Source organism: Brassica napus, unplaced genomic scaffold (genome assembly GCF_020379485.1).
Source record: "Brassica napus cultivar Da-Ae unplaced genomic scaffold, Da-Ae ScsIHWf_3070;HRSCAF=3881, whole genome shotgun sequence".
Classification (NCBI taxonomy): domain Eukaryota; kingdom Viridiplantae; phylum Streptophyta; class Magnoliopsida; order Brassicales; family Brassicaceae; genus Brassica; species Brassica napus.
Window position 1 is genome coordinate 186,485 of NW_026016306.1, and position 109,599 is coordinate 296,083.

General features: G+C 35.2%; 10 protein-coding genes and 1 long non-coding RNA gene across 19 annotated transcripts in view; 8 read left to right on the top strand and 3 right to left on the bottom strand.

Moving 5' to 3' along the window:
* Positions 1–2,824, top strand: part of LOC106444437 (putative F-box protein At1g67390) — a 3,829-nt gene extending 1,005 nt beyond the window's left edge. Inside the window, exons 2-4 of the mRNA XM_013885906.3 lie at positions 542–1,168; positions 1,291–1,464; positions 2,012–2,824. Coding sequence (XP_013741360.2) covers positions 542–1,168; positions 1,291–1,464; positions 2,012–2,350 — 1,140 coding nt within the window. The 3' untranslated portion in view covers positions 2,351–2,824. The remainder of the gene's footprint in view (positions 1–541; positions 1,169–1,290; positions 1,465–2,011) is intronic.
* Positions 2,825–9,793: 6,969 nt separating this feature from the next.
* On the bottom strand, positions 9,794–13,142 carry LOC106397904 (alpha,alpha-trehalose-phosphate synthase [UDP-forming] 1-like). The gene is made up of 10 exons (XM_048774298.1): positions 12,951–13,142; positions 12,714–12,864; positions 12,428–12,516; positions 12,220–12,268; positions 12,034–12,134; positions 11,766–11,953; positions 11,543–11,660; positions 11,089–11,469; positions 10,933–11,020; positions 9,794–10,502 (listed from the first exon to the last, which is right to left on the bottom strand). The coding sequence occupies exons 1-10, from the start codon at positions 13,101–13,103 to the stop codon at positions 9,886–9,888; spliced, it is 1,935 nt and encodes a 644-aa protein (XP_048630255.1). The 5' UTR covers positions 13,104–13,142; the 3' UTR covers positions 9,794–9,885.
* An 18,161-nt stretch (positions 13,143–31,303) lies between these two features.
* Positions 31,304–33,988, top strand: LOC106397913 (NADH kinase-like). The gene is made up of 6 exons (XM_013838548.3): positions 31,304–31,451; positions 31,767–32,012; positions 32,274–32,354; positions 32,432–32,583; positions 32,844–33,218; positions 33,618–33,988. The coding sequence occupies exons 1-6, from the start codon at positions 31,359–31,361 to the stop codon at positions 33,706–33,708; spliced, it is 1,038 nt and encodes a 345-aa protein (XP_013694002.2). The 5' UTR covers positions 31,304–31,358; the 3' UTR covers positions 33,709–33,988.
* A 161-nt stretch (positions 33,989–34,149) lies between these two features.
* LOC106397923 (B-box zinc finger protein 22) lies at positions 34,150–35,816 on the top strand. The gene is made up of 3 exons (XM_013838558.3): positions 34,150–34,506; positions 34,695–35,120; positions 35,332–35,816. Exons 1-3 carry the CDS (start codon positions 34,324–34,326, stop codon positions 35,596–35,598), a joined length of 876 nt encoding a protein of 291 aa, XP_013694012.2. The 5' UTR covers positions 34,150–34,323; the 3' UTR covers positions 35,599–35,816.
* Positions 35,817–39,063: 3,247 nt separating this feature from the next.
* On the top strand, positions 39,064–40,232 carry LOC106440330 (50S ribosomal protein L13, chloroplastic-like). Its single transcript, XM_013881972.3, has 2 exons — positions 39,064–39,408; positions 39,606–40,232. The coding sequence occupies exons 1-2, from the start codon at positions 39,154–39,156 to the stop codon at positions 40,077–40,079; spliced, it is 729 nt and encodes a 242-aa protein (XP_013737426.1). The 5' UTR covers positions 39,064–39,153; the 3' UTR covers positions 40,080–40,232.
* A 9,371-nt stretch (positions 40,233–49,603) lies between these two features.
* On the top strand, positions 49,604–52,491 carry LOC106440333. Its single transcript, XR_001287655.3, has 3 exons — positions 49,604–51,629; positions 51,780–52,123; positions 52,231–52,491. It is a non-coding gene; the product is annotated as an uncharacterized LOC106440333 (long non-coding RNA).
* A 10,959-nt stretch (positions 52,492–63,450) lies between these two features.
* Positions 63,451–67,144, top strand: LOC106397984 (gamma-glutamyl hydrolase 1-like). The gene is made up of 12 exons (XM_013838601.3): positions 63,451–63,974; positions 64,063–64,149; positions 64,373–64,462; positions 64,596–64,690; positions 64,769–64,829; positions 64,938–65,027; positions 65,116–65,178; positions 65,255–65,343; positions 65,440–65,532; positions 65,612–66,763; positions 66,875–67,005; positions 67,077–67,144. The coding sequence occupies exons 1-10, from the start codon at positions 63,660–63,662 to the stop codon at positions 65,661–65,663; spliced, it is 1,035 nt and encodes a 344-aa protein (XP_013694055.1). The 5' UTR covers positions 63,451–63,659; the 3' UTR covers positions 65,664–66,763; positions 66,875–67,005; positions 67,077–67,144.
* Positions 66,507–68,094, top strand: LOC106422879 (N-acylphosphatidylethanolamine synthase-like). The gene is made up of 5 exons (XM_013863668.3): positions 66,507–66,763; positions 66,875–67,005; positions 67,077–67,162; positions 67,404–67,541; positions 67,613–68,094. The coding sequence occupies exons 1-5, from the start codon at positions 66,507–66,509 to the stop codon at positions 67,904–67,906; spliced, it is 906 nt and encodes a 301-aa protein (XP_013719122.1). The 3' UTR covers positions 67,907–68,094.
* Positions 68,095–68,553: 459 nt separating this feature from the next.
* Positions 68,554–71,183, top strand: LOC106398014 (BES1/BZR1 homolog protein 4-like). Its single transcript, XM_013838621.3, has 2 exons — positions 68,554–69,390; positions 70,306–71,183. The coding sequence occupies exons 1-2, from the start codon at positions 69,175–69,177 to the stop codon at positions 70,969–70,971; spliced, it is 882 nt and encodes a 293-aa protein (XP_013694075.1). The 5' UTR covers positions 68,554–69,174; the 3' UTR covers positions 70,972–71,183.
* A 95-nt stretch (positions 71,184–71,278) lies between these two features.
* LOC106440335 lies at positions 71,279–76,303 on the bottom strand. 9 transcript variants are annotated; one of them, XR_007335185.1, is made up of 9 exons: positions 75,325–76,303; positions 74,076–74,618; positions 73,923–73,991; positions 73,685–73,785; positions 72,839–72,953; positions 72,653–72,760; positions 72,412–72,576; positions 71,822–71,944; positions 71,279–71,688 (listed from the first exon to the last, which is right to left on the bottom strand). XR_007335185.1 is itself a non-coding variant. In XM_013881974.3 (4 exons), exons 1-3 carry the CDS (start codon positions 76,048–76,050, stop codon positions 73,926–73,928), a joined length of 1,335 nt encoding a protein of 444 aa, XP_013737428.1. In that variant the 5' UTR covers positions 76,051–76,302; the 3' UTR covers positions 73,455–73,785; positions 73,923–73,925. The 9 variants fall into 9 exon arrangements, 1 of the variants encoding a protein (XP_013737428.1); XR_007335183.1 differs by having other exon boundaries at positions 72,454–72,576; positions 72,653–72,739; positions 72,839–72,979; positions 75,325–76,302; XR_007335181.1 differs by having other exon boundaries at positions 72,653–72,739; positions 72,839–72,979; positions 75,325–76,302.
* Positions 76,304–97,748: 21,445 nt separating this feature from the next.
* On the bottom strand, positions 97,749–98,661 carry LOC106422889 (protein LIGHT-DEPENDENT SHORT HYPOCOTYLS 7). Its single transcript, XM_013863677.3, has one exon. The coding sequence runs from the start codon at positions 98,534–98,536 to the stop codon at positions 97,964–97,966; it is 573 nt and encodes a 190-aa protein (XP_013719131.2). The 5' UTR covers positions 98,537–98,661; the 3' UTR covers positions 97,749–97,963.
* Positions 98,662–109,599: the final 10,938 nt, after the last annotated feature.

The following is a 109,599-nucleotide window of genomic DNA, read 5'->3' on the forward strand; positions in this document are numbered from 1 at the left end:
TACAGTGAATTGTTATTGTGATGAATATGAAATCTAGGAAAACATGATCTCTAGCCATTTACATCTAGAATAAAAACTTGCACTAAGAAATTACACCATATAAATTGAGATGTTATTTTGAAATTGGTGCTTTTACTGAAGATTAAGACTAACAGTTTTTCGCGCGAAAATATTTGATTTTCAGATTTTATAATCAATAGATTTGAGATGAATACATACCATTGAATTGTTATGGTAGTGAATATGAAATCTAGGGAACATGATTTCTTACCATTTACACCGAAAATAAATACTTCCATCCAAAACAATGCACTAAATATCTATCATAATTCGAATTTGTGGATTCATAATATGATATGTAACCCTTAAAGCTTGCAATTCCTTATAAATTTTCTGCAAACTCCAGTGTATATAGACGAATCAAATGCATTGTTCATCATATTTAAAAAGTTATTTCTTGACAGTTTATTGAAATTTAATTGTAAGATATTGGTGCAATATGTATTCAAAAATTCTCCTAAATAAGTCATTGGCTTTGTAGATCATAAAGGATCACCGTGGCCATTTGGAAAGATGCACAATCTACCATGACTCCCTCCAGTGTGAAGACGGGGTGTTTGAGTCTTGGATTCAGTCACTGGTTAATGTGAAACACATCAAGCATCTCAAACTTGTAAACCTTTTTGACCATTTTGAACCTATCACAGGATCCCATGTCACACTTGACTTGCTTCCTAAGTCATTTTCCCACCCAGACCTCATATCTCTCTTCCTAGATGAGTACAACTTAGAAACTCCACATGCTTTTTACAGTTGCCGGAGTTTAAAGGATCTTAGTCTTATTAACGTCTCAGCCGAAACTGAAGTCTTTAATGCAGTCCTTGTGTCTTGCCCTTCTCTCGAAGTGCTTGCACTAAAGATCAGTTGCCACAAAAAAGGGTTTCTGAAGATTGAAAACCACAACCTAAAGTTCTTATTTTTATCCTGCCTTGGGATAAAAGGCATTAACGTGTCTTCACCCAACCTAGATATCCTCTCCATTGAATATCTCTCGTGTAAGGAAGAGAACTTCTTCACTGCGAGCCCTAGGCTCCATTCTCATCGGAACTATTGGGCTGCAGGACAATGCCTTGCTCACACTAGCTATATTATATCATGCCCCCAGCAGGTATATATATATATTTCTTCTGTAGGCTTTTGTATTATTTTGATATAGAAAGAAAGGTTGTCAATACTTGACATGTTTGACATTTATGTATATATATATATATATATATATATGAATATTAGGGAGAAGAAAGCATTGGGCATAAAGTCATGCTGAGCGGATTCACAGATTGTATGAAAATGTTGTCATTAATGTCGGTAAGTGTAGACTTAACAAATGCAAAAGAAGTTGAGATGCTCAGACAAGTGTTAGCTGCATGGCCTGTAGAAATGGGAGAACTTGAGATTGTATCTAAGGTACGTTCATTCTATGTTTTCAAATTAGAACTTTTTTTTGGTCCAATATGTGAATTCATTTCATGAGAAATGGCAAACTGATACAAGGAAATCCTTGGATCTCAAGCTGCTAACAAGAAAAATTCTACCTATGCATTCCCAAAAATATATTTTAAAAGACACATAGATAAGTAATTAGGTCTAATCTTGGTCATGTTCAAATTAGAACATGATCACATAATTTGCCTTTTTGTGCACAAATTTCATTAATTAAAGTCAGAGGCAGTTTGATTACAACTAGAAGTATGCTACAAGGAGACTTGTTCAAAGTAGAGAGATCCACGGATACTCTTCACTTGAATCCTTGAAACCACAGCTGGAAAGAGTTTCAAATAGTCTGAAACGTTGAAATACCCTAGTGAAAGGGTTTGTAAGAGGGGTGAGAAGCCGATTGAGCTTAAATAGCCCATCAAATGAATGAGATCAGCTCTAATTTTCATAACGTTAATTTGCCTTAACAACTATATATCTAAGGAAGCGATGCATGTTTTCTTTTTTTTTTGTCTAGAGTAACAATGATGCTATCAAAGAAAGTGAGTCTTCCATTGGAAAAACAAGGAACACGATTTGGGAAGAGACAAAACCGTTTCCCAATGCTGAGTTTCGTGTATATACGGTATGGTTGTCTAACTTTAGCGGTTCAGAGGAAGAGTTTGCATTAGCCTCGCGTGTGATAACGCATGGGACGGTAATCTGGAACATGAAGATTAGACCATCGTCCTCTTCTACAACTAAGAAGTCAAAAATCAAAGCGGCAATAGCGAAGCTAAAGGAACTTCCAAAATGTCACAATTACTTTCGTATCACATGTTCTGATGAGGCTCTGGTTGAACCTAGCCTTTGGTAATAGAGAAAGAGAACTCTTCAGAATTTAGATTAAATTATTGTTGTATTTCCTTTTTATGTTTAAATATTTGGGATATAATTTGGATGAACTTGAATTTTATTTGACTGTTGATTGAGTTATTAACTCATTGTCTTGTTTAGTTCTTGATTTGCTCAATATGCTTTGTTAAAAGGGGTTATTATATAATGAGTTGACCAATTATACCGATATGTGCGTTAAGATAGGTGTTAATATATACTATTTATGTAGATTATCAGTGAGTTGCTTCCACTGACAAACATGGCTTTCATATTGTTTAGAAATGCTGTTAATGATGTCGAACCCAAAGGAAAGTAGTACTATCATGTGACACTATTACTAATATGAATGTCATAGATAAAAAGTTGAGATATGTGGAAACATACCGAAATATTGGTAACAATATGCAGGTTACACCATTCCGGGAAGTTATAATATACTGTGAATCTGTGATTATAAGTTATTTTTACCTTTCTACATGTGATATTGTATGACGGGAAATCTAACCATTTGCTGCTTAGCTGATTTATTTCCTCTACGTCTTCTCTGTTCAAAAACCCATAGTTGCTAATCAGACTATCAGAGCCGTCTTGAAATTTACAAAACCTTATACAATATAGAAATATTTTACCATAAAATAAATAATTATGCAAAATTTTATATGTTACTCTCTCCGTTTCATTTTAATTATCGTTTTAGACTTAAACATACAAATTAAGAAAACGTTTAATTTTGTATATTTACTAGATAAAAATATCATTACCAATACAACTAACCACATTTTTCAACCAATAGAAAAATATATTAGAATATAAGTTTAATAAAATTTACATTATAACTATAAAACGACATTTATTTTGAAACGGAGGAAATATAACATTATTTAAAAAACTAAACAGTTTTTTTTTGTAAATTCATATTTACATATTTAATAAGTCTTTATACATAAATTATATTAGTTTAATATTTTTGATACTATATTTTTGATCAAATATTTAAAATATCTATTGTTATTTTAATTTTTGTTTTAAATGTAGGCTTTAGAAAAATAAAGACCCCATGCAAATATTTCTTACGCATGTACTCAGGACCGACACTGTTGATAACGTTTAGCACTATCATAAGAGAAGATCGATCTGCTACAGATATTTTAAAGAGTAGCTAAACCTAAAAATCAATAAAAATACATATTTTCAAAATATGTGAAAACTGAAATTTATTGTAAATATAGATTTTTCTTCCTTTATTAATATTTATTGTTTTATTATTGTCTAATTGTACAATGATATAAATAAATATAATTAAATAACACAATTAAGAATATTTAAAATGTATGCCCTTTTACAAAAAAAAAAAAAGTATATTTAAGATGTAATTTAATATATTTCAAAATATCATTCGTCAATATAAAATAAATATTTAGGAAATTCTTTTAGTTAAACTACATTAAAAATTACAAAAGAGAATTAAAATTATAATGATTATATATTTTAAAATTTAATGGATATTTTCCACCAATAGAGTTACTTAATATAGATTGGATTCTCAAATTGATTTCTACATAAGACAATATTTATTTTAGTAGTAAAATATTTAGTATCTGATCACCTAATAGGACGATAATATTAAATAAATAAGGTTTTTTTAATCAAGTAACCTAAACATAATATACTTCAGTGTAAAAAAAAGTTGTAATTATCACGATAAAATCTTATAATAGTTAGGTTTCGGTCAAGATATCCTCAGGTTAAAAAGGGTTATGTATGCCATTGAACATATGGAGGCTGGGGATCAGAGCTTAGGCGAATGATGAGACTCACATGTTCACCACAAACAACAACACCAGAAGAAAGACTTGGGAGTTTGATGTCGGTGCCTGCTGCCCCGAGCTGCAAAACCAGTCAAGCGCTTGATATAACCCAAAAAAAAAAAAAATCTGCTAATGCTAGCATAATATGAAGTATTAGAAGAATTGAAGATGATGAATCAATGGGAAGAAGATGATGAAAGGAAATGTAAAAATTTATATTATTCAGCTCAAGTTCTGTAACTATATAATGTATCAATATATATAGTTAGTTGGTTAAGCGAAAGGAAACTTAAACCATACTAAACCGGAACAACATTTAACCGGTATATAACTTGAATACCCCCCCCCCTCTCAAGATGGAGCAAACAAATGGTGAAGACCTATCTTGAGTGTGAGCTGATGAAACAGAGCAGGCTGCACCGCTTTAGTGAAGACATCCGCAAGTTGATGTGCAGACTTCACATGCATTGTCTTCAAGAATCCACTCTGCAGCTTCTCTCGAACAACATGACAATCGATTTCAATATGCTTCGTCCGCTCATGATAAACCGGATTAGAGGCAATATGCAGAGCAGACTGGATATCACAATAGAGTGTTGCAGGACCAGTAAGTGGACAGTGTAAGTCACGCAGTAAAGAAGCCAACCAAATTACAGAGCGTATATTGAAAAATTATGAAACATCCGCTTCATCTTTAGAGAAGTAAAATTACCTGGCCTCTTGAAAGTTTTACGCCTGTGATGCTCAATATCACCTGAAAGACATTCCCAAGTCTTCTCCCAAACATCCTCAGGCCCAAATAAACTGTTGTTCATGAGCATCATAACAAATAATTGTCTTAGTTCAGCTCATGTGCTTTCATAGCTTATCCTCAGGATATCATCAATGTACTCTTGATCATCATCTAACAATCCTCGAGCATAACATGCATCTTTGTAGCTTGGATAAACAACACCTTCAAATGTTTTGATGTCATCATAACTCGTAGGACCTCTCACATAGTTCAACAGCACACGGAGATAATAAGCATGTTCTTGATTACGTGGAGCATAGTTGATTCGGAGAGGTAATGAAGTTAGGAATCTGAGCATAGGTGAGAGTTTTAGCCAGATCATCAACTTTACACAAGTCAAACCATGCTAAGAACATTGTATTCTCAATGAGTTTACGACTGATCACTGCTTCCAGCTTGTCTTTTTTTTAAAAAATAATAGTTTGTTTGCATGGTAGATGGAAATTAAACTTCTCAACTGCAGTAGACCTATAATGAATGGGGAACTTAAAAATTCTCCATGATCCTTCTGACGAAGAAACATATCTACACGTCCAAACAAAACAGATTTCATTAGTTTTTTTATATCATGCACTGATTCAAATAAATTCCGTTGTGTAGTTACAAAAGCAAAAAAAAATACGTGCAATCAAAGAACTCCTTGAATTCATTCCTTTTTCTTTGGTCCACTTCTCCTTCTGGAATACCAAGCGCCTCTGCAACCATGTGATCTGGTGGTTCCACAGCTACTGTCACACGATCACTTCTTTTATTAATGTACTTAAATAAGTACTTTATAGAACCAGCCTGGTTGCACCATTCTACATTTATATGAGCTCGATAACATAGAGATAGTTTCTTGTTATAAGGAATAACAAATCTGTTGTCACATTTCACCCCATTCTTCTCTACATAACGATATGTATCTTCTCTTCTACGGTAAATCGGAAATCCTTCTTTACTCACTTTTGTCTTCTCAGCAAATGATTTAGAGTAAAGCTTCGAACATTTCCCATTCTCCATGCAAGGAGAATTCATATTAGCAGCTCCACATGGTCCATGAATCATCATATCCTTAATGATATCGTACAACTCTGGCTCTTGAGACTTATCAGGAATCTCAGCTGAGATGATCTTGTCAATATCATCTGTTGTCCGAAGCTTGGCCGTAGGATGCATAAATAAGAGAATGTGAGCATGTGGCAGCCCACGTTTCTGAAACTCAATCGTGTACATAGCTGCAACGATCAGAGATCAAACACTGGTTTTAACCAGTTTTTTAATGTTGTTTATTATTAAGTCCACAAACAACATAACATGAATAACACTAATCAAACTGTACAACTACCAAAAGGATACAAACAATATAAACACTCATAGTTTTTAAATTTTTACCTCTCTACCAGACATGATTGATGAACCATCAATAACATTAGTGATTGGCTCAGAATTTGACTCGATCTGAAGAATCTTATCCCCAGAACAAACTTGTGAAACGAGAAAGACATCTGATCCATTTGCAACATTTTCAGAACCAAGAGTGATACCAAAACACAGAGATTTACCAACTAAATCTTGAATAGGTTGAGGCAAATCTGTCGGATATTCAATCTGCATACTCAAAGATCAATATAAAAATAAAACTTTAGTGACTCACTAAAACCACCATAATTAAACCAACAAAAAAATCAAATAGATAGTAACCTCATCATAGGAGCCATCCCAAAGTTCTTCAGCTTCACATCCGACTATGAGTTTACCAACTGAATCAAGCATTATCAGTTTGCAAGTACTTGTGTCATCTTTGACAACCATATGCAGTTTGCATCTGATCAGGAAGATCATAATAAGTTCGGCTGAATTAACAATCTATATTAAAACATAATGGAGTACTTTAAAAACCAGGTTAAACTCACTTTGGTGCTACACTCGTGACCTTAGAATGACAAGATGTGCACCAGAACAATGGCTTTTCATTTGAAAACAAAATTCCACCTTCCTTAGATTTGAGTATTAAGGCTTTACTCTTACAACTGTTATGGCCAAAGTAAAACCAGCTTCAATCTGTATCCATACATTCGATTGAGCAGATAATCTTGCAATCCTCCTCCTAAAAGCGCAAAGTAAAGATAGTTGTCAGAATTCAAAATATAAATATGATGGTAAATAAAATGAGCTAGGATTCAAGAACAAAACCACAGTTGCCATCATGATTTCGGAGATAGATTTGATATCCACATTATTCCAATGAACAGTTTGGTTCTTTGTCAGACGCTTTTCTTTCTTTGTATCAGTAAGAGCAAGAGCAAACTCATTATTAGAGACCCTGAAAAATATAAAAGGACCAACAAATTAAACAAAAAATGCAGTAAAATGGCCATGAAAATGATCCTGATATAGTATTTATGAATATTACCTCAGCTTTAAAGCAAGAGTTTCGGGCAATTCAGGATCGAGTTGGATAAGAGATGCATCAAATGCATTGGTTACTTGTACATCATCAATAAAACATAAGTATGGGATAATAACTTTAATCAAGATCTATAAATATAAATCAATACACTTGAATAACATAGGTTCTAATTCGTAAAGTTTCTTTGTAAAAAACAATTTTCGCAAATCGGATCAAGCACACCATACTAGGATCATTTGACTTTTGGAGATGCTCTTCAAGCTGTTCTACATATTTTCCCCATAAACAACAGGCGATGCTTTGGCCACTGAAATTTAAAGTCCATAATATAGAGTTACAAAGAATATATATTTGATATAAATGATTGGAAAATAACGAATAGATAAGATTCACATACTTGATGTCAAGCAAGCGGAATTCAACTTTCTTCTTGTCTTTTCCAGATACATGGACACTTTGAACGTCACGAAAACTGATCACTTGACCAATGACATCTGAAATATGCATGTTTCATATTAGTATTTCATTTTGCTACAATAAAAATAGATGATTCATACACTAACCAATTAGGAAAGAAGTCTTGAGGGTTCCATTTCCAATCTCTTCAAAAATGGAGAATCTGAGAAAGTTATCATCACACTCATAAGAACTCGGTGATATCGAAGTGTCCTCAATGATAGACATCTTGTAGGTATGGTTTGTTGGCCGATACTGTCCCCCTGCTTGAGAGACTGAAAACGTCTCTATCAGTCGCCATTCACCAAGACTCAACTTGCGTTGAGTACGTTGAATGTAATTCATCTTACATGAACAGAGGATTTTTGCACCCTGAAACGTAAATATATACACAGATTAGTACACTAACATGAGAAACATATATTGACAAATAAATATTAATGTATCTCACTGTTTCATCTGCAAATATCAACTCAAGAGTATCTCCTCCATAGTTGGTTTTCTGTCTCCATGAATGAATCAACTTCACTTGGATGCACCATCCCTGTTTGTATGGCTTGATAGCTTTTAGCAAAGAAATACTCTTATTTTTAGACATGGCTGAAGGAAAATTTAGTTGACGTCGAAGATAGTTTCATCGTTGGTATATATAGATGGTTAAATATTTAGGGTATTGTAGTGAGTATATTCGGTGAAAACTATAATATATTGTGGATATTTATGATTCGGTTGTTATTCTTAATATATTGTGGATATTGATATATTTTTTTATGAATGCAATAAATATAGGATATTATGTATTAGTTGTTATTGAAAAATACAGAAAATTTCGTGATTAGTTAAGGGCAATTAGTTTTGATACGAATTCAAAGAATATTCTATGTTGCAATCCTCAAGCAACTTTTTTTGAAAAAATCGTTTGGATATTTTGTTAGTATCTCCATAAACCTTTAACGACTAATATTCTATGTATTAGTTGTTATGGAAAAATATAGAAGATTTCGGGATTAGTTAAGGGCAATTAGTTTTGATACGAATCCATAGAATATTCTATGTTGCAATCCTCAAGTAATTTTTTTTGAAAAAATCGTTTGGATATTTTGTTAGTCGTTAAAGTTTGTTTCCAAAATGGAATAGGTTTCGAGATTTTAGTGGTTATTTGATTACGGAATTGTATGGATATTGATGTCATTTAGTTAGGCATAATAACAACCTTGATTAAATATTAAATGTAACATTAGCTTTTAGTAATAGGTCCATTAGATTCATTTTTTTTTAAATCACACATGAATCAAGGTTGAGACTTCTCTTTTAATATATAAGATAATTGATTTATATGGATTTTTGTGCATAATCTTTATTCCTAGAAAAGTCAATAATAAATCAATAATAAAGGAGAAAAATCGTATAAAAGATATGTAGCATGACGCAATGAGTAACGTCAAACGTGGATCCATAGGGGAGCTCGGGTGATGCAGTCAGGCTTAAATCCTCATATGGCAGGTAGAATTGTTGGCTGTAAAATTGTCTGTAATATTTATCATAGGTGTAATAGCGTAATTATCCAATGGTAAAAAAAAATCAATAATAAAATGTTCAAGATTTACCCAAATATTTTTGTTTCATTTTTCACTTCAATATATAAGAGTTCACAAACCCTGGTGTGGTGGGTCACAATGAGATTCTAGAGATGTACAGAGACTACATCAACCCTGAGTTCAAATGGAAGCTAAAGTCATTATTGTGGCTCCAAGAAGTAACAACGAGATGGATGCTTCTAAGCTCAAGAAAGAGTTCCCTGGGCTACTCTCAATGAAAGAGTCTTTGATCAAGTATGCATTCGAACCAAACAAGAAAACCTAACGTGACAAGGGTTGTAGTACTAGAGCTTGCTTAGAAGTCGTGTTCCTGTGATCTCATTATTTTGTTCTTTGTTCATCACTTGCTCTACTCTTTATTATATATTAGATCAAAACCACTAAAGCAATCTGGTTAATGGTTACTTATTGTTACCAAACAATGACTTATTGAGTTACAAGAACTCTCATTTCACACGTTCTCAGATTCTAAGATGAAGACGATGAGTTAGGAACCGTCGTGTCAGCGAGCTTCTCTAGGAAGCAAACAACATCATCAGGTGAGCCAAGGAGATATCTAGCACTGGTGCGGGTACGACCCACTGCACAAGAGAAGTAGTTCTCTCCTTTGTGTTCAAGCACGTTCCATGAGATCTTCTCTGGTGAAAGTCTCTGTGAAGCCTTGTTGTTGTTGTAAGAGTTAGATGAGGATGAAGATTTTGAACCGTGTTTTTTGCTGTGTGTGGACTTTGAAGGTGGTTTTCTGTCTCCTGGTGATGATTTGGTACCACTATCAGATGATGGTCTGGGCCGTGCAATGGCTGGGATGATGTCTGATGGGAGTTCTGGTTCAAAGAATGTGTACACATCTTCGTCCTTCCCCAAGAAATGACCAATGCACAGGACATAATCAATGGGTGTGGTCATGGACTTGCTATGCACTATCTCTCCTAGAATGCGATCAATTGCAGCTCCCTTGGTCACACCTACAGCACGAACTTCCACAGAGCGGCTTCCTTGGACAACATCAACTGATGCGTTAGAAATAGGACCTGTCCATAAGTGTTGTAACAGGTCTCTTGCTTGAAGTCTCCCGAACTCAATATCTACATCGAGAATGAGTGTTTCAGTTGGTCTGGGCACTTTACCGATGTCCGAAGAACCGAACCAAAACCAAAACCGAAATATCTGAGATAAAATTTAAATATCTAAAGATATCCAAAAGTATTTAAGAAACTTTATTATCCAAATATCTGAGATAGCCCAAATTATCTGAGATTTTTTTCTAAATTATCCAAATTACACGCTATCTTACTTGATATTTTATCTAAAAATTACCTGAAATAACCAAACCGGTTCTGGGTATTAGCCAGTTCCTATTTTTGCTATTGGAACGTACCTGAATCGAAACTATGTGAACCGATCCTAACCACAAAATTGGTAAAATCCTAAATGGATCCTAAAACCCGCAACCCGATATCCAAAATAACCAACCCGAACTGAACATAACCAAAAATAGAGAGATGGAGAGGTTACCTGCATATTTGTAGTTCCATATAAGCGAAGTATCACGTGTTTCAAAGTGTGACCTTGGTGTTCTCTCAGTGAAGTACTTGAAAACATGCTACAAGTAGAAAAAAAAACAGAACTCAGATTGTTATGAGGCTTTGTCTGGACTAAGTATCTTTGTACCTTTACACTATCAACCCATTCCATGTTCAAGTGTTCTGGCATTGTAGTCATCCACTCTCCATTTGTAAGCCTTAGGAACATCCCATTCTCTGCGGCTAACCACATATCACACTCTCCAAAGTTCTGATTTTGAGTAAAAACCAAGTCAGTCAGTGAAACTTGTGTTCCAAGAAAGGAAACAAGGGTAAGAAAAGAGATACATACTTTGTCCAAAACGCTTCTGCTGCTTCCACTCAGGACAACTATGGTTGTATTTGGATCACTGCATAATGCCTTTAATGGTCCTTTTAGCTCTGGATGTAGATTAAGATCCATCTCCTTTATCTGATCTCCTCTTCTCCCTTGATTATCCACTGGTTCAGTCAATGTTGCATTGAAACCCTGAATGTTTTCAAAACTTACAAAGAGAAAGTGACCACAGGTATGGTAAAAGACATCCCCCAAAACTAGTTACCAGGATCAGTAGCCTGTTGGTTGACTTTGAATATCGTCGAATCGCGTCATTCTGTGGAAGCTCAGGTGGGACTTTGCTGATTCTTAGTTGAGCCTCTATTACAGTATCATTTAGTTCACTGCATATTTGTTAAAGAGTTATCACTTCAATAGCTTCCAAGGATCATCTCATTATGTACATCATTTTGACAACAACAAAAACAAGGCATTAGTAACTTGCATACCTCACAAAAGTTTCAGCCCATTCTTGAGAGGTATGAGTTTTAACATGATGAAAGTTATGCCTATGTCTTTTCTCTCTTTCTTCAGATGACATGTTTAACGCCTGTCCAATGGAGGCAGCAACTTCTGTAATGTTCCAAGGATTCACAAGAATGGCTCCAGCACCTAGAGATTGTGCAGCACCTGCAAACTGTAAAACAAATACAACTTTGAAAACCCCACTTTGATGGGGCAAATCATCTTGAAGCTGCTGAGTATGAGAGTTATTACTTCACTGAGAATGAGGACGCCCTTCTTGGCTTCTTGGCAAGCAACAAACTCGTAACTGACAAGGTTCATCCCATCTCTCAAAGATGTAACAAGTGCAACATCTGATGAAAGAAACTAATCAGATAACAGAAAGTAACAAAAGCCATACAAACTATAACCATACCCACAAGTAGCTACACTATTTACCTGTGACAGCATAAAGTGCACATAAAGCATAAAAGTCCAGAGAACGATCCTGATCACAGGGCATGAGAATTTAATCACTATTTTCTCATATATAGTGGTACATATAATATTTTCTCTATCTATCCATATACCATCAAGAATTGTCTTTGCTAAAACAGTTTTCAAATCCTAACATAATAGGATGCATGAGAGGGAGAAAAAAACAGACCAGGTGGTGTATTGGGGCTGCAGTAAGTGTCCCAAAACGACCATTAATTCGTCCCACAATCTCATGAACTTGGCTTGTGAGTTTTTGATCTGTAATAACAACATCCACAAGTTTCATTCATTAGCTACAGGTTTCAAGATAGTGTACTTTGAAAAGAGGGTTAGTTTACTAGTTCATCTAGAATAGCTACTACATTTTTGGTGATATGATCCTTTGTGACATAATGGTAATAAAAACCATTAGAAGAACTACCATGAAAATTTGTACTCCAAGAATGAAAACTTACATTCAGGGACATCTGTTCTTGTTGGTACTGCAATTTGCAATAGCACCACTTTATCACGCCAGCTTGCGTTTTCCTCTAGGAATTTTTCAAATGCAAGAATCTTTTGAGGAATCCCTTTGATAATATCTAGCCGATCAACACCTAACATCACCTATCAAGAACAAAACTAAACTCAGTAAAGAGGGGGAGAACAAACACTTCTATGTGCTTTCAAATAGATTGCAGCGCATCCCTTACCTTTCTGCCGGCAAATCTTTCTTTCAACTCCTTCATGTGTTGTATGACATCAGGGACTTCAAGTGCTCGTATAAACCTCTCAGAATCTATACCAATGGGAAACTGAAAAGGAAAAAAAAAGAAGTTACAAGGTGTTATGAGTTGTGTTGTCATTGTGAGATGATAAATGTGAATAATATGAGGGTTAGAGTAATGAGATGGCCATACAGCAGCTACTCGAGTAAGCTTGCCTTGATCCTCAACTCCTTCAGGTGTTCCTTCAAGACCAAGTATACGAGTGCATGCACTCACAAAGTGTCTTGCATATGTTGAGTAAATACTATATATGAAAAGGATCTCTCTGTAATTATCTGATAGTACGAATACCCTACATGTACTCTTGTATATATACTCTCTACATACTTAATAATAGAATAATTCAGCCAATCATATATGGTATCAGAGCTAGCAAATACCTAAAATTAAAAAGCGTCGCTTCTCCTTTTCAAAACTTTTCTACCCACCATGTCTGAAACTCACAACTCACCGGCGACAAACTCTGAGACTATCACTGTCTCCGCAACCCCAACCCTCCTCAATGTCAATATGACAAATGTTACCAAACTCACTGGCTCGAACTTTCTGATGTGGAGTCGCCAGGTGCTAGCCCTGCTCGATGGCTATGACCTTGCTGGTTATATTGAAGGCTCCATCGTTGTTCCTCCCCCGACAACCACGACGGATGATGAGATCACCACCAATCCGTCCTACACCCTATGGAAAAGACAAGATCGTTTGATCTTCAGCGCCCTTCTTGGTGCAATAACCCCGACGATCCAACCAATCCTCTCCACGGCGACAACAGCGGCTGAGATCTGGACCACTCTCACGACGACCTATGCGAAACCCAGTCGCGCCCATGTCAAGCAGATTCGTCAACAAATTCAGACCTGGAAGAAAGGTGAAAAATCGATCAATGATTACTTCCAAGGTCTCACCACCCGCTTTGATGAAATCGCTTTGCTTGGGAAGGCTATGGATCATGAAGATCAAATTGAAGCTATCCTTGTTGGTCTTCCTGAGGAGTACAAGACCATTGCTGATCAAATCGATGGCCGTGAGACGCCTCCTTCCCTGCCTGAGATTCATGAGAAGCTTCTTAATCAGGAAGCCAAACTGCAGGCCGCTTCCTCTGTGACAACTCCTGCTCCGATCACAGCCAACTACACCAACTCTCGTGGCTCTTCAAGCTACAATCGCAATCAGAACTCGCGTCGCGGAGGCTACCGTGGTCATCAGACGTGGCAACAACAACAACTCACTGCATCATCTCCACAGCTCAACACCAACAGCTCGCGTGGGTACCAAGGCAAGTGCCAAATCTGCAGTGTCTTTGGCCATAGCGCACGCCGTTGTCCTCAACTCCATGGTGGCTCTACCGCGCATGTGACTAATCCTCCTTCCTGGCAGCCTCGAGCGAATGTCGCACAAGCCAACCTCTACAATCCCAACGCGTGGCTTCTTGACAGTGGTGCTACACACCATCTAACCTCTGATTTGCAGAACTTGGCTCTGCACCAGCCATATACAGGAGGTGATGAAGTTGCTATTGCAGACGGTACAGGTCTGAAAATTACTCATTTTGGCTCTGCTTCTATACCTACACGCTCGAAAACACTTAATCTCAACGACATTCTTTGTGTTCCGAGTGTTCATAAGAACTTGATCTCTGTCTATAGACTTTGCAATGCTAATCAAGTTTCTGTGGAATTTTTCCCTGCCTCTTTTCAGGTGAAGGATCTCAGCACGGGGGTCCAGTTGCTTCAAGGCCGCACGAGGGATGATTTGTATGAGTGGCCGGTGTCCCTTTCTAAACCCGCAGCATCTTTTGCTTCCTATCCAGACACCAAAACCACTCTCTCTCAATGGCACCAGAGACTTGGCCACCCCTCTTCTTCTACTTTAAAAGCTGTTGTTTCCCGTTTTTCATTACCTTGTTTGACAAACTCTTCTACTTTTTCTCCTTGCAATGATTGTCTACTTAATAAAACTCAAAAGCTTCCCTTTCATCAGAGTACTATTGTCTCAACCCATCCTTTCGAATATCTCTTTACTGATGTCTGGCAATCTCCAATCTTATCCACCCAAAACTATAGATATTATCTTGTCCTAGTTGACCACTTCACTAGGTACACATGGCTCTTTCCTCTTACCAAAAAGTCTGATGTCAAAGACATCTTCCAAACCTTTACACCCATTGCAGAAACCAAGTTCAAAACAAAAATCTGCAACCTTTATTCTGATTATGGCGGTGAGTTCATTGCGCTCCGTCCATTTCTTGCCTCTCACGGCATCTCACACGTGACCACCCCACCCCACACCCCTGAACATAACGGTCTTTCTGAGCGGAAACACCGCCACATAGTCGAAACTGGACTATCTCTTCTTTCCTCCGCCAAGATGCCTCTAACCTACTGGCCTTTAGCCTTTGCCACTGCTGTTTTTCTTATCAATCGCCTACCCACACCCGTGCTCTCCCACAATTCCCCATTCCAAAAACTCTTCCAACAAACCCCAAACTATCAAAAGCTCAGAACCTTTGGTTGTCTGTGCTTCCCCTGGCTTCGACCCTACGCACCTAACAAGATAGAGGACAGGTCTATTCCATGTATCTTTGTTGGCTATTCCCTTTCTCAAAGTGCATATCAATGCCTTGAACCTGTCTCTGGTCGCATGTATGTCTCGCGACATGTCCGATTCAACGAAACCCAATACCCATTTGCGACCATGACCAAACCCACACCTGCTTCGCACCCTGAGCCCCCCACATCCTCTTACTCTGATCCCGTTACTGTTATCCCCATCACATCGCCACTTGTACAATCTCCAGCGTCGGCTGCGAACACTGGACCACTGAGCGAGGATTCATCACCACTGCTGCAGCCGCAGTCTTCAGCAACATCAACAGAACCTGCAACATCTCATCAGTCTACGACTCAGGCATCTACTTCTCACGGTCCAAACCCGTCTGTGCCACTCGCAGAGCCGTCTGTTCCAGTTGCAGAACCTTCTGTTCCAGTTGCAGAACCTTCTGTTCCATCTGCTCCTGTTGGAAATAGGCACTCCATGACTACACGAGCTAAAGATAAAATCTTCAAGCCCGTCATCAGGTATAATCTCACTGCTGCTCTACAGTCTGATCCACATTGGATACCAAGTACATGGCAGCAAGCAATGAAGCATAAACATTGGCGTGATGCGATGTCAAAGGAGTTCAACTCCACCAATGAAAATCTAACTTGGGATTTGGTGGAAGTCACAGAAAAGATGAATGTCGTTGGGTGTCGTTGGGTTTTCACCATCAAGTATAACTCAGATGGAACCATTGACAGATATAAAGCTCGGATTGTGGCTAAGGGTTATCATCAGCAACAAGGAATCGACTTTGAGGACACATTTAGTCCGGTTATCAAATCAACTACCATCAGGATCGTCCTTGGGCTTGCTGTGAACAATGATTGGCCTGTCCGTCAAATCGATGTCAACACGGCCTTTCTACAAGGTCATCTTAATGAGGAAGTGTTCATGTCACAACCACCCGGATTCTCTGACTCCGATCGCCCAACGCATGTATGTCGTCTCAAGAAAGCACTCTATGGCCTTAAACAAGCGCCTCGCGCTTGGTACTCTGAGCTCAAGTCTTTTCTGCTGCAGTATGGTTTTCACAATTCCCTTGCGGATACGTCACTCTTCATACTGAAACAGCAGACGACCTTTGTTTATGTTCTTGTGTACGTCGACGACATCTTAGTTACGGGAAGCAATCCTGCTGCTGTCCAACGCGTCATCACCTCTCTTGCTACTCGCTTCTCCATTAAAGATATGGTAAATCTTGGATACTTCCTCGGCATTGAGACTCTTCGTACGAGTCACGGGCTACACCTCAAGCAGCGAAAATACATCACTGACCTCCTTACAAAGGCCAACATGTTACACGCTAAACCCGTCGCCACTCCACTTGCCAGTCATCCCAAGCTCACGCTCAACTCTGGTTCTCCCCTTCCTGATCCACACGAGTACCGCCGTATCGTTGGGAGTCTCCAATACCTTGCACTTACTCGTCCTGATGTCTCCTATGCTGTGAATAAACTGTCCCAGTTCATGCACTGTCCGACATCTGATCATTGGCAGGCTGCTAAGCGTGTTCTTCGCTATCTCTCCGGGACACTTGATCATGGCATATTTCTTCGGAAACAAACCGCACCTCCTGCTCTCCACGCGTTCTCTGATGCGGACTGGGCTGGTGATGTTGATGACTATGTCTCTACTAATGCTTACATCATCTTCCTCGGTTTGCAGCCTATCTCTTGGACGACAAAGAAGCAGAGCAGCGTCGCTCGATCATCCACTGAAGCAGAGTATCGTGCAGTGGCCAACACGGCTTCTGAACTACGATGGATCGCGTCTCTCCTTCATGAGCTTGACATTCCGGTTACTACTGTTCCCACGGTTTATTGTGACAACATCGGAGCCACTTACCTTTGCGCGAACCCAGTTTTCCATTCCCGTATGAAGCATATTGCTCTTGACTATCACTTCGTGCGTGGCCAGATACAGAACAGACAACTCCGTGTCACTCACGTTTCCACGAAAGATCAGCTCGCAGATGGCTTGACAAAACCTCTATCGACAACTCCTTTTCAGACTTCAAGAATCAAGATTGGTGTCACCACAGCTCCACCATCTTGAGGGGGGATGTTGAGTAAATACTATATATGAAAAGGATCTCTCTGTAATTATCTGATAGTACGAATACCCTACATGTACTCTTGTATATATACTCTCTACATACTTAATAATAGAATTATTCAGCCAATCATATAGCATAGTCATATGTATGGAAACTGAAAAATATACAATATAAGCCATTACCATTGAAGAGTACTAGCAAATAGATAGAAGCAAGTAGAGATGTTACCCTACTAAATCAGCAGCAAGAACTGATCTAAGAAGCTCTGAACGTGAAGGAAGTGTTCTGTGTATCTCAGAAGAAGGGAATGGTGTATGAAGAAACCATCCAACTTTCATCTTACTGTTGTATTCCTTAAGGCATTTAGGAAGGAACATAAGATGATAATCATGGCACCAGACAACATCTCCTTCTTCATAGTGTTCATTTACAACATCAGCAAACATTAAATTTGCTTTCTTGTATGCAGCAAATTGGGACTGAAAGCTTCTTGTTGTGGCAAGCCGGTCTTCTTGTGGAAGTCCAAGGTAGTGAAACAAAGGCCACAGAATGTTGTTGCAATAGCCATTATAGTACTGATGAACAATCTCTTCATCAAGGAACACAGGGATACACCTCTGAAAATTTAACAACATAGGACTTCAAGTATACACAAGATCATTTTCATTGGCAACAACATTAAAAAAGATATACTGTGTACCTTCTCAGCCAAAGTTTTGGTAAGGGACTTCTGCCCAACCTCATCAGGCACATTTACTCCAGCCCATCCAATCCATCTGGCGTCAAACTCCTTTACACCTACAAAATGCCATAGTTTATGTCAGCCTACTCAGAGCCGGTCCTAGACATAGCCAAGTGAAACATTGATCTTGAGTCCTCAAAAATCTTCGAGTTAATATATATGACCATAGTCTCCAAATTGTTTAAAATATTTTTTATTAAAATCCTTACTAAATTATTTAAAGCCCCAAAAATCTCAGGGTCTGCCTTGAGCTACTAATACATCGGTCAAAAAAGACTTCATCAAATGGGTTAGTAAGGTCTTGCGTTCATATAACCAGGATGAGAAGATAATGAGTTACCTAAGAGAGCACTAACTAGACCACCAGCACTGATCTCTAAAGACCATGAATCTTCACCTCTTCTCACCGCAGAAACTGGGAGCCTGTTAGCCACTACAAGCAGCCGTTGCCTGTTATAAGGCCTTACTTCTTGCCTCTCACACACATTATCATGCGCCGTCGCAGAAGCAGCAGCACCTTCCAAGTACTGCTCAACATATTGCCTTGAACTGTCCCCTTCTAGACGTAGGTCGTTGTCAGAGTTTTCAGAACTGCCAACAGCTTCATTAGGATTACGAGCACGGTTGCTCCTCCTCTTCTCTCGAAGCTCTCTTTCTCTCAAGAGCCGTTCTGTTCGAGAGAGAGGGATGTGATACGAACTGGAGTTGTACTTATCTCCAGGCATACGCTCACACCAAAACGGAACAAAAAGTTGAGGTCACCTGCATTGTGTTGTTAAAGAAAATCAAGCCACATTAACAAAACCAAGTGTCAAGTATAATGATACAGTAAACAATAAATAAAACGCCACTGTCTATCACCATATTGATCTCACTTCTGCCTGACAAAACTACTATTTAACCCTTTGTATATACTATTTTAGTTTTTTTATATATACTGGTGTTTAAAGTTTTTGTACATATATTAAAAATATATTTTTTTATACAATATATCTTGATTATATAAAAATTTATTTAAATGATATTAGTTCAACCAATAAAAAATAAATACAATATTTTGTAATTAGTCACAAAATTCAAATGATATTAAATTATATTTAAAACAATGAAAACATCAATTATTTAAAAAAAAAAATTTAACACCAAATAAAGTAATACCGATAAAGTAATATTTAACTTTATATATAAGTAATATTACTAATACTAACCCAAGAAGTATTTTTATATTTTTGAGTGCGACATTAAAAAAAGATTAACCTGAAAATGACCTCTCTCACTCGGCCGAACCCGACGTTGGATTTGATTTTGGGGGAATACAATGTAGAAAGATCTACCTTCTGCTTTGATTGGAAATGGATTCTTTTAAAGTTGACCAAGAAAAAAAAAATGTTACCCCTACTATGGTATACAATCTAGAAAGTTATATAGTAACACGCCCGTTCTTATATTCTTGTATTGCTAGGATTATTTTCTTGTATACTTAGCCGCCTAAAACATTTAAAAAAAAATTGTCCATAAACTATTGCACTAAAAAGAAATTATGTCTTAAAACTTCTATATAAAATTTGTTTTGGCACATGAACTTTCTTAATACAAACTTCTAAAACTTGTGTACATGATCTTTAGTTCAAGGTCAATTCCGGTTAGTGGCCATAACTTCAAACACATGATCATACTAAAACCAAATATCGTATTCGTTCTCAACAACAGTAAGAAGTCAAATAAAACTATTCCAAGGAGGATGGTTAAGTTAGTGTGTTCCAATGTGCACAAAGTAAGGACATAGATAAGAAGAGGGAGGACTCCCAAGCAAACTCTTGGTGTAGAGAAGATATTTAAAATAAATATCTTATTTATTTAGTGTTTTATTTAGAGTTTATTTATTATTAAGATAATTATCTCTAATGTTTTAGGGTTTTTATGTTTTCTTATATATAGTCTTTGAGGTTATGGTTTTATGTAGTTTATTTTGATGATTTATTAATAAAATTGAGAGTTCTCTCTTTGTTGTTCCTTGCTTTCAGTAGATCATTGGTGATTTCAACGAATTTAAGAAGATATTGATCTTAGGCATTCTTAGACTAAATAAGATCTTTGTGATTATCCTAGTTTTCCGGGTATTTTAAGAATCAACGGATCTCTAGTATTATCCTATAAGGCTTCCGCTACATCAGGTGGTATCAGAGCCAAGTTATTATATTATCCTATAATGGTGTAGAGTCTTATTTATTTAGTGTTTTATTTAGAGTTTATTTATTATTAAGATAATTATCTCTAATGTTTTAGGGTTTTTATGTTTTCTTATATATAGTCTTTGAGGCTATGGTTTTATGTAGTTTATTTTGATGATTTATTAATAAAATTGAGAGTTCTCTCTTTGTTGTTCCTTGCTTTCAGTAGATCATTGGTGATCTCAACGAATTTAAGAAGACATTGATCTTAGGCATTCTTAGACTAAATAAGATCTTTGTGATTATCCTAGTTTTCCGGGTATTCTAAGAATCAACGGATCTCTAGTATTATCCTATAAGTCTTCCGTTACATCAGGTGGTATCAGAGCTGGTGTTTTGGTTTCTTAATTAAAACTCGAATCTGGAATCATGGAAAATTTGTTCGCTAATAGCGAAGAAATTGTTTATAAAGAAATTATTGGCGATCCTGTTTATGATATCTACTATGACGATAACATAAACTTCATCAACTATCACTTATCAAGAGACGTGGCCGTGAATCAAAGTCAAAGCATGATATCAAGAGAAGATGTCCACGTGTGCAGCCACTCCAAGCCCATTGAAGAAGGTGTGTTCGTAACGAGCATGGAGATATCAGGGGCTTTGTCTCTTTATCATAACGAACACATAAAAATAAAATTACAGATCCTTGTGATGTGCTTTGCTACGGTAGTTGTGAAGATCAAATTGATGGTGCAAAAGATTTATATTCTTTTATTTGATGGATATTATCGATGGAAGGCCAAGGAAAAGGAAAAATATGTGTGTCATGGTCAAGGTTTTGGGATCGAAGACCACGGTTAAGATTCGGGAACGAATCTTTCCAACCCGGAGAAAATGGTGTAGAGAAGATATTTAAAATAAATATTTTATTTATTTAGTGTTTTATTTAGAATTTATTTATTATTAAGATAATTATCTCTAATGTTTTAGGGTTTTTATGTTTTCTTATATATAGTCTTTGAGGCTATGGTTTTATGTAGTTTATTTTGATGATTTATTAATAAAATTGAGAGTTCTCTCTTTGTTGTTCCTTACTTTCAGTAGATCATTGGTGATCTCAACGAATTTAAGAAGACATTGATTTTAGGCATTCTTAGACTAAATAAGATCTTTGTGATTATCCTAGTTTTTTGGGTATTCTAAGAATCAACGGATCTCTAGTATTATCCTATAAGGCTTCCGCTACATCAACTCTTCTGCTTAGTTTGGTAAGGCAGAAAAAAAAGGAATCAGATGCTGTAAGTCAGAATGACAGAAAGTAGATTTCTTTGCTAAGCACTGACCTAAATGAGACTTTTGAGAGGGTAAAACCGACACCTAACTTTCCACAACACACTCTCTAGCACAGAGATAACAATGTCAAACTTTTGAATGATATGCACAATGGAAAATAATACACTAATAAATAGTTTCAAAATCTTCCACTTCATTGTCTCATTTGTCGGGATGAGCATTTTTCATGCTTATAAACAGAAAAGCATTATTGAGTTACTGTTTATACATTGACTTTGGAAGAAGAAAAGAAAAACCACATGATTTTTTCAAGCCAACAAGTAAGCATGAAGACACGATGTTCCTTTTTTTATATAGCAGAAGCCGATGACTTGGTAGTGTTTATATAATTATATTGTGTGCGCGTGGACAACATCATACGATGCCTCCAATAACATGTGTCGGTAACAAAAGGCAAAGGAAAAAGAAAATATAACAAACTGTTGGTCCACCTTATAAGAGCAAATCTTTTTTTTTTCACTGATATTTATTGATAGTACTTTTACATATATAAAAAGCCCACATAAAAGACATTCAACCAACATACAACCCTACGACATAAACCAAAAAAAACGAACAAAGCCCAACAATGGCCTAAGTAAACCCACGGCACAAGAGAAAACAACACGTCCCTACCACGAGGACAAAAGGTCACGTGTTGGGAAGTCTCCACCGCCTTCATCAAATTGCATGTCGTCGCCGGAAACACGGCAACCCACCGGAACCTAACCGGGAACAGTACCACACCCAAAGAAACCACCAGCTGTGAAGCCCACACCTTCTTTGCATCAGATCCATCGATCGAAGAACGTCAATCGTCCCTAATCGAGATCTCATCCATATCACAACCATAATTCCAGAGAAGGTCTTCACACACATCGGAACCACCTTACAACAGAGAGCTTCGCTCGACCGAAGTCGAGATCTCATCCGCAACACCAAACCACCAAGACTTAAAAACAGAGACATCCCATTGATTTGGAATCAATCGGAAAAGCCGACTTCACCTTGAAGAAAGGTTGAAATCAGAGTCAAGAGCCGGATGCCCTCACTGGAGTATAAAGTGATGACACCAGAGTCAAAAACCAACCAGACGATGCAAAACGATTGTCACCGATGTTGGAGAGGGAACTAAATAGACACTTAAAACGCAAAAACAAAACAAAAATCCAAAGCTATTCCGACGGTGGCACTGGTGGCGCACCACCGCCGGAAAAAACACACACCGGCAAGGAGGATGAACTTTGTTTTAAGAGAGAAGTTAGAGAGTTTCTAGAGAGAGTTAAAATCTTATAAGAGCAAATCTAATAAGCACCATATATTTATGAAAAAAAAAAGCTGATAAGATTTGCTGATCTCACTTTTGCTTTACCTATATGTATATACTAGGATGAATATTATATACAAATTATTTTTAAGTATTATATATTTTTTTACATATTATGAAATAATAAATATATATTGAATAATAAAAAATTTAGTAACTATTACATATGTAATTAAGTTGGTACATATACTTAAATAAATTTTATTAATCGAGAAAAATACTTTTTCTATTTTATATGTTATAAAATTAAGTTTACATGATATTAACATAGATATAAAGTACATTTTTAATATTGACATCTGTTAAAAAATATTTTATACTCATATTATTTTTGATAGTTTGTATTTCTTTATAACAAAAATTTTAAATAAATGATAACAATAAAAAAAATTATGTGATGATTAATAGTTTTAGCAATTTATAATTTTAGAAACATTCAATGCAAAGTTTAAAATCTAAATATTAAGTTGTCAATAATTGTATAAAATGTTTATCAAAAAAAAATCAAAGCAAATTCGAAATTAAAATACTTATGTATTTTTATATGGTATATAATTTATTTTTAAAAAATATTAATAGAGTCAATTAGCTAAATAACCACAAAGAAGTTAGAAATTAGGTGAATACACATGATGTGACAAGTTGTGTGTCTAACAACTAAGGTATGATGTTGTGGGATTTAGGGTATTTAGTTAATTAAGGGAAAAGTTATGTATATGGGATGCAATTTCACATATTAATATACATATATACACTATTTATTAAATGAGACTTTTTATTTCTGTAATTTCATAATCATTTGTATCTTGTTATAACATAAATTTTAAACCATGGATCACAAAAATTTCAATGTGAGATTTTTAACAACTTTAGTTATTTATATTCGTTTTTAAAAATTCAAAATATAGCATATACGAAAAAATCTAAATTTTTATTATATAGTTAACGTGGTTTTTTAATTTATTTTAATTAGTTAATTTTTTTTAAAATGATAGAGAATAGAGTAATTTTTATCAAATCTTTATTATTCAAAATCATTAATTGTCATATATACTTTAGCGATATTAGGTAATTCCGTGATTTTAATTTAAGGAAACAATGAAAAACATTTATGATTAATTTATGGTTAGTTTAATAAAAAGTTTATTATATATTTGTATGGACCAATATATTTTTATATGGACCAAAATATAGCATATACGAAAAAAATCTAAATTTTTATTATATAGTTAACGTGGTTGTTTAATTTATTTTAATTAGTTAAATTTTTTAAAATGATAGAGAATAGAGTAATTTTTATCAAATCTTTATTATTTAAAATCATTAATTGTCATTTATACTTTAGCCATATTAGGTAATTGCGTGATTTTTATTTAATGAAACAATGAAAAATATTTATGATTAATTTATGGTTAGTTTAATAAAAAGTTTATTATATATTTATATGGACCAACATATTTTTTTAAAGATTCTAAGAATGATTGTGGTGATGACATGTGGCTATAAAAATACGTTGTAATTCGATATAGTTGAAAGTCTAACTGTTTGTTGATTAACCCCACAAAACACGTGAGTGAAATAAATAAATAACACTAGAAAACCCCCATGACTAGGTAACAAGAATCTCACACGCACCTTGTACTTGTTCTAACGTCTAAGACTATCCTGTAACCAGGTGGCACTATATCAACCATTTTATCAAACTATAATACAGACATGAGAAATGTTTAAGATTGAGATATATTGCTTTTCCCCGTGAAGACTGCAGTGACTTATTCAAGTAGGCACGGAGTCCACAATCACTAGGACCCCACCAAGATCTTCTCAATTGAAAAAAGAAAAAAAGGATTGGGAGATGTATTGAAAAAGTTTGACCATGCATGTAGCACCCACCAAAAAGTGATAATTACTTAACATTATTTGTTCTAAGTATCGGGGAGATGTATTGAAAATGATTACATGCAAGTGAGTTTTTTTTTTTTTTTGCCACCTAGTATTATTATTAAAACATGGATAGAGTCCAATTATACAAAGTTTACAACAAAGCCCAAACGACAAAAAAAAACAAGGCCCAACCGAAACAACATAACTAAAAGACCAAAAAGGCTAGCCCACTAATCCCATGACTAACCGATCAACAACAACACGTGTTTAAACCTCCCAGCAAGGTAACCACGTGTCACTTAACCGCTTCACCTTTCCCACCGTCGACAAACCACGAATCCCTTCGCCGGAATCACATCGGAGACCACCTCTATCATCTACGGCCGTGCTCTTTTCAACGGATAGAGTCCATCGAACATCGTCGGGATCTCATCCAGAGCCACCAACCACTTGATTAACTGAATCTAAAGCATCCATCGTTATCTACGTCGCTTTGGCTTCACCATCGGAGAGCGTCATCGATCTGTTCGAGATCCATCCAACACACCAAAGCCGACATAAGAAAACCCAAACCCATAAGAGAAAATTCGAACCCAAAGCCGGCGACGCGATGCTTAAGGAGTCACCACCCCTCAGAGTCATAAGCCGGCGACAAACAGAACTAAAGGAGCCTCGTCGTTCCGGAGTCAAAAAGCCGATCAGTTGGCACCAAAAACAGAAAAGAGATCCAATGATCTCTCTCCTTTGAACATGCAACGAAAAGGAAAAAAAAAACATATACACCGGACCGACGGTGGCTGTGAAAGCCCACTCCATCGGCCGGAGACACTTTTCTCACCGGAAGGAGTCTAGAGAGAAGTCAGAGGTTTCTAGAGAGATATTCCTTTTATAAACTACATACAAGTGAGTTATTTAGTCATCGGTTTATAATTCCTTTAAAACAATTAATGCAGTCATAGTTGAGATGAGAATGTTTTAACTCCACCAACACAAAGTCATCACCATCATTGCTACTTTTTGGATCTTGCAAAAGAAAAGCATCCTTGAATTGTATATGAATTAATTTTCAACATGTTTTATATATGTGCTTGCCAAGAAACCAAAGATTTGCGAACATCTTAATGGAGAAATAAGACACGTGTCACATCTCATTTATCTTAAATTAATCGTCAATGATCTATGTTTCCATAAGATGAATATCTAAGGATCCAAAACTTTCCAAACAAGCTGCAATCACCTATTAGCTCAAATCCTACATTAGATTTTGAGTGAAAAAAAAAGAACTCAAGTTGATTTTAGAACCTAAATACCAGTGTTTTAAAAACCGGATCAGAAGATGAAAAACGGATAATTTTTGGGTCACGGTTCAATATGGTTTGACCGGATCAAACCTAGTTCAGTAATATAGTTTAATATATTTTTAGTGTATAAATTTAAAAGTAATGTTAGTAAATATGATACATAACTAAAATATAAATGAATTTAAAACATAAAATATTCTTAATATAAATTAGTTTTATGTTTATATAGATGTTTTATAGATTTTTGATAGTTTTAATGGTTTTTATCAGTTTAATAATTCTGAGATCCAATCCAGCTACTTGAAAAACCGATTAGTAGACCCAATCTTAACCGATTTATGGTCGAACCCGGTTCAACCATCGGGTGGGTCCGGTTTTAATAACACGGCTAAATACATTCATCTTAGTTCATCAGAGGGTAGAGATCAAACAAAACAAAATCAATTTGAACAGGAAGTCAGATCACCGGTCAGGCAAAAATCAAGAGACGATCACCAAGTTATCTAAAACCACCAAAGCCTAATCATCGCGAAGATAAGGAAAACAAAACGACTCTTATTAAGGGGAAATTTAGCTTGAGAAAATCAAAATCAAAATCAGCAAATCTAACTAAGCGGAAACGGTTTGCAATATAACGAGTGCAGAAAAAAAACTAACCTAGATCGAGGAACGATGCAGCCGCCGGAGAAAGCAACAAAAGCGATCTAGTCACCAACAATATATCAGAGATCAGTAGAGATTTTGTGAAGGTTTTATGAGGAGTGTATGTGTTTGGCTCCTCTCGTTTTTCGGCTGAGAGAGAAGCCTTCTGTGGTTTATGGCCCAATCATTTGGAGGGAATTTGTTCTCTTTTTCACCTTTGAAATTCTTTTTTTTTATTGGTAATTCTCTTCCTTAACAAAACATAGCCAAAAATAAAAGGACTACTCTCACAAAACTATAAGTAAGGATATAAAAAAAATTCGTATTATTAATGCTAGCTGCTTTCTGTAAATATAATTATTATCTTTGTTGCTAAGTCAAAGTAGTAATTATCCTGGAAAAAACATTATTTCACAGAAGTTACTCATCTAAAATAATCAAAATAATAACATATAAATTAAATTAAAAAATCATATTAAGGAGAAATGTTATGAGTTGTGAAACAGCCATAATCAATTATTACTTGGTTTTGATCTAAAAGTATTATAGATAGAAAAACGTAAAACTAAGTGACAATCTATTGTGCAAAACATTCAAGGTTCGACATGACAACATCCCTAAATCTCAAATTTACAAATGTCGCAAAAGCTTAATTAATATTTCGACGTTAAATAAATTAGTAGAATAAGTTGATTGGCTGCATAACAGCATATATATATATTATTAAATTGTGGATATTTTAATTTTACAAGAAAGCCAAAAATATCTAACACAAATATGTTTAGTATATGTATTTTGAGAATTTAATGGTGGAAATCCACCATCGAAGTTGTTCTAGCCACCATTGAGGTTGCTCTGATATTTGTATGGCGTTTCCAAAGAAATAGAGAAATTGCTTCAGAGACCAATTGCTGCGGAGACTGTATCACACTCAATAATAAAGGATAAAAGGTTAGAGCACCTCCATCAATAGGATGGAGGCAGATATCTAACGTTATAATATTAGAAAATAAGAAAAGTGAGAGGTGAGATGGTCATACCGTATATGGGTAGAGAATTGATTAAGACATTTTTACATATTTACTTTGGCACTTTTTCATTTGTGTAGTTTAGCAAAAAAGTGGCACTTTTTTATTTGTGTAGTTTAGTCTGAAATTTTTTTTTAGTTATTTACAAAAAGTGCATCAAATAATAATATAAAAAAAACAATGAGAACCTATTATGGATTTCTTCACTAGTGGGCATGGAGTTCTTAATTCATGATTTGATATTTTTTTGTTTTTTCTTTTTACATTTTTCGGTTAAGAAACAGCTATTATATATTTATATCTCTTATTTAAAAGATAGTTCTTATTTTTTCTTAGTTAAAATCTAAGAAAATTTAAGAATCGTCTCTTATCTGAAGGTAAGAATTTCAGTTAAGAGAATGTGGTTAATTATGGTCTAAGCCTGCTCTTAGAGAATTGTCACGGTTTCTAGTCTGATCTTTCCATGCACGTAGCGTTGCTAGCTTTAAATTATTACTCTAGTTCTTACAAACCTTTTTGGTTGCTTCCTTTTCTAACAAAAGCAAAAAAAAAAGTTAATATTGTTTGCCAGCTTCTGAAAATTTTTATAGGAAAAATCATTCATCAGCACAACGAATTATATCAAATATATATGATTTGAGATTCTTATAGAGCAAGCTTTTTTTTTACTAAGAATATGAATTGCATTAGAAGAATGATCGCTGTTTGTGTGGTACAAAGATTTTAAGCTTAAGAAAAAAAATTAAGCTAACAGGGAAGAACCATGGCAAAAATGATAAAAACATGGTAAAATCCTGAATTATAACTTTTTTTTTGAATTATAACAGGTATCAAACAGATCAGGTGAACCAGGTCGCTACTGCCTACTCGTTAGCCAGCCACTGACGCAAGAGTCCAGTGAAGGCTTTCCTGTTCCTTCTTGCAAGGATTGTATCCTTGATTTGCCTGTCAAATTCTTTGAACAAGGTCACCGGTGAAGAGGAGACGCTGTTGTGTAATCTGTTGGAATTAAACGCTCAGGTACTCCTGCCTTTAAACGCTCAGATCACGTGAGAGTACGCCGGATCATTTTTTGCCTCATTAAGAGTACATGAGCACTTTATTCAATCTGTTGTTCCGTTCAAACCATATGGGATATAGCAAGGATTACCTAACTCATTAGTCCAAGACAGCCCCTTTTCAAAAAAAAAATAAAAAATTATTAGTCCAAGACGCTTGAGCTTAGCATAACAATAATTAAAGATAACTTCATATTAATAGAAAGATCATAGTCAAGTGCTTTGGCGAATAATTCGAACAGGCGAATATTTTCGATTTTGATCACACATTCTATAAAAGCCAATTTTTCTTGGCTTGTATCATATTTTGGTGTGTCGAATCTTAACACATATATTTATGTTTATCATTTTTATAACTAAGAAAAAATAAACAATTTAAATTTTCACAAATCCACCAGTATGACAAGAGTAGTTTATCCATGCAGATATAAGTACATGGATGTGGTTATTAGTTATTTACTTATTTTCATGTTAACAAATAAGATAAAGTAATTTAAATTTGCACAAAAGCCCACCAGTATGACAACATGGACAAGAGTAGTTTATTGATCATGCACATAATTACATGGATGGGTAATTGTTTTCATGTGGTTCAGTGGTTCTCGTACAATCCACCATAATTTGTCTGTATAATGTTAGGTATAGTTTTCTTATCTTAGAGCATTATTTATTTTTGTCTCATTCAAATCATATACATACACACACAAATGTTTTATAAACAAGCAAAATGTTTTTGGACAAACTATAAGATATGTCCTAGGTTGTTCAACTAGATTTCTCGTACAGTAGGTCAGTAGCTTACTACATCAATTGGTCAAATCAGAGACAATCACGTGAATTCTGATATTTCTAGGTCAAATTCATAGGTTCGGTTCGGCAATAGTGGTGGTATCACCATTATGAAAACACGTGGATCCTAACCGGTCCGGTGCGATCTCAAAACTAACCCAACTTCAAGATCAGATTCTAGACCGAACAATCTTTAAAGGACTGCCCACTCGATTCGAATGATGTGATCCTACTAAGGATTGTTCCTGATAGGCAAAACGTCGGAGACCAGGTTTAGATCTGAATAGTACCGGCTAGGATCCTAGGATTTGACATGGTACCATTAATGAATACCCAAACATCTCAAATATTTGATTAAAAAAATAATCCGATTTTTAAATTTAAATTTGTTTTTGAATCATCTAAAATATTAAGTGCTCATATACAAGAAACATAAAATACTTAAAACACAATACTAAAATTAACTACAAAATTCAAAATTATAAGTTGGAAAATATATTTTAAACATCAAGAGCCACTAAAGTTCAAAAAAAAAAAAAAATCTAGAGCCATTACAGAGGGAGCTAGATGCAGGGGGTGGACAAAAAACCCAAACCGAACCGAACCGAACCAACCAAACCGAAGTTAAACCGAACCAAACCAAACCGTGCTCTTTATGTAACCCAATTGGTTCATGTTTTACTCAACCCGAACGGTTTGGTTTGGTTTGGGTTTAAACCGAACCAAACCGAACCAAACCGATAATCTAATATATATATAGTAAAAATATATATAATATATATATATATGTATTAACATATTGAAAATTTTAGTTAAAGTTTCGTTTTTCATTTTTTCATAGCTTCCATAACTTTAAAAAAAATTATAAATACGATTCAAATAATACTATTATATATAAAATCATGTAGCATAAGTTTTTATATTCTCACTCTATCGTTTATGAGTTGATTATTTTTTAATAAAACTATAAAACTGATGCCTTCATATTTTATAACCAACCCGAACTACACCAAACCAAACTAGACCATAATAATGTAAACCGAACTAAATCTAAACCAAACCGAACTGAACCGAACCGAATTAAACCCAAACCGAACCCAAACCAAAGCTACTTTGGTTTTAATTGGTTTGAGTTTTATAAAACCCAAATTACCCAAACCAAACCGAACCTAAACCGAACCCGAAACTAAACCGAAATGCCCACCCCTACAGCTAAACCGGTCGGAAATTTAGATCCGAGTAATTGGGCCACTTCAGTAGAGTTTATAATGGGCCGACCTTGTATTTGGGCCTGAATCTTTTGCCACTTTCAAGAAAGAAACACTCTCACTTAAGAGGAGGGTCCTATGCCTTTATGGAGATCGTCATCTTCATTCTCTCTATAGAGATTGATTGAAGGAGAATGGCGATCAGGAAGCTTCTACTTCTATTGAAACCGGTTGATCTGTACCCATTCCTTGAAACAGATGGTGTCTCGCTCATCAAAAATCATCAGGTATCGCCCTCCTCGTGTCATCTTGATTTTGAAGTTTTTCTAGCCAGATCACGTTTATTTCGTTTCGAATCGAATATGTTCGACGTAATTCCTGAGAGAGCATGACCGTAACGTTTTGATAATGTCGTGAAGAGAAACTCTTGTTGGGTCTTGTGAACTCGTATATGTAATAACGTAAATTACAAATCTTTCTGCTTCCTTCGTGTCCCCTTTGAGAAAAAAAGTTTCCATCTTTGGTTCTTCTCAATGTGAAGACAAGATGTGTTAATTACAAAGAACATTGTTGACTCATGTTTTTTTTTTAATGTTGTTTAGGTTCTTCAGTATCTAGAGAGCAGGTGCAAAGTACACAGGGATGCTATAACCTTTTGTCAGGAGATACTAAATAAGAAGCCAGTCGAATGGAAACCCATCTCACGTAATGACTTATCACATCCCATTCGTGATGTTGATATGGTCATCACCGTTGGTGGAGATGGCACCCTCTTGCACGCTAGTCATTTTATAGACGATTCTGTTCATGTTCTTGGAGTCAACTCTGACCCAACACAAGCTCACGAGGTCTTTTAGCCTCTGTTTTTCTCCATGTTCAAGGAATCTCTAGGCCGCTTTTAGACGATTTTTGAGGATTATTGTTTAGGTGGCCGATTTTTTGAACGCCTACACAGTTTTAAAAAAAAATTGTTTTAGAAAAGTCGTTCATTTTAACCAGATTTGCCGATTAGGCCATCTAGACTGGTTTTTCTCATATTACCTGATTGGATTTAGCTTTTCGTAAAGAATGTGGAAACAAGCTAAGTGTGTTGTTTATAATAACTATAGGTGGAAGAACTAAGTGATCAGTTTGACGCTAGTAGAAGCACAGGTCATCTTTGTGCTGCAACAGTTGATAACTTTGAACAGGTGAGTAAAGCTTTGATAGAGGAATAAGCCTATTTGTTTACTTATCGGTTTTGAACATTCAGCTATTTGTTTCACAGGTACTAGATGACATTTTATTTGGCAGAGTAGTTCCTTCCAAAGTATCGAGAATATCAGTAAAGTTAAACTCAGAACCTCTTCTTTCACACGCACTTAATGACATTCTGATCGCACACCCATGCCCTGCCGCTGTTTCAAAGTTCTCGTTCAAGTAAGAGTTTCTTAGAATCACAAAGTATACAATTTTTAGACTAATGTTAAGGAAACTAGGCAGTGGTGGTTAGGCGCCTTATAGAGTATTATTGTTTAGGTGGGCGTCTAGGAATGCCTATACCGGTTTGTTAAAAAAATCGTGTTGTTTGCTGAACTATATGGGCAGCGCCGCTGCCTAAACAGATTTTTAGAACACTGTTTTATACATTAACCTTCTCTAAGTAATTTTATGTACCAATGTTTTCACAACATGCGCAGGATAAAGAACAAAGATTGTGATACCAATCCAAAGACAGTGAACTGCCGCTCGAGCGGTCTAAGAGTCTGCACAGCAGCTGGGTCAACTGCAGCAATGCTGTCAGCAGGTGGGTTCCTGATGCCTATGTTGTCTCGTGATCTACAGTTTATGGTTAGAGAGCCCATCTCTCCCGGTCCAACCCTTTCTCAAATGCATTCAGCGTTTAAACCGGACCAATTCTTGGATGTTAACTGGTATTCAGACCATGGAACTATCTACATCGACGGTTGTCAGGTTAACTACAACGTGCAGCTCGGCGATACAATCGAGATATCATCTGATGCGCCGGTTTTAAACGTGTTCTTGTCTCAAGGCTTTACTCAGATCAGATCAAGGTACTAGAATGCGTTCATTAAAGTTAAAGAGTTGGTGCATTGAGAGACAGCTTTCAACCCACTTGTCTGTAGATAGTTATGGCAAAGGTTCCTTGGACCGAAAGATTCGTTGATTCTTTGATTCAGTAGCTATCTTTCTTGAACCAAGAACGTGGATGTGTCTGATCCTCTTGAATAAAAATAAATTAATCATCTAGAATAATCTCTTTTCTCGTGCAAATTGTTGATTTGGAGAAAGATCTTTTTCAAACTGGGACCTTATTAATGATTGGTTGATTGATTTGTTTATGGCTTGCGTAACCATACGTGTTTGAATATAATGTTGACATTATAAGACTGGATATTTTTCTTTGTAAAAATTTCGTTATCATCCCATAATTATAGTATTTATATATGTAGATTGTATAATGCAAACGGTAGATATTCTGAGCATGAGTACAAGAAAATTCAAGTGATGCAGAGATGTGTTTACTCTGCAAGTTACAGCTAAGATGGTCTCCTGCAATTAAGACACATGTACTTAGACTGCCACGTGTACTCCCAGTGTTCACTCATCAGTCTAAAAAATATCCCCTAGACTCCTTCATATTTTCTTTTCTACCCCACCGCTTATATACTGTGCTTAGACACCCACCACTATTTATTATTTTATTAATCTATTAATTTATATGATACTTTTCCTCAAAGGCCAACGACTAATCTAGAATTCGAATGTACAAATTATTATTTTTATTTTCAAAATGGGATCTTATTAATGATTGGTTGATTAAGATTCTCACTGTTGATTAATTTGTTTATGGCTTGTGTAAGCATACGTGTATGAATATAATCTTGATATTGTAAAATTATTTTTCTTTAGAATCCAAATAAACATTTTTTTTAATCAGGAAGTTATAAATAAATTCATTTTGACCAGAAAAATATTTATCAGAAAATTCTCATACAGACAAATTGGTAGAACGTAAGAGTTTCTTAAAACCATAAACCTCAAAGTCTTGAGGAGACAAATCAAGTCTCCGACAGCGATCCACAAGCGAAACAACAAAATCAAAGAAACGAAAGGATAAGTTTCGTTTTCTCAAGATTTGAATCTTTGGTTTTTTGGATGAAGATACAGTGCAACGTCTGCGAGGCGGCGGAAGCGGCGGTGCTATGTTGCGCCGATGAAGCTGCGTTGTGTTGGGCTTGCGATGAGAAAATTCACGCCGCTAATAAACTCGCTGAAAAACACCAGAGAGTCCCTCTCTCTGTCTCTTCCTCTTCCATACCCAAATGCGACATTTGTCAGGTCTGAACTCATCTCTCTTGCATCTCAAAAGTTTTGAGGCTTTAAGCTCTGACATAAAAGTTTGTCTGAGTTTTTGGCTTTTGTTATAAAAAGTTTGAACCTTTATACGTTTAGAGAGGTCATTGCTCTGTTTAATGTTCTGTTTTATGCTCTGTTTAATGCTCTGTTTCGTGATGTGAACTTGACAGGAAGCTTCTGGATTCTTCTTTTGTCTGCAAGACAGAGCTTTACTATGTCGGAAATGCGATGTGGCAATCCACACTGTGAACCCTCATGTCTCAGCTCACCAGAGGTTTCTTCTGACTGGGATCAGGGTTGGTCTTGAAGCTATAGACACAGGTCCTTCTACAAAATCATCATCACCAGCATCTAATGATGATAAAGCCATGGAGACCAAACAGTTTACATTAACTACATCTGAGCCTCAGAAGATGGACTTTGATCATCATCAGGTGGGTTTACCTGAAACTAAAGTCAGTGATCATGTTTCCACAAAGCTTCCTATTGCAAGCAGTGGATCAGCTACTGGTCAGTGGCAATTAGAGGAGATTTTCGGATTAACTGACTTTGATCAGAGCTATGAATACATGGAGAATAACGGTTCATCATCTAAGGTAAACAATTAGTTATCATTTGTGTGTGTAACAAGCAGTGTTCGTGAAATTATTAGGAGTTAATTAGACGTTTTATATGAGATTATTAACGATTTTTTTAAAGCCTAGATCAATTTTTAAAAAATTGTTTCGCTTAGGTGCGATTTTCTGCTTTGGTAACAAGTAAAGATTGGTCTTCATTTTGGCATTTTTTATCATTTTTTTTTATCAGGCTGATACTAGTAGACGAGGAGATTCAGACAGTTCTTCCGTGATGAGATCTGGAGAAGAAGATGGAGAAGATAACAACAACTGCTTGGGAGGTGAGACATCATGGGCAGTTCCACAGATCCATTCTCCACCAACAGCTTCTGGTCTAAACTGGCCTAAACATTTTGACCATCAGTCAGTGTTTGTTCCGGACATATCTTCTTCAACTCCGTACACCGGCTCATCTCCTAACCAGAGGGTTGGGAAGCGGCGGAGGAGACGGTTCTAAAAACTGCAACGACCATCGGCTGGTCTGATAATAGATGTGAACTATTGTACTGTAGGTGTTGGTATGTGACTTGAAGTTGAGTGTTCATATTTGGAACAAATATATTATATTTGGTGAAAGATTTGTATTGAGATTACAATAATATGTACATGACATCAGTCTTGTAATCATCAAGTAGCTCATTTTGCTAGCTAAATTCTAAATATGTAGTTACAACTTTTTCTTTAAAAAAATGAGAAACAGAACCTCTTGATGCAAACTGTGTTAAGTTTCATTTGCTGCCAGAAGCAGGACCAGACCAATGAGGTGGAAGACGGTCAGAAACAGGCAAACTAGTAGGAGATGTCATAGTTTTGACATTGATGTCAAGAGGATACAACCTATACTTAATGTCAAGCACTCTGCAAATCTTGGCAATCTCTTCAACAAGTTGAGATTTTCTAGCCCATCTCTCTCCCATATCTTGATGATTCATTCTATGCGTTGGCCAAACCGCAATCCTCGCACTGTTCAATGACTCCATGTCTTTGAATACTATCATTGGCGCTGGATACCATGTGAAGTATATAAATACTCTCAATGTAACTATCACAGAGAATGCATGTCATAAGTATACAAATATCCATGTATAAGGCTTGTGATATATGCACGATGTACCATGTGATTCTCTGCTAGATGAGGGTGATTTTCTCAGCTGGAGTAGTAATGTGGATGGAGAATTCAATTCCATCACCCATTTCTGGACTCCGATAATAGTTTCCAATGGATTTAGTCCATAGGAGACTGTTAGGGTACACAACTTTCTGGTTATCAAACCTCAAGAACACAGTTGTTAATATGTTCAACACTTCCACAACCATCTGGAGAAACACACAAAGGAACAATAAGAGTTTTCTTCTAACATTACAATATCAAAAATCAATGTTCTAAAAATTGGTCTTGACAGCGACTAATTAGCCAACCGGAGCTAAACAAAATGATTTTTCTTGATTATTTTTTTCAAAAAAGATCAATGGGCTTAAAAAATCAATCTAAGCGTACGTCTAATTAATAATCTTATATAAAATACCTAGCTGCCACCTAGCTATTTCTTGAACATTGACGAGTTTAAGTTACATGGATTCCATCTATTTCACATCTATCGCCAACATCTAAGGGGTGTATCACACACAAGTAGATGATAGATTTGAATACTGTGTTGAACATGTTTCCAAATATGAAAGCAACAACCACAACTTGCAAGCTCATGCCAACTAGGAACTTGGTGGAAGTGATTCCAAGTATGATAAGCCAAACAAGGAGTATGATGATCCCAACTACGATGTTCACCATTTTGTGAAGCCTGTTCACTGCTGTTTGTTTTTGTGTCGTTGAGGGTCAATGCAAGAGCTCTTCTCTCTCTGAAAGCATTGACCCGTCAACAATGTTTCACTTAATATGTTAAAGCAAGCCTGAGATTTTGAACCGAACCGACTCAGTCGCCGAACTAAATCGAATTTTTAGTTAGTTTGGTTGGAAGTTCGGCTTGATTTGGTTGGTTTTTAATAAAAAAAATAGGTTTTCAGTTTGGTACAGCAATAATTTTCTTCAAAAAATAAAATTATAGCTAGACCATACCAAAACCTGAACTAACCGAAATAACTGAACTAACCATATTTATCTCTAAATTTTTTTAAAAAATTAAACAAAAGTTTAAGGGAAATCAAAAACTTTGGTAGGATTTTAGAAAAATTAACTAACCGAATACCGAACCAAACTTTTGTAACGCCCCGACCCGCCCACGGCTAATGGGCCACCCACGCCCGCTCTCTCGGCCCGTGGGCCCCATCCCGTCTGACGGTCGGTCCGTTAATTTTTCAAAGGCTCGAAATCATTGTTTACTGACCCTGCAATCACCACCCGACCTTTCCCCATGCTTTGGCCTCACTCGCACGCTATCGCGAATCACTTCCCGATAGGTCACCCATCCTTCCACTACTCCAGGTCAAGCACGCTTAACTCTGGAGTTCTTTCAGGATGTGTTCCGGAAAAGGTAAGTCAACTTTGGTGACATAGGTAGCCAAATCAATTCTCTTAAGCCTTTTCACATATCACAACTCGGGATGTTACAATTCACCCCCTCTCAAAGAATGCAACGTCCTCGTTGCGCCCACGACAGGTCTCAAGACGCCTCTCGGGTCAGAACCGAGATGGCTAACCAGCTCTGATACCACTGATAACGCCCCGACCCGCCCACGGCTAATGGGCCACCCACGCCCGCTCTCTCGGCCCGTGGGCCCCATCCCGTCTGACGGTCGGTCCGTTAATTTTCCAAAGGCTCGAAATCATTGTTTACTGACCCTGCAATCACCACCCGACCTTTCCCCATGCTTTGGCCTCACTCGCACGCTATCGCGAATCACTTCCCGATAGGTCACCCATCCTTCCACTACTCCAGGTCAAGCACGCTTAACTCTGGAGTTCTTTCAGGATGTGTTCCGAAAAAGGTAAGTCAACTTTGGTGACATAGGTAGCCAAATCAATTCTCTTAAGCCTTTTCACATATCACAACTCGGGATGTTACAATTCACCCCCTCTCAAAGAACGCAACGTCCTCGTTGCGCCCCACGACAGGTCTCAAGACGCCTCTCGGGTCAGAACCGAGATGGCTAACCAGCTCTGATACCACTTATAACGCCCCGACCCGCCCACGGCTAATGGGCCACCCACGCCCGCTCTCTCGGCCCGTGGGCCCCATCCCGTCTGACGGTCGGTCCGTTAATTTTCCAAAGGCTCGAAATCATTGTTTACTGACCCTGCAATCACCACCCGACCTTTCCCCATGCTTTGGCCTCACTCGCACGCTATCGCGAATCACTTCCCGATAGGTCACCCATCCTTCCACTACTCCAGGTCAAGCACGCTTAACTCTGGAGTTCTTTCAGGATGTGTTCCAGAAAAGGTAAGTCAACTTTGGTGACATAGGTAGCTAAATCAATTCTCTTAAACCTTTTCACATATCACAACTCGGGATGTTACAACTTTATTTCGGGCTAAATAGGAAAATTTATGTCAAACTGCACCACCCGAAAATAGAAATACCCAAACCCGAACTCTCGTGCCTATTTTAAGTTCATCGTCCAAACTTACTTACCACCCAGTTCTTGAGAGATGATTTACTGATCCGTAACGATAAAGTTTCAAAGCATAATCGCAGTTGATTTATGTTAGTGCGAGACTGTCACTGTGAGTGTTGCTTTGAGTTTCAGATAGAGAACAAGCGATTGACATACACGCGTGTGGTAATGTCAGCTGTGTATTGGATGTTACGGCCCATGGGCCATTGTTCTGGACCACAGTTTATCATAGAAATCCTATTTTTTTATCTCGTTTACATCACAATCGTATTGGGCTAGATTCGGAGCTCCAAACGAGTCGGATTCTGAACCCGTTTATATTACCTTTCTCGTCCTATAAATTATCTTATTTACACTTATTGCCACCACTGTTATTGTCTGAACTGAACCGAAGAACACAATCTTATCCATTACATCGAAAGAGCACAGAAGAACAACAATGGCGATTCTCTGTTCGTCTTCGGCAGTTATACTCCCTTCTTCTTCTTCGGTGAAAACCTCCGGATGTAACAGAAGGTCTTCGTTCTTAGGCTTCTCTCTAAATGCTATCTCAAAGCCGCCGGTTCGAGTCGCCACTAACGCGAACACGAAGAGGGGAGTGCAGGTGAAGTGCGAAGCCGAGCAGACAACTACTACTTCCCTCGTTCCTGCAAACCAACGGTGGATGTTCGACGAAGAGGAAGCAAATGGCCCTGTAACGATCTTTTTTCTCTCTATCTAGCTCGTTCTTGCTTTAGCTTCAACGCTTTTGTTATTCACATCTCTTAATCATTGTTTTGTATAAGTATATGTGCATCAGATAGTTAAAACAGATTAGAAAGTTTGATTTTTTTTTTCTTCTTCTTGATTCGTAAAGTGTGAACCTTTACTTTCTTCACATTGTGTTTATAGGACATCTGGAACACAACATGGTACCCAAAGGCTTCAGACCATGTGAACACGGACAAGCCCTGGTATGTGGTCGATGCAACCGACAAGATTCTGGGAAGGTTAGCATCAACCATTGCTAATCACATCCGTGGGAAGAACCTTGCCTCCTACACTCCCAGTGTCGACATGGGAGCCTTTGTCATTGTGGTGAATGCTGAGAAAGTGGCTGTGTCTGGAAAGAAAAGGAACCAAAAGCTGTACAGGAGGCATTCAGGACGACCTGGCGGCATGACAGTGGAAACCTTTGATCAGTTGCAGCAGAGAATCCCTGAGAGAATCATTGAGCATGCTGTTCGTGGAATGCTCCCAAAGGGACGGCTTGGGAGAGCTTTGTTCAATCACCTGAAGGTGTACAAAGGCCCAGACCATCCTCATGAGGCACAGAAGCCGCTTGATCTGCCTATCAGGGACAAGAGAATACAGCTGCAGAAATAGATAACACCATGGAGTATATCTACTAAGCTCCAGTTTTTTACTTCTCGGGTTTGTGTAGTTTCTTCATCTCAAAACCAGAGGGGAGACTTTGAAGATTCTTGATTCTGTTGCCTGCAACTATCAACTCTATGCTATAAAGTTTTTTAGTGTGAATTTTTTTTTTGCTGCTAACTATCTTAATGATATAATTTGGCTACCGCAACATCATAAGCCACTATCTTGGATGGTACTAGAGTAAGAGTCTCGAACTCTCCAGGAGATTACTGGACTGATAGCTTCTTTTCTTATGCATAAGCATTTGCAATTACAGAGATTCATTATATATAGAAAATAAATTCCTAAGATTATTGAAGAAAAATGACAAATCTCCCTGGTTCTCTAGGCCCTTCTGTTTCAAGTATTATCTCATGTATATGTAACGAATTAAGAATGACTGATCAAACTCCATTGTGCATATAACCTGCACCAAAATCCATGATAAAGCATCAAATTCCTAAAATATATTGGCCAGAATAACATTAAAATCCTTGTCAATGAGATCACAACAGAGTTATTAAGTAAAACCCACTCATCTACTTATATTGTATATCCATATGTATTTTTTTTTTTTTGACAGCAAAAACTATTTACAGACTCAACTTGACTCTGTAAACCAAATCGGTAACTCCACATCCATGTGAACGACGAAAGACGGTTGTTTCCTAGCACTGCGTGCTAAGCTATCCGCCCGTAGGTTCTCCATCCGTGGTACATGAATGATGTTTGAGTTGAAGAAACTTCTTTTTAAGAGCTTAATGTCTTCCAGATAGCTTTCAAATGCTGGCCATTCTTCTGGTTCCGAAACCATCTTCACCAATTGAGAACAATCCGTTGCAAACGTCACATGAAACTGTCTTAAATTCTTCATACATTCCATTGTCCAAATTAAGGCTTCCACCTCCGAATGAAGAGGTGATACACATGCCCTTACATTCCTTGCCCCTAATAAACCATCAAAACCCGGTAAAGTGCTATACCATCCTTGCCCTGAAAATAAATCCTTATCTTTCCATGATCCATCTATGAAACACTATCTTCCTGACGTCGCTAATGTGGAAGTGATCTGTACCTGATTCCCCCTCCGTGGATCATTTACTACATGTGCCTCAGCCCAGAGTGATATTAATATGTACATTCTTGTTAAAGATTTGTATGATCTAATAAGCGGCCAATACAAAAAATCATTTTACTAAATTGGTTGAAACCAGTAGATCATATATACAAGAAATTTTGACATATGAAAAAAGAAAAAAAAACTAATGGTCTTGTCCACACAGAAACAGTAGAGATAACTTTAGCGAAACATTAACAATACCATGATATTAGAGTCTAAGGTAAATAACTAGTTCATATATATGTATATTAGTAGGTGGACTTCAAAAAGTTTTTATGATACCATAACACTTCTCATAATTAAAAAAAAAATATTGTCAATTGTGTTCATTATTAGCTTTGTGAAGCCACGATGAACAAGTTAAAAGCAAAATGCAAACCAAAACAACCTAAAACCCTAAGAACAGCATTAATGGGGATGCTTAGAGAGGGAGCTTAGCAAAAAAATCTATACTATACTAAAAGGAGGATATAAGCTCCTCTTAGAGTGTTCACGTAGGCACAAAAAATCGTCCAATCAGACCGTCTGAAGTTGCCAGATTATTTCATTTATGTTTTCGTAAAAAATGAAAAAACAATGCAAAGGAAAGGATCGAACCCGGGTTAGTATGACATAAATATAGGTCAAATACCACTAAGCCATTGAAACTTTCTTGGACACATATACAAGAATCACTAAATATGTAATCATAAACTCTTATGTACATTTACAATAATATGAATTCAACTTTCAAGACTCCGATACTTTATTTTGTAAAAAAAAATAAGTAAGTGACTAAGCTAATATATTCTTTGAAAGTGTGAGAACATTGACAAATATGAAAAATCATAGATTTTTGTTTTTGTGACAAAGTTAAGAATTTTGTAAAAGTAAGTTTAACATATAAATTTTCGTGACAAATATGAAAAAGCATAGATTCTTGTACAATTTTGACAAAACAATTCAAAACATAGTTCTCTAATGTGTTAATAAAATATTATTTAATGGTGCAATAATTAAATATATCAATTCAATAAATTATATAATTTATAAACAAAACAATAACACAACAAATTTTGAAACATTTGTTTAACCTATTGATTTCTTTTCATGAGAATCCAACTAAACAAGATAAAAAACAATTAGATTTATTTAGTTACCATTTTATTCAATTTTGAATAATTTCAAATTGTAATAATGTATCTTTTTGAAGTTACAAAAAATAATGTTCTTTCTTTGTTACACTAGCATTATATATAGATTTCATATACACAAATAAATATAATATAACAACATAAGCTTGTTTTCCCCGATTCATATGAAAGCTTTTTAAGTTATCCACCAAAGCAAATTAATTAAATCAATCAAATTATTAGATTACAACAAATTAATATATAATTTTATTTTAAATTAAATTATTTAAAAAATATATTTTCATTAAAAACAAAATACTAAATAAGTAAAACTGATTTGATGGTAATTTTTATGACATATATATTATGTGAAAGAAATATAAGCTTAATATGGAAAAAAATCTTAAATACAAAAAAACTCTAAAATTAACAAAAAAAACTAATAAAAATTAAACTATGATATCAATTGAAAGCTTCTTAGACAATATTAATAAAATATTCAAGCAATAATTAGATAAATTTGATTTTTTTTCAGTCAAAAGTTTATTATTAATTAGCCTCAATTATTTCAAGATGTTTAAGAAATGATTGACTTAAATGATATATGAACTATGAATAGTAGTACTTTGTAAAGCTGACTTATATAACACATCTGCACATCATTTCCAGTCTTTTTTGATGCCTAAATTCAATTTCTCCAGAGCAGTTATTCCACAAAGATATCGTATGAGATATTGTTTTGATATTCAGATTTGTTTCTTGACTGTTAAGAAGATTGATAACTGTAAAAATTTCTCTTTCGAATATTATATGTCTATAACCGAATCCCCAACATGAGACAACTTTGTTTAAAAAGTAAATATTTTTGTTTTTCTTATATTATATAATAAATATATATTATTTACTGATATTAAAAATATAGTTATTCATCTATCACAAATATCTATGCCAATATGTGAATCAAGTACAACAATCAAACAACATAATAATTTCCACAAAGAAAATTTAAAAAATATATTTATGTTAGGTAGTCTTATTTTATATTCTTTAAATAATGTAATACAATATTATGCATTATTTTTTTAGAATTGAGAAATACATATATATTAGTTAGACAAATTAAGCTATAATTAGATAAATTTGATTTTTTTTTGCCAGCCAAAAGTTTATTATTAATTAGCATCAGTTATTTCAAGATGTTTAAGAAAGGATGGACAAAAAAATAGGATTGACATAAATGATATATGAACTATGAATAGTATTTTGTAAAGCTGACTTAGATAACACATCTGCACATCCATTTCCAGTCTTTTTTGATGCATAAATTCAATTTCTTCAGAGCAGTTATTCCACAAAGAGATCGTATGAGATATTGTTTTGATATTCAGATTTGTTTCTTAACTATTAAGAAGATTGATAACTGTAAAAATGTCTCATTCGAATATGATATGTCTATAACCGAGTCCCCAACATAAGACAAGTTTGTTTTAAAAGTAAATAATTTTATTTTTTTATATTATATAATAAATATATATTATTTATTGATAATAAAATTATAGTTATTCATCTATCACAAATAACTATGCAAATATGTGAATCAAGTACAACAATCAAACAACATAATGATTTCCACAAAGAAAATTTAAAAATATATATTTATGTTATGTAGTTTTATTTTATATTCTTTAAATAATATAATACAATATTATACATTATTTTTTTAGAATTGAGAAATACATATAATATTTTATCTGCGCGTAGCGCGGTTAAAAATCTAGTTAATATATAATAGTGGGTAGGATCCACTCAAAAATTAAGCACCTATGCTTCTACTGCCTAATTAAGCACCGGTGTTAACCCTGTTTCGCGGATCCCACTGACACGTGGCTGCCGCGATTGGTTCGTTTTTAATTTTTTTTTTAAATCAGAGAAAGAAAAAAATTAAGCACTCCAATTTGAGTGCTAGGGTTAATGGTGCTCTAAACGGGATTAATATAGATAGAAATCAAAATACCAAAAACATAAAAGTCAAAGAATGAATCGAAAACGTAAGAGATAAATTCGGTGACTGAAGGATTAGAAAAGGGATTAAGTTTTAGTTTGACCTATTGAAAGCTTTAAAGAATAACTAAAAGTTGATAAAAAGGGGTGGGATAACAAAAGAAAGACAAACATGGTGATAAGAGAAAAAACTTGGGATAAAACCTAAACCCGCGAATTCTAAGTTCGAATTTTACCATGAATTATTAACGTTTTGGGTAAACAAACATAGTCATGTCTAGGCTTTATTAAAAAAAACCCTGGAAAAAAAAAACAAAAACAAAGACATCTAGATGTATATTAGGTAGGTCCTCAGAAGAGAAGAAGATCTTTCCACCTAGTTAGGATTTTTTTTATCTGCAGGAGGAGGATGAAGCATATAAATATCGAGACTGTTTTTATTGCTATTCCAGAAGAGTCCAATCTTTTGTCCTTCCTTCCAACCTCTCCTATTGACAAATTCTCTAATCCATCCACCGTTTAAAACATAGCTTCCTGTTGTGTTTACCATTCTCTTTAGAACAAGCACATGCTCAGTGTCTGAGTTGCGGTCGCACACTCTAATCATGACTCCTTCGCCTGCTTGGATTGCTATATTGTTTTCTTCAGACAGATGACTCAAGATGTGGTTCTCGGCGTCGCTTCTTTGCAGCATAAGTCGGCTTTGACTACCGACATCACTTGCAGATAGTGTCTTCACGAAGGTATACGGGGGCATGTTGAGATCGAAATCCATAAAAACGCTCGTTGGCTTCTCTTCTTTTTTTTCTTTGTTTGAGAAGAAAAGTGTGTGTTGAGAGTTGTTTATAAAGAGATATGTAAACCCTTAACTGATTTCTAACAGGAGTGTACGTCCACTTCCTATCATGAATTGGTTTTATATATATAGATTTACATGGCAAAATCCTTAACTATAAATTTATTTATATGACGGTTTGGCTTTTTAATGCATTTTTTTCCTTTTTTGAGCAGCCTTGCATTTTTTTTAAATGATAATTCTCGTTATAAAAAATCAAGTAATCTTTATTTGGATAACTATGTGTTTTGTCCGCGATGCGGGCTTAAACATTTTCATAATTTTTGAAAAGTTTTTTGTACATGATATTCATTATACTAAAATAAATCTTAAAATAACTTAATATTATATAATTAAAAAAATTATTTGATTAATATTTAATTATATAATTTATGTTTTAACTTTTTACTAAAATACTTTTTCAGATAACAATACAATATATATATAGAAATTATATTTTTTAATTATATTTTTATATTTTGGATAATTCAATATTCTATTTTAATTATATAATTAAGAATTTATTTGATTAATATTTAGTTATATAATTCATGTTTTTAACTTTTTATATATAATTCATGTTTTTAACTTTTTACTAAAAGACTTTTTCAGATAACAATACAATATATACAAAAATTATCTCTTTTTAAAATTATATTATCAGATTTTGGATAATTCTTACTATTATTAATTTTAATCAATTATCTAATCAAATAAATTAAAATTTCGTTTTTATTTTTTTTAATTTAGTTGTACATTTTATTCATTAAGGGTACAAACGATATTAACCATTCTAACGATATTAACGTGGGAGCTCGATTCCAAAATTTTACTTCGCAAATAATAGTATAGATAGATAGATAGATGAAATTATTATTATTATTGGAGAAATTAGGTGAAATCAATTAAAACTTAAGCATCTAATATTTATATCTATATGTTGAATCGTAAAGTCCAATCATACAGATACAGAAGAACTCACGTTGGTTATTTGTTTGTTTTTCATATGCTATTTTTCCTTTTTTGAACAACGTCGCAATTTTTCCCTTATATCTGTTTCACTAGTAACAAAAAACAAGTATACTCATGCATGGCTTTTAGGCTTTTAGCAAAGAGTTAATAAACGAGAGTTCTAGGTAGGTGTGTCCAATCTGGATATAGGTTCGTTTCCGTTTGGTTTTTCAGTTTTTTGGTAATTCAGTTTATAAGAAATAGGTACCATGTTATAACCATATCAAATTTGGTTTGGTTCGGTTTAGATATTGTCGGTTTTTGGTTTATTCAGTTTTATACCAAAAAATCGTAAATATATTTATCTTTTATAAGATTTTGTGAATTTTACTTTATATGATAAGATATCAGCTTTATAACATGAAGATATTTCAGTTTTTAAATAGAATATGTTTTCTTTTTTTCTTTAACTATTTAAAATGATTAGTAAAAATATTAAGTTAATAATAATAATAGTTTTTATAGAATAATAATGAGAAAAATTAGTAATCCATAATATTATTAAATAACTAAATATTAGCACACATACTTGTCAACAAAAAGTAAAAAATTATTTTATGTTTAATTTCATAAAAATTTAAAATAAATTAATTTTAACAAAAAATAAAATATTAAATTACTGAAATCAAAATTTTAAGTATGAAGATCATATCTATAAAATAAATTTTATGTATATATCGTTAATTATATTATATGATCTACATATAATTATGCTACTATATTTTAATTGATTGGTTTATTCGGTTTGATAGGTTTATATACCAAACTATTTCCATATTCTGCGGTTTCTTAAAAACAATATCCATTTGGTATATTCCGTATTACCATATTCTGAATATTCGGCATTACTAAATACAAATCACTTTTTCTATTTCGGTTTGGTACGGTTTTAATTGGTTTGGTTAAACCAGATTGAACAGCCCTAGTTCTAGGTTGAGAAGTTAATGTCTCTTACTATACAATCCTTTTCTGACTGAAAATAGTAACTGAGGTAGTCTGGGATGAGACAGACACAAACGCAAATAAGAAAGAAGAGAATGATCTAGTAGGAAGTTAAATGATGGCCAAAGCGTAAAGGCTATGTTACTTGAGATGACCTAACCAATGTTGTAATAACTATCTAACAATCTTAAATGTCCATTCCTAATTGGTGAGGGCGGTTGCTCAGAAAGAATATTTATTTATCTATCTATTTATCTATATATCTTATATATTAAAAGAGAAGTCACAATTTTTTTCATATGTGAATTTTTAAATTGGACATTCTCCTAGATAATTACTTTAATGAAATTTTCTATTTGCATAATAATATCATAACAATAATTGTGGTTACATTTTAGTCTTTTCTTTTCCTAAATAACTAAGTAAATGTATGGTTAATGAGATCTTTTCCTGATTTCCTTCCTAAACATATGCTTCTTTTTTTTAACATGTGATATTTTTCTAATTTAATTTCAGCTATTTAATTAAAAAGGAACATTAGAAACCGTATTCTTTCATCTAGAGTTCAAGAGAGCTATAATACACATTATTCATATAGACATGATTTTAATATCTTCATTTTTTTATTTGAAATACAAATAAATATTTTTAAGAAAATTCTATCAAAATACTTTTAAAAAGAATTCAGAATCATTTAAAATTTTACTTAAAATAAGTACTTAGTTCAAATTTTTACATATAATAAACTTTAATTAGAAATTAAAATTTAATTTAGTTTTCATTTATTAGCAAAAAATTAAAATTATAAAAAATATTATTAAATATATTTTAATGGTAATGAAAATTTAAATGATTAATTTTCTAAAATACATTTTGCAAAGATTTTAAAAATTATTTTATTAGATAGATCCATTTCTATTTCCAATTAAAAAATAAAAACTATTTTGCCCAAATTAGTGTATTTCAAGTAATTTCTCAAATAAGATCACTACTACAAAATTATTTTGAAGTACAATATATTGTAGCTAATTTTTCTTAAAAAATATTGTTTTTACCAGTATCTCAAAAAACAGTTATTGAAGTTAAATTAAATTGGATCTACATAAAAAAAAGCATTTTTCATAAAAAATATATTATGTATAATAGTATTGCACCATAATAATATAAAATAGTATTGTTACATAATAATTTTTACATAAATAAAAAATTTACAAAATTTATAGTAATAATATATAAGTCACATAAACATAGGTATTATAGAAATATAACACTAAATTACACCAAGTTTTTGATAAATTTGTTATATAAATTTAAAATATTTTAGCTTAGAAAGGAAAAAAACCCGCACGGATGTGCGGGTCAAGATCTTGTATTCTATTAAAACTGAAGTACAAAACAATACTTTTCTATTTTTAATTGATTTATTATATATTTTTATTCCATTTTTAATTAATTCTAACCACTTCATTTATTATATTTTCTAAATAAATCGACATTGTTTATTACAGAAGTTCAAAATAGATATCTTTTTTTTTTATTGATAATCGTTTGTATCCGGCGACTGAGGTCAACCAACTAATCCCACAAGTCCCGCAACAGCTACATATTCTTACCATTTAAGACAGCTCGGATGGCCAATGGGAATCAAACTGTGTGTACTCTTACATTTCTTTTCTCACTCTTTTAACTACTTCATTAATTATCTTTATTATAATATTTCAACAGCATTTGTTTTACATATTAACAATAATAATTTGACATATTTGAATGAAATTGCTTTATTTGTGACAAGAATTCAAAATGGTTGACAAAGAGTTCTTTTTATTTGCTTACATAATCAATTAGGTATGGACATTCGAGTAACATGTTCAACTACGAGTTTTCTTTTGAGTATCGGGTTTTTTGGGTTTTGAAATTAGTCTTCATTCGGGTTTTATGGGTTTAGAGTCGGGTCTTCCCAAGTCCGGATGGATTTGGTTTTGATGTATAGAAACCTAAAAATATCCAAAAACTAATGTATTTGAAACATGTTAGGATATTTGTACCAAAAGTAACCATATTAATTTAAAAATATCAAATAACCAAAAGTAACTATATTACCCGATTTGCTACCGAGTATCGTCATAATATCAGCCAATTTCATTCTTTTAACTAGTTCAGGAAGAATTTGCAAATTAATAAAACCCGGCGGTCAGATTTTCCATCTCTAAGGAATACCACTTTGATCTCCTTCGGATTCGATTCTGATGTATAGGAACCTAAAAATATTTAAATTATACAATTAATTATATGATGACACATATAAAATATATAGTATTAATCATGAAAACAAAATACCAATTATATAAAAAAAAGTAAAAGTTATAACACCCACACGAGAATGCGAATCAATCTCTAGTTTATTTTAAAAGTCATACAAAGGAAATCTATACTATATTAAAAGGGTTATATGAGGAGTAGGGAGGCTATCCACGTCAGACTAAAATTTCTACCAATCAAATGCTTCTAATTTACCACGTCACTTACTCAACACAAAAACTGTCGATATGTTTCGTCTTCTCCACTTCTCCATTTTCTTTGAGCGTTGCCGATTCTTTCACCTCTCTTTCTTTTCCTCTTATTTAATAAAACCTTTCACCAGTGAATTCAGAACAACTCGATTTACACAAATGAGGTTTATCTGATGAGTCTGGTTACCTGGTGTTCCCGATCACGACGCCATCGATAACCGGACGTAACCGGAGGACGAGGAGGGTTGGAGATTAATAGCAGAAACGAAATCGAAGATGAGGATGAACACGATGAGGAGGAAGAGGAGGAGGAAGAAGATCGAGGGGAGGTGTTCCCGATCACGACGCGATCGAGAACCGGATTCTCGATTGGGCCGAGATTCTAATGGCAATCAAGGATAATTCAGGAAACGCGGCTGATTACGTCGACAACGGAGCTGGTTAGGAGGCGCTGCTCCAGAATTTAGCGGAAGGAGACGGTGGCGAAGGTGGTGGGAGGAGAAGAGCACCGCTGGCTGCTAAATCGACGATTGAGGCGTTGGAGACTTTCGAGGTTTGTTCTGATGAAGATGATGAAGGTTGTTGTTTTCGCTGTGTGTAAACATGGGATGGTGATTGGTGAAACCGTTAAGAAGTTACCGTGTGGGCATTGTTACCATGGTAATTGTATGTTAAATATCTAATTGATGTTCTCTCCTCTGAACTCTCTGATGGTTTCATGGTAAAATTATTTGATTCAAATTAAGCACTAAGATTAGAGCGTTTTGTTTTGTTTTGTTTTGTCTCTGAACATGAAAATAAAAATCTGATTTGTTAGCAGAAAGCCGTGATTTTGTGCACTTATGATTCAGCAGAGAGAGTCGGAAGGCTTGCTAACAAGGTTTAATGGGGGAAAGTCAAACCTAAAAAAATGAAGGTTTTCGTAGGGGTCTCTTACACAACTTCTCTGAACCATTTGGTTGTTGTGAGGAAACTTATTGTTCTCTCCTTAAAAATATTGCTTCCTCAGTGCGTTTTCCTCTTCCAAAGGTTTTTGTTTTTGTTATCATACATTTTCACTTTTAATATTGTTATCATTTTTGAGTTTGAGCAGGCTCAAGTATGATAATATGAAACTGAGGAGACTTCATGATAAAATCCACCAAAAAGAGAAAAGAGGAACATAGCAGACGTGTAAAAAAAAAGACAATTGATAAAAGGTAAAAATGCTTCCCTTAATTCATCACCTCAAGGATCAGACTGTTGCAAAATATATCAGGATCGCATTGCACTGTTTATCATCTTTTATTGTTCCTGCTCATGTCTTTTTTCTTTACAGGAAGATATTGCCCTTGGAGAATTGTATACTTTTAGTAAACTCTAAGTATGCTTTAAGATTTTCAGGTCTTTTAGTCTGCAAAAGATAGGATCCCTACGTTTAACCTTTTATTAACAATCTTATGTTAAAACCCTTGATTTTTGTGGCAGCTTTCAGTATGTTTCTGGAAGTAAGCACAATTCTTCATCACTCTGATGTATTTTGGGTCCGTTGTTCCACGTCTCTAGACTTATGTTGCATAAGAAAAGACCTAAAACTCAATCTTCACTGGTGGTTCTGATGAGATGATGTTAACTCAAATATTGTAAGTTAGCAGTGTAACTGTACGCACGGACGTTGCTTGAAACTGCAAGTCTTCCCATTCATCTTTACGGTTACTCAAGCTATTGCATGTTCATATTTTCCCTTTACCTGCTGTCGTTCCTATAGTTTCTGGTTCGACTTTACTTTGAACCTCTGTAAACTTACACTCTCATGTATCTTTTCAGTTACGGTGAAAGCTTTGTGTTCGGAACATATTGTGATGGTTGTAACTGTGTCAATCGTTCAAACAACGTTGACAATGAACCTGAAAGATTGAGATATTGAAGCAACTCGGTAATGGAATCTAAATGCGTTCAGGTCGAAAATTGCTAGCAGTCCGTCCACATGGGGTTAAAGATAAAAGAGTACGTGGTTTGAGGATTAGCAGTGCTACTGATTTTAAAAAAAAAGCATTTACATTTTCAATATTGTTGGAAGACTTCTGTGAACTTATGTTAGATTGCTGGGGAGTTCTTTTAGCTTCTAAGGTACAATGAGAGATTTTTCTTTTGTAGGAGGATATTGGTGAAGTTGTGTTGTCACTGTAAGAAATCAGGATGTTTTAAGAAGTATTGTGAGTACTTTCAAGCAAACATTTTTTGTTCTGGGAACTGCTAATGCTTGGACTGCAAAAACTTTGAAGGAAGTGAGCAGAGAAAAGCTCTGTTTCATGGTGAAAATGCCAACAATGTGGCTTATCTCCACCAATGAAACCATTACTGGAGCTGTCGGCCCACTGGCTTTCTCCTTTGACACCCAAGTGAAAGTTTATAGCGACTCCAAGAATCTAATCACGAAAAGCTACTTTACCTGATTTTGAGGTTCAACTTTATCAGCATTTAAGTCGGCTTTCTGCTCAGTAATCTTCTTCTTCTTCTTCCTCTAGATTGATTTGACTGGTTCATTAGTCTTTTCTTATCTCTTGATTTATAAATTGGATTATACGATAAAGAGGTTTACTTTCAGGTGCAGTGTATCTTCTGGAACATGGCAAATAAGCATGGAATGTTGTTTCATCCTCCCGAATCTTCAGTCAGAATTTTATTCTGTTCTTCAATCCCTAAGGTCTCATCCTGATAAAGTTGTGAATGTAATTGCTCGACCAGATGGGACCTCGAAACATTTCTCTATTCCCTACATAATTTCCTGTTAAAATAGTAACGATTCTATCAGTAATATGCATTTGGCTTATTTTTGGTTTATAATTTCATGGATATGTTTTGCTCATTGATGATGTCCAAAAAGAGGAAGCTTATGCTATTGTCTCTCACAATATTGGTCAACTTCTTTTTCTGTTAGAGACACAAATGATTGTACAAGAGAAACAGAGAAAATATCATGCTAGGAGAGCTTTATGGCTACTCTGAACTGCATCCACAGTACAGCCTAAGTCAGCCTCAGAAGTTATACTGACGGGTTCTTTTGATGGTTGATCAACCCAGGACAGTTCAACAAAAAAAAAATGCTTCACATCTACTCGTGTTTTATAATTTAACAAACAGAGTAAAATGAAGAAAGCACAAAACGGAGTCTTCAGATGCTTTGGTTGTGAGCCAACAGAGAAGATAGTGTACCATTATGCAAGTTGAATCAACAAGCTCAACCTGTGAAAGTTTATATATAACGAGATTATCTTTTCTGTTTGAACAAAAGAAGATTAGTATTTTTTTGTTCAAATGATTATCTTTTCTTAAATGTGTAATTATGGTGGACACACTGATTTCTATGTCTTTGCTATAAAGTTATATTTTGATCTATTCCATGCATACCATTTGGTTCAGATTGGAGAGCCCTTGGAAACTTAAAAAATAAGAAAATCGATGGCACTAGAAATTTTGAAAAATGATTAAAAACAATAAATAACACAACTTGGTTAAATATGTATATGGTTTTTGACATAAGTTCATAATGAATGTTTACTTCTAAAATGATTACGTAGTTTGGTTGTTAAAAGCGATGGTCCGCGGCTAGCATTGTTTGGAAAACCAAACCTACCGGTTGAAATGTGACTCACTCTTCTAACCGGAATTAGACTGTGCTAAAAATCGGTATATTCGCTTAAAACTTGGTCACACTCACTAAACTAATGATGCAGATCGATATTAAATTCGTTGCTTTAAAAAAAATCAAGTTAAAAATAATTGTACGTTTTAACAAGATTGCATTAAAAAATCTATATTAGCTTTTAATATCTATCTAAATAAATTAGTTTTCAATATATTTTATATTATTTAGAACTTTTCATTTTATTTTCATATCATTTTTAGATTCTAACAAAAATATAAAGTTATACAAAAAAATAATTTTATAATTATACATATATATATAGTTACTTAAATTTAAATTATATTAAATTTTAAAATCCGACAGAACCGGTCAGACCATTGACCCAACTAAAATACTGAACCAATATCCGATCCGGTTTCCAAAATATTGGTGGCAAGGATAAAATTAATATCGTCCACTTTATGAATAATTAAAATAAACAAATTTATTGATAACAACAAAATATAACCAATCTTAAATTTATATTAATATGTTAAATTTATATAAAGTCAATTTATATGTATACTTAGTTTTGTTAGTTAGATATACCCTAAATGTTTTTCAGATTATGATAGTGATTATTTTCTTCCAACATTTTGAAAATGGAAAATATAAAACAATAACTGAAAAAAATTACACTAATTATTATGTAAATTATTTATACCAAAATAAAATGAACGTTTTGATAAAAAAAAAATATAATTACATTATTTTATAAAACGTTTGTGCATTATTAATAGTATTTATCAAACAACCACTTGGTTAACTACAATGATTTTAGCATTCATTATTTTTTTCTATTTAGTCTAACATTCTATTTCTTTTGTTTTCAACTATAAGTTTTGTTAAACAATACAAATATATGTAAAAAATGATTGGAAACTTTTTTTTAGCCGGATTTAAACTGTGCTAAAAACCGGCAAATTCGCTTAAAACTTGGTCACACTCACTAAACCAATGATGCAGATCGATATTAAATTCGTTGCTTTAAAAAAATTCAATTTAAAAATAATTGTATGTTTTAACAAGATTACATTAATAAAAAAAATCTATATTAGCTTTTAATATCTATCTAAATAAATTAGTTTTCAATATATTTTATATTATTTAGAACTTTTCATTTTATTTTCATATCATTTTTAGATTCTAACAAAAATATAAGTTCTAAAAATAATAATTTTATAATTATAAATATATATAGTTACTTAAACTTAAATTATATTAAATTTTAAAATCCGGCAGAACCGGTCCGACTATTGACTCAATTAAAATACCGAGCCAATATCCGATCCAGTTTCCAAAATATTGATGGGATAAAATTAATATCGTCCACTTTATAAATAATTAAAAAAAATCTTTGTTGATAACAACAAAATATATACAATCTTAAATTTATATTAATATGTTAAATTTACATAAAATTCAATTCATATGTATAGTTAGTTTTGTTAGTTAGATATACCCTAAATGTTTTTCAGATTATGATAGTGATTATTTTCTTCCAACATTTTGAGAATGGAAAATATAAAACAACAACTGAAAATAATACAATTATTTATACCAAAATAAAATGATTTTTTTTGTTAAAAAAATTATAAAAACATTATTTTGTAAAACTTTTGTTCATTACTAATAGTACTTATCAAACAACCACTTGGTTAACTACAATGATTCTATCAATCACTATTTTTTCTATTTACTCTAACATTCTTTTTTTTTCAACTATAAGTTTTGTTAAACAATAAAAATATATGTAAAAAAATGATCGGAAACTTTGTTTTAGCCATTATCCGCGCGTAGCGCGGAAAAAAAATCTAGTAGTACTAATAATAACTAGCCAGAGTTCTAAATTTTTAATAAAGTCAAAAACATAGCTCTATTTTCATCTTGCGAAACAATAGACCCTTACTTTTTGACCGGATTCAAATTCAACCGATAGATTTACCCCTTACACCAAACCTACCTCTTACCATCATCATACTATCATTATTTGGTTACGCCTAATTTGACTTACTATAACAACTATATTAGAGTTTGATCCGTACATCCGTACAGCTGTATTTGTTATTTTATAAATGTATAATTTTGATAAATGTTTTAAATATATATGATTTATATTTTAGTGTTATACTAGATTTTGACCCACATGTCCATGCAGATATTTTCTTTAACTTTTATATCGTCCACAACCATACTCTGTATCCAGCTGCTACGGTATTCAGGATAATAGATCGAGAAGTGAGGAACATAATTCTAAGAAGACGAGGCAGGAGGAAGTTTACTTCTCTCTTGTCAATTTGGCTAGCCTAAGTATGTATAGCGTTTACCTATTTAACTTGTTTTCACTTTAATGCTTCCTTGTTTTTATTCTTTTTGCTTGGAAGTATTGACTGTAGGATTGCAACTCTTGCAAACTCCTTTTTTTCATTTCTAATGATATTAACATTTTAGAAGAAAAAAAATTAGCACTGATGGTTTATTATGAACATATATTTTCATTTGTTACTAGTTAGATATTATATATGACTCTTTGCAAAATTTGATAATATTTTCCTATTATGTAGTTTTCTTGTAAGGAACATGTCTCGCATAGAGTACCAAAGTAACATGTTTCGCATTGATACAAAAAGCTTACAGTCAAAACTTCAAAATACACTACCTAAAACGTCAGCCTCTTACAAATATTACTCCAGCCTCCATCTATATAAGTAGCTTAACTATCAAGACTTCAAAAACAACATCTCACACATTCTTAAAACAAATAATAATAACTAGAATTTGGTTGAAAAGGTCGCTATGCTTCCAAAACATGAAGTTCACAGGAGTAGTATGCATCGCGTTTGTGATAGTCCTTGTATCGGCTTCAGCTCCGACCAAAGAAGTCTTGGAAGAGAAAGTGGCATGCAACTCGACAGAACATATAACATGCATACCAGCATTACAATCCGGAAGTCAACCGTCCGCTGAATGCTGCGGAAAACTGAAAGAAGAAGAGTCGTGTTTGTGTGGTTACATACAAAATCCATTGTTTTCTCAGTATGTTACATCTGCAAATGTTCACATGGTTTTAGTAACTTGTGGTATCCCTTATCCTTCTTGCTAGAATTATAAAATTCAAAGGGAAAATTGTTTTCTATGCCAAAAAATGATAATTATGTCCGATTAGACTAATTACTATTTTGTACCATTTTTGTCTCTAAGGCTCTTTAGTATTTTAGAAAATAAATTAAATAAATAGTTTTACAAACAAAAAAGATTGGAAATAATAGTAACTACTGATGAAATACCTATATGAACTTAGTGATATTTTTCCAGTTTTAAAAATGTTTAAATCATAATTTCAGATTTTGTTCTACATAAAGTAGAATTGACATTCTACGAAATAGAAAATGATATCCATTTTTCATTGAATCTATTATGTTTAGAATAGGGGTGGACATTTTACCCGATATCCGAAACCGCACCTGAACCCGAACGGGTGATATCCGAAGATAACCAAACATATGTATAATTAACCTTATATTTCTAGTTTACATCTCTCATTTTATATAAAATATTTATATTGATACTACATATATTTTAAGTTCATATGATGTACATACAATGACAGAGAAAATGATTTACTCACTTAAAATGCATGTCAAACTTTTTATTTCAAGAATTAACAAAAAGTTATATCCAAAATTTAAAAACAATAACCAAACTAATGTCTTTTTAGTTTCAAAATGTTATGTCCAAATCTATTAATCATTCAATCTATTAAAAATAAAAATTAGTTAAGTGAAATTTATATTTTTAAATACAAGAAAAATGAAAATAAAAAGTTTAATATATTTTTTCAAATCTAAATATCTGAACCCGATCCGAAATAACCGAATCCGAACTGAAAATACCCGAACCCGACCTGAAGTTCAAAAATACCCAAACGGGTTCTACACCTCTATACGAAAATACCCAAAAATCCAAAATACCAGACCTGAACCTGAAAAGGTATCCGACCGCCCACACCTAGTTTAGATACGTGATCTACGCAGATAATAGTACTCTAAAAATATTTATAATACACATTCTGCACTTAACCTATCGCTCTAAAATATGTAGAAATCGAAATCTACAGATTATTATAAATCTAAAACTCGTAAAAATTGAAATATACACATTACTATAGATATAAAAACTTGTAGAAAACGAGTTCTACAGATTTACTGTAAATCTAAAACTTATAGAGATCAAAGTCTACACATTACTATATATATGAAAATAAAATATTTGGAAATATTCAGTTTCTATATATGAATAAATTCAATTTTTCAGAATTTTTTTTTGTGGGACATAAAGTATAGGTTTAGTTTTTTTTTTTTAGGATTTTAATGTTTTTTTATTTTAATTACTTTAATTATTTATTATATTTTAATATTTGACAATTGTTTTGTTAATTGTAATTTCGAATTTATAATTCAAATTAAGGGTACTATTGTCATTTTGAAAATAATTAGCCTAATGAGACATAAAGTATATAAAATTAGTCAATTGGAACATAGTTTCCATTTTTTGGCCTAAAAAAACAATTTTTCCAATTTCAAAATCTTATGGAACAATGCGACATGGTTTATCCAATGATTATATAATCAAATATATGATGACACATGTAAAATATATAGCACTAATTATTAAAAACAAAAGACCAGATTATAAAAAGTAAAAATAAACGTCGGTACGGGAGTGCGGACCAATCTCTAATTTATTTTAAAATTCATACAAAGTAAATCAAATAATTACCCAATTTAATATTTTTTAACATGAAGGTGTGACCAAAGCTCTCGACTAATCTCTCAAAGGAAATAGTCCTAATAACTAGTCAGAGTTCTAAATTTTTAATAAAGTCTAAAACATAGCTCTATTTTCATCTTGCGAAACAATAGCAAACTTAGTTTTTGACCGGATCCAAATTCAGCCGATAGATTTTACCCCTTGCTCCAAACCTACCTCTTACCAGCATACTATCATTATTTGGTTATGTCTACTTTAATTATTATAACTAGATTTTGACCCGCGCTTTCAAAGCGCGGGTTTATTTTTGTTTTTTTTTTCAATTGACAAATATTTAGTAAATGTCACATTTTCATATATTTGTGTTTTATTTTATAAAAGACTTAAAAATTTTATCTTTATTTATCGTATTTCATTTTAAATGACTATTTATGTTAAAAAAATTAAACTTTATTTTTTTAATGAATTAAGTTGGTATAACTCTGATAAATTAATTTTATTATGGGGTTAATATTTTAATTAAAAAATTATATACTTTTAATAAAGATTTATACTTTTCAATAAAAAAATTCAATTATTTTTATGAATGCTTAAATTATATTAAGAAAAGAAAAAAATAATAATTAAGAATAGTTGAAAAAAAATTATTTGAACTTGGACTCAATGGCCCAAAGGAAAAAAAAGTGAGAATTGAATCTGATTTTTTAATAGGCTCAAATGGCCCAAAAGAGATTTGATTTGGGCTGGATCCAAAAATAATGACCCAATATAGATTTGTTATTAATATTACTTAATTGTCCTTAATGAAACATGCAATGTTAGTGAAGGAAACATGCCCCTAAGGTAATTATGACAATAGGATCCTGCTTTAATAGTATAGATAACTATCTATAATAGAAGTCACAACTTCATTTCATATGTGATATTTTAAATTGGACCATTATTCAGAAAACTTATCAAATGTACATGACTATTATTATCATTTTTCATAAATATTTTAAATCTATTATTAAAAGACAAATTTAACCCTCCCAAAACATTTATAAATATATAAATATTATTTACAGAATTTTATAAAATCAAGTTCAACACCTAAATAATAAATTCTAAAAATAATTATTATACCCTAAACTCAAATATTATGATATATTTAACTGAGTTGTTTTTTCAATGATATCCAAGTTGGTGTATTTCAAGCAATTTCTCAAATAGGATTTTTACTACAAAATTATTTTACAAGTACAAAATATTGTAGTTTTTTTTTAAAATAAGTTTTGTTGTTTTAAATAGTAGCTCAAAAAAATTCATCTCTATTATATAAGTTCATTTCAATTTAATTTCCGTATAAATTCCAAATTTTAGAAATGAAACATTAAGTTATGAAAAATAGTATTGTTACTTAATAATGTTTACAAAATAATTTCTTTTAAAAAATACAAAAATTATGTGAAATAATATTGATACATGATAATGTTATATAAATTATAATATTTTAGTATAAAAAAATCTGCACGGATGCGTATCAAGATTGAGTATATTGTTAAAAATAATTTGATCAAAACAATTGAAACTTAAACATCCATATTTATGTTAAATTTTATAGATTTAGTTAGAGCATCTCCCAAAAGGAACTCTATTTTGAAGTTTCCAAAACTCTATATTTGAAGTTTCCAAAACTCTATATTTGAAGTTTCAATGTGTTTTTTTCCAAAAGTAAAACTTCAAACCTAACTTCAAAATTATTTATATTTTATGCTATGGTCCTTATATTTGTCATAGTTAATGTAAATTCTTAAAACTTATACAAATAACTAGTACATATATATAAATATTACAGAAATATTAATTATAAAAATCTTACATAAAATATAAAATTATAAATAAAAGTACATAATTAAATATTAAACTGCAAGCAAATACTACATTATTCCATAAAATTATTTCCGTAATGCTCCCATATATGATCAACTAGTGCATGTCGAAGTAAGAAATATTTTTTATATGTAGATTACAAGCCAAAAATTATTGAAATCGGATATCCTCATTTTCCGTCATTTCAACTGTTGCTTCTGCCATTGATCTTGTATCTTTTATCGGCACATTGATATCACGTTCATCCTCAATTATCATGTTATGCATAATAATGCATGCCGTCATTATATCATGCAATACTTCCTTCTTCCAGTAACGAGATGATCCTGCTACATGAAGACTACTGAAGGTAATAATATGGCCGCTGATAGTTTGATATCATCAAACGAAAAAAATTTTGATCTTTTAAACGAAAGTACAACAAACAGGGAAAAAATTCATGAGATGATTGAATTACGACTGCAAAATTATTTATATTCTATGCTATGGTCCTTATATTTGTCATAGTTAATGTAAATTCTTAAAACTTCTATAAATAACTAGTACATATATATAAATATTACAGAAATATTAATTATTAAAATCTTACACTAAAATATAAAATTATAAATAAAAATACATAATTAAATATTAAACTGCAAGCAAATACTACATTATTCCATAAAATTATTTCCGTAATGCTCTCATATATGATCAACTAGTGCATTTCGAAGTAAGAAATGATTCTCTTTATTTTTTATTTGTAGATTACGAGCTAAAAATTGTTGAAATCGGATATCCTCATTTTCCGTCATTTCAACTGTTGCTCCTGCCATTGATCTTGTATCCTTTATCGGCACATTGATATCATGTTCATCCTCAATTATCATGTTATGAATTATAATGCATGCCGTTATTATATCATGCAATACTTCCTTCTTCCAGTAACGAGATGATCCTGCTACATGAAGACTACTTAAGGTAATAATATGGCCGCTGATAGTTTGATATTATTAAACGAAAAAATCCTTGATCTTTTAAACGAAAGTACAACAAACAGGAAAAAAAGTCATGAGATGATTGAATTACGACTGCAAAATGAAGCAAAAAAGTTAGCTTTTAAAGAAGTAAAAGAAGAAAATAAAATATTGCTAAAAAAACTTAGTTTCTATCGACGATGTCAATATTCGTGAATACATTCGATCTGAACAAGAAAGAATCGTACAAAAAAGGCGTCAAGAGCAACAACAACAATTATCTTCGGTTACATAAAATTTGTTTGGACAATAATTTTGAGATTTGGGAGGTTCCGGGGCAAATTTACCAGACTATTAGTGTTGTTATAATATTTAAATTTGAGTAATAATTATGTCTTCATGTGTCTTTTTAATAAGTTTTTATTATGGTTTTTTGTAATATTCTTGTTGTTTAATTCTAGTTTTAAAATATTATAAATCTTGTTTTAATTTTTTTATTTAATTTCATGTATAAAACTTAAATTTATAAAACAAATTTGAAATATTTATGAGATAGAAAAGTTTTAAGGATTAAAACAATAAACAAAAATATATTTAAGAATTATAAATATGATGTATAATTGTAAGGACCAAAATACAAATAAAAAGATGAAACTTTAAATTTGAAGTTTTGAAAAGTGAAACTCTATATTTGGAGTTTCACTCTTGAGATTTGTTTATGGAGAGCCAAAAACTCGTATTAGGGATTTCATAAAATTTCAGGTTTTATCAAAAAATGGGGATTTGAAGATTTTTGTGGGAATTTGAAGATTTGGGTGAGGGTTTATATGGGGGTTTTGATAGTTTTTTTTTAATTAAAAAAAATCCTTAAAAGGGGAGCACATATATTGGACATTCAAGTCATCTTCTATTGAAAAGCTCACGACGGATCTTTACAAAATTCTACAAGAGCAGCAATAGCCGTGTCTCATTTTCATCAGAGGAAGATCTTCTTTTTTCAGAATGAAATGTCAGTGTTCTCTGTTGAGATTGGACATGGGAGTGTTCTAATGAGGAATCCACATTTGTTTGCTCGGGAAAAGGAATTTAAACCCAGCTCACTCTCTTCAGCTGAGAAAGTCATCCATGATACATTAATGATGCATCCTCACATTCCGTGAAGCGTGATGATATTGGAGCAGTAAGAGATTCAGAGTCTGTTAGACAAGTAATAAAGCAAGAGCAACTCAAGAGGTAAAATATCCTCAATATATCTTCAAGACGTTTTGTGCCTTAGCTCACAACTCAAATCTTTTTTTTGTATTGTTGACAGGACCAAGTCTCAAACTAGAAGAGTGCATGTTAGTGGGAGTCTTTATTCACCACTTTGTAGTATAGACTTAAAGGTGAGTTTCAAGCATCTATTTCATGTGTTGAATATATGCATTTGCAAGTCTCGGATTAAAGAATTTGTGACAATGGCCGTGAAAATGATACATCATTGCAGGATATTTTCAGCTTTGAAAAGTGCATAGAAAAATTCACAGAGGAATAAACTGATTAAATGAATTCTTCATATTGAATCCGTTAGCCTCCGTGATAAGTTTGAACTGCATTGCTTATAGAAAAAACAACGAAAGTTCTGGCTTTGGAGAATCCTGACATAGGAATAATGTTTGGCCAGAGATTCATGGATATTATGATGCAGGAACGTGAGTGAGTGGAGTAAAGTACCCGGTTTTGGAGAAACCTGACAAGACTCCACCAAGAACACTGCCCTCAGCAGATCGACAATGAGTATAGTTCGAATTACTTTACTTCTCTTCCAATTGCAACATCTCTGCGACGCTCTCTTGTCAGCGAATCAGGCAACGGAATGAGCGACCCTGAGCGTGAAGCCCTAGTTTCTGTCGGAAATGTTCCGGCTGGTACACCGATCATTCAGCCTCTCATGGATATTAGAATCCATTACAATTCCATAAACAAAACTTTCCACCGAAACTAAAACATGCAATCAAGTATCTCACAACAGCAGGAAGCACTAGAACCTGTCGGTTCCATAGAAGTCAGAGAACAACTATTAAGAGCGATAAACTCATCTGGTTAGAAAGGATGAAATAGTTGTTTTTGTTTTTTTTTTGTTGAAATTCCATCTATTTAGATGGTATTCTTCTTTACTGGGTTTGACGTACAAATTTATTTTTCTAACAATCCCAAAAAACTTTTGATAATGAAATCCATATTTTTCAATAAGGGATGATTTGGTTGGCTTTTTACAAATACTCAATTCAATAACCTAGAATTTGTAAGAGGTTTTATGAACACCATATCCAATAAGGGAGAATTTAAATAAATTCTGAAATTTGATGAAATCCCTAATACAATAAGCCCCTATGTTTAGAGTTATAGAGTTTGCTTTTATACGAATTTACCCTTTTTTGTCGACATAGCCGGAGTTAAGTAGCTCCGAGAAACCGCTCGTTCCCATCAAATCTGATCTACGTGGATAAAGAGAATTGACCTCCACACAGATCATAAAATATAAAATAGTACAAAACACGTTTCTGGCATTAATGAATAGTTTAGAAAGAAAGCCAGATTGGTTTTCGAAAAGTGTGTGCGTGGGAATTCAATGACTCGATTCAGATGATGATGGATGAGATAGTATGATACTACACGATTTGGTTCTATAAATAAATAAAAGCTAGATCATCATTCTCACTCACATCTCTCCTGGTCAACGCTGCGAATCCTTCACCATTTGGCTCCAAGATGTGGAAGCTCTGCTTCTGTCTACCATTCCTACTCCTTGACATCGGTGTAGCCAAGGCTTCTGCTTCCATATACCTCCCTAGTCAAACCGGCGCTGACGGTTCTTCGAGTCCTGTTTGCTCCTCCCCGGATCCAAAACTGAACTACAGACCGGTCATAGGGATACTGAGCCACCCTGGAGATGGAGCGTCGGGTCGGTTGACCAATGATACGACCTCGACTTACATCGCAGCTTCTTACGTGAAGTTCGCGGAGGCAGGTGGAGCACGTGTCATCCCTCTCATCTACAACGAGCCTGAAGAAGTTCTCTTCAAGGTCATATTCTGTTCTCTGAAACCTTGCTCCTTTGTGTTTAAAACATTGGCTTAACTCAGTTTAGTTGTGTCTTTTTGGTGAAGTACAGAAGCTAGAGCTAGTCAATGGTGTGATATTCACTGGTGGTTGGGCTAAAAAATATGAGTATTTCGACATGGTTACAAAAATCTTCAAAGTAAGTTGTCATCCTTTATATGTTTGGTTTCAACATGTTACTTGAGTATATTTGTAGGATTGCGAAAATCCTGATTGACAATCACTAAACATAAAGAGAATGGAAACCATAATATAAAGAGAGAAAACGTTTAAAAAATCTTTAAGAAAATAGATGAAATAACACATGGAGTCGAAATTTGATCTCTTTACATAATTTAATATTTACCTGATGTTTCACACAGAAAGCTTTAGAGAGAAATGACGCTGGAGAGCATTTTCCAATATATGGCATTTGTCTCGGTTTCGAGCTTATGTCTATCATCGTTAGTCAGGTGACTCTTTTCTTCTTTAGAAACTCTCGTTTGCTTTGAATATAGATCTGAATGAATACAGTATAGTGCAGCCCTTTGGGAACCTGCAGTCTCCATACTAAAACATCTACTCTCTTTGTCTTTGTAATAACAGGATAGAGGCATTCTTCAAAGATTTGATGCAGAAGATAATGCGTCAAGTCTCCAATTCGTTGAAAATGTTAATATTGAAGGAACCTTATTCCAAAGGTGCATACCTTTTTCATAAGTTTTTTTTAGTTTTGCAAAATTGTTCTACTCATAATCATATTGTGTCATATTTTGCAGATTTCCTCCAGCGTTATTGAGAAAACTCAGTACAGACTGTTTGGTTATGCAGAAACACAGGGTTAGTATTGTCACCTCTAGTTTTTGAAGCATAATATATTATGAGCTCTCTGAAGCTTCATTATCATTTAATCTATTGGCTAATACGAATTGTTATTTGTTTCATCAGTGGGGTATCACACCAGAAAAATTTAAAGCCAATCATGCTCTGTCTAGTTTCTTTGACATTGTGACAACCTGCATTGATGAAAACAGCAAGGTAGTAATAAATATAAACCATGAATAAAGGATTCTTCTACATAAATCTTGGATTTGACCTTTTATCCTTAAACTATATTTCCATGCAGACTTATGTTTCAACTGTTAAAGCAAAGAAGTACCCAATAACTGGTTTCCAGTGGCATCCTGAGGTAGAATATATATATTCCACTAGTTATAGACTTCTTATGTCTCTATTGTGTTATACTCACAGAAAATGCTGTGTAGAAAAATGCGTTTGAATGGGGTTCATCTCAAATTCCACACTCAGCTGACGCTATCCAGGTGACACAGTACGCTGCTAGTTATTTAGTCAGGTAAGATCTCTAATCAACCTAGAAGGTTTCATCATGTTTCCAGCAACGGTTTTGTACTTTTTTCATCATGGATTTTCTGTTTGAATGTTGGTGCAGTGAAGCTAGGAAGTCACTGAACAGACCATCTTCTGAAAAAGTGCTGAAGAACCTCATATACAACTACAAGCCTACGTACTGTGGATACGCAGGGTAAAAGCCACTTGGACTATCTTTACACAACTCTCTTGTTGTATGTTTTTAAAGATTATTTGGATTATCTATATTGCAGGAAGGGTTATGACGAAGTATACCTTTTTACACAACCAAGATCCCGTTTATAAGAGCGTCTTCAGTCTTGTGTGTTTGTTCAAGTGAAACAGTGCATGTATCTCTTATCTCAGTTAAAAGGAGCCTATTGTTTTGGCTCGTCTGGGTGATTTCTCTTATACTTCTGTTTATTATCTCTTTGGAATTGGATCCTTTCAAAGGTTGGAATTGGTGTTATGTTTGTCTTTTTAGCAATAAAGATTTGGCATACGAACCACCAAAAGGATTGTTAATAAATAAATCGATCACAGATTGCAGAAAATAGTTACCAATAAGATACAAGAAGTCCTAATTAGTTAAAACACTTCCAAAAGCTTCACATCCTCTACTTGGTCTTAAAGAGTGAAGATTTGAGAATGCTTAACCGCGCTACCCTTCCTTGGATTCCAACTCGTATAGTTGTGTTTCTCTCTCGGTATTGAACCAGTGATGCTTCTTGAACTCTGCTAGTATCTGTCAACTGTTTAATACGTATATCTCTTGGTATTTGCCGACAAAAAATTTCCGGTTTATTTCTAAACCGGTATTCTCATCTAATGTACCGAGTCAGACCAACACTGCCTCTTGAGTTTCTTCTCCCCAAGCAAAGCTTCTTTAATTTTTCCTCTTAGACCAATCGTGTGGTCTCGCTCCTTTCTAATCGCAAGTATTCATCTTTTTCGAAGTTTTCTCTCGATCTTAAAGTAGACTCGTTTCTAATAGTTCAGTTCTGTCGTTTAGAGTTCCCTAGATTACTCGGTCTTTACTGTTTTAGAGATTGATGCTTAGGAAATGATACTTAGTTACGGAAGCTTTTGTTATGTATGTTCAACTAGCTTTACAAAGTTCTTACATTTTCGATTTCTTAAGCTTTTGTTATGATATGTTGTGTAAAGGTGAGAACTTTGAAGCTTGAGGCTTATACAATGGGGAGGATAATGGAATGGGCAGCAAGATCTGATCATTTGGGAGGAATCCCAAGAAAAACTGTGATAACAGCCGTTGGTGCTTTCGCGAGAGCAGTAGCTAATCTTTGCAACAAAACCAAAGTTCACAATGCAGATACTCTTATGACTCTTGTCCGTTCACGACCACCTGGTGTTCCTCTCATCACTGTTAGTAATCACATGTCCACGTTAGTTCAAAAAGTTTAAAACCTTCTTTTTTTTTTTTTTTAATAATCTCAATTCTTTCCTTCTTGTCATCTCAATGTTGAGCTATTTCTTTTTTTTTCTCTTGTAATTAGTTTAGATGATCCAGTAATGTGGGGAGGGTTCAAGGGTCTTCTTTCTTTAGATCCAGAGTTGGCTCGATGGGTTCTTGCTGCTGAGGACATATGTTTCAAGAACCCTGTCTTCTCCTACATCTTCCGCACTGGTAAGTAAGCTCTCTCTTTTGTTTTGTAGCTTCTTTTCAGGTGAGAAATGTTAACGAGTTCTTATGAGCAGGCAAGTGTATACCTATAACTAGAGGTGGTGGAATCTATCAAGAACACATGAGTGAAGCGCTCCAACGATTAAAAGATGGATCTTGGGTAAGTTACTCTTAATGTTCAAGAAATTGCTAGGCGGTGGTTAGACGCTGTATAGAGGATTATTGTTTAGGCTGACAACTAGACCAATTTTTTAATGTGTAGGCCGATTTTTTGAAAAATTGTTTCGTTTATATCCGATTTGTCAACTAGGCGCCAATTGTTAGAACACTTTGCACATTTGAACAAATAGTGAGATATTTTCTGAACTCTAACCTTTTTGGTTTAAATCATTGACTAGTAGTTGCATACCTTCCCAGAGGGCAAGGTGTTTCAAGAAAATGTGCCTACAAGACGTCTTAAATGGGGAACCGCAAGCCTCATCGCCCGTTGCCCAGTTACCCCAATCGTCTTGCCAATAATCCACCGTGGTTTTGACGAGGTAACATGTCTTAACTCTAGCATCCATTTTCCTAAACTCGCTACTTACTTACAATGTTCTAACTAACTTAGGTGATGCCGGAGAAGTACTTGTACGGTAGAAGACCACCGTTCCCGCTGTGGAACAAAGACCTTCGAGTTGTAGTTGGTGAACCAATCGAATTTGATGTTCCCATGATGGTTGAGACCGCTGTCTTGGCTTCCCGTCATGTAATGGTTCCTCCTCTTCAAGAAGCTAGATGGCCTGTGCTATCTTTAGCTGGTGAAGAGCTTGACGAAAATGCTCAGAGATGTCTCTACACAGCTCTTTCTGAGAAGATTCAGTCCTCATTGGAAACACTGAGACTGTTAGCGAAGCGGTTGTGACTTCAGAACAGAATCCGGTTCACAATTTTGAAGTTTCCGGTTTAGATCCGGTACGGTAATCAATTATTTCGTTTATTTAATATTATCTTGAGCTGAGGAAATATTCTACAAATTGTAATAAGAAAGAAATTGTAACAGTTTAAATTTAAATAAAGGAAAATAGCTCGAATGATTAGTTATGCTTAACATTTTATTTTATTAGAATTGGTTTGAAACCAATTATATCAGAAAAATAATAGACATGTCAATTGCAAAGAGGAAAGCTAATCTTTTTCACATTCGAAATACTGGTAATAATATTTTTAATGACACATATCATGATGATTTTATTTACACTAATAACTAGATGTTTTAGTATTTACACTAATAGATTGGACTTCTAATACCTTATATGATAAAAAAAGATATTTAGATAGATTTATTTTTCTCTATAAAATGTAACAAAGACAGTTATTTGTGTCCTGTCTGTAACGCCGATGATCAGGCAAGTTCTGTCTCTCTGCCTGAATCATTGATGTTGGACAGAAACACCTTCGAACAACCGGTTTGATTTTGAACACACACACAGAGAAGGTTCTGTTAAGAGACAAACGTGGATGACACACAAGCCCGGCGGCCACGTCTGACTATCGAACCACCGTTGCAGCGAGTGGTTCCCACGCGAATGTAATAAGCAGTTTTATGGACCCTACATGGTCACGCCGGGGACGCACCATCACGTGAAAAAGGAAACTTCCAAAGGTCAGCAAAAACGGTCTCGTGGCATTTTCGTAAACCGGATCATGTTAGTATTGCACGTGTGGCAAATTCGTAAATTAGGAGTGAATCATGGGCAAAGATACGTGTTCCCACGTGCTTGGTCCGGAGGACACGCGTGACATCACGTAGTGGCAGTTTCGTAAATATAGGGTCAAATGTAGGGTAAATTGGGTAGTCTAGCCTATTTGTAATGAAAGTATTAAACAGCTTCTCCTCTGGCACGAGAGAGTTCTTGATTAGCTTAAGCTCCTTCATCTTCTTCTTCTCCAATTCCTCCGATCACCGGAAAATTTAACAACCGTAGAGTCCACTGAGCATCTTGATCCTCCGCCTTCAGCTTAAGCTACCTTTATCCTCAAACAAGCTTAAGCTTCTTGAAACTTTTAGAGTGATCGGAGATTGTCTGAGCACGCAAGTATCGATCTTTCCAGATCTGAGGGTACTGTTTCAGAGAAGGTTCAAGCTAAGCTTGAGAATTGTCTATCTGATCTATCTTTAAAAACAGAGTGATGACGTCAGGGACGAGGATGCCGACGTGGAGGGAGAGAGAGAACAACAAGAGGAGAGAGAGACGGAGGAGAGCGATCGCGGCGAAGATCTTCACCGGGTTGAGAATGTACGGAAACTACGAGCTTCCTAAGCATTGTGACAACAACGAAGTGCTTAAAGCACTCTGTAACGAGGCTGGTTGGATCGTTGAACCAGATGGTACTACTTATCGCAAGGTTCGGTCTTTACTTTTTTGTCTTTAAAAAGTGTCGGAACATGATCTAACATGCGGGGAAGTTCTAGCTTTCTAACGTGTTCCTTGCGCGTAGGTTAGCGTTAGATGAGCGTTTAGTCAAACGTTTTGATTCTTTTATGTGTAACTTTTTGTTATGCGTTCATCTAAAAGAAGATTCTTTCTCTCTCTCTCTCAGTGTCTTGATTCACTTGCGATTCGGTCTAGTCTATTCTCAGATGATACCTACCAAAAGAGAAAAGCAAAGTAGCATAGATCTCCAGAAAAGTTGATTAAAATGTCATTGCACAGAGTTCAAAGTGTACTGTTTTGATCTGTAGATTTGTTTGGAAAAAGCATGTGTGCACTTTTGCTTTATTGTCTCTCAAGTCTATGTTCATATCTCGAGAACCGAGTCCAATGATATTCTGTCGGGGTCAGTATCCTTTGACTCCATCGGTTTAAAGAAACATAATAAAAGAGTTTTTATTATGTGAAACCTTTACGTAGACCTAGCTGATTGGGACAATAACTAACTTGCTGTTTCAGTTTAGTTTTGCTCATCTCTAGACCTTACCATCTCTAGACCTTACCATTAACTAGGGATGTTAATTATTAACACACATTCACCACTTAATATTCGGTCCGTTCTACAAAGATAAAAAGTTTTGGAAAAAAAATTGTAGTAAATTGTAACTGTTTATAAAATTATTAATTGAGTTTACTAAATTACTGTTGGTAAGATTTTTTTTAACTAAAATTGAAATTAGCAGAAAATAATGAAAATGATAGAAAATTCATTTGTTTTCTTAATATGTGTAAACAATTCATAAATATTATTTTTGTGGAACTGAGTAAGTATATATTCGTGTTTCTCTATAGTCTCCATCTGATCAGTTATGTTTTGATATGTTTTCAGGGAAGTAGTAGACCAGTAGAGCGTATGGAGATAGGTGGCAGTCCATGCTCCTCCAACTTCATGAGTCCAGCTTCTTCTTCTTTCGCTAATCTCACACCTGGAGATGGCCAATCACTCATCCCATGGCTCAAACACCTCTCGACAACTTCCTCCTCCTCAGCTTCTTCATCATCAAGGCTCCCTAATTACCTCTACATCCCTGGAGGCTCCATAAGCGCTCCCGTAACCCCACCTTTAAGCTCCCCAACATCTCGTGGAATGAACCAACAAATCAACAACTCTTTCTTTGTCTCCTCAACACCTCCTAGTCCCACTAGGCAGCAAATTATCCCTGACTCTGAATGGTTCTCAGGGATTCAACTTGCGCAAAGTGTACCAGCTTCACCAACGTTTAGCCTTGTCTCACAAAACCCTTTTGGATTCAAAGAAGGAGGAGGTGGAGGCGGGTCAAGAATATTGTGGACACCAGGTCAAAGCGGGACATGTTCACCGGCTATTCCTCAGACAGCTGATGTTCCAATGTCTGAAGCCGTTGTGGCTCCTCCAGAGTTTGCGTTTGGGAGTAACGCAAATGGGTTGGTGAAGGCATGGGAAGGAGAGAGGATACATGAGGTGAGTGGTTCTGATGATCTTGAGCTCACTCTTGGAAACTCAAGCACCAGGTAGTTGCAGCTCACCTGTACATTTTCCTTACACTCTTGAAAAAACCGGTTCAACCAAACCATTCTCAATATGTTTGCTTCACTTTTATTTTAATTTATTTTTCCATTTAAGGCTCAAAGTGAAACACAACTTTATATATTCGTTTATTTGATGATAAGAAATTCTTTTGTTGTGGGATGGGATTACTCATGAATCCCATTTCTCAACTTCACTAATCTGACATTTTGATAGTCGTTAGAATCACATTTCTAAATATTATCAGGATTAAGCTGCAATCAATAAGCCACAGTTACTTGTTTCTCTGTCCAAATTCAAGACTATAAATAGTATAAATCAAGAAAAGTTACAGAGAAAGTCTTGCAAGTATTTTTAAGTATATGTTTGCTAGCTGTCACGTCTTATATTGTATGGTAAAAAGATATATGATTACCAAACAGAGGAATGTCAATCTTCTTTAGGACTTGAAAGTACATGAACAAGATACTGATTCACAGAGAATGTTTCAACCACATGTTTCCTCGCTTCACTTCCCATCCCCTTCGCCAACTCAGGACTCTCTATAAACTTAGCCATCGCCGAACTAAAATCTTCTGGAGTCAGTTCACAGAGATATCCTGTTACTCCGTTCTTTATTGTCTCCACAGGGCCACCGCTGTTGCAGGCTATCACAGGTTTGTATGCAGCCATTGCTTCTAATGGAACTATACCAAAATGTTCATCCTAGCATTTGATTTTGAATCATGAGAATCCCAAGAGATTGACACAATAGGAGGAAGAAGGTAACTGAACAATGGAATGCAGACAGTAAAACCTTCTTTCAATATTAGATTGTGGAAGAGAGAGGAACACTTACCAGCAACGGTAAGGGCAACATCGGTTAGATTTTGCTTATGTGTTGCATAGAATAGCAAAAGCTGAAACGGCTAGATTGATGTTCTTTTTCTTCTCAAAGCGGTTTATAGAGAGGAAATTCAACCTGGTCAAGACAAATGAGCATAAAAGAACTGATGATGCAGATAGAAATCAATAGGTGGTAATTAGGCGCTTTGTATAGGCATAGCGACTAGCGGAGAATTATTCGGCCTAGGCACCCTGTCTATTCTTTAACAAATTATTTGTTTATTTATGATATAGTATATATTTATATTAGGTATTTTAATTTTTTTAGTTTAATTATAAAATTATTTTGATGAATTATAAAAATTAGATATACAAAAAACGATTTCAGACAAAATTTGTAGACTTACACTAATATTGTTACTTGATTTAACTGATTTAGATCGAATTAGACCGATTTTAACTCATCTACGACAGCTTAAACTGATTTGAACTACTTAAATCAAATCAGATTTTTATAAGATAGTTTTTGCTATTTTGCCAACATTGCTATTGACAATTAAGTGACAAAAACATGATACGATGACTAAAGCAAAGATTGAATACTTTTGATGTTTTGAGTTTCAGCAATGGGACAACGACTGAAACCTGGTCTGCTAGTACAACATCGAAGGTAGACCATCCCAAGAGAACACAAAGAGCAAACAAACAAGCACCGGTAGAAAATATGGCGTGACAGGAAAGAACCATACACCGTTACTTGAAATACGCCTGGATACACATTATATTCACTTCAGACATGAGATTACATTTGTGTCTGAAACTGAAGCTAAATATGGTTACTGACCCGAAAGAGTTGCCTCGAAGCATCGAGATTGGTCGTGGTGAGAGGTAAATACATTAACTTTATGACCGTGCGAGGCAAGCTCAACCACTGCATCCACGATCAATCTCTCTGCTAAAATAGCTTTCGATCTCTCTGAAATGCGTTTATTCAGTGGATATTCATTGAACGCTTGATGAAGGACGTTACCTATACCAAGATCTGGATGTATAATGGCGATCTTCATCTTCTTCGAGCCTTCTTCTCTCCCCATTTTTTATCTGAATTTGCAGAGTCACTGCCTCTGTTTCTCTGTCGTGTCTTCCTGGGGTGTTTTAATTAAAGGCCTATCTGTTCAGCCAAGAAACCTTAATAGGTAATTATTTTAATATATTTTTTATCACGCAATTATTAAACTCAGTTATTGTTGTTTTTATTACATCTTTACAAAATAGCTCCAGATATTTTGGAACATCCCATATAACACCTTGGATCTTTTTCATAATTGATGCAGAGATACTGATGGTATTTTCAAAACTATTCGTCTATTTAATTTACTAAACGCCCAACCCTTTTTGGTATGTTTTAACTTTTAACCCAGCTCTTTTGGTATTTTAAAATCTGCCCGAGATCTTCTCGTATTTAAAAGCTTCATACTGTTTAGCGTTTATAATACAACCCCATATCTTTAGATACTTGCAAAGATACCTCAAATCTTCTGTTGTTTGTAAGATGCATGCCCACAGCTTTTAGTACAAAACTTTTCACATTTGCAATGGTGTTTTCAAAACTGCTCCAAATCTTTGATATTTATGCCACTGTTCTCTTATATAAATAAAATTATTTATTAAATGTCTGGCAACATTTTCTTTTCAAGTATCTTTAAAATTTCAAGATTAGAATACTCCAAATCTCTCAATGATAAGAAGAGAGTATTCTTAACTAATGAAAATTTTAGAATCAAAAGTTTGGTATACACATTGTCAATGATGACTCTGCACCAAGTCTGGCAAGTCATAAGAAGACTTATGAGATGAACAAAACTAGTAATGGTACCTGAAGATTCAGTGCCCTCCATTTACATAACTTTGTTTATCTTGAATCTTTAAATTGAACTCCCAGAAGAGAACAATGTGTTATTTGGTTGTGCTTGCATCCTGCTTATACAAGACAAAAACATCAGTTCCTTGTTCAAACACAACCAATCGATCAACCAGACGAATGCCCGAAAGCAACCCAAAAAACAGGATTCTATATCAAAAAAAAAAGTGATTAGGTGTGTAAGCATACTTACCATCTACTTTCCAACGCATGGCTCGTTATCTTCCTGTGGAACATCGACTTCGTCTTCGTTCATATGTTCCTGAGGTGACACCACAACTCAGTTAATGAACAATAGGACAAGAACTAAGAAAAGAGTTGTTGTTCTCTTTGTAAAATTTCTTACCTCGATCATCGATGATGGCTTCTCATTGTTCTGGTTGGCACTAGATTCGACAAGAGGAGCACCACCTTTCACTATTCTACGTGGAAGATGATCAAACTCCCAGCCAAGCAGTTTACAGACGAACCGAGCAAAAGCCTTGTGAGCTCTTATTGCAATTTTCGGGGTTTTAGTAGAGTGCAGAACAAGTCCATGACAGTGCTTGAACCTCTTTAACATTTTCTTATCAGTCGCAGCACAACACACTAGGCAGACAAAGTGTCCACCTTCAGAGTTTTTCTCGTAGTAACTTTTCAGCTCAACGTTCTCTGAGAAGAGTCGAGATATTGACTCCAACTCCTCGGAAACTTGTTCATCACCATTCTCAACTGAACCAGTAGTATCCTTGACAGAAATGCCTTTCAAAGCTTCTGATGCATTCTGCTGCATTTGTAACACAACAGCCTTTGCTTGTTCATCAGCAGACATCACATGTTGTTTCTCCTGAAGCTTCTTTAGGTCTTGAGGCAGCTCAGTAGCACCTTCCACAGCCTCTACCCCTAATGTCTGAGAAGGGAAAGAACAAAAAAACCATTTCTAAATGATCAAAACCCGATTTTCTTGAAATCCGATTTATGTGACTCAAACCATTCTAAATGGGTCAAAATTGGTCTCTAAATCTGTTTAATCAGGCAATAATGTTAGCACAAATCCATAACTTTGTCTAATTTTTTTTTTTGTATATCCAATTTATGTGACTCAAATAGGTTCAAACCATTCTAAATCGGTCAAAATTGGTCTCTAAATCTGTTTAATCAGCCAATAATGTTAGTACAAATCCATAAATTTGTCTAATTTCTTTTTTTTGTATATCTGATTTTTATAATTCAACAAAATAATACTCCAATATATGATATATTATTAGACACAAAAAATAAAATATCTGATATAAATGTAAAATATAAATATATGTTGAGGCCTCGGCTAGGTCCCCAATAATTTGATTAGTAGCTAGTTCTAGAGCCTAGTAACCACCTAACGATTTCTAGAACATTGATCAAAACTATTCAAAAGCTACCAAATTATATGATTCATCTCGAAGAATAATCCGACTAGTAGCTAGTTCTAGCACCTAATTACCACTTGGCGATTTCTAGAACATTAATCAAAACTATTTCAAAAGCTACCAAAGAATATGATTAACCATAATAACATAAACCAAATCAATGTAACAGTTGCAAATGCTAACTTCTTTTGAAGGTATAGATCTAACCTGAGAGTCTTTTTGGCTGGAAGCAACAGGATTGTTAACATCCCATCCAAGAACATTGCACACAACCTGCGCAAGAGCCCTATGCTGATTCCTCATAGTCTTGTGAATAGCAAGCGAATGCTGAACCAAAGCCAAACAGTTCTTAAACTTCCTCACACTCTTCTCCCCGCTCCCACCACAGACGAGACACCACACTTCTCCGTGCACAGTGTTCTTCTCGTAACTCTCCTTCAGCTTCGCGTTCTCCTCGAACAGCCTCGACAGAAACTGAAACTCCTCGCCTCCTCCTCCTCCTCCTCCATCATCAGCATCCGATTCTTCACCAGATGTTGCTGCTCTCTTGCCGAAAAACTCGCGGCAAGCGCGGTGGGTGTCTCTCTGAATCTGACTCACGGCGAGCTTCGCTTTCTCCGAATCTGATAAAGGTCGAGCCTTTTTGCACGGCTTGGCTTCGGGCCAGCCCGTGGGGGGATAACGGGGGAGCTCCTTCACGGGCCATTCACGATCAGACCCGGGTCTGGAGCGCTTGTTGCTGAGGGGAGGTTGGGGGTGAATAGGGTTGGCTCCGTAGCGAGAGAGAAGCTGAAAATCCGCCGGAGGGATGTAATTGGGCCTGGATCTCTGAACCGGGTCGTGGATCGGGTTTCGGGTGGGAGGGCCTTGGTGCCAGAGGGAGTGGAGGTAGATTACCTCCTGCTTCAGTGACTCGTCGTCGTAAACGTTCATACTTTGTTTTCCGGCGAGTTTCACTTTTTTTTTTCGTTACAGCAACAAATACTCCTTTTTGTTTAACAATTTGCTGTTTATTGCATTGTAACGCCTCAACTTTTGCTTTATAAAGTCTTCAATCTATTTCTATGCTTTGTAACTAGTTAAACCATATACTTTTACTTTTTATTAATAGCCCCCTAAATCTCTGTTTTGAACAATTTAGGTAATGAACTATAAACTTGTAACATGTTTACCATAGTTCTCTGTAAGCGTGCAGATTGAACCGAACAGAACTTTTTTGTTTTAGGTTTTGATTCAGTTTTCAAAATTATAAAAGTTAATAGTATTTGAAATATCTGAAATTAATCAAAACAACTGAACTAATTAAAATAACCAAATTTAACCAAAATATTTTGAGTTTTTTTTTGGAAAATACATTGAAATATAGCTGAAACCCATAAATTTGGTTATTTCGGAAATTTAGAAAGCCGAATTAAACTAAACATCAAATTGAATCACATTTTTCAGATTACTTTGGTAGAATTGTTGTTGAACAGAACCAGGCCCGACCATCAAACTAGTAAAAAACATTTGGATCGGAAGCTTTATAAAATAATTGGGCCAGAATAGGAAAAAAGATTGTTACAAAGCTATTTACCGAAGATCAGAAATACACATACTATGCTTGCTTTGCCACCTAGACTAATGAAGATTTTAAGAAAATAAAGGTCGATATTTTATTTATTTTGGGAAAGCCAGAATCAAGTGCTTCCCCCGCTTCCTTCCAGGACCGCTACTCCGAATATAACTCACCCAAACCAATAATACATAGCTCGAATGAAACGAAGTATCCGAAACCGTAGGGCCAGTTCAGCGAGGCGATCAAAATATTTTTGTTTACTTCGGTAGAATTGTTGTAAAATACTCTCTTTGTTTCAAAATAATACATGTTTTAGGATTTTCACACTTATTAATAAAACATCATAAAACTTAGTTGTTAATGCATAGTTTTTTGTAATTTTATATCATATATTTCTAAACCAATAAAACTTCAAGAAATGCAATTAACGTTCTTGAAGTTCATAATTTTTCATTATTAGTTGACAAAAATGCACTCGAAATATGAAAAAAAATGCATCTTTTTGAACAAATTTTCTTTTTAGAATATGTAACTTTTTGAAACGGAAGGAGTATATACTATTTTCCATTTTTTTCACCACTGAACTCTACATAATAGGACTTTCACCCCGTTTCTTTATTTTAGACACACCAAAAAAAAAAACAATGTCTTACTTTACATGTTCTGAATGTGTTTCAGCTTCTTAGCTACTTCTTCAAACGTTGGCCTCTTCTCTGGCAATATCTCCACACAGCTAGCAGCAAGCTCTGCGCTGGCCTCTAATGCATTATCCTTCCCATCTTTTATCAGAATGGCCTTCAAGAACATCAAAAGATCTCTTCTTTTAGGCGAAGAGACAGATATGAGAGATGACTCTGCAACTGGAGTAGTGTCATGGTTAGTCATATAATCAGATGCTCCAATAAACACATTATGAGGCTCCCTTCCAGTCAAAATCTCGATTAATGTAGCACCAAAGGCGAAAACATCCGTCTGCTCGTTGAATCTTTCTGTGACTACTGATTCTGGAGCTAGAAACCCTATTGTTCCTTCAACTAATGCTTGTACAGAAGTCTCTATTGTTGTAAAGCGTTTGTAAAGAACTCACAAGATTATAAGAATATATCTCTTCTTATTAGCTTAAGAAAACTAGCTCAAAAACTTAAGCTCTCACAATCACAAATCACTCTCAATCTCTCAATGTCACACACGACATGTATATATATGAATATGTAATCCTAAACCTAATATAACTCACTTATTAGATAACTTCCTAAACACTCCATGTTTATCTCTAAGTTATCTTATCATAAATAGGAATAGGATTACTTCTAGCTTAAGCTTCTTTCAAGCTTATCTCAACAGTCTCCCCCTTAAGCTTGAAGTTCACTTTCACCACATCCTGCATGCCGATCAGCTCTCTCATTTCTCTGTACTTAACTCTCCCTAGAGCTTTAGTCAATATGTCCGCCTTCTGCTGCGTTCCGGGAACATGTTCAACTTCAATCAATCCTTTCTCCACACACTCTCTGATGAAGTGATATCTTGAGCGTATATGTTTACTGCGACCATGGAAGACCGGGTTCTTAGTAAGAGCTATTGCTGACTGATTATCTATTCGTATGACTACTCTTTCACATGATGTTCCAACGATCTCACTGAGCAAGTCTTGAAGCCAAATCGCCTGCCTTGCCGCCTCTGTTCCAGCCATAAACTCGGCCTCACAAGAAGATAATGCCACCGTGTCTTGTTTCTGTGAGCACCACGTGATGGGGCTTTCACCAAGGTAGAATATGTGGCCAGTTGTGCTTCTCCCATCATCAAGATCAGTGTTATGGCTACTATCACTGTAGCCAACCAGTTTCTTCATGTTTGATGTTGAACGATCAAAGGTTAAGCCATACGAAGTACTGCCTTTCAAATATCTCAAGCACTGTTTCATTGCAATACCGTGTGACTCTCTGGGGCTTTGCATATAACGGCTTAAGACTCCAATGCAGTAGGACAGGTCTGGTCTTGTATGAAGAAGATAACGAAAACATCCAATGGTCTTTCTGTAGTTTGTCGCATCTATCTCTCTTTCTCCTTCTGACTTTGATAGCTTAAGACCTGAATCCATAGGTATTTGTACTGCGTTGCAGTCGCTCATGCCAGCCTCCTCCAATATCTTTAATGCGTACCGGCTTTGATTTAGAGTAATCCCATCTTCATGTTGGTTTACTTCGATCCCAAGATAGTAGCTTAATTTCCCTAGGTCACTCATCTCAAACTTGGTTGCCATCTCTTGTTTGAAGTTGTCTATAACCCTCATGTTTGTTCCTGTAACAAAAAGATCGTCAACGTAGACTGCAACACATAAAAGGTCTCCATTGATAGTCTTGCGATATACCGACGGCTCTTTTAAGCACCGTGAGAACTTGAGCTCAAGTAGTGTCTTATTTAACTTTGCATTCCAAGCTCGTGGTGCTTGTTTAAGACCGTACAGCGCCTTATGTAACTTGTATACTTTTCCCTCGCTTCCTTTGATTTCAAATCCTTCAGGTTGCATGACATATACCTCCTCCAATAGCTCTCCATGCAAGAAAGCAGTTTTAACATCCAAATGATGTATCTCCCATCCATTCGCAGCTGCAAGACTGATCAGTAAACGAATTGTTTCTATCCTTGCCACAGGTGCAAATACTTCATCATAATCCACTCCATGTTGTTGAACGTATCCCTTAGCTACTAATCGAGCTTTGTGCTTGTTGATGCTCCCATCTGAGTTTTTCTTGAGCTTAAATATCCACTTCAAACCTATTGGTTTTACTCCTTGTGGTAGGTCAACAAGTGTCCATGTTTCAAGCCTCGTGATTGAAAGTATCTCATCTTCACACGCACATACCCATTCCTTGTGTTCTTTTGCTTCCTCAAAACTCCTTGGTTCATCATTAAGACACATCAACAAACGCTCACCTTCTTCCTCTGAGAGCAGAATGTAATCATCTAGGTATCTCGGCCTTGTACTCTGTCTTCCTGACCTCCTTAGTACTCGCAATTCAGTTACAGTATCCTCATCTTCCTCACTTTCAGATTCTACTTCAATCACCTCAGTTTCATCTGCTTTCTTCTCTTCAATTCTTCCTGGTTCTACTTCTTCTTCGCCACATTGCTCTGTTTCCAAGATCCCATGATTCCCAAAAGCTCCTAATGTGATCTTGAATTTTCCATCTCTGTCTTTCTCGGAAGTAGTTTGATTCCAGTTCCACCCCTTTGACTCGTCAAAAACCACATCTCTACTCACTACTATTCTCCTGGTCTGTGGATCAACGAGTCGATATGCCTTGGAGCCTGGTTCAGTCCCAAGGTGAACAAGCATCCGAGACCGATCATCTAATTTCTTTAACAACTTTGACTCTACTTTTGCATAGCCAATGCAACCAAAGATACGTAGATGACTGATATTCGGTTTCTTCTTGTGAAACATCTCATACGGTGTTCTGTCCTTGAGTGCCCTAGTCGCAACGCGATTCAAAAGATAGGTAGAATGTCTCACTGCCTCTCCCCATAGGTAATTAGGAACTCCCATATGCTTCATAATGCTTCTGGCCATCTCCATCATAGTTCTGTTACGTCTCTCTACCACCCCGTTTTGTTGGGGTGTGTATGGAGCTGTAAGATATCTTTTGACACCAGACTCATTACAGAAGTGATTGAACTCATGAGAAACAAATTCTCCTCCTCTATCTGTTCTGAAGCTTTGTATGTGTGTTCCTGTTTCTTTCTCTACCAGACTTTTGAATGCTTTAAATTTGTTGAACGTTTCTCCCTTTTCTTTGAGCAACGATGTCCACATATACCTTGAATGATCGTCAATTAGGACTAAGACATACCTGTTTCCAGCACTCGTGCTTGGGCTAATAGGGCCACATAAGTCACCATGAATCAACTCTAGTATTTTTGTAGCTCGGTATGAAGTTGATTGAGGAAACGTTTGCCTTGTCTGTTTGCCCATTAGACACGATCCACATACCCTCTTCTCTATCTCGAACTGAGGGATTCCAGTCACTAGTTCTCGCTGTATCATAGACTTCATTGTATCAACGTTGATGTGTCCCAACCTTGCATGCCACCTGCGTGAATCACTTGTCGTTGTAGACAATAGGGACAGATCATCTCTTATCCTCATGTGCACTTTGTATAATCTGTTTTTCGATCTTAATGCTTTGGTAATGAGTTTTCCATCACGATCGTGCATTATGAGGTGCTCCCCTTTCATTCTTATATCACATCCTGACTCAGTTGCCTGTCCAAGGCTGATAATGTTACTCTTTAAGTTGGGAATAAAGTAGACGTCTGTGATCTTTCTTGCTTCTCCGTTTCTGTCTATGAACTCGATCGATCCCTTCCCTTTGATGTCAATGCATGAGTCATCTCCAAAGCGTACTTTACCTGAGATTGAATCATCAATAGAAGAGAAATACCTATGATCTCCACTCATGTGATTACTGGCTCCGTTGTCAAGGTACCAGATATCCTCTTCTCCATCTTTCACTTCGTAGTTGCTTGGTACGATGTTCCCTTCGTTTAAGTAAACTACCTCGTGCATCATCAGCTCATCTGCCTCCTGAGTTTCAGTGTTCTCGTTCTCTTGTGTTGCTTGTAACTTAAGCAAGCGATCTGGACAATTATATGCAACATGTCCGGTCTTATCACACCTGAAACAGGTAAGATTTGTTGTATCTCTTGGTCCGTTGAACCGACCGCGACCTCGTCCTCTGTTGTTGAATCTTCCTCCACGACCTCTGCCTCTGTTATTGTAGTTGTTGTAGTCGCGAGTATGTTCTGTTTCCATGTTTGCATACATAAGTTTGCCCTGATCATCTTGATTATCATCTTCATCGAAGACACGTTCTTCATATGCCTTTAAACGTCCTATGATGTCTTCAAAGCTTGTGGTTTTGAGATCTAAGACTTGTTCCAAAGCTGCCACAATATGTATGTACTTCTTTCGAGGAAGACACTTGAGAAACTTCTTCACTAGTTTTGCTTCTTCAATCTCTTCTCCTAGCGCAGCAGATTTTGATGATATCTCAGATATTCTTCCAACGAATTCATCTATAGACTCTGTGTCTTTCATCTTAAGACGGTCAAAGTCTGCCATCAAGGTCTGCAATCTCGCTTCTCTAACCCGATCTGCTCCTACATGTCTTGTTTTGATTGCTTCCCACATCTTCTTTGCGGTATCCAGCTCTCCTACTTGTAGTATTAATGCTTCAGGAATGGATTGGAACAATAGAGCCATGGCCATGTTGCTCTTTTCATTGTTCTCTATATCTGATTCTATAACCTCCCACACCTTGTGCACCTTGAATAAAGTCTTCATTCTTATGGCCCACACAGTATAGTTTGTTGAGGTAAGAATAGGACATTTTATCGACGATGATCCTCCCTCCGGTTTCTTTGCTACCACAATATCTCCCATAGCTCTGATACCAAATATTGTTGTAAAGCGTTTGTAAAGAACTCACAAGATTATAAGAATATATCTCTTCTTATTAGCTTAAGAAAACTAGCTCAAAAACTTAAGCTCTCACAATCACAAATCACTCTCAATCTCTCAATGTCACACACGACATGTATATATATGAATATGTAATCCTAAACCTAATATAACTCACTTATTAGATAACTTCCTAAACACTCCATGTTTATCTCTAAGTTATCTTATCATAAATAGGAATAGGATTACTTCTAGCTTAAGCTTCTTTCAAGCTTATCTCAACAGTCTCACCTTCTGGAACTTCTAGAGAGTCCGAAATCGAATAACTTGGCGTTCAAGTTATCGTCGAGCAAAACATTCTCTGTTTTCACGTGTCTGTGAATCAGAGGTCGTGGTTTACCTAAGTGGAGATAAGCAATCGCGTCTGCAATCTGAGCAGCGATGCGAATCCTCTGTCTCCATGGGATAACCCTTTTCTTCTTATGCAAGTAATCAGATAGGTTTCCACTAACGTATTCAAAGAAAATAATCGGTACCTTGTGTTTGATCGGAAAACGGTAATAAAGAAGACGTGGGTTTAACAAAGACGTTTTATTATGGTCGGAAGAGACAATCAGTCGGTTACAAGAGAGGTAAGAAAATGCGACAGAGAAGAAGCCGGTAACTCGGGAGCTACCGGAAAAGTACAAATAACGGCAAGATGAAGCAAAGGTGAAAACCCTAATCTAGCCGCCAAGTGTTAGTCAGATGATTTTGGATCCCTTTCTCGTTCCTCTTCCTTCTCCTTATATAGTCCTTTGATGTGTCGTTCTTGACCTAGCTTATGTCGTCTTCGCGGGCTTTCCTTATTGGGCCGAAAGGCCCGTATTCATTCGAGCGGTCGCCGAGCCCGATGCCTCTTAGTCGACAACGATCGACTCAAGGTACTTCAGAGGCGAGCCGAGAGACTGACCTATTAAGCCGACTATCCGAGCCGTCGCTTCCCTTGGTCCGGGCCAGGCCTTCTATTCCTTGGGCCTTGTGGGATGGTTAGATCCATCTCCTACAGTAAGTCCCCCCGGTCCATCAGTGAGCGAGGAGTCGCCTAGCTCATGATGGATTCTGGAACTTGAAGGTTCAAAGGAATAGAAGTCCTGTCGGGAGGTTAAAGCGATGGGTCGCGGAAAAAGCTGTGATGACGCCCTCTCTCGGAACTGTTGAATCACAGGCTCCCAGATTTTAGTCGGCGTGTCTTGGTTAATTGCCGGTTTAACCATTTTTAGGATAACCGTCGATTAATTAAGACGAGAAGCCGGAAAGTCGCGAGAACCGTCGGGATCTTAGGGAGAGTTTCGAGGCCCATTTAGGCCCGTTTAGACTTAATGATGACGCTTCGATTTTCCCCCATCTCTTCTTTTCACGACACATCGAGAAGCGGAATCGTCGCGAGGGTCCGCTGGGTTTTTAGGGGAGATTTCGAGGCCCATTTAGGCCCGAATAGGCCTAATGATGACGCCTCGAATTTCCCCCTCCTCTTTTCCTTATAAATACGCGGTCCTTCTCTCATTTTTTCAAGTTTTTCTCCGCGATCAAAGGTACTTTCTCTCTCTTCCCTTTATCTCTCTAAGTGTTGTTAGATTCATTCGAAGCGTTCTTCATCGTTACGCTCCGCGATGTCGTCGGGTCAGAGGTTATCGAGGCAGCAGAAAGGGAAGGCAGTCGCAGCGGCGTCGAATACGGCAAGAAATCCCGACGGGGTTCGTGTCGAAGATCCAGAAGCGATTCACCGTGGGGCGATGATGGATACGGCGAACCTATCCCGTTCTCAGAGGCTCCTGGTCGCGGATGCCGCGAGACTCGCGAGGGAAGGGAGTGAGAACGTCGTTGCGAGAGATGCGACGGAATGTGCGAGAGACGGGCAGAGCGGGGCGATGCCTGTTGAGTCGATCACCTTGAGAGCTCGACCTGTGGAGGGCAGTTCCTCGGAAAGTGTCGATTCTGAAGCCGAACTATTCCCGACTATTTTCTACCCTGACGGGATTTTCGAAGAGCTTCCTCAACTTCATACCGACTTATTGCGTCCCGCCTTCTTAGCCGGTCAGGACTGGGAAGGCGTAGAGAAGACAAAGTCGACTTCGAGAAGTTTGAAAAGGGTTCTTCGGGCAGATGGCGCCGTGGGCGTGACCTTCCTTGTGCCTACGGAGACGCAGAGGCCTTGGTCTCCTCCGATTGGGTACCAGACAGTGTATGAATCCTACTTTCAGGGAGATACTCGCTGCTGGTTCCCCATCCCGCGACTGATCACTGCATACGCCAGGCGCCGAGATCTCGCGATTAGTCAACTGCTGAATGGCTCGCTGCGACTAGCGGTTACTTTGTCGGTTTTGGCGGAGCAGATCGATATGCCGATGAGCGTCAGATCGTTCGAGGAGATGACTTCAATAACCGATATGAAGGATGGCACCTACTCGGTGAAGATGCGACCGAACTGCAATGTATGCGCCGGTCATCCGAATAAGACGCAGAACTGGCAATGTTCCTACTTCTTTCTCAAGTCCGACAGTTCGGCCTTCGAGGAACCTCCCCGAAATGATTATCGAGTTCTTTGGAACCGTTCTTGCGGTAGAATATTCTGTCGCGATCCGTAAGCAACTTTGTCGATTCTAATCATGTATATCTTTTTGCTTTGTGTGCAGTCGGCCATCCTACTTCTCCCGTTTATCCCGAAGATTTCTTGAGGAGTGTTCGTGCCGTCGCTCTGCTTCGAGTCTATCGCTGGTCCGAGATCACCGTCAAGAAGATCCACGAGCTCAAAGATCGAATCGCTCGAAGTATGTTTTCTCGCACCTTTAGATTAAGTTATTTTAGTCGTAAGATCTTTTGTCGCGTCTTGACTCTTCTGCATTTTTTTAGGAGAGTGGAGATCCGACCTTCCGACCGTTCTTCCTATTCGCGCTAAGCGACTAGACATCTTCCCGAGAGACATTCAGAAACAAATTTCCGAAGCGAAGAAGATGGGCACTCTTCCTGATCTGAGCGCAATGATAGCGGCCCAGCTGGGGCTGGTCAGCGGGGACGGTCCTTCGACGGCGGTTCCTCGTACTGGCGAGGTTCCCCCTTCCGAAGCCAGAGGCGCCGGGAAGGACAAAAAAAGAAAGAGAGGTGACGGCTCGGGAGCTGAGAGGAGTACCGAGGAGGCGAGTGATGTCCCTCCTTCTGGTGAACCTCAGAAGAAGAAGAAGAAGAAGAGGACAAAGAAGAAGTCCGTTAGCGAGGAGTCGGGGAATCTCGAGGGACTGACCGAAACTGAGGGGGGAGATGTCGAAGAAGAAGGACTTCATCCCGAGGAGGAGGCTTTCGCAACTGGGGCCCTTGGAGAAGAAGACGACGAGGAGGAGGCCGTCGACGGGCAGGAGCCCGAGGCTTGTCTCGGAGATGTCGGCTCAGATAACCTTGAAGAGGAATCTGAGGGGTCGCCTCTTCTGATAAGAAGGCGTGACGACGGGGCAGATGGCGAGGAGCAATTTCCTGCTCCGATATCTCCTTATGTAGAGGTTCCGGCCCGTCCCAATATCGGGGCCGTCCAGACTGGTACCTCTTCTCGTGGTGATGCCATCTTGAGGAGGGTGCCCGGAGTAAGCTTTCCTGATAAAGTCGACTTCCACTACGAGGGGCCGGCTCCATTGGCGTACGTTCCAGAGAAATGCGGGGAGCTCCTTCGTCAGTTTAGGGGAAGGGCGAAACCTTTGCCCGCCGTGAAGGACCTTATCTTCGGGGGAGAGTACGAGGAAGCCGCGAGGGCCAAATTGCTGGTAAATAATTAAACTTCTTCTTATCTTTTTCTTGCTCCATTACCCTAGTGCTAATTCCTCGCGGTTTTCGTTACCTCGCGTCTCTAGGGGGACAGCGCGATGAATGTCTTGATTGACAAGTACGACACTGCGCTGAAGGGAGCTTTGGGTGAACTGGAGCTGGCTAAGAAGGAGTTTGCTGAGAAGGAGGAGGTCCTTGCTCGCCAGCTAAGCGAGAAAAGGAGCAATCTCGAGAAGCTCAATGGTATGATGACTCGCACCATAACTCGGAGAGACGAGCTGAAGGCTGAATTGGAGGCGTCCCGAGGTATTGTCCCTGAGCTTGAACAGAAGAATGCTGATCTCGAGAGCGAGAAGGTCTCACTTACTGCGGCTCATGAAAGGGAGATGAAACGCCTTAGAGACTCCAGGATCCTAGAGGTCACTAAGGAAAGGGTAAGAGTCGAGACCGAGATGGCCGCGAAGGCTAACCGTCGTTTCGCGAGGATTCGTTCCCGAGAAGAGCGACGAGGCCTCTATGATGAAGCTCGGTTACTCCATAGCCAAGCTTTTGGAACCAGGAAATATCTCGAAGCCTTGAGGAGGGCTGGGAGCGACATCTCGCAAGCTACCATCGATATTTTTGCGGAGCAAGAGAGGAAATACGAGCAAGAGGCCGAGAAGCTCAAAGTGGGCGAGATTCCCGCGGGAGATCTCGCACTCTCTCCTCTCGTGCTGGACTCTCAGTTCGTGGATGCTCGAATCTTGGCGAGTCTCGACCCGTATGGGTCCAACGCTGGCTTGATCGATCCCGAGACCGCGCTGACTCTTCACACTCCGCTCACTCATTCGACGGAAGTGCAGCATGCAGTCCCGACGCCCCTCGTTGAGGGTCCTTCGACTGCATTCGAGGGAGAGACGCCTAACCGAGGGAACCTTGCTGCTGAAGATAACGCCCCCCTGCTCGTACTTTCGGACACTTCGGCTGAAGGGTCCCGTCGAGGCAATGAAGAAGAGAATGTGGGGGTGTTTGAAGAGATCCCGAGATCAGATGAAATGCACGTCTCTCCGGCTGCTCGTGAGTCGAGTGTTAGGGCTTCCGAGCTTTCTGCCCTCAACGATCGTGAGAGCGACCGAGAGGATTAGGGTCTCTTGTATGTTGTTCTCTTTTGAGTCCCGGGGGACTTTTGTTGTTGTTTTTTTCTTTTTTCTTTTGAGGATTCTGCCTTCTGGGGCTTTCGTTCTTGTGCTCGTTATTTCGAACTGTTTGAATCACATAAGCCGTTTTATTAAACTTAGACTTGTCTTATCAATTGCATGATTTCTCGAGATTCGAAGTAACTCTATTTGTTCGGTGTAAATGCTGTTCGAGATGTTGAATCATTATAGCTTTAAGCTCGTTATGACTTTGTCTCGGTCGATCTCTTTGAGTCGTGACCGTTTGCCATTTTGAGTTTTAGTCGTCAATTGAGAGTTTTCGACTTTGACGGTTCCAAGTCGATCCTAATGTAATTTTCAAGCGTTTGGTTGGCCAGACCTTACTTAGTTAATTATAGGATGAGTTGGAGTCATTGTCTCGGCCATGTTGGTTTAGGTCGCAACGCGGTCGATTCCCGTGAATATGTGTCTGATCAGGACGTATTCGACGTGGGATGCGAGTGCCGATACATTTGTTCGAGGAGCCGGGGCGTGCTCGTGTAGGCATCGCTTAAGTGATCGTCTGCTTCGGAGATCGATTCCTCGGGGAGGGTTTATATTATTTTTTTATTTCGGCTGGACCCTTTTTATTTGGGCTGCCTACGTATCCCTTTGCGGGAATCAAGCTATTCGTAGTTCTTATATTGCGAGTAAAAGTGGCCTTTAGGGCGCATTTACTCGTTTTTTTTTTTTTTTTTTTTTGCGAGTAAAAGTGGCCTTTGGGGCGCATTTACTCGTTTTTTTTTTTTTTTTTTTTTGCGAGTAGAAGTGGCCTTTGGGGCGCATTTACTCGTTTTTTTTTATATATGGCGCATTTACTCGATCAATAGATTGCGAGTAGAAGTGGCCTTTGTGGCGCATTTACTCGATCAATAGATTGCGAGTAGAAGTGGCCTTTGGGGCGCATTTACTCGGGTTGGTGTTTTCCTTGACTAAGGATGGAAGAGGCGGAGATGTTTGGAGTTCCAGGCTCTCGGTACTGCTTCGCCTGTTGAAGTCTCGAGGCGGTATACTCCTGGTTTGATGACTTCGACTATCTTGTATGGTCCTTCCCAGTTGGCTCCGAGCTTGCCGGCTTTCCACTCCTTAGTGTTTTCGAAGACCTTTCTTAAGACAAGGTTGCCCATTTCGAGAGGACGCGACTTGACCTTTTTGTTGTAATAGCTCTCGATTTGATGCTGGTAATTCTGGATGCGGAGTAACGCTTGGTCGCGCTTTTCCTCGATGTCGTCGAGTGCGTCGAGGAGCATATCGCGGTTGAGTTCAGCGTTCTGTGGCATTCTCGATCGGCGCAGGCTCGTCACGTTCACTTCTGCAGGAGCCATTGCCTCGACGCCGTAGGCCATTGAGAAGGGTGTAGTCTTCGTCGCTCCGCGAGGAGTGGTTCTGTGAGACCACAGGACACCATCTAGTTCGTCTGCCCAGCAACCTTTCTTTAAGTCTAGTCGTTTCTTCAGACCGTCTATGATGGTCTTGTTCGTCGATTCGGCTTGACCATTACTTTGCGGGTTTCTCGGTGTCGACATGTTGAGTCGAATGCGCCATCTGTCGCAGAAGCCCTTGAAATGATGCGAGATGAATTGCGAACCGTTGTCCGTGATTATCTCGTATGGGAGCCCGTGTCGGCAGATTATGTTCTTCCAGACGAAGTTTTGTACCTCCTTGTCGGTTATGCTGGCGTAGGCTTCGGCTTCAACCCACTTGGTGAAGTAATCGGTGAGGACCAGGATGAACTTCTTTTGTCGGGACGCCGGCATCGGACCAATGATGTCCATTCCCCATCGCATAAATGGGTATGGAGCAGTCAAGGTGTGGAGAAACTCCGTTGGGCTGTGTATGGTTTTGGCGTGACGCTGGCATTTATCGCATTTGCGCGCGTATGTCTCGCAGTCGGCGTTCATGGTTGGCCAGTAGAATCCGAGGTTTTTAACTTTTAGTGCGAGAGCTCGCCCGCCCGAGTGGTTGCCTGCTGCTCCTTCGTGTGTTTCGGCCATGACGAGTCTCGTTTCTTCGCCGGCGATACACTTGAGTAGTACCTTTGTTGCAGTCCATCGGTGTAGTTCCCCGTCCATGACGACGTAGTGTGCGCTGCGTCATTTCAGTCGCCGGGCGTCCCATTTTTCGACGGGCAGTAAACCTTCCGCGAGGTAATCGATAAGTTCTTTACGCCAATCTGTTGGGTGATCATCTGGCGAGGGAGATTCCACTTCGTCAATGTCCATCGCGTCGTTGATCGCTGCTATAATCGCGGCCTGTTCTGCCTTCGTGTCAATGCTTGGTTTCTCGATTTTGTGGATCGGGATTGTCCTTTTGACCTGGTCGTGTAGCTTGCTTCCCAGAGCGGCGAGGGCGTCGGCACAAACATTTTCTCCGCGAGGAACCTTCGTGAGTTCGAAGAACTCGAAGTCTCGCGTAAGGTCCTGGACGAGTTTGAGGTAGGCGTCCATCCTGTCGTTGCGGACGTCGTAATCACCGAGGTATTGGCTTACGACGAGTTGAGAGTCGCAGTAAGCGCTGATTCGTTTGGCTTTCACCGCCTTGACGAGACGGAGCCCCGCGATGAGGGATTCGTACTCAGCTTCGTTGTTTGATGCCGCGAAACCGAAACTGAATGACTGCCGAATGAGTTCTCCTGTTGGTGATTGCAATTGCACTCCTGCTCCTGATCCTTTACTCGTGGATGAACCGTCGACGTGGAGGATCCAGTTTACACTTGGTAGGATGAGGTCTTGCTCCAGCTCTGGCGTCAACTCGATCAAGAAGTCGGCAAGGACTTGTGACTTTGCTGCTGTGCGATTCTTGTATACGATGTCATGTTCGCTCAGCTCCATCGCCCATTTGGTCAACCGCCCCGATTGGTTAGTATTTTGCATAACCGTTCTGAGTGGTTGGTTGGACAGTACTTCGATCGTGTGCGACTGGAAGTAGGGTCGCAGTTTTCTTGCCGAGGTGACGACAGCTAGGGCCATCTTTTCGAGTGTTGGATATCTCGTCTCAGGCTCCGTCATTCTTTTACTTGTGTAAAAGATTGGTTTCTGTTCTCCCCTATCTTCTCGAATCAATACGCTGCTGACGGCGGAGGATGTGACGGCGATGTAGAGAGATAGTGTGTCGCCGGCTTCTGGCTTCGATAGCACGGGTGGGGTCGTGAGATAATGCTTGAGTTGATTGAATGCCTCTTCGCATTTTTCATCCCAGACGAACCTCTTGTTTCCCCTTAGTAGCTCGTAGAAGGGAAGACACTTGTCGGTCGATCGCGAGATGAACCTGTTGAGAGCTGCTATGCGTCCCGTTAGTCGCTGCACTTCGCGGCTGTTTTTCGGGCTTGGAAGGTCGAGAATCGCCGAGATCTGCTTGGGGTTAGCTTCGATTCCTCGCTGAGTGACGATGTAGCCGAGGAATTCCCCAGAGGTGACACCGAAGGTACATTTGGCCGGGTTGAGTTTCATCCCATAGTCGTTCAAGATCTTGAAGCAGTCGCGTAAGTTATTTAGGTGGTCGTCGGCCTTGAGCGATTTGACCAACATATCGTCGATGTACACTTCCATGGTGTTGCCAAGCTGATCAGCGAACATTCGGTTAACGAGTCGCTGATAAGTCGCACCGGCGTTTTTTAGCCCGAAGGGCATCACCTTGTAGCAATAAGTCCCTCTGTCGGTGATGAATGCTGTCTTCTCGCGATCATCGGGATGCATCAAGATCTGGTTGTAGCCCGAGAAAGCGTCCATGAAGGTTAGGAGTTCGTTACCAGCGGTTGATTCGACGAGACGATCGATGTGAGGGAGTGGGTAACTATCCTTTGGGCATGCCTTGTTGAGGTCCGTGAAATCGACGCATATGCGCCATTTGCCGTTCTTCTTCTTGACGACGACCGGGTTGGCTAACCATTCAGGGTATCGAACTTCGGTAATAAAACCCGCGTCGAGGAGCCGGTCGACTTCGTCGTTCACTGCCTTAGATCTTTCTGGACCGAGTTTCCGTCGCTTCTGTCGGATGGGTTTGAACGTCGGGTCGACGTGCAGTTCATGGGAGGTAACTGCGGGGTCGATCCCCTTCATGTCGGAGGTCTTCCAGGCGAACGTTGAAGCGTTGTCTTTGATGAAAGAGATGATCTTTGAACATATGTCGTCGGACAGGTAGACGCCAACTCGGATGATTTTCGTTGGGTCGGATTCATCGATTGCGACTTCGCGAACTTCCTCCTTCTGGGGGTATATCTTGCTGAGTGGTTTACTGACGGAGTTGACGAGGGAAGCCTGTTGCTGCATCTTTACAGTTGCAATCAGCAGTTCTCTCGCGGCTTGTTGATCTCCCCGAATCGTCTGTGTTTTTCCGTCTTTGCCGGGAAACTTGACGCATTGATGGTACGTCGAGGGAACGGCTTTCATGGAATGCAACCATGGTGTTCCGAGGATGGCATTGTAGGGTGCTTTGGCTCGGATGACGGAGAACTTGACGGTACGGGTTATACCGCCTGCGTATACTGGAAGACGAATTGTTCCGATCATTTGCTCTGAGGCTCCGTTGAAGCCAGTGAGCGTGCGAGAGGAAGGCTTCATGTCTCTCAAATCGACTCCCATTTTATCGAGTGTGTCGCGAAAGATGAGATCGACTGAGCTGCCGGTGTCGATAAGGACTTTTGCGACTAGGCATTCTCCGATGTCGAGGTCGACGAGAAGAGGATCGTTGTGTGGCGTATGGACTCCCTTGGTATCTAGTGCCGAAAAAGTGATATGGTGATCATTTTCGACTGGAGGCGGCCACTTCTTGGAGGTGGTGGCTTGTCGTTTGTAGTCTTTGACAGCTCGAACTGAGTCGCCACAAGGAGGTGATCCTCCCATGATTACGCTAATGTGCGGATTGCGGGTAGCTCGCATTGATTCGAGTTGCTTCCTTAAATCATCGGTTGTGTTCTCGAATTGAAGAGTTTCTGCGGGCTTTTTCTTTTTTGATTCGAGACGTCGTCGCAGATCGGACCCTTTTGAACGGTTGAGTTGGATTCGCAGGTCATCGGCCTTTGAATTGAGCTGGTCGCGAAGGTCGCCGTTTTGGCCTATTCTCCTGGCGCTGGATTTTGAGATGGTCGCGCGGAGGTCGGCGCTTCATGCGTGTTCGTTCGTAGCGCTCTTTCGCTTCAATAGGGTGCGCAGATCTTTGTCTGTTGTCGGGGAAGTGAGAGATTGCTCGACTTTGCTGTTCAGTTTGTCGCGTAAATCTGGTTGCATTGTCGAGGAGTCGTCGTCAGAGGAGTCACAAGGGCGAGAGAGTATGACTTCCACTCGTCGCCGGCGACGCGGATGTTCGTCTTCTGATGAGTCGTTGGCGGGGCCGACGTTGTTGACAGGAGTGCGCTCAGGGCTCGCTCTTTCCTCGCTAGGGGCCGTGTTCTGCTGAGACTTCTGTGCCTTCTTCTCCTTGTTCTTACTCCAACTTTTGGTGTTTTTCGGTGTCGTTGGAGAGGTGGGCATTTGAATTGTCCCGTTAGTGATCCCGTCGAAAAATTGCCCGATGAGGACTTTGCACTCTTTCGTATCATGGGAATCCCTTTTGTGGTAGAGGCACCATTTCTTTGGCTCCTCGGAGTTTGAACTCGCTGGTTCGGACGACTTTGATTGCTTCGAGGCGGAGTCTCGATCCCAGTGGTTCCAGGCTTTCTCTCGCGTGACGGCTGCTGTTTTTGGCGATTCCTCGTCGTCGATCGAGCTAACGTAGCCTCGCTTCTGAGTGGTGTTCCCACCGGATGAGTGCTGGCGGGGCTCAGGGCGGGTGTCGTTTGTTCGGGCGGGTCGCTGTTTCGCTGCTGCTTCTTTTGCAAACTTTGCTCTTGTGTCTTCTTCCATGCGGATGAAGTTGTTTGAGCGAGCGATGGCGTCAGACACAGATTTCGTCGGGTATCGGTAGAGATCCTGACGGAACGTGGAGTCAACGTGCAAAGTGTTCATCAGAGACTCGACAGCGATAGGATCAGGAATATCAACTTTCGAGACGATAGCCTTGAACTTCTCCATGAAGTCGCAGAGGCTTTGGCCGCTGGTATGAGTGAGGTTCCACAGGTCGGACACGGTCGTTTCTTGGTTGGTGAACATGATATAATTCTTCAGGAAGGCCGTCGAGAGGTCGTGGAAACAATCGACGGAGTTTTCTCTGAGGCCTGCGAACCAAGTAAGGGCCGGTCCCTCTAGGGTTTCGACAAAGAGTTGGCAAAAGCCGGTGTCTTTGTCTTCGTCGGTCAGATTTGCGCGTCGCATCGCTATGTTGAAGGACGTGACATGAGTAGAAGGGTCGGAGAGACCCTTGAAGGTTGGAAGACGAAGTTTCTCCATCTTCTGGAGCCGTACGCCGGTGACCCTTTGCGTGAAGGGTGTGCGAAGAGATTCCGCGAGTACGTGCTCGATTTGGGGCGCCGAGGTCGTCACCTGGTGGATCTTTGAGTTGATGTCGAGGACCGACTGTTTCAACGCGGCTAGCTCGCTTGCGGTGTCTGCGTTGATGTCGTTACCGGCGCTCTGGTTGCTGTTATCCCGCGCAGGTGCTACGTTGGTGGTTCGTTCAGTGGCGAACAGGTGTCGACGGTACTGCGCCGTTGAAGCTTCGGCGTTTGCAGCGATAGGGGCGAGTATTTTTGCTATCGCTGTGATTTGGTCGACCGCCGCCTTCTGCGCCGCTTCTTGCAGGGCGAGGCGTGCCAAGATGGTTTCCATGGACGCAGGAGGGGGTAGCGGAGTTACTGGTGTAGGCGTAGGTGTTACCTCGGGAGCCGGCATCACCTCGAGGGCTTCGCGCTCCTCGCCAGACGAAGAACTGTCGTTGCTGACAACCATAGTACTAACGTTACTTTGCTAAAAAGGCCCCACGGTGGGCGCCAACTGTTTGATCGGAAAACGGTAATAAGAAGACGTGGGTTTAACAAAGACGTTTTATTATGGTCGGAAGAGACAATCAGTCGGTTACAAGAGAGGTAAGAAAATGCGACAGAGAAGAAGCTGGTAACTCGGGAGCTACCGGAAAAGTACAAATAACGGCAAGATGAAGCAAAGGTGAAAACCCTAATCTAGCCGCCAAGTGTTAGTCAGATGATTTCGGATCCCTTTCTCGTTCCTCTTCCTTCTCCTTATATAGTCCTTTGATGTGTCGTTCTTGACCTAGCTTATGTCGTCTTCGCGGGCTTTCCTTATTGGGCCGAAAGGCCCGTATTCATTCGAGCGGTCGCCGAGCCGGATGCCTCTTAGTCGACAACGATCGACTCAAGGTACTTCAGAGGCGAGCCGAGAGACTGACCTATTAAGCCGACTATCCGAGCCGTCGCTTCCCTTGGTCCGGGCCAGGCCTTCTATTCCTTGGGCCTTGTGGGATCGTTAGATCCATCTCCTACACCTTGCTCTCCAGGCAACAACCAAGAAGCTTCACCAGATTCATGTTCGAGCTGACGTACGCAGCAATAGCTATTTCCCTTATGCAATACTCCACGAGCTCTTCGTGTTCATTCGTTTTCTTGATTAGCACGGCTCCTCTGTTCTCAAGAACTCCTTGAAACAATTTATAGTTGTCGTCGACAAGACAGACGAGATCTTGGTCGTAGTCTTTGGTTGCTTGCTTCAGCTCCTGTTCTGTGAATATAAAAAAGGGATTGTAGTCTCCGTTCGAAACACGGATCAGTTTTTCTACTAGTAGCCCTCCGTTCTTCAAAGATGAGGACTCGCGGCGAGATGATTTCTTAGATGTTGGTTCTTGAACAACAAGTGATGAGTTTTTTCCAGGACATGGTTTGGATGTGGTGGAGCAGCAAGAAGAAATGGGGAGATTATTAGAGTTGGCCCAAGTAAGCGAATTGTGTTACGAAACTTCACAAGTCAATGGTTTGGTAAAAGAAGTTCAAGATCTGAGTTAATTTTTATATCTTAATACGTACTCCCTCCATTTTAATAAACGTTGTTATAGGTTTATTCACACCGATTAATTAAATATTTAGTTTTGTATATTTTTAAACAAAAGACATCATTAACTATCTATCTCTTAATCATAAAAACTAACCAATAGAAAAATAGACTATAAAATATAAAAAGCCATCGTAATGTATTTAGAAAAAAGAGAGAGTAGTTTATACTATAACATCATTGATTACTTTTTTTTTTCCTTTTTTTTTTGTTGCTAAATTGTAAATGTCATTGAAAACAATGAAGATTTGATTACATGTTAATGCAACCTAGTTTTTTTTTTCCTGTGCACCAAAAAAACTTATTTAACTTTTCCTTTTTATTCAACAATCTCATATTTTCGCTGATCCAAAGTGCACACATAGACTTGTGAATGACTTGCCTGTAGAATGTAGTCGAGTTTCAAAATGTCATCACTAAATGTAATAATCGTCAGAAATCCAGTATGTATTACGTAGGTGGTAATGGACAATATATAGGTTTTTCAATAGTTCATTTGTGATGTTAAGTCGCTGAATAATTTTGGTAGTAGCTTAATTCAAACATCTATCCTGCAATGATCAAGTGGCTCCAAAATCAAATAAAAGATAAGTTGATACAGAAGAATCAATTTTTGGTCATATCAAGCTTATCTATATGTAGGATTAAATTTAATTGTTTAGGTCTTACTATTAGAGAATTAACTCAAAATCTTATATATTAAAATAGAAGTCACAACCTTGACTCATGTGTGATTTTTTTTAAAATGGATCTAACAGACCTATTCCTAGAATGTCATATAACATTTAATCTCTAACTAATTATTCTTACCATTATTAATATGGCTAACTAATCCACGCAATACTAAAACCGTACCCTTTTAATTACGGTTTACATAACCACCATAATTTATTTTTGAATTAAATTATCTTTTATATTTTGGTTAAGCACGTGATGTTTACAATATGGTTTGATTAGAATTATTTTCATATTTTGGTTTTGGTGTGTCTATACTGCCGGTTAACCAGTTATACCAACATTAAACATATCTTAATCCTTACCCATTCTAATTCAAATCACTTACAAGTTGTGTGATCTAATTCAAAATTAATATTTTCTTCATTATAAATTCATATCAATCGTAAGTTTGATTCAAATTATATATTTTTTCTTTTGGTTTTGATGTGACTATACTGTCGGTCAACCAGTTAAACCAACATTATACATATCTTAATCCTTACCCATACTAGATTTAAAACCATCTATAAGTTTTGTGATAAAATTCGTTTTCTTTTTCTTCTAAATAAACCTATACCAATCAGTAGTTTTGAAACAGCTACAAAATTTGTGATCAAAGTCAAAAATATTTTTTTCTCAAAAAGCAAGTATAATCATAAAATCAAATTAGTTGTAATATCTTTTAACTTGAAAAGCAAGTATATAGGAACAAAATATCTCAATAGATACGATTTTTCTAGATTTCTTGCTTGAGACTTGCAACTTCTAATATTCTAACGATATACATCAAACATATGTGTTAGATTTCACTAATTGCTGTTGCCGTTAACTACTCAACAAATCTACTATATTTTCCATAACAACTAATACATAATATCGTACTATTTAATGTCTATTAATTATAGATTTCAAAGAATATACTCTCTACAATACCCTAACTATTTAACCATCTATAAATAAAGACGCTAAGAATCATACTTCGAAATATTACAATATTTTTCGAGGTAACAATAAAAAAATATTTACCAATCTTTATATATAGTTACAAGTTAAATAATGAAATAACAATCCAAAAAACATAATAAAAAAACCTGACGTATGTGACAGTTTGAAACAATTTATTCAATAAAAAACATATATGGTAAAATTATTATATTTTAAAAAGTGATAAACACACTTTATATATATTATAATATATTTCAATTTAGAATTGTAAACAAAATGTTTATATAAAAAAAAAATAGAAACAAACACCCGCGCGGTTGCGCGGGTCGAGATCTAGTTAAATGATTGATACAGAAGATAATTGTAACTTAAGAAAATGCATCAAGTTCATTCCTATTCCTGTTTCACAAATCTGATCAAATTAAAAGTCTACATATGATCAAAATCTGATTTTTAGGCTCTGTTTAGTCTACTTTGAAACGCCTTAATCCATGCACGTGGCTCTTTTTCTATATCACTTAACAAATATAACAGAAGCATACTGCATATATACATGTTTAGTACCAAAAAAAGCATACTACATATCATAGTCAACAAAAGAAGTCTATAAATCATATATAAGATATACGTCTCCCGTATCTTTAATTTAATTCCTATATCTTTATAAATACATAATGAGAAACTCACACATTTATGAACCGAACAAAAAACTAACGTACGAAGAACAAGCCATCAAATATGTAAATGGTACTTCATTTGATAATTAGATTGCTGGAACAGATGTATGTATGAATACGTTCATAAATACAAGCTTACACCTAGCGAAGCCGAGCCTAGCTAGAGTTTCTCGCGTATGTGTGTGTACATTCTCTAGGGTTTACAATGCAGTAAAAATGAACAAATATACGTCACATCATTCACATGTTATATCTTTATTAATAGTTTATTATCACTAAGTATTTATATGTGATCAAATTTCAGGCAATTCACATGTTGTTTATAAATGATATTAGCTTCATGTTAGTATATAAATGATATTAGCTTAAACATTAGTCATGTTCATCTAGTATATATGGCTTGTGTATAAACTTAAGTCTGCAACAAAAGCCTACTGTCGAGATCTATTTCAAATACATATGTAGAATTGCAGATAGAAACGTGATAACTAATTGAAAACTAATACTAGATATTAAATATAAGGTGATATAAATGCTTACCATTAATTAATTCCACATTTTTTTATTATATGTTTTTTGTTTGCTTGCTAAGATGGCAAGTTGGAGCTACTAGTCCCTGCAGTACCATCTTCAACATCATGCTCACTCCTCATAGGATTCCTCTTCTTCTTCTTCTTCCTTTTCTTGTAAGGGACTCCTCTTGCCTTCGCCTGTGAATCTCTCACTTCTTTAAGAAAAACCCTAATTCCACCGCCGGCAAACGGGTTTCTCTCCGGCAACCCTCCGTTCTCCTCATAGGCTGCTCTCAGCCGTCCGATCAAAGCATCTAAACTCCCCCACGCTTGCTTTAAAGGACAGTTACACTGTCCCGAGGGCTCAACTTGTCCGAAGAACACGCATCCATGTGCATGAACCTTTGTCTTTCCAAACTGGTCAAGATATTGGAGGAAGTCTAGGATGTGGTTTGAGCCACACTGTGAGACGTGAACCGGTGGCTGCTGGTTACGAAGGTATTGACAAAAGGTGTTCCAGTCTCTCTTTTTCTGTGACTCGTACCGGCTTAACGCTGGCGGGTTAGGAGGTGATTGTGGTTGTTGCGGCTGAGATTGAGACGGTGACTCTTCGGCGATGTCTTTGCCTTTGTTGCTATGACTAGCCATGGATTTGGATCGGCTCTTGTTGTTTTCTCGATCTATGATGATCACTACATCATTTTTTCTTCTTTTTAGTCTTTTAGGTCTTCGAAGGAGGAGAAGGGAGGAATCTAGAGCAACTATGTCAATGCTAGTGGGGGAGAACTTTAGAAAAATTTCTACACTAGTTAGAAATAGTCTTATTATATTCTCATGTAAATTATTTGATGGGACTATATATTATATACACGGATACACACGTAGCATCAAATCAACAAGGGTAAAAGGCTTTAAAAGCTAGAGTTATATACTATTTTTTGTCAGCAAAATATAATGTTTCTATAAATAATCAGCATCAAATAAATCTTAATTTAAACATAAAGTGAATGATATTATTTCAGACCAAACAAACGTAGAACATAGATGTATATATGAATTAACAAAGTAAAATGCAAATTATGCTGATGATGTTTTGGAATATCAGGTTAATTAATTAGTGATAGATGAGGGAGACAGGAGATAAGACCCACGAGAATGCTTTAGTTCTTTCTTTTTCTATAGGTAGACCTATCAGATAATCTTCTCAATCCTTTAATCTGTACGATTAGAATTTAAGTATTGTTAACTATTTACTTTATTTTAATTTTGGATGCCATTAGAATTATAATTATGTTTCCATTCAGCTTAGCAATCATTGTCATCAATAGAATACTAGGGATTAACCCGGGCTACGCCCGGGATTTTTATTTTTTTTCTAATTTAAGTTGTTAAATTATTTATATTTAGGCTATGATATATATTTATATAAATGTTAAATGCATGTCATAATTAAAATTTATTTTAAAATTTTAACACGTTAAATTAACATATTTTTTACTATTTAAATATTTTTTTGTAATTTTATTGGCTATCTAGTTATCATATTTAGCAAAACTATCTTTTGAGTGTTGGAATAAATGTTTTAGAGATTTTATTAAACTGCAGTGTATTTTCGGATCAACCACATGCTCAACATTCGATCGATCCGTAAAAAGATGGTCGATCTCCTTGGCCAGGTAAGTACAATTTTAGCAAAAATATCTTTTATTTTCAAATATTAAGTATATAACTATTCTTTTTAAATTTTTTAATTGTATTTTTTGATTAAATTATTGTATTATAATGGTTATGTAAATATTTTTTGTGATGTTTGAATTTGTGTTGTTCGTATACTTAACGTAGATGATATTGATGTTTAACAATTTATTGTGTTCTGGAAATAGAAAATAATGATATATCAAAACGTATCTAATACTTGTTAAATGATAGTATAATGTAAATTACATCCATTATTTGAAAATAACAATTTGTTGTTTTTATTTTTATTTTAAATCAGAAATTATTTTTATTTAAAACAATTATTCATATATAATATAATAGTTTAAGTTTGGAAGATTAATCTATATATATAAATTATGTATATTTTTGAAAAATAATTTAAAATATTATATATTGAGTATCTGAATAAAAGCTGAATTTCTTATCTTGAAAATCAGATATTTATATTTTTGTCTTCATGTTATACTCACCAATCCATCATTGATATTTATCACTCAATATGTTTTTTAAAAAACTTAGTTTTAAGTAATAAACGAATTTAATAAATTAAATTCATCACCTATAATGTTCTGTAAACTATATTTGAAAGCTCTCTAAAATTATATTTTAAGCATAATATTATTATTATTTAATTTAAGTTATTTTAAACATAATATATGCTAAACCAACTTAAATTATATTTACAATAGGACCATCCTAAACCGGTTAGTAAACCAAAAACAATACTAAACCAACATGAACTAATACCTGATTCGGCAAGGAAAGAAGTGTTTCGGGATAAACGTTTGAATGGTTATTAACTGAAATGGTTTGATCATGAAAGAGTTAGTATGAATATTAACAATAAAATTATGGATTAGATTAATTTAAATTTGTAAGAATACCTTTGAGTCTATGAAAAACAATTCAATTCCCATGAATAAGTTTGGCTTTTGGAAGTTGCGGGTTTCCCAACAATGAATCCACCTAACAAAAAGTTTGTTGTTATAAAAAAATCTCATTCAAGGTCATTAAAGGTTTCTGGGACGGCAAGAGTTGATGGTGAAACCATTTTTTGCTCGAGTGCTTTGAAATTTTCTTTAATAGTGTGAGGTTGATGTGGATAGAATAATGAAATTTATAGGGACTTTCTTGATGAAAAAACTATACATTTTTTTTTGTTTAATGTGGTATTTCTATTTTTATATAATTTACTACCATTTTAAGATAGAAGTACATTTTAAGATATATGCTTAAATCTTAATGTACTTTTTTCATTTTTTAAAATGTTTATTTCCATTTCATATATTTTTATTTACGTAATATCTATATTTTATATTTTAAAATAGATATTTAAATATTAATGTACTTTTTCCATTTTTTAAATTGTGTATTTACTTATATTATATATTTTATATTTTAAGATAGATGTTTAATGCTTGATGATCTTTTTCCATTTTTAAACAAATTGTGTATTTACTTATTATTACATATATAATTCATATATTATATATTTACATTATTTACTTATTATTTATTTTCGTGTATATGTATTTCCATTTCTTGTACTTTTCATTTACTTAATATCTATATTTTACATTTTAAGATAGATGTTTAAATCTTAATGTACGTTTTCCATTTTTTTTTAAATTGTATATTTCCATTTGTTATACTTTCTATTTACATAATATCTATATTTTAAATTTTAAAATATATTTTTAAATCTTAATGTAATTTCCCATTTTTAAAATTTGGTATTTACTTATATTATATATTTACTTATTATTTACTTTTCTTTATATTGTGTATTTCTATTTCTTATACTTTCTATTTACTAATAATTTTATATTTTAAGATTGATTTACATTTTAAGATAGATGTTTAAATACTAATGTACTTTTTCTATTTTTTTTAAATTGTGTATTTCCTTTTCTTATACTTTCTATTTACTTAATATCTATATTTTTCATTTTAAGATAGATGTTTAATATTTAATGTACTATTTCCATTTTTTAAAAATTGTGCATTTACTTATTATTGTATATATAATTCGTATATTTATATATTTATAATATTTACTTATTATTTATTTTTCTATATATTGAGTATTTCTCTTTCTTATACTTTATATTTAGTTAATGTCTATATTTTATATTTTAAGATAGATGTTTAAATTTTTACGTATTTTTCCATTTTTAATGTAAAACGGCAATGTTTAATAGAAGAACTTGGACAAATAGTCAAATAGTTATATTTTTTTTTTCTTTTTTTTTATAAAATGGTAATGTTACATTATGAAGATAACCCGTTTTTTAGTGAACAATGGTAATCTTACATATGTTTAATGTAGTTTTTCCATTTTTTTATGTTGTATGTTTACATATTATTGTTATTTTTAAATGTAAAATGGTAATTTTGCATATGTTTAATGTAATATTTCCATTTTTTATGTTGTATGTTTACATATTATTTATTATTTTCGAAATTATATATAATTTTTTTTTTACAAAATAGTAATGTTACATTATGGAGATAAGCCGTTTTTTTAGTGAAAAATGGTAATCTTACATATGTTTAATGTAGTTTTTCCATTTTTTATGTTGTATGTTTACATTATTTTCTTAAAATAAAAATGTAAAATTGTAATCTTACATATGTTTAATGTAGTATTTCCATTTTTATGTTGTATGTTTTACATATATTTATTATTTTCGAAATTATATATAATGTTTTTATTTTTTTATAAAACGGTAATGTTACATTATGGAGATAAGCTGTCTTTTTTTTTAAGTTAAAAATAGTAATCTTACATATGTTTAATGTAGTTTTTCTATTTTTTTATGCTGTATGTTTACATATTTTTTATAATTTTCGAAAATAATAATATTAAATGTAAAACTATATTTTATGCCACGTGTCATCTTTCGAGATTATATTATATATTTACTTATTATTTATTTTTCTTTATATTGTGTATTTCTATTTCTAATACTTTCTATTTACTAATAATTTTATATTTTAATATTGATTTACATTTTAAGATAGATGTTTAAATACTAATGTACTTTTTCCATTTTTTTAAATTGTGTATTTCCCTTTCTTATACTTTCTATTTGCATAATATCTATATTTTACATTTTAATATAGATGTTTAAATCTTAATATACTTTTTCCATTGTTTTTAAGTTGTGTATTTCTTTTTCTTATATTTTCTATTTACTTAATATCTATATTTTACATTTTAAGATAGATGTTTAATATTTAATGTACTCTTTCCATTTTTAAAAAATTGTGCATTTACTTATTATTGTATATATAATTCGTATATTTATATATTTATAATATTTACTTATTATTTATTTTTTATATATTGAGTATTTCTCTTTCTTATACTTTATATTTAGTTAATGTCTATATTTTATATTTTAAGATAAATGTTTAAATCTTTACGTATTTTTCCATTTTTAATGTAAAATGGCAATGTTTAATAGAAGAACTTGGACAAATAGTCAAATAGTTGTATTTATGTTTTTTGTCTTTTTTTTTTTATAAAATGGTAATGTTACATTATGAAGATAAACCGATTTTTAGTGAACAATGGTAATCTTACATATATTTAATGTAGTTTTTCCATTTTTTTATATTGTATGTTTACATATTATTGTTATTTTTAAATGTAAAATGGTAATTTTACATATGTTTAATGTAGTATTTCCATTTTTATGTTGTAGGTTTACATATTATTTATTATTTTCGAAATTATATATAATTTGTTTTTTACAAAATAGTAATGTTACATTATGGAGATAAGCCGTCTTTTTTTTAGTGAAAAATGGTAATCTTACATATGTTTAATGTAGTTTTTCCATTTTTATGAGAAGTTTAAATCTTAATATACATTTTCCATTGTTTTTAAGTTGTGTATTTCTTTTTCTTATACTTTCTATTTACTTAATATCTATATTTTACATTTAAGATAGATGTTTAATATTTAATGTACTCTTTCCATTTTTTTAAAATTGTGCATTTACTTATTATTGTATATATAATTCGTATATTTATAATATTTACTTATTATTTATTTTTATATATATTGAGTATTTCTCTTTCTTATACTTTATATTTAGTTAATGTCTATATTTTATATTTTAAGATAGATGTTTAAATATTTATCTATTTTTCCATTTTTAATGTAAAACGGTAATGTTTAATAGAAGAACTTAGACAAATATGTTTAATGTAGTATTTCCATTTTTATGTTGTATGTTTTACATATATTTATTATTTTCGAAATTATATATAATTTTTTTTGTTTTTTTTATAAAACGGTAATGTTACATTATGGAGATAAGCCGTCTTTTTTTTAAGTGAAAAATAATAATCTTACATATGTTTAATGTAGTTTTTTCATTTTTTATGCTGTATGTTTACATATTTTTTACAATTTTCGAAAATAAGTAATATTAAAATTTAAAAACTTTATTTTATGCCACATGTCATCTTTCGGAAGAAATTTTTTCCGCTGATGTGGACGCCATAAAACGGTAATGTTACATTATGGAGATAAACCGTCTTTTTTTTAAGTGAAAAATAGTAATCTTACATGTGTTTTATGTAGTTTTTCCATTTTTTATGCTGTATGTTTATATATTTCTTACAATTTTCAAAAATAAGTAATATTAAAATGTAAAACTATATTTTATGCCACGTGTCATCTTTCAGGAGAAATTTTTTCCGCTTATGTGGACGCCCTATGGAGCCTCAAAAGTTCCCTTTTATTAGTAGAGACTAGGGATTAACCCGGGCTACGCCCGGGATTTTTTTTTTTTCTAATTTAAGTTGTTAAATTATTTATATTTAGGTTATGATATATATTTATATAAATGTTAAGATGCATGTCATAATTAAAATTTATTTTTAAATTTTAACACGTTAAATTAACATATTTTTTACTATTTAAATATTTTTGTAATTTTGTTGGCTATCTAGTTATCATATTTAGCAAAACTATCTGTTGAGTGTTAACATAAATGTTTTAGATATTAAATTAAACTGTAGAGTATTTTCGGATCGACCACATGCTCAACAATCAATCGATCCGTAAAAAGATGGTCGATCTCCGTGGCCAGGTAAATACAATTTTAGCAAAAATATCTTTGATTTTCAGATATTAAGTATATAACTATTCTTTTAAATATTGTTTTTTAATTGTATTTTTTGATTAAATTATTGTATTATAATTTTTATGTAAATATTTTTTGTGATGTTTGAATTTGTGTTGTTCGTATACTTAACCTAGATGATATTGATGTTTAACAATTTATTGTTTTCTGGAAATAGAAAATAATGATATATCAAAACGTATCTAATACTTGTTAAATGATAGTATAATGTAAATTATATCCATTATTTGAAAATAACCATTTGTTGTTTTTTATTTTTTTTTAATCAGAAATTATTTTTATTTAAAAACATTATTCATATGTAATATAATAGTTTAAGTTTGGAAGATTAATCTATATATATAAATTATGTATATTTTTAAAAAAAATAATTTAAGATATTATATATTGAGTAACTGAGTAAAAGCTGAATTTCTTATCTTGAAAATAAAATATTTATATTTTTGTCTTCATGTTATACTCACCAATCCATCATTGATATTTATAACTCAGTATGTTCTTAAAATAACTTAGTTTTAAGCAATAAACGAATTTAATAATTAAATTCATCACCTATAATGTTATATAAACTATATTTGAAAACTCTTTAAAATTATATTTTAAGCATAATATTACTATTATTTAATTTAAGTTATTTTAAGCATAATATATGCTAAACCAACTTAAATTATATTTGCAATAGGACCATCCTAAACCTGTTAATAAACCAAAAACAATACTAAACCAACATGAACCAATACCTGATTCGGCGTGGAAGGAAGTGTTTCGGGATAAATGCTTGAATGGTTATTAACTGTAATAGTTTGATCATGAAATAGTTAGTATGAATATTAACAATAAAATGATGGATTAGATTAATTTAAATTTGTAAGAATACCTTTGAGTCTATGAAAAGTAATTCAATTCCCATGAATAAGTTTGGCTTTTGGAAGTTGCGGGTTTCCCAACAATGAATCCACCTAACAAAAAGTTCGTTGTTATAAAAAATCTCCTTCAAAGTCATTAAAGGTTTTTGGGACGGCAATAGTTGATGGTGGAACCATTTTTTTGCTCGAGTGCTTTGAAGTTTTCCTTGATAGTGTGAGGTTGATGTTGATGAAATAATGAGTTTTATATGGACTTTTTTGACTCCCTCTGTTTCAAAATACATGAAGTTTTAGGTTGGAACACAAATATTAAAACACTTGTTTTTTATCTAAAAGGTATCACTAAAATATAAATTAAAAATTATTCAACCAATCACAAAACATACTACAAAATATAATTGGTTACACAGTTTTTGATAAAGTTAAAAGATACCTTGAAATATGAAAACATCATCTATTTTGAAACATCAAAAACTCTCTAAAACATCATCTACTTTAAAACGGAGGGAGTACATTTTTGTTTTTGTTTAATGTGGTATTTTCATTTTTATATAATTTACTACCATTTTAAGATATATGTACCTTTAAGATAGATGTTTAAATCTTAATGTACTTTTTCCATTTTTTTTAATGTTTATTTCCATTTTTTATATTTTTTATTTACATAATATCTATATTTGATATTTTAAAATAGATATTTAAATCTTAATGTACTTTTTCCTTTTTTTTTAAATTGTGTATTTACTTATATTATATATTTTACATTTTAAGATAGATGTTTAATGCTTAATGAACTTTTTCCATTTTTTTAAAAAAATTGTGTATTTACTTATTATTATATATATAATTCATATATTATAGATTTACATATTTACTTATTATTTATTTTCCTGTATATGTATTTCCATTTCTTGTACTTTTTATTTACTTAATATCTCTATTTTACTTTTTAAGATAGATGTTTAAATCTTAATGTACGTTTTCCATTTTTTTTAAATTGTATATTTTTATTTGTTATACTTTCTATTTACGTAATATCTATATTTTAAATTTTAAGATATATTTTTAAATCTTAATGTAATTTTCCATTTTTTAAATTGGGTATTTACTTATATTATATATTTACTTATTATTTATTTTTATTTATATTGTGTATTTCAATTTCTTATACTTTCTATTTACTAATAATTTTATATTTTAAGATAGATTTACATTTTAAGATAGATTTTTAAATACTAATGTACTTTTTCTATATTTTTTAAATTGTGTATTTCCTTTTCTTATACTTTCTATTTGCGTAATATCTATATTTTATATTTTAAGATAGATGTTTAAATCTTAATATAATTTTTTCCATTGTTTTTAAGTTGTGTATTTCTTTTCTTATACTTTCTATTTACTTAATATCTATATTTTACATTTTAAGATAGATGTTTAATATTTAATGTACTCTTTCCATTTTTTTTAAATTGTGCATTTACTTATTATTGTATATATAATTCGTATATTTATATATTTATAATATTTACTTATTATTTATTTTTCTATATATTGTGTATTTCTCTTTCTTACACTTTATATTTTATTAATATCTATTTTTTATATTTTAAGATAGATGTTTAAATCTTAATGTATTTTTTTCATTTTTAATGTAAAACGGCAATGTTTTATAGAAGAACTTGGACAAATAGTCAAATAGTTATATTTATGTTTTTTTTTTCTTTTTTTATAAAATGGTAATGTTACATTATGGAGATAAACTGTTTTTTTAGTGAAAAATAGTAATTTTACATATGTTTAATGTAGTTTTTCCATTTTTTTCATGTTGTATTTTACATATTATTGTTATTTTTAAATGTAAAATGGTAATCTTACATATGTTTAATGTAGTATTTCCATTTTTTATGTTGTATGTTTACATATTATTTATTATTTTCAAAATTATATATAATGTTTTTTTTACAAAATAGTAATGTTACATTATGGAGATAAGATGTCTTTTTTTTAGTGAAAAATGGTAGTCTTACATATGTTTAATGTAGTTTTTCTATTTCTTATGTTGTATGTTTACATATTATTTATTTAAAATAAAAATGTAAAATGGTAATCGTACATATGTTTAATGTAGTATTTCTATTTTTTATGTTGTATGTTTACATATATTTATTATTTTCCAAATTATATATAATGTTTTTTGTTTTTTTTATAAAACGGTAATGTTACATTATGGAGATAAACCGTATCTTACATATGTTTAATGTAGTATTTTCATTTGTTATGTTGTATGTTTACATATTATTTATTATTTTCAAAATTATATATAATGTTTTTTTACAAAATAGTAATGTTACATTATGGAGATAAGATGTCTTTTTTTTAGTGAAAAAATGGTAGTCTTACATATGTTTAATGTAGTTTTTCCATTTTTATGTTGTATGTTTACATATTATTTATTTAAAATAAAAATGTAAAATGGTAATCGTACATATGTTTAATGTAGTATTTCCATTTTTTATGGTGTATGTTTACATATATTTATTATTTTCCAAATTATATATAATGTTTTTTGTTTTTTTTATAAAACGGTAATGTTACATTATGGAGATAAACCGTATCTTACATATGTTTAATGTAGTATTTTCATTTGTTATGTTGTATGTTTACATATTATTTATTATTTTCAAAATTATATATAATGTTTTTTTACAAAATAGTAATGTTACATTATGGAGATAAGATGTCTTTTTTTTAGTGAAAAAATGGTAGTCTTACATATGTTTAATGTAGTTTTTCCATTTTTATGTTGTATGTTTACATATTATTTATTTAAAATAAAAATGTAAAATGGTAATCGTACATATGTTTAATGTAGTATTTCCATTTTTTATGTTGTATGTTTACATATATTTATTATTTTCCAAATTATATAAAATGTTTTTTGTTTTTTTTATAAAACGGTAATGTTACATTATGGAGATAAGCCGTCTTTTTTTCAAGTGAAAAATGATAATCTTACATATGTTTAATGTAGTTTTTCCATTTTTTTATGCTGTATGTTTACATATTATTTATAATTTTCGAAAATTAGTAATATTAAAATGTAAAACTATATTTTATGCCACGTGTCATCTTTCAGGAGAAGTTTTTTTTTGCTGATGTGGACGCTCTATGGAGCCTCAAAAGCTCCCTTTTATTAATAAAATTAGTAATATTAAAATGTAAAACTTTATTTTATGCCACGTGTCATCTTTCAGGAGAAGTTTTTTTTTGCTGATGTGGACGCTCTATGGAGCCTCAAAAGCTCCCTTTTATTAGTAAGGATTGCCGCCCTATTATGTGTAACAAAAGAAAACAATTATAATGGAAAGGACAATTAGCACAAACACTAATTTTGTCTGTGTTACGCATAGATTTTGCAAACCTATAGAAATTCAGTAACATATTCAGGTAATACCATAGCAAACCCATTGTATAAATGCTTGACTGTTAAAATTTACTTATGCATCTAAAAATCATTAATCCATAGAAAAAAAACTGTCCAGTCCAACGTAGACAAATAGACTATACAACATAATTAATTACCAAAAGTATTGGTGAAACTAAGATGAAAAAAACTATAAACTGCTCGAACCCGACCCCAAAAGATAGATATGAAAGTCAAAATCAATGACATATTCATCAAACATCCTTTCTATAAATAGAGACAATGAGAGAGACGTAAAAAAATGCCTTGTTCTTTTTTTGACAATATGAGCTAACGCTAAATTAAAATAGACTAATTCGAAAAATCAAATAGATGGTATATAATTGACATAAACCACTGAAGGTAGATTATAAGCACCATTCAAATCGAGTAGAACATAAAGTTACAACTCCGTTGATTTTAGAAAGAACTTTCTTAGATATATGAATAATGATGGATCTACAAAGTGACAGAGCCCAAATGACCTTGCTTTACGCCCAG

Bases quoted from the DNA above. Each gene is read 5' to 3' on its own strand.
- LOC106440335 (XM_013881974.3), bottom strand. From the start codon at position 76,050: ATGAACGTTTACGACGACGAGTCACTGAAGCAGGAGGTAATCTACCTC. The intron at 74,619-75,324 runs GTTAGATCTATA...TTCCCTTCTCAG, and splicing joins CCAGCCAAAAAGACTCTCAG to ACATTAGGGGTAGAGGCTGT. The intron at 73,992-74,075 runs GTAAGAAATTTT...GTGTCACCTCAG, and splicing joins AGCCATCATCGATGATCGAG to GAACATATGAACGAAGACGA.
- LOC106422879 (XM_013863668.3), top strand. From the start codon at position 66,507: ATGATATGTTGTGTAAAGGTGAGAACTTTGAAGCTTGAGGCTTATACA. The intron at 66,764-66,874 runs GTTAGTTCAAAA...TCTTGTAATTAG, and splicing joins GTTAGTAATCACATGTCCAC to TTTAGATGATCCAGTAATGT. The intron at 67,006-67,076 runs GTAAGTAAGCTC...TCTTATGAGCAG, and splicing joins CTCCTACATCTTCCGCACTG to GCAAGTGTATACCTATAACT.
- LOC106398014 (XM_013838621.3), top strand. From the start codon at position 69,175: ATGACGTCAGGGACGAGGATGCCGACGTGGAGGGAGAGAGAGAACAAC. The intron at 69,391-70,305 runs GTTCGGTCTTTA...ATATGTTTTCAG, and splicing joins ATGGTACTACTTATCGCAAG to GGAAGTAGTAGACCAGTAGA.
- LOC106422889 (XM_013863677.3), bottom strand. From the start codon at position 98,536: ATGGCTAGTCATAGCAACAAAGGCAAAGACATCGCCGAAGAGTCACCG.
- LOC106397904 (XM_048774298.1), bottom strand. From the start codon at position 13,103: ATGACAACACAACTCATAACACCTTGTAACTTCTTTTTTTTTCCTTTT. The intron at 12,517-12,713 runs GTAAGTTTTCAT...TTGTTATTACAG, and splicing joins AAGAACAGATGTCCCTGAAT to ATCAAAAACTCACAAGCCAA. The intron at 11,661-11,765 runs GTATGCAAGTTA...ACAAATATGCAG, and splicing joins TGGGCTGAAACTTTTGTGAG to TGAACTAAATGATACTGTAA.
- LOC106397984 (XM_013838601.3), top strand. From the start codon at position 63,660: ATGTGGAAGCTCTGCTTCTGTCTACCATTCCTACTCCTTGACATCGGT. The intron at 64,150-64,372 runs GTAAGTTGTCAT...TGTTTCACACAG, and splicing joins TGGTTACAAAAATCTTCAAA to AAAGCTTTAGAGAGAAATGA. The intron at 64,463-64,595 runs GTGACTCTTTTC...TTGTAATAACAG, and splicing joins TGTCTATCATCGTTAGTCAG to GATAGAGGCATTCTTCAAAG.
- LOC106440330 (XM_013881972.3), top strand. From the start codon at position 39,154: ATGGCGATTCTCTGTTCGTCTTCGGCAGTTATACTCCCTTCTTCTTCT. The intron at 39,409-39,605 runs GTAACGATCTTT...TTGTGTTTATAG, and splicing joins AAGAGGAAGCAAATGGCCCT to GACATCTGGAACACAACATG.
- LOC106397923 (XM_013838558.3), top strand. From the start codon at position 34,324: ATGAAGATACAGTGCAACGTCTGCGAGGCGGCGGAAGCGGCGGTGCTA. The intron at 34,507-34,694 runs GTCTGAACTCAT...TGAACTTGACAG, and splicing joins CCAAATGCGACATTTGTCAG to GAAGCTTCTGGATTCTTCTT. The intron at 35,121-35,331 runs GTAAACAATTAG...TTTTTTTATCAG, and splicing joins ATAACGGTTCATCATCTAAG to GCTGATACTAGTAGACGAGG.
- LOC106397913 (XM_013838548.3), top strand. From the start codon at position 31,359: ATGGCGATCAGGAAGCTTCTACTTCTATTGAAACCGGTTGATCTGTAC. The intron at 32,013-32,273 runs GTCTTTTAGCCT...TAATAACTATAG, and splicing joins ACCCAACACAAGCTCACGAG to GTGGAAGAACTAAGTGATCA. The intron at 33,219-33,617 runs GTACTAGAATGC...TTATATATGTAG, and splicing joins TTTACTCAGATCAGATCAAG to ATTGTATAATGCAAACGGTA.